At 37.4% G+C, this 116,833-nt stretch overlaps 10 protein-coding genes, 1 long non-coding RNA gene and 2 pseudogenes across 17 annotated transcripts; 5 read left to right on the top strand and 8 right to left on the bottom strand.

The window, feature by feature from the left end:
* Window positions 1-2,274: 2,274 nt before the first annotated feature.
* Window positions 2,275-3,280, bottom strand: LOC121781137 (annotated as a pseudogene).
* Window positions 3,281-4,323: 1,043 nt separating this feature from the next.
* On the top strand, window positions 4,324-9,633 carry LOC121780573 (developmentally-regulated G-protein 3). The gene is made up of 10 exons (XM_042178167.1): window positions 4,324-4,490; window positions 4,885-4,938; window positions 5,057-5,230; window positions 5,490-5,561; window positions 7,295-7,354; window positions 7,898-8,007; window positions 8,313-8,612; window positions 8,805-8,996; window positions 9,118-9,169; window positions 9,269-9,633. The coding sequence occupies exons 1-10, from the start codon at window positions 4,449-4,451 to the stop codon at window positions 9,317-9,319; spliced, it is 1,107 nt and encodes a 368-aa protein (XP_042034101.1). The 5' UTR covers window positions 4,324-4,448; the 3' UTR covers window positions 9,320-9,633.
* A 4,461-nt stretch (window positions 9,634-14,094) lies between these two features.
* On the bottom strand, window positions 14,095-15,093 carry LOC121781709 (uncharacterized mitochondrial protein AtMg00810-like). The gene is made up of 2 exons (XM_042179407.1): window positions 15,056-15,093; window positions 14,095-14,464 (listed from the first exon to the last, which is right to left on the bottom strand). The coding sequence occupies exons 1-2, from the start codon at window positions 15,091-15,093 to the stop codon at window positions 14,095-14,097; spliced, it is 408 nt and encodes a 135-aa protein (XP_042035341.1).
* A 1,285-nt stretch (window positions 15,094-16,378) lies between these two features.
* LOC121783048 lies at window positions 16,379-18,945 on the bottom strand. Of its 2 annotated transcripts, XM_042181088.1 has the most exons (8): window positions 18,626-18,938; window positions 18,201-18,277; window positions 17,911-17,952; window positions 17,769-17,810; window positions 17,574-17,657; window positions 17,099-17,186; window positions 16,824-16,921; window positions 16,379-16,606 (listed from the first exon to the last, which is right to left on the bottom strand). In XM_042181088.1, exons 1-8 carry the CDS (start codon window positions 18,807-18,809, stop codon window positions 16,586-16,588), a joined length of 636 nt encoding a protein of 211 aa, XP_042037022.1. In that variant the 5' UTR covers window positions 18,810-18,938; the 3' UTR covers window positions 16,379-16,585. The 2 variants fall into 2 exon arrangements, with proteins under 2 accessions (XP_042037022.1, XP_042037021.1); XM_042181087.1 differs by having other exon boundaries at window positions 16,379-16,921; window positions 18,626-18,945.
* Window positions 18,946-19,387: 442 nt separating this feature from the next.
* On the top strand, window positions 19,388-21,787 carry LOC121783079. The gene is made up of 3 exons (XM_042181132.1): window positions 19,388-19,543; window positions 19,981-20,051; window positions 20,776-21,787. Exons 2-3 carry the CDS (start codon window positions 20,044-20,046, stop codon window positions 21,611-21,613), a joined length of 846 nt encoding a protein of 281 aa, XP_042037066.1. The 5' UTR covers window positions 19,388-19,543; window positions 19,981-20,043; the 3' UTR covers window positions 21,614-21,787.
* A 314-nt stretch (window positions 21,788-22,101) lies between these two features.
* On the bottom strand, window positions 22,102-27,137 carry LOC121782451 (protein FLOWERING LOCUS D-like). The gene is made up of 5 exons (XM_042180301.1): window positions 25,165-27,137; window positions 23,770-24,504; window positions 23,448-23,493; window positions 22,585-23,365; window positions 22,102-22,465 (listed from the first exon to the last, which is right to left on the bottom strand). Exons 1-4 carry the CDS (start codon window positions 27,002-27,004, stop codon window positions 22,621-22,623), a joined length of 3,366 nt encoding a protein of 1,121 aa, XP_042036235.1. The 5' UTR covers window positions 27,005-27,137; the 3' UTR covers window positions 22,102-22,465; window positions 22,585-22,620.
* Window positions 27,138-28,595: 1,458 nt separating this feature from the next.
* Window positions 28,596-45,241, top strand: LOC121782258 (exocyst complex component SEC8-like). 4 transcript variants are annotated; one of them, XM_042180016.1, is made up of 27 exons: window positions 28,596-28,679; window positions 28,811-28,881; window positions 30,228-30,440; window positions 31,012-31,185; window positions 31,339-31,443; window positions 31,847-31,956; window positions 32,360-32,512; window positions 33,350-33,512; window positions 33,601-33,707; window positions 34,268-34,569; window positions 34,662-34,825; window positions 34,916-35,031; window positions 37,102-37,172; window positions 38,074-38,198; window positions 38,301-38,350; window positions 39,320-39,420; window positions 40,279-40,391; window positions 40,471-40,578; window positions 41,197-41,394; window positions 41,483-41,568; window positions 41,959-42,142; window positions 42,254-42,331; window positions 43,575-43,676; window positions 43,768-43,842; window positions 44,568-44,663; window positions 44,775-44,824; window positions 44,912-45,241. In XM_042180016.1, the coding sequence occupies exons 2-27, from the start codon at window positions 28,840-28,842 to the stop codon at window positions 44,997-44,999; spliced, it is 3,174 nt and encodes a 1,057-aa protein (XP_042035950.1). In that variant the 5' UTR covers window positions 28,596-28,679; window positions 28,811-28,839; the 3' UTR covers window positions 45,000-45,241. The 4 variants fall into 4 exon arrangements, with proteins under 4 accessions (XP_042035950.1, XP_042035949.1, XP_042035948.1 ...); XM_042180015.1 differs by having other exon boundaries at window positions 28,615-28,679; window positions 28,769-28,881; XM_042180017.1 differs by lacking the exon at window positions 28,596-28,679 and adding an exon at window positions 28,719-28,737.
* Window positions 45,242-46,722: 1,481 nt separating this feature from the next.
* LOC121781054 lies at window positions 46,723-50,033 on the bottom strand. 2 transcript variants are annotated; one of them, XM_042178736.1, is made up of 7 exons: window positions 49,959-50,028; window positions 49,379-49,860; window positions 48,526-48,624; window positions 48,268-48,312; window positions 47,631-47,768; window positions 47,165-47,524; window positions 46,723-46,968 (listed from the first exon to the last, which is right to left on the bottom strand). In XM_042178736.1, exons 2-6 carry the CDS (start codon window positions 49,787-49,789, stop codon window positions 47,168-47,170), a joined length of 1,050 nt encoding a protein of 349 aa, XP_042034670.1. In that variant the 5' UTR covers window positions 49,790-49,860; window positions 49,959-50,028; the 3' UTR covers window positions 46,723-46,968; window positions 47,165-47,167. The 2 variants fall into 2 exon arrangements, with proteins under 2 accessions (XP_042034670.1, XP_042034671.1); XM_042178737.1 differs by having other exon boundaries at window positions 46,723-46,964; window positions 49,379-50,033.
* Window positions 50,034-55,675: 5,642 nt separating this feature from the next.
* Window positions 55,676-62,713, bottom strand: LOC121781142 (annotated as a pseudogene).
* On the top strand, window positions 56,077-56,728 carry LOC121781143. Its single transcript, XR_006046147.1, has 2 exons — window positions 56,077-56,214; window positions 56,322-56,728. It is a non-coding gene; the product is annotated as an uncharacterized LOC121781143 (long non-coding RNA).
* Window positions 62,714-71,274: 8,561 nt separating the features above from the next.
* On the bottom strand, window positions 71,275-72,838 carry LOC121781708. The gene is made up of 3 exons (XM_042179406.1): window positions 72,749-72,838; window positions 72,509-72,674; window positions 71,275-71,333 (listed from the first exon to the last, which is right to left on the bottom strand). The coding sequence occupies exons 1-3, from the start codon at window positions 72,836-72,838 to the stop codon at window positions 71,275-71,277; spliced, it is 315 nt and encodes a 104-aa protein (XP_042035340.1).
* Window positions 72,839-91,289: 18,451 nt separating this feature from the next.
* Window positions 91,290-93,617, bottom strand: LOC121780690 (PRELI domain containing protein 3B-like). Its single transcript, XM_042178322.1, has 2 exons — window positions 93,489-93,617; window positions 91,290-92,062 (listed from the first exon to the last, which is right to left on the bottom strand). The coding sequence occupies exon 2, from the start codon at window positions 92,060-92,062 to the stop codon at window positions 91,505-91,507; it is 558 nt and encodes a 185-aa protein (XP_042034256.1). The 5' UTR covers window positions 93,489-93,617; the 3' UTR covers window positions 91,290-91,504.
* Window positions 93,618-113,362: 19,745 nt separating this feature from the next.
* LOC121780795 lies at window positions 113,363-115,242 on the top strand. 2 transcript variants are annotated; one of them, XM_042178424.1, is made up of 3 exons: window positions 113,363-113,634; window positions 114,099-114,314; window positions 114,587-115,242. In XM_042178424.1, exons 1-3 carry the CDS (start codon window positions 113,555-113,557, stop codon window positions 114,843-114,845), a joined length of 555 nt encoding a protein of 184 aa, XP_042034358.1. In that variant the 5' UTR covers window positions 113,363-113,554; the 3' UTR covers window positions 114,846-115,242. The 2 variants fall into 2 exon arrangements, with proteins under 2 accessions (XP_042034358.1, XP_042034357.1); XM_042178423.1 differs by having other exon boundaries at window positions 113,367-113,634; window positions 114,063-114,314.
* Window positions 115,243-116,833: the final 1,591 nt, after the last annotated feature.

Genomic DNA, 116,833 nt, shown 5'->3' with positions numbered 1-116,833 from the left:
TACAATTGACAAATTCATGCAAGTTATCGTAACATAATCTTCATAAGTGTAAATATTGCACATGAAGTGGAGATTTGTCTGTCGCATATACAAATAGGAATTGCGAGTTGTCATCACATAAAAAAATTGTGGACACTCGCGTTGCTTGCAAGTTCCTCTGCACCCAACTCGTCAATTTTTCTGAGTTCATCACGACTAAACAAATTAACATCTTTGAGATATTGCTATAATGCTTATTTGCTTAGGGTCTAGTTAGCACTTCATTCCATAGTGATGTCCTAACATTCCAATCTCCATCCTCTAGTTGGTTTGTGTATATTATATATTTTACTAGCCCCCATATGTTAGCTTCGCATATGATTCTATATTTTCAATTTCGAAAGCCTTTTGTTTATTCAACATCAAGCATCATAGACAGTGGCGGATCCAGGTGGGGCCGAGTGGAGTCGGCCGCGGAATCCGGCGGAGGCATCGCAGGAGAGAGGCGGTTGTGGATGGAGATATTTCAGAAGAGGTTTTCTGTTTATTTTCCGGATAAAGAAGATAGTGGAGATGCTGAATATAAAAGCTCTTCTATCGTCATTACTGTTTTCTATTCCTTGTATTTCCGTAGAAAGATATTCATTAAATATCTTTATTAAAAATGGGCTTTGAATATTTTTTTTGTATCAGTTCTCTGAAGTGGAGTATATTAAAAATATCCCCTCATCTAATAATTTCAACTAAGGTTAAATATTTTTTTATATATTGTTAAAAAGTGAAATGCGGAAAATAAAACTCAAGAACTCTTGAAGACTACATTGTTATTGATTTGAATTTTTTTGTTGATACATAGTACATCCCTATTTATAGGACTAGAGAAGTAATGTACCTAGGAACTAAACAATTGGAACTATAACACTATTAATGTTATATTCCTTGAAACTCTAAAGTGACTCTTTCCAATATTCTTGAGACTCAACACTTTCTTTTCCCAATATACTTGGGACACCTAAAGTGATCTTTCCAACACTCCCCCTCAAGTTAAGTATCGAGTTTTTTCGAAACTTAACTTGCATGATCTTCACTTTGATAAATAGTTTATACTCGTATTCAGGAGTTCTTCAATTTTCATTGACAGTTTATACTCGTATCATAGAGTTTCTTCAATTCATCATTGATAGTTTATACTCATATCAAGGAGCTCTTCATCATTGAAAGTTTAAACTCATTTCAAGGAGCTTCTTCAATTTTCTGTTGACAGTTTTAACTCTTGTCATAGAGCTCTTCAATTTTATATTGACATTTTTAACTCGTGTCAAGGAGCTATCTTAGATAGTTTTTGCTCGTATCTAGGAGCCAATTCATTTTTTTTCTGACTGACAGTTTTTACTCGTGTCGAGGAGCTTTCTTTCTGACTGACAGTTTTTACTCTTGTCGAGGAGCTTATTCAGACAATTTTAACTCTTGTCGAGGAGCTCATTCGGACAGTTTTGACTCGTGTCGAGGAGCTTTTTTCTGACTGACAGTTTTTACTCGTGTCGAGGAGCTAATTCTGATAGTTTTTGCTCATATCGAGGAGCTCGTTCAGACAGTTTTGGCTCATGTCGAGGAGCTCGTTCAGACAGTTTTGGCTCATGTCGAGGAGCTTTTTTTTTTTTTTTACCATTCCTCGGCCCATTCCAGCTCAAACTATGAGCCCATTTTTCATTTCTTTTTTTCCTTCTTGAGCCCAATAACACTAGGCCCAAATTTTCTTGCAAACCCAAATTGAGAAGAGGACTAACAGCGCCTCCCTTTCCTTTTCTCCTCCTATTTTCATCTCCAACAGCAACCTGCCGCCAAAGCTGCTGTCCATTTTTCCCCACCTAAAGAAGCTGAGGTAGCAATAGGTAAGCTCTGAATAGCACTACTTAAACCAGGAGATGGCACTCTTCCAATATCTGACACAATTGCTCTTTCATCTACTCCTAGTGATGGAAAATCTCTCTCAAAAGCGGCTTTGCTCATCCCCGTGTTTCCCAGAAATCATGGTCTGAGAACGTCTTAAACCATCCCTCTCAAATTTACCTAATGAAGGGTCTACCAATGGATCTGAAACTTTCTGATGCCGGCTGTGTGGCGACACTATCTCTCTCCCCCTCGCTGGCTGCCCGCCTTCGTCCTCGGCGATTGTCTCCTTGATTCGGAGATGAATGGTTTGGCGGTGGCTGATATCTCCCCCTCGACCAAACACTTCATCCATTAGCCTCTCATGGCTGCACCCTCTTTGGCAGTAGCCTCTCCTCTCTTGGTGGGTTCCTGCTCGTTCCTCCTTAGCCGGCCTCTTGCATTTGCTGCTCCCTCTGCTGAAGCGGCTCTTGTCTGCCTTCTCCAGACATGACATGACGGCTTCACTGTTGTAGCTTTCTCGTGATTCATACTCCGGTCATCCAACATAAATTTGGAGAGGGATTGTTCGGTCGGATACTTCTTCTCCCCCTCGGACGGACAAACCGAGGACTCCTCTGGTTTTTTTGTAGACGTAATCAGCGAGGGCTTTCGGGCCCCATCACTCCTTTCACGGTGCTGTGAGTTCGCCAGATTCGGCTCTGCGCTTTCAATTCCTTTCATTATGAGAATGCGCTTTCTGATTTCCTGCGCACAAGCATCGCAGTGCATAAGATCCCCCAACACCACAGTTATCACAGAAGGCTCCTCTTTTTTTTCCTCTACTTTGGCCTCCCCCATCTCCGGTTGCTTCTGCGGCTCCTCCGGCGGCGTCGGAGGCTTCGGAATCGGAGAAATGAGCTCGACATGGCGGTGGCTCTTCCGCTGCACTCGCTTGAAAACCTTAATCGGATCTGCTCTCTCGTCTTTCACCACCACCTTACTCGCTCTGCAATCAGTTATCACATTCTCAACTCCTTCAAATCCTTTGAGACATCTGCGGACTTTCCTCGCGCAGCCCTCACAGTGCATGAACACCTTCAAAACGATTTCCTGAGGCCTCTTTCTTCCCATCCTCCGCCGCCTTCGGAGCTTCCCCTTTCTCCTCCGCCCCCGCCTTCAGAGCTTCCCCTTTTTATCCTCAGTTGGCTTTTCCTCGCCCATTGGAGCGATACACCTCGAGTGCGTGTAAATTACACACAGAAATGGAGCAGGAGAATTGTTTGAGTTTATCAGACCTAGAGACGGGCTGAATAGGGGTTTAGGATAAAGACAGATTCAACTAATCATTTTTTTTAGAGACAGGTCAATCCATGCAAGGATCGAACCCGCTCTGATACCATGTTAAAAAGTGAAATGCGGAAAATAAAACTCAAGAACTCTTGAAGACTACATTGTTATTGATTTGAATTTTTTTGTTGATACATAGTACATCCCTATTTATAGGACTAGAGAAGTAATGTACCTAGGAACTAAACAATTGGAACTATAACACTATTAATGTTATATTCCTTGAAACTCTAAAGTGACTCTTTCCAATATTCTTGAGACTCAACACTTTCTTTTCCCAATATACTTGGGACACCTAAAGTGATCTTTCCAACATATATCAATAAACCAATTTATTTAAAATAAACATACACTTTAAAAATACTATAAAAATATTAGTACTTGATTTCTTATAATTTTAGTTTATAATAAAGATTTTTAACCTTATTATTCAAATTCAAATTATTTTTGCTTTTTAAAAACTTGGGATGTAAAAAAAATGTTATACTCCCTCCGTTTGCAAATAGGAATCCTATTTTCCATTTTAGTCCATCCGCGAATAGGAGTCCGGGTTCATAAGTACTATAAATGGTATAAAGACCCTACATTATACCATTTCATTTCACTCACATATCATTTAAAACTAATATATACAAGTGAAGCTCATATTTCCCTAACTTTCTTCCATCTATTCTTCTTAGCATTTCTTAAAACCTGTACCAGAAGGAAATAAAACTACTATTAGAATATCGATACTAGGATGAATTATTTAAATTAAAATACATGTTTATTTAAATAATGAATTTAAATATTTATTACTTTATTTTATTCAGCCCCACGATATTTAGTTTCTGGATACGCCATTAATCATAGAATTATTTTCGAATCTTGGCCTAAAAAATTTATTTGTGATTTAAGCAATGGATTTCTTAGTTTGAGACTCTACTCAAACAACACAAATTAATGTAATGCATAGTAGAAGGATAACAATTCTCAATAGTCAATACTTATGATTCGAAGAGAACCAAAGATATATAAATATTGGGCTTGCATAGTTTGGGAAGATTTGGATTTTTCAACCCATCGGCCCATATAGTTATACACTTCTAGAATTCTCTTTATTTTTAGGGCCTCTTTGGTTGATAGTGAAATTCAGGTTTTTCTTCTTCTCCCTTAGAGCTCTCCGGCGAATTCAGTAACATATCGCCCCGTCGCGCATTCTCGCTCCCGACTAACGCCGCCGTTTCTGGAGGTCATCGCTCTCAGCAAACATGGCGACCGTTATGCAGAAAATCAAGGACATCGAAGATGAGGTGATTAGAATAATCAGTGCATTAGAAGTTATATAGAACTGCCGTTGCTTTTGTTCAGCGTCGATTTTGATTGATTGGTTGTTTTAAGATGTTCGATGTCTTGAGTTTTGTTATTAATTTTATTTTTATTGGTAAAACAGTATAGTATTTGGCACTCCAAGTGCAAAATGGATTGTTTTGGGAATGGTTCGGAAAAATTGATGTAAAAGATTTCTCATTTACTTATGTTTTTAGCTGACTGGGTGATTATTAGTCTCACAAACTCATGTAGCAGTTGCAGTGGATAATGTTTGATTTTTTTATATTTTGAGTGAACGATGTTTTATTAGTGTTGGTTCGCAAGTAATACTGAGTGGTTTAGGAGTGTTAATTGTTTTTATGTGACCTGTTGCAGATGGCAAGAACTCAGAAGAACAAAGCCACTGCTCATCATCTTGGCCTGTTGAAGGTAAGCTCTATCATATTTGTTTGTTTTCTATCTCTCTCTCTCGGCATTTTGTGACTTTGGTGTCTGTTTAGTTTGGAACTTGCTAATTACCTTCTATGAATGTTTGGTCTGTTTTCAGGCAAAGCTAGCGAAGCTTCGAAGAGAAATTCTCACACCAACCTCAAAGGGAGGTGGTGGCGCTGGAGAAGGTTTTGATGTTACAAAAAGTGGTGATTCAAGAGTTGGTCTTGTGGGGTTCCCTTCAGTTGGGAAATCGACACTCTTGAACAAATTAACTGGGACCTTTTCAGAGGTTCAAATCAACACTCTGTTTAAATTAATGACGATTTTTGTATTTTAGTTGATGATGTGGATCTCTTAGCTAGTGAACCTTGACTAATGGCATTAAGGATATACTCGAAAGTAAGAATTACATCGTCCTTACTAGTATAAAGAAGTACATACACAACATACTCAGTATATTTGTCCAGTCAATAGAAATACACCTGGAAATGGATGTTGATAAAGCTCTAATGAGTTTCCTTAACCCGTTTTTAATCTGGATTCTGCAGGTTGCTTCATATGAATTTACCACTTTAACTTGCATTCCTGGTGTAATCACATATCGAGGAGCCAAAATTCAGGTATTATCATTGCCATGACTAAAATTTTTGGTTATCTTGTAAACTCAGAAACATGGACTTTTTTCTTTGTACAAATATAATAAGGGTGTGCTTGGTTTGTCAGTTTTTGTTTCATGAGAAAGTGTTTTTAGTATGATAGGGAGTTCTTTTTCTTGCTTTAGCGTTTCCAACTTAAATGTTTGGTTCATAGTTTTTTATTCTATATTATTCAAAACTTTAGTTTGGTTTCAAAGAAAACATCAACTATTGCCCACAAATTTCTTCATGTCTTCATTTTTTTCTTCTTATTTCCAACCTTGCCCCTTAGGAATTCTAATACTCTACGCCCACAATATGCTCTCTTTTGTGAAACCCATCTCTCCCACCAAGCAACAGTTGTGGAAATCTCAAGAATAGAGCAAGCTTTTCTTCTTGTTGTTTAGATTGGGAAAATTGTTCAAATGCTTAGGGCTTAGACTTTCATTTCACATGTTGTTGGCATAATTTAGCAAATATGGTAAAGAATGTTTCCCAAAAAAAAAAAATTTGTAGCCTAAACTCAATAAATTGATAATAAAATGGGAACACCTTGTCGGCGCTGTGGATTTGGAGTTGCCTCCTTCCTCCTTTCAAATCAGCTACGGTTTCGGAGGGGTAAAGAATGGCGATGGTAAATCTCTTTTGTTTCAGAAAATTCGTGAATGGAAGGGAGAGCTCTAGGCAGGCACATGAGATCTCACATGATGAAGTTTTATGCAGAGTATTTGCTACCATCTTCGTGTTCGTCGGAGAGCTTGTAGAAAACGCGAATGGAGGAAAGCTTGAAGAATTTTTTTTGCGTAAAAGGAATAAATGTGGCTATTGGGGATAAAAAGGAGGGTTAATTTAGTAAATGCTTATGATTTAATTGTTTTAAGAAAGTGATGAGATAGGTATCAGAGGTTTTTGGGAAGAATTGCTAACTGACGAAAATTGCATTTTTAAGGCGGGCCTTAGTCCATTACTCAGGCCGTTCAGAAACGGTATATTTCAAACCGAACATTAGAAAATGTCAGAAATCATCCACTAACTGTCCCTAAATGCCAAACCAAACACACCCTAACAACATTGCTTGGCCTTTCAGCATGCTGTTACTTTCATGAGGATTACGACCTAATAAATTTTTTTGCATGTATTTCACAATCGTATATTCTACACTTTGCAGAGGAACTTAACTACTGACCCTTGGGATTAAGTTCTCATATTTGCTAGTATTATCTTTTTTGCATTTGGTAACATCATTTACTATAGTGAAGACAATTTACCTGGTTAATAAACACTACTTCCTCTTCCAGAATAGACAAAAAGTTATTTAACATTGAGCTGCTATATCTAACAACAAACAAACTGGTGCCTGCGTCTAAAGATCAAATTTTGGTTGTGTGTGTGTGTTGTTCAAATTAAATTGAAATTATGGAAGTTAATATCTAGTTTGATTGTCATACAAAAAGAATAATATGGCAGTATCCACTTGTCCTCCGCCTTTAATTATGATCTTTGATCGAACACAGTGCTGTTATCTGATGAGTAAACCACTCTTTTTATGAGAAATATCTGTAATTCTAAATTTCATGAGCAAGGTTAACTAGATGAAACTTTTGTGCTCTAATTACCCCTGCTTTTGCTGCTGCATAACTGCTTTTGAATGTCTCAAAAAAGCTATCTGTGTTTGAATCTTCTAATAGTCTAACCTGTTGTTTTCATGTCTCTGACAGCTCCTAGATCTTCCTGGTATTATTGAGGGTGCCAAAGATGGAAAGGGTAGAGGAAGGCAGGTAATATTCAACTCATCTTTTGAGAAGTTGATTTTCGGTGTTTATTATCTCTCTTTGTGGTTTCATGCAATTCCTTGAAGTTGGGCATCTGATATGCTGATAAAAAAAATGCATCTTATCTTTCCACCCTCCTATTCCTTTTTTTAACTTGGAGTTCCCTGCGTTAACTATGTAAGCTAAGTTACTGAACTTTCCTCCTACTAAACTGGGATATTCTTCATGCTGCTAGAGAAGTAAAAAGGCCACCGAGTGATGATGTGAATCTGAAGTAAATACAGCTCAAGAAACTAACACAACACAACATCTTGGTGTTTCATTATTTGTGTGTGTTCCCTATTGCTAATTGTTATCTTATGTAGGCCATTCAGATATTATGTTATTTATGGAAAGCCTATTCCTTCCAATCTACTATAGAGTTTGGACAGTTAAATGTTCCTATTTTATTCTTTTCTGCAACACTTTGCTGGCCAAGATGATGTATTCATGGACATGGTCTTCATTCTTATTCTTTAATTAATGTTCGAATCTGGTCTCTTCAATCAGGTTATCAGTACTGCCCGGACATGTAACTGCATCCTCATTGTCTTGGATGCAATAAAACCAATTACTCATAAACGCCTAATAGAGAAGGAGCTTGAGGGATTTGGCATAAGGTAACATGTGAATTATTGACCTACTTCATTTTTCACAGAGTTGTCATTATCACCATATAACTTGCTACATCATACTGTATGAAGCTATTTATTGTGTACAAGTCACAATGCATGTGTGACATATATCGTGCTATCTTGTTCAGGATGTAGAATAATGTTACAGTAACTCAATGAGTGCATAACTTGTTTTCAATTGTTGATAGAGCATAAAGTGCGAGGTCATAGATGCATGTCTGTGAATACTTTTATATTCTTTGCCCTCCCTTGAAAATTACACACTTCTGTTTCCTGTTATATGCTAACAGACTAAACAAGGAGCCACCAAATCTCTCTTTCCGGAGGAAAGATAAGGGTGGGATCAATCTTACATCCACAGTTACTAACACAAACCTTGACCTCGACACTGTGAAGGCAATTTGTGGAGAATATCGGATACACAATGCTGATATCAGTCTCCGATATGATGCAACAGCAGATGATCTCATAGATGTCATTGAGGGAAGTAGGGTATACATGCCTTGCATCTATGTTGTGAACAAAATTGATCAGATTACACTTGAAGAGCTGGAGATTTTGGACAAACTTCCACATTATTGCCCAATCAGGTACTACTAATCGTCAAATTTTGTCAGTGGTATACTTATTCATTTCATCCTGGGTTCCATCTTAGATTAAGTTTAATGATAATCTGATAAGTCCTAAATGCTTTTGAGTAGATCCAGGTCACACTTCATGTTGTGAAAAATCTGCTAACCATCATACTTTTATTCATGTGGTGCGCAAATGAATTGCTACAGTGCTCATTTGGAATGGAACCTTGATGGTCTTTTAGAAAAAGTATGGGAGTATCTCAATTTAACTCGCATATACACAAAGCCCAAGGGGATGAATCCCGATTATGATGATCCTGTCATATTGTCATCAAAGAAAAGGACAGTTGAGGACTTCTGTACTAGAATCCACAAGGACATGCTGAAGCAATATAAATAGTAAGTTTCCAACTCTCAGCTACCTGGATGCTTTAGAGTTCGTTGTTTAGTTCTTCTATTGAAGGGATTTGGCTTTTCAATCATAAATAAATACTCACCGAGTTTGTTTACTAAATTGCAGTGCATTGGTTTGGGGTTCAAGCGCAAAACACAAGCCACAGAGGGTGGGGAAGGTAAGTTCTATGAACATTTAAATGGTTGACACTAATTCATCAGTACAGTTTGTCAATAACTTCACCAGATGATTGATATATGACCACTTTATCTTCCAGGAGCATGAACTGGAAGATGAGGATGTTGTGCAAATCATCAAAAAGGTTTAATCTCCGAACTTCATCAAATCAAGTTACTACCTGTTCCCTTAGTTGCATAGCAAGTAGAACCGGGTGATAGATGGTATGATCTGTAATCTTATTTGTGCCTGACAACAGACTTTGGGTGTGCTCCGAGATATAACCAGACAAATTTTGCTATTACTGTCTGAAAACATTGCTAGTTTGAGTGTATTTCAGATTTCCTTTGGACTTGCATTTTAGAGATCTATATTATGGGAGGAGATCCTTGCTGTCCCACTTAAAACAGCAAATCATGCTGAACGCATACAATATTAAATGAAACGACAAGATTAGTTCTTCTACTTTCCTTTTATATATAGCTGTGATTTTTAACTTATAAATAGTAATACTAAAATATTCTGTAAAAAGAAATTAGATTTATGACTAGCATATTTACAATTTCTAATTAACAAATTAAAATAGTCCGAGTCTAATATTGGAAAGAGAGAGAATAGAAAGTGGATATGTCTGGTCGATGTATATTTTCCAAAATTTGGACTAGAGTGTTTTCACTGGTCAAACCAAGTTGTGAATGAATACTCAAAATATCCATTCAGGGCACCCGCAACGCGGGCCGCGGGCATTCCGCGTTTCGTTCCTTCGGAACGAAACCGTAGCGGAACGCGTTGCGGCGCTGTGTTTCGTCGCGGTTCCGTTCCCATGCCGTCCCGGGTGCCGTCGGCACGAGACGCGGCACGGTCCGTGCCGCCACGCGCTTCGGCGACGTGGCTCGCCCTGCGTCGTGCGTGACGCCCACTCGCCGGCCCGCGAGTGGGCGTCGTCACGCTGACGCAATAAATTCATTTTTTTTAAAAAAAATGAATTTTAAAAAAAATATTTTTTATTTATAAAAATTGTTTTTTATATTTAAAAACAATTTTTACAAATAAATGAATACTAGAAATTCGTATTAGCCCATATATATTTGATGGGCTTGCGAATTTATGAAACTCATTCTTGGTTGTCTCTCTTTTATAGAGACATCCTTGAATGTTTCATGTTCCACTTTCGATGTGGGACAAATTCATTCTTGGTTATCTCTATTTTATAGAGACATCCTTGAATGTTTCATGTTCCACTTTCGATGTGGGACAAATTCATTCTTGGTTATCTCTATTTTATAGAGACATCCTTGAATGTTTCATGTTCCACTTTCGATGTGGGACAAACTCATTCTTGGTTATCTCTATTTTATAGAGACATCCTTGAATGTTTTATGTTCCACTTTCGATGTGGGACAAACTCATTCTTGGTTATCTCTATTTTATAGAGACATCCTTGAATGTTTTATGTTCCACTTTCGATGTGGGACAAACTCATTCTTGGTTATCTCTATTTTATAGAGACATCCTTGAATGTTTTATGTTCCACTTTCGATGTGGGACAAACTCATTCTTGGTTATCTCTATTTTATAGAGACATCCTTGAATGTTTTATGTTCCACTTTCGATGTGGGACAAACTCATTCTTGGTTATCTCTATTTTATAGAGACATCCTTGAATGTTTTATATTCCACTTTCGATGTGGGACAAATTCATTCTTGGTTATCTCTATTTTATAGAGACATCCTTGAATGTTTCATGTTCCACTTTCGATGTGGGACAAACTCATTCTTGGTTATCTCTATTTTATAGAGACATCCTTGAATGTTTTATGTTCCACTTTCGATGTGGGACAAACTCATTCTTGGTTATCTCTATTTTATAGAGACATCCTTGAATGTTTTATGTTCCACTTTCGATGTGGGACAAACTCATTCTTGGTTATCTCTATTTTATAGAGACATCCTTGAATGTTTTATATTCCACTTTCGATGTGGGACAAACTCATTCTTGGTTATCTCTCTTTTATAGAGACATCATTGAATGTTTTATGTTCCACTTTCGATGTGGGACAAACTCATTCTTGGTTGTCTCTATAAAATTGTATTTTAAATTATGTCATTTTTTATTTTTTTAGTATTTTAATTATGTTTTTTTTTATTTTTTTGAATTTTAAGTTGTAATGTTATTTTAATTTTAATGAAGTGTGTTTATTTAAATTGAATTGAGTTGGAAATAAAAAAAAATGAAATTGAATGAATAGTAATTTAAGGAACGGTTAAGGAACGGAGGGTTGCAGGTTCCGTTCCTTAGTTAAGGAATGGAGTAAAAAAGTACAGTGGGGCCCTCAAATAGTGGTTTAAGGAACGGTATAGGAACGGTATAGGAACAGCGTTGTGGATGGCCTCATAATCATTCCCATCTTTCAAAGCGGGGACCTCAACTCACCGCCGAAAATATATATAAGAGCATCCACGGTGGGACGGATGTCCTGGCGGACATCCCGATGGACTTTCCAAAAATACCTCCTGTCACGTTATAAGGACATCCCATTACACTGCCACGTCATTAGGAGTGATTCATCCCATTACAATCGCGCTGCCTCCTGACGACCCGCAAAATAGACCTTCTTTTCTTCTGTGGGGCATCTGATCGTCTTCACAAAGACGGGCCACATAGGGTATATCCCATCCGCCAAATAATATCTCATGTTGTGCTTGTTGCCGTTGGTGACGAAACTGACGGCCAGACCAACACCCATACACTGGTCGTTGAAAAGGGGCAATGACTGGAGGACATTGATGTCGTTGTTCGACCCGGCTACTCCAAAATACGCATGCCAAATCCACAGCCGGTAGTCAGCTACCGCTTCAAGGATCATCGTGGGATTCTTGCTCTTGAAACCGGTAGTGTACACCCCTTTCCAGGCGGCGGGGCAGTTCTTCCACTCCTAATGCATACAATCTATGCTGTCCAACATTCTCGGAAATCCGTGCTGACTCCCGTGCATATCCATCAGAGCCTGACAATCTTCGGGGGTAGGTTTCCGAAGATACCTATCCCTGAATATCTCCCTAACGCCATCACAAAAATACTTCAGACAATTGCAGGCAGTCGTCTCGCCGATGTGGAGGTACTCATCGAACATGTCGGTCGCACCTCCGTATGCCAGCTGCCTGATTGCGACAGTGCACTTCTGTATGGGCGTGTGGCCTGGTTTACCAACCGCATCCTCCTTCATCCTGAAATACTCGTATCGACGCTCTAAAGCGCCAACAATACGCAGAAATACGGGCGATGTATCCTAAAACGTCGTCGGAACATGTTCTCCCCAAACTGCGGCTCCGGAGCGAAGTAGTCCTCATACAACCGACGGTGTGCAGCGATGTGGTCCCGGGGTACTATAGTTCAACGATGGATGGGTCGAGGTACCGCCGGCTGCTACTGCTGCAAGGACGCTTGTATCGCGCGATTTATCTCCCTGGACGTAACGACCCGCAACTGTTCTCTAATTCACCGACGTACGTCATTAGAAATTGCACGACTACCACCCGCACCACTACCACTAACCATTCTAGATATATAAAAGAAACGTAGAAAGAGACGGATGTTTATCTCCGAAATTATCGCAAAAAGCAACGGCCACTGCGCCCCGAAGCAGAACCCGATTATCACCGACGCGAAGTAGAGCCCGTTCGGAACGTCGAAAGCGATCAACAAATGGCCGATGCATGAAACCGCGAGGGTTAGGGTTAGCATCATCGGGCGCGGGAATTTGTACTTTTTCAGAAAATGCTCCGACCCGAACCCGACAACGACCCGACCTAGATAATTCCATATGCTCACCAGCGACACGAATGTGCTAATACTCTTCTTCGGATAGCCCAACGAAGCTCCGATTTGGCTGAGGTCGTCGCGAAGAACAGAATGAGCACGTCCAGGCTGAAGAGCGCTTGGAGGATCGTGTAGTCGTCTCCGCTGAAAGAAAGCTGTGGAAGCCATGAACACACACACACTAGAGATATATTTCGAGAGAGCTCTCAAATCGGCAATTTTCATTACTTCGAATGTAACCAGATGCGATACATATACACTCCATTCAAATGATCTAAAACATTGTACTAATCTACTTTAACAAACTCTGAATATTGTACTAATCTACTTTAACAAACTCTGCAAGGCATGTTTCCTCTTTAAACCGTGCAACACCACGTCGCGCAAGTACACATGTGGTCCTCCATCTTAGCTGGCTTGTCCGTGGTTTCAACGCGTGCGAGGTTGATCATTGGCTCCTTTTGTGCCTCACACTCCTTACTCTTCTTTGTCTCATTCTCAGCTTCAGTTCTCGTGGAGTTCGTGGTTGTTCTGGCTTGCATACAATGCATTGCAGCTTGATCAGCTTGACGGTCCAGTGACTTGAGACAATATATTGCAGCTTGATCAGCTTGGCGGTCCAGTGACTTGAGATCACAGATCGCGGCTTGTTGATCAACTCAGCAGGTGGCGGCTTGATCAATTTGGTTAGCAGCGGCTTGATCAAGCTGCGGCATGCAATGTGAGCGTCGGCATGCTGCGGCTTGATCAAGTTGATTAGCAGTAGCTTGATCCAGCCTAGGCGCCTGATCATCTCTTCTAACACACCCCCTCAACCCGAGCGAGGCTAACGACACTACACCCAACCTTTCTCTTAGCTTCACGAAAGGTCGATGACTCAATGGCTTAGTGAAAATGTCTGCTACCTGATCGGCCGTAGGAACATGTCTCAACTCAATTTCCTTACCCAGTACTTTGTCTCTAACAAAATGTATGTCCAGCTCAATGTGTTTGGTCCTTGCATGAAGCACTGAGTTCGATGCTAAGGCTATAGCACTCATGTTATCTACCCAAATCACTGGACTTCCCTTCTTCTTTATCTTCAACTCACCAAGCATTGAAGATAGTCATCTCACCTCTGCAGCAGCTTGAGTTAGACTTTTGTATTCAGTCTCTGTGCTAGATCTAGCTACCACAGTTTGCTTCTTCACACACCACGACACAAGATTTCTTCCATGATAGGCACAGACACCAGTAGTAGACCTCCTATCATCCAAGTCTGATGCCCAGTCTGAGTCTGAAAAAGCAGAAATGTCACTAGTTGATTTCCTAATCTGAATTCCATGATCCAAAGTTCCTGAGAGATATCTCAAGATCCTTTTAACTGCTCTCCAATGTGTCTCCAATGGTTTTGCCATATACTGATTCACTTTGTTCACAGCAAAGTTGATGCCCGGCCTAGTGATTGCGGCATATTGCAAGGCTCCAACTATGCTCCTGTAAAATTTTAGATCAGATATGGGTTCCCCAGAATGCTTGCTCAACTCTGGTGGTGGAGGCGTGCGAGGTGGCGATGGCGGCGGAGGGGGTAGCGATGGGAGAGGGCAGGGACGTGGTGGAGGTGGTGGAGGATGCGTCGATGGTGTGAGGCAAACCCCTCACTAGTTAGTGGATAATTTGGGGTTAATGAGATTGAATTATATGAGCTGTGATAGGGATCTCACGTTGCCTTATTCATCACCAAATATCTTCAGCCATATCTCCTCAACAATACATGGCATATCTTTTTTGATTTAGCATAACTCTTATTTTTGTTAGTTATCTTTAGTTATTTTCCATATCTTTTGTAATCTTTTATTTTAATTATCTTGCTTGATTAGCAAGATAGGTTTAGGGTTTAGAATTCTATAAATTATAGAATTCTCTAGTATTTTGATTCATTGAGAAATAAAGTATAAATTTATTCTCATTCCCGGTTCTGGCGGAAATCGCCCCCTAGTACCTCAACTAGGGTTTATCTTGTTCTTCGTTTCGCTACAAATCGTTGGTGCTCTAGTTTGATAGATCTAGGGTCTATCAAGCTCTCACCGGCATTTATCTGTATAACCCGTCTTCCCAAAGGCCATTTCATATCCCCATCACCTTCTCCAAATTGCGAGTGTTAAAAATGTTTCTTCTCCCTCTGCTCTTTCTCATTTCCGCCGCTGTCGCCGGAGACGTCTTGGACCCCAGGTGTGGGGCCTACGTCTCTCCATCTCCACCTCCCCCTCCCCCGTCTCTATCTCCTCCTCCGCCGCCGCCGTCACCACCGCCTCCTCCGCTGGCCCCGGTCCCTGGCCAATTTGATTGCCCGCCACCTCCTCAGTCCCCTACTCCACCGTCACCGTCCCCTCCATCGCTGCCGCCTCCAGTTCCAGACGGATCCAACTTAAATACTTCAAATTTCTATTTATTTTAACACTATGCGAATTTCTAATTATTTCAATACAATGCGAATTTCTAATTATTACTCATTCCGTCCCCGATTAATTGTCACTCTTTGATCGGGCACGGATTTTAAGAAATATAAAGAAAAGTTGGTTGAAAAAGTTAGTGGAACGTGTGACTCACTTTTTTATATTGATTTTATAATAAAATGTGAGTGGAGTGAGTTAGTGGAATGTGAGACCTACTTACCATTTATGATAAACATGAAGTGTGACAATTATTGAGGGACGGACCGAAATAGAAAAGAGTGACAATTAATCGGGGGACGGAGGAAGTATAACACTGTGCAGATTTCTAGTTATTTTAATACATTGCGAATTTCTAATTATTTTAACCCGGCATTATAGGAGCCATTTCATATCCCCATCACCTTCTCCAAATTGCAAGGGTTAAAAATGTTTCTTCTCGCTCTTCTCTTTCTCATTTCCGCCGCCGCCATAGACGTCTTGGACCCCAGTGTGGGGCCTGCGTCTCTCCATCTCCACCTCCACCGTCTCCATCTCCTCCTCCACCGAATGGCCCATACTCGGCCCGAAACCCGAACGGATTAATCTGACTGACATAATATGAAATAGTACTTATTGTGGGTGTTCGGTTGGCAAGATTAAATCTCATGATTAAATATATATCATGTTTGGTTCATAAGATTGAACTCTTCAACTTAATCCTAGATGGATAGTCTCATGATAATTAGTCATAGCCTCCCCCTCCAACTAAAATAATCCCATAACTTAATCCTAGATGGATAGTCTCATGATATTAGTCATGGCAACCGAACGCCACCATTATGTACTCCACTTATTTTAAATAATTATAATACAAAAAATGGGCTTTAGCGAACAATAATCTTGTCAGGAATTAGAGAAAATGGCTCGGTACGTAATGTAGTTTTATAACCCGTCAATTGTGTAATCGCTTTATAAATTTGGTAATCAACATGTAATTTGTATAATCGGAAGTGTGATTTCGGTTTCACGTCAATATTTCAATCGGAAGAAATTTTTTTTTGCACTAGCAATGCCAGTGTACAAATCATAATAGAATAATGTTATCAAACACAAGAAAAAAAACTGCACCTACTCTCATCTCAAACTTCCACCAGTTGTGCCCGTTGCCCGTTGCGCCCGCTGTCTAGCTTGTTTGCCGTGCAGACTGCATGAAACCGTTCACTTGAAAGCACCAACTATGAACAAACAAACTAAAACATACTAGCCACTATGCCCCAATGTTACATCTACTTTTCATTTCAAAACCAGAAAAATCTAATCATAATTTTGAAGAATTCTACAAGCAAAGGATTCTTAAATGATTCTTAGATATTAAAACAATTGATGATATTATAGTTGAAAAGTAAAGTTAACAAACTTACTAGCAATTCATGGTCTCCCATGATCTCATCTATTAACTCTGCTAAAGGTTTGTTGGCGCTATATGGGACGAGGGCTGCAAACACAGGAGGTTCCAAACCTGAACAGGAATACACAAAAATCAGAAAAAGTAAGAAACATTACAAAGAACGAAAGAATTTTGATGCTCGCAGTTCAGGAAAACAGTTCTGTGGCCTCGTGTTACCATTGCCAATCTGGTCAAATCAGATGTTTTGTATAATTACAGAGTTTCGTGTAAGTTGTAGTAACTGATTACCACTTTCGGGGAAGGCATCTATGAACATCATCATCTCCTCCCCTGTAAGACCAGATAGGAAGCAAATTCGCGGAACTGATGTTGCAATCTGCATCATTTTGTTCAACATTAATCTCAAAAAAGTACATTAATCAGCAACCTTTATACATGAAACTCTACACTATAGTATTTAACTTTGTCAGGGATGTTTAACTTCGAGAACTGGATATAATGTCGCATGATCTCGTAGCCTTCAAAGATCGATTTATTTAGACAGAAGCCGGCAAAAGAAGTTTCTCCAGCAATAGCAGACATAAAAAGGCAGAAACTAGCTCAAAGTGAAACTACTAAAACTCGGGCAGTGTTTTCTATCTTAGATGTGGAAAATCAACATGGTAATATTCGACTGTACTTAAATGCAAACAGAAGAACATGCTGCAGTTATTGCAATCTCATATAGATGATAGAAGAAGGCACCAGTTTTCAGAAACCTGACCTTCAATGTTTCCAGATTCGATTGTTTGGTGTTCACTGCTTCCCAGAGCGAATGACTAATCATGTCTTCAGTGCAGAAAATCACCTGCATAGACATTTAAGAAACCCAATTTCATTTGCTTGTTCACGAGCTTGTCTACTTGAAGGACTCAAAAGAGAATATGTTGCTAATCAAATGAGTACAAATTCTGTATACCTCGAGAAATTCGCCATCCAGCTCCTTCAGAAATTGTTGTATCTGTTGTCATAACACAGTAAGAATCCCAACTAAAGAATGATAGGATGACCGAACATAAAACTACTGAGTACTGCAAACTATATAAAGGATTAGTCAAGACCTTTGCTGCTTCTTCAACTTCAAAACCTAGCAACAACAAAGCCTGAAAGAAATGCAAAACATTAGAAACTTCAACTTTTGAGAATCATGCCAGAGATAGTAGTTTGAAGTTAAGTTAACTTAGTATGAAAAGGCAAACAAGGCTATGTTTGAAGTTCAGATTGATAGAGTAGTAAACAAGAGCAAATAAATCTATTAGAGCTAAATCATCTAGTCCTTTCTCTCCACCTAAACAAGATCATGAAAAAGCAATGGTAGATAACAAATGACATAAAACTAACCAGAACTTACAGGGGGGCCATAATTTGAATCCTCTGAAGCTAAAGGGACAAACTTGGAATCCTCATCAGTCAATTCTGGGGGTAAATCTGCAAATTAGGTCAAGACATTTTTCAGTTAAGCATCTGAAACTAAAATTGCCATCAACCTTCATTTTGACATTGGATGCCTAATCAAAACTTCACAATGTATAGCATTCAGTTTTTTAATCCATTCAAGATGCTGCGGTAAGATAATCACACGTAAGGGGGAAAAGGGACTTTGTGAAGTGATGAATATCAATAGTAATTTCCCCAAGAAAAAGCAATCACAAAAATTCAATTACTCAATATCCTAACCAAGACAAAAAAAGTTCAATTCTTGGAAGCCCAGCTGGAAAAATTATTCAAGAACAAGTAAAAATGCATGCAAGTAAATAGAAAGAGAGAGGGATAGACCTTCAGAAGAGGCTCTTGAAATCCTATGCTCGAGTTTAAGGCTCAAATGAGAAAAACCTCCAACTGATGGAGGAAATTTTGGAATGCATGATCTCAAATATAACTGTGTGTTTGGTTGATGAAGAGAAAGAGATGGGAATTGGCACTGAAAATTTTGTTTGGATGTGAGTGAAGAAGCCATCATGACACCACACCTCAATATTCTCTCTCACTCGCCACTCTTATCTACTCTATCCTTCATAGATATTCTTGTTCTGGAAGATTTAATTTTCTACTATGTGATAGAGAGTTGGGAGTAAATACACCTCAAACTTCAGTACCTGAATACGTTCATACAAAATTTACTCAAATAATTATATTAGGCCAACTTTTAGACCAAAATTGTAAACTATGTATATTTATCACCGACCAAAACTTTCCACGCCATAAACAAATGAGAAGAGGGAAACAATATCATTTTGCTCTTTCAATAGAGTGACAAAGAAGTCCAATATTAGCAATTACAAACTGCTATTGCCACACCAACTCCATCCAACCATTGGGAAACTAAGAAAGATGTTACTTGCAATTAAAAATAGGATATTTCTTTGAGATTATAACTCCACATAATTTCTAAAATTATTTGAATCACATCACCATTAATAAGATCATTCCCATTTCTTAGTGGAGTAGAAACCAAGCATTATAGAAGGGGCAAAACGGTCTTTTGAAGTGGATTTGTTCTGGCAATAGCAATCAGAGCTGTAGACAACGCAACATCTGGTGCACCCCTTCCCAAAAAGAAAACTCATCTCAAACAGAAGGGACAAAAAAAACACACACATACTACCTATTAAGTTTACCATATATAAATTCAGTACATGGTATACATGTAAATGGAGAGCAAAGAAAGAGCTAATTCAGCTTTGTAAATTATTTGTAAGCATTTGAAATTCTTCTCTTTAATGTCTGATTTATAGTATTGTTTTTTTTTCCAATATTATCTGCTGTTGTATGTCCGTTTCTACATGTTGATCCGTTCTTTGATTGCCAATCAACTCAAAATTGCATTTTTAGAAGTGGGTTCTCTCTGAATGTCAATAGGGTTTTTAATTCTTCGAGCCACACTTGTTCTATTTGGTGAGAAATTTCGTGGTTGCCCTAAACAAAATTGCGTTCATTTTCTACTTTCCTGTGTTTTTAGCATATCTTTCATATCCTGCATTAGCTTATTGTTCAAGAATTTGAGAGCTTTGAGTTTGAGTTTAGAATCAAAACGTTCTGCAAAATCGAACTTTGACTGTGTCTGATGCAGATTCTCATTCTAAATGACTGTTGAAGCTAACTCAGGGCCTTTTTCTGACTTCGATTTGCAGGTTGTATTGTGTTTTAGATTGGATGTACTCTGCAAACTAAGCTCATCCGTAGATGCGTGATCTATGTTCAAGTAAGATGTGACACAATTTTATTTTTCTTGATCAAAGTGTTGATTTTTATCTTAAGCAACGGCCTTGGTAATGAGATGTTAAAAAAAGCAGAATTAGATACTGCTCTTTATCAATCAGCCTGGAATCGTCATGAAACTAGAAATATAGAACTGTAGTTAACATGTACTACCTGGTTATGTAATTATGCTATGTGAGCCAGCTTGAAACAGTATAGTAGATTTCTTCCCCTTTCCGATTTTGACTTATTGATTGGCTTCTTTGCTTCTCTTGCTCCTCAATGTTTCCATAATCTTAACTTGCTTATCTTGTATGGATAAACTTTAGTTTGATTTTATAGGCGATCATTGATCCGAATGTTGAGATTACTATAGTTTTGTTAGCAATAACCGTTGACAGCCCATGCTTTCGTTAGGGAAGACCTTTTCCCTCTTTTTACTTCTCTTGTTCTGCTGCTCATCACATTAGCCATGGGCATATGGCCCCAATTAGACAAATCCTATATTGTTGAGCTAGTGGAAGGCATGTGGGGAGGGGTGGGTAGTATGCTGATCTTATGGACCTCAGATTAAGTTATGATATGCCAGAAGATTTGGGATGGATGGGCTCTGATAATGTTGATGACAGATTATATCGGAGTTCTTGATTGAATTTGATGGTTTATGACTTGAAACTTGTTTCTTTGCTTTCATTTTTCAAGTAATCATTTCCAAATGTTTTATCCAGTGATGAGGAGTCAATTGCCTTCAAGAAGATGCATGATTTTTCCGCAGTTGATGGCTTTGTGGAGATAAACGAAAATTTGACAGACATGATCAAATTTGTTGCAAATGAGCCCTCTGTGGGGCTTTACTATATCCAGCAGCATACTCAGAAGGTAACCCCCAACCTTCTCGATCTCAAGAACAAAGTCACTGAAAAATCACGCGAGACAGCGTTGCATACGGAAGATCTCGACGATTCCATGTCAATGTTGAGGTCGATGAAAGAATGTGGGGTCCCGGTCGCAGATGAAATGCTTAGAGATATAAAAAATTCCCTTTCCATCATATCGGCAAAGCAGCCAAAAAGGGGACTAATGTACAGTTCCACCACCAGTTTTCTTCCAAGAACGAGTTCCTGGTCTCCGGCCTCTTGGGGTCGTAATGCAGTTTTCCCACAGCAGGATGGTGGCAGGAGCCCCGGTTACCTGTCTAGTGCTTTTAAGTCAGTCACACAGCGAGCTCAGAGCTTCAACCGGTCTCAGACGGGCTCTGAGGAAGCGTTTGATTCTGGCAACGAGAAGCTTCCTTATGATTTTAGTCCAGCAGCCGTGAGCACATCAGGTAGTAGTCCTTCTGTAACGGTAGGAGAACCGGAGACTTTAGATTCACCGCTGTTGGATGAGGATGGCAGGGAGCTGCAAGAAGAGTCGCAGCTGAGTAAGAGTCTGTCTCATCAGCATTTTCTGGCATTGCACGAGAACTATGACGAGTTCAAGGCCAGTCGGGAAGCGAAACTGGAAGAATGGTTGGGAGGAGAAGGTCGTGAGGATCGAAAAGGAGGGAAAATTTTGGACAGATGAGCTTTAGTGCAGCAGGACTTGGTTCCATGCCCACCGCTTTTCTTCTTTGTATTGTTGGTTTTCTTATGAGATGGAATCTTTGTAAGAGAGAGAGAGAGAGAGAGAGAGAGAGAGAGAGAGCTATACATGTATTCTGCTCGCTAAATAATTATGTGAATCTCTTTATGATGTTGATGTCTAGTTATTAAATCACAAATACTAACACAATAGTAGTATGTCACAAATATAATTTGGATTCAAATGGGACTATTTAGTTTATAGGACAAAAAAGTTTTTTTGATCAAATGTACATGATCAATTTTCAACTTTAGTCCAAGTAGAATTCCTGGACAGAATTTGGGTTATTTTTTCCTTTTTAAAAAATATTATACTGATTATATCTGCCTAGTTTAAATTTATAAAATTGATGATTTTGCAATGTTGCCTATACAACATAATTTGTAGAGATTAAACCAAAAACTTTTCGATCAGTCATGTTCAGCAAGTTCCTCCAAAAATTCAAGCTCAGATTATCATAATAAACAAACCAATTAAATGTAACATAAACATTCAAAAATTAAATACAGAAGTGCAACCCAAAGGCCCTAAGAGAATCTTTATAAAAAAACATGTAGAAACTAACCATCCTATAACTAAGCTGCAGCAACGATTGGGTTGGAGAAGGAAAAACTAAAGCATTCACTACAACAATAAGTAAATTACATCTCTACATAGGACAAAATCTCAGTAGACAACCTCACATCTCAACATTGAAAGAATAAATATCATGTAGTGCAAAAGGGAACTTATAGGAACTGCTACATATCTACAGGAAGAAATGGAGTTTGTCTGTCTTTACTTCATTCAGTCACACTGCATAATTTAGGAAAATCAGTCATCAAACAAGGAACTCATTGTGCAAATGAATGCATTTATTTTCCACTGGTCAAAAGATAATACCAGATTAGAAGAATGATGTGGTTAAAAATTACCAGAGAAACGAGTGTCCTTGACACTGACTTCATCTCCTACAATTTTCCTGTGAATTGCCAAGTACTGGAGTTTGTGCTAGAAGGAGGAAGCAATTCATTCAAGATATCTTCAAAAATGTTGTCTTGATTAGATATGCAGCTAATACTATCAGCAATATCCATAGCACTGTCTTGAGTCTGAGGGCCAACGCTGTGAAGATTCGAACTAGAAGGTGCCAAGCTGCAATTACTGCTTACTGCTGTGGCCTCGATTTCAGAAGACTGACAACCAATCAACTGAGTGTTGGAAGCACTGGTATCACCTGGTAAGCCCATAAGAACATCCACATGTGGCAGAGACAGGTTGTCTGTAACACTTAAAACAGTCTCTAAGCTGCTTGAACTAGCAGGAATCAGGCTGCTGGCAAGAAAGTTCGAAGGGGTAGAACTTTGTTCGTCGGCCAGTATCAGCACATCATTTGAATCCGGGGGTGCAAGGCTGTTATCGTTGCATGACGCCATTGACCCGATTGGATGACCCAAAGAAGTTGCTATACCATTATTATGCCCATTATTTTGAGAGATAGGGCATGTACTTTCACTCGTCCAGTCAACACAGTCAAGTGAGTTTGGAGGAGGCTGGTTCTTGTTACTCAAAACTGCTCTTACTCCAGTATCTGAGCCATTACTATTGACCAATATCCTAGACTCTGCAAGACTGCCACTGCTGCCAGCTTTACTTTCGATATGTGTGCTTGGGTTGGAAAATATATTGTTGTTGTGGCGTATAATTTTAGCCTTCCTATTTGAAGGATAGTTAATACATAAGAGAACAGAATAGCAAAGTTATCAAAATTCAGAAAAACACAAGCCTTTGCTCATACCTTATCTGCCTAGGGTTGGTGGCAGCAACTCGCGGCTTTGGCATTCCTTCACAAAAGAGAAAAACAAATAGTTATCTTTAATTTTACTTGGTTCAAATAACACAAATGCAAAACAAGTTACTACGAGATCAAAGGCGTTGCTTCTTATGTCAAGACATTGAAATCATGTTTTCACAACCATATAAAACATGAGAATGTTCTAACTCAAGCATTATGGAAAAATGCAGAGTGCCGGAGCCAATATTTGAGTTACATGAGCTAAATAAGAACTTTGGTAACATCATATTCCGTTCAGCACAGTGCTTATGTTGAGAGTACAAACCAGATACAGAAGGATTGCGGTTACGGCTGCGCCTGCGGCTGCTCCTCTCAGACTTAACCGAAGCAATTATGGAATCCGCTGATGGCCCCAAACCCTTTCTTCCAATCAGCTTCACACCAACCTTCTCAAGGTAATTTATCCTAGGCTCATCACCTCCCCTTAGCTCTCTCAGCTCGAGGGCTTGTTGCTTAGGTAGCAGTGTGTAAACATGAAACTCCTGCTGCTGATTAAAATGAGAGTGAAGTTGCTCAAAAAGTAACTTGTTAGAAAATTGCTGATCCGGTTTCTTTCTGTGTCCACCAAATGTAACCCTCAAAATAGCCATTGGATCAGCATTTTTTCTACTAAATAGCAAGGCAAAACTGCCAAATTCTACATCAGGCTGCCTGAATAAATCTGCAAGAATAGAAGCACATGTGTGTGCATTTTGTGATGGAATCTTCTCAGCTTTTATTTTTGATGCTCTAACTTTAGTATATTGAGCCATATTGGCAGCTTCTCTGAACCCACTAAGCAATGCGCCATGCATGGTTGCAGGATAGCGCCGATTGGTCGCTTCGCCAGCAAAGAAAAGTCTTCCGTCCCCCACACTTTCTGCTAAAATATCATAATCATCTCCTGATGCCCCAACTGAAACATTCGAGTAAGAACCACAACTTAAGGGGTCACCTCCCCATCTTGTACAGACAGTTTGAATAGGATCTGGGACTTCAATGCCTTGTGGCTCGTATATGTCTGCATGAAAGAGGCTAGAGATTATGCTAGAGCACATCGCAAGCTTGAACTAGGATAGATTACATAACTCCTGAAGAACATGTTTTTAGCTTTTCAAATAAAATCTAACTCAAAAACCTCAATCTTTATGCTCATAGATCCACATTTCTGTTTATGATTTATAGGAGTTGGTATATTTTATTATTTGCATCTTATCAATGTTGCAGAATTTGTACAGTAAATAAGTAATCAAACACAAGGACAAACTAAAGTGGACTACATTTAGTGTATTAATAAGTTCTTTAACCCACCAAATACCTGCTCAAATTAAACTACCACATTAGAAGTAATGTGGAAGAGATATAATATCGGATGGTGACTAAGGACCTTGATCAGGTCAACGTAAATCTGCTTTGTTAAAAAGTAAACGATGGGTAACCAACATTAGTTGCAGAAGACTATTTTCAGAGACAAAACAAAGGTCATAAATCAATGCATAAAACAAAACTAATCAGAAACATATAGTAGTCCTACATCCACAACCATGTTCGAGATCTTCTAGTTAAAGTGGCACCCGTCATAAACAAGCAAGCAAGTAAAAAACAATATTATGCCCCAAAAAGGTAAAGAATTATTCATAATCATTCATCATAAGAAAGAGAAAAGCGTAACAGTTTAAACCTCTTAGAATCCGAAGCACCCTTTGCACAGAATCAGTGGGATCTGCAGTTTCAAACAGGTACGCAGCTTCTCCTGCTACTAAAGCTATCAAAAGTGGACCACCAGCAACAGTTGCATAGCTATAGAAAAGAAAGAACTCTCCTCGACGGCTAGGATGATCAGAGAGATGGCCAAATGTATCTAGATCAGTTCCCCAAAATGCATGGGGAAAGAGCAATGCAACCTTGTTTAACAAGCCAAATCCCAGTCTCCTTATCGCATCAAGCTTCCTCTGAGGCAACTCAGGAATAAACTCAATAGACCGATTTTTCAGAACCCCCAGGGGTACAGTGCAAAGAACCATATCACCCTCGTAAACTTGGCCTCCACCAACAACAACCTGCACCCCATCACTGCCATAACGGATGGCCTGGACAATTTTGTCATAATGAACAGTAACGTTCTCCAATAATGCCTGAACCAGTCTTCCATTTCCACCAGGAAGAAAGCAATGGTCCCCTCCCATATCGTATGGATCATCTTGATCCCAAAAGGCTAATGAAAGCCTAGACAGCAGACTGGCGTTTGCATATTCCAAGTTTGCGAGATGCCAGTTAAATAAGTTCATTTCCTCTTCATCTAAGGGGTCCCTGAATGTCTCCAAAGCAGCCCCAAGAGACACATCCTGCGAAACCTCCCCCATTAACTGCCTGTTTTTACTTAATTTGTCTAAAAGCTGATTGAAACCAGCCTCTACTTTCCGATCTGATACAGGATCAACAGGTGTCCCATCCACTCTATATAGAGGGCATTTATCCCTCACCTTATGAAGTGAGAACGACAACTGCCTAGCCAGAATCCCAAGTGGATTCCCCAGAGTGCCTGTAAGCACACTCCCCCCCAAATCCACAGCTGCTACCCTATTATTGCCTTCTAATTTCTTTGTATACACTCTCCCTCCAGCACGCTTCCTACCCTCTAGAACTGTAACCTTAAAACCAAAAGCCATCAACTGCCTTGCAGCAGCCAAACCCGCAAGCCCAGCCCCAACCACTATCACACTTGGTTGTTTCGGGTCAACCAGAATCCTCTCCTTTATTCCAGGCGCCACCCCAAAGTTAATATACCCATGTGTAACTAAGTAACCATAAGCCCTATCCAATAGTGCCCCGCAATGCTTTGGCACAATGTCCACAAACATTTCCTTCGTTATCCAGCTCGACACATTCTCACGCCACTTAGTAATTATATGATTCCTAATCAATATATAGTTAACCTGTTCTATTCCCCCAACCACGGAAACAACCCCGTAATCTATTTCCTCATCGGTAAGCGAATCAGCCGGGAATCCGGATGTAAGCGCAGTCAATGCCTCAGCTGTGGCATCCTTATTTATAACGATGATCTCATCAGACATGTCATCCACACTTTTCTTGGTCGGAGTCGCAGAATTTGAACTGGATCCATGTTTCTTCGACGCTAAATTGCCTCGGCTATGCAGCCGAGCCCTATTAACCTGGCCTGAACTAGAACCTTCCATAGAAGCCCCTGTAGTACTGACGCCGCTATTGAGAGACAGAGAAGACAGCCTTACATGGTTTTGGTGCGGCGTCAGGTTCCGGGGCCGGTCTCGTCTTTTGCCTTTCGGTATCGCCACAAAAAGAAAGTGATCATGGACTGAATTGGCATCTGAAGTAGGGTTTTGCACAATGTTGGGATTCAAATTGGAGTGCCGAGCTGCGGTGGGGTTAGAGCTTGAAGGAATGGGAGGAAGGGCGGAATGGAGAGAAGCATCGACGTGATTAGAGGTTGGCGAATTAGAGTTTTGGCTTGATGAATCCATGAAAAGGTTTGCAGTCATAAAATCAAAAAATCAGTTGCAGAGAAACGCCATGGGAGAGTTTGTAATTGAAAATTTAGGAAATTAGGGCGGTTTTCATTTGGAAGGGGAAATCAGTTGCAGAGAAATGCCATGGCTTGATGTAATAAAATTAACTGAAAATATCAAAATATCAGTTAGCAATGTTGTCATTGTCTTTTTATATTATTTGTCATAATAACATCAAATCTCGAAATTAAATGGTACAAAATGTTAGGGGTGTCGAAACGGGTACCCGCGGGTACCCGTACCCGGAGAACCGGGTACCCGTACCCGTTTGTAGCCAAAATCTTTGTCCTGTTACCCAACCCGCACAGTGACGGGTACCCGCCTTGTCGGGTACGGGTAGGCGGGTACCCGTACCCGACCCGTTTAAAATACCACTGACCTTTGTTAACCGTGGATTGGTTTCAAGTACATGCTTTATGCCATCATCAGTGATTTTCAGGCACTCCACCATGCTCAGGCTTTGAAGGGTACCATCAGCCCTACAAGCCAATTCCAAAAGAATGTCATCCATGATCTTTTCATTCAGAGGCGGTTCAATGTGGATACTCTTCCACAACAATGGTTCACCTCGAACCTCAGACCGAAAGTAACTACAAACTGTTTCCATTGACAAGAGGTCTTTCACCCCAGATACATTAGACAAAATTTAAAAGCATCATGGGGTGCTTCATCAAATTTGGCAGCACCCTCCACTTTTTCTCCAAACTGCAACTCAGGACTGTAGCTAGTGCCCTCGTTGCTGAAATCCATCATCCAACTTTCTTCGCAGGCTGGAGGAAATTCATTGTTGTATGAATCCAATGAATTCTCCATCTCTGTATCGACATTATTGATAGCATCTAATGTCTCATCAGGTTTCACATAAACCTGAGGACTGCTTGAAAGGGGCAGGATACAAGCGGGTATATAAGCGGGTATCGGGTATACCCGTTCCCGAACGGGTATACCCGATACCCGCAAAAACCTGAAACTCAATACCCGTACCCGAACCCGTTCCCGCTTATGTCGGGTAGCGGGTACCCGATACCCGACGGGTAACGGGTCGGGTGTGCGGATACCCAATACCCGCTACCCGTTTCGACACCCCTAGTACAAATCATAGTTTGAAATTTTAATTTAATTACATCAATTTGTAAAGCATGTATCATCGTATTCAAAAGACTTGAGTTGGAGACTAAGTTATTAGAGATTTTTTTTTTGTCTTGCTAAGTCGTGACATTGAGAAATGTTACGAAACAATATAATTAAAATTGTTTTCAACTCCATTTTTAAATTTTAAAATGATTTATATTGTCACTACTTGCCAATTAATCCTATTTTTAATTCGAATGACAATTTTGAGATTTTTGACCTGGACTTTTCATCAATCTGTCATCATCTTCTAATTTTAAGTTTTAACACACTCCCTATTAAATTTAATATGGCATAAAATACGAAATCTAACTACTTTAAGGTACAACACCGATATGCACGGACTTGAGAATTGACGTCTATACCCTTATGGCTCGACTCATTCTCACTAGTTTTCAATAATCAAATAGTCTTGATATTGAAAATTCAAAAATCAAATGTCGGAAATAGTAATTTATTTGCAGAAATTAAACCAATAATCTGATCTATTTCTTCAAGCCATAATTTGACAAATCCAGTAAGCATGTTTTCTCTTCCATAATTGCGTCTCTCTGTGTGTATACATACACCCAGTTGTATATAACTTCTAATGCTTCCGATTTTCAGTTAATCTCAAGAATTTGGAATCTGATATTCTTCAATTTCTAGGAGCTGTAATTTAGCTGATTTGGATTGAGATGTCAATCTTCGACGGGCTCCCCATTCCGAAAGATAAATCGGTGAGTTTTTCTCCCGGTGTGTACGTTTAGCTTATTTATATGTGTTTTAAGTAGAGCTTAGTTGCTATTTCGTTTATGCTTTAATTAGTGATGTAAAATTGTATCAATTGGGCGCTGGATTGAATTATTTTGATAATTTCATATGCACTGGTAGCTTCCTACGGTCAAAATGCTGTTAGTTCTCCGGATAATTCTGAAAAAATGGTAGAGAAAATGTTTGGTAGTTTGATAGCGCCTCACTTGATTGGGGTTTTAGATCAATGTACTCTTTAGCTTCTTATTTGATTTCATATTTTGTGTTAATTTAATCTTTAGTGAGTGAAGTGGTGATTTATGAGCTTCCAAGTTTGGACTATGTAATGTCTCTAAATAAATACTCCTGTATTCTGTTATGGCTAAAGTAGTTGGGACTCCACTGTCAATTTCCTCATTTCCCAGAACTATTAAATAGTTTCTAGATTCTATTGAAGACATGTAATACTAGACAGTTACTATTAACACATAAGATTTTCACTACTTCGTATACCTAGTTATAAATATATACTGAGATTCCCACTACAGAAGTGTAGCAACTGGAGAATTATTCTGCTTTGGCCCCACTGTTTATGTATTTTATTCTAGGTGAATTTATTTTCCATCATAATGTTGAAAGAAGTGGCTTTACTAGCAAAATTTTCTAGCTGAAAACTGAACTGTCATATTCTGATTTCGTCAATGGAAAACATCATTAGTAGATTGGATGGATGCTTTTGCACATATTGGGACAATAGATAGCTACAGATTCTTAGCTTCAATTTGTATAGAACTGATTTTGGGTTGGGCAAACAAGATTTTCATGCGGTTGGACACACTCACACACATATAGCTCTTTATTGCGCATGGAGGCTGGTGTCCATGTAACTTAACTTTATAGTTCACTAACTTCAGTTTAGGAGAAGATTGCAACCTGGTCACACATTGTAGAATTACCTAAAAGTTAGTACTCATTTATTTACTGTTTGATTATCAGCGCCTGCATTGCTGGCTTCTTTATCCTCTGCGAGTCCTGTATAAGTAGCTTCCAGGGTACTTTTTTTTTTTATCACTTATGTTGAAAAGAACTCCATATGCACATCTTTGTGTTGACACTAGTATCCATTCTGATCTTAGATTTCATAATTAGTTAATTACGAAAACTATTAGTTTTCCTGTCCCTTTTCTCCCCAAGTTCCTACTTTTTGGAGTTTTTTTCTCCAAGTCGTTTTCATCTAGGACATCTCGTACTGTATTGATGATGCATCAGCTTTACAACAGTTATGTTTGGGCTGCTGAAAGTCTAACTTATTATTGTGCCATGGTATTTGCAGTTTTTAAAGGAAGAACTTTCTAGAATAGATGAAAGTTGGGCAGCAGCGCGCTTTGATTCATTACCTCATGTTGTGCACATTTTAACATCCAAAGACCGTGAAGGGGAAGTGAAGGTTTTGAAGGAGCAAAGTGATATCATCGAAGAAGTTGTTGATGAAGTTGTTCATGCATATCATAGTGGCTTTAACAAAGCAATTCAAAATTATTCTCAGGTTTCTCTATGGTTATATTTTTGGGTTCCATAATCCATCTATTTATATTTATGATAGCTTTTTGGAGCTTGTTAGAGCATTTTGCGAAGTAGGGTCTATGAAGCAATGTTTTAGTATCATATAGTCTAAGGAAGTTTATATCATATTGCAATTCATCGGCCTTTACCTATGTTTACCAATGATGTTCCTTTCTATGCTGTATTACTTTTATGGACTTAAATTTACTTTTTTTCCTGTTTCTTAATCGCCAACCTGAAATAAGATAAAATATGTATGGCAAGCTGTAGGACATCTTGCTATAATGGATCTTTTACACGATCACTTCTGATTTACTCTTATTCTATTATAAAATATTGAATTCATGCAAATGAAATTTATGCAAGAACTGCAGTCTACTTTTGTGGGACTTAATGTAACTGCTAACACTATTGGATCTGAGGCGCTGCATCCTTCTTTCTGTCCCATTCTCTCTCTTTTGCCTTTACTCTTTGGTGGCATTATTACCCTTGGACTAGCCATATAGTTTTTCAGGTATGCTTAAAGTTATAACTAAAATATCTCGGTCCTTCAGATTTTGCGCTTGTTCAGTGAATCTGCTCAAAGCCTTGGGGAGTTGAAGGTTGATTTAGCTCAAGCAAAGAAACTTCTCGGTGCCCATAATAAACAATTGCATCAGTTGTGGTACCGGTCTGTTACTTTGCGGCACATAATCTCATTATTAGATCAAGTTGAAGGCATAGCTAAGGTCAGTGTGTTCTTTTGACATAGTATTTTGTTCAGATAGAAACATAAAAGTTTTTTTCGATTATGTTAGCTCCAGTTTGCTGATGGGGGTGATTATAAAGCTTTTTTTCATGGATTTGTAATTCTATTTCTGCGATGTCTTTCAAACATATAGGTCCCAGCTCGTATTGAAAAGCTTATTGCTGAAAAGCAGTTTTATGCGGCAGTACAATTACATGTCCATTCAAGCTTAATGCTTGAGAGAGAGGGCCTCCAAGCGGTTGGTTTCTTTTTTCTATTTTTATGCAAGTTTTGTTAGTTTCCTTTTGATAAACATAATGAATTTGAAAGAAAATGTTTTAAGAAGTAATTATTCTTATAGATATTGTGAAGCTGATACATCGTACCCCATTATAACAGACTTACTGAAGAATCCTACTTGTTAATTTGTTAAGTCTGTTGTTGGTTGTTATAAGGTCTAGTGTAGTTATTGTTCTTTTTCAACCTTGCATCTGTTAGAGTTGTAGCCTATGACTTAACTAGAAATTTTTTATCATTTTTTTCTCAAACACCACAATTTGTCCTCTATTTCCGAAATTTCAACTTCTGGTTCAACTTGAGAGCAAAAAGGTGGTATCTCTAATAAGGCAGTATCTGATGGCTGATGATCTACTCGGGTTTAGGTGGGTGCTCTTCAAGATGTACGGTCAGAATTGACGAAACTACGAGGAGCCTTTTTCTATAAAGTTTTGGAAGATCTTCATTCTCATCTCTACAATAAGGGTGAATACAGGTAATTCTCAATCTATTTCTCAGAAAGTAAACCTCTAGACATGCAAAGCCTTTTCCGTGCTAGTAAAAGTTAGAGTGGTGGCTGATGGCATATTGCATCACATGTTTGAAGAGCCTTTCCTCTGAGACCTATGTAATTCAACAACCTATCATTTTCTCTCTTTTTAAGCATATTATATATGATGCTTAACCACAATAAATTGGAGGATAGCTGTTATGGTTAACATTTATGTGCTTCACAACTTGAGAGAGTTTGCATTTTATTTTGTTGCCTTTTTTTCATTTTGCTTTTGTACCTGTAACTAGCTCTGTTTTAAAAAGTTTGCCTTTTTCTTTCTATGTTTTTTTCTTTTTTGTACACGGCTGGATCATCTTATTCTAAATTCCAACTTTCCTTGTGGCAGCTCAGATGTCTCAAGTATGCTTGAAAGTGATGATGCAATTCCAACTGCTACAGCTACGTCTTCCATGAATTATTCACACTCTCTCTCACGAAGAACCAGGTTGCTGAAAGGAGATGGGGATGGAGTGTATAGGCCCAGTTCAGTTGATGGGAGGTGAGATTGTCTTATTTTTTAGTAATCATTTTTACTTTTTAAATATCGACCTGGCAAGAATTGTGTTCTACCGTGAGATATCTTATATCAATCACATTATTCAGTTTGTGTCTGCAAATTCAGTTTGATTTCTCTTTCAAATTGGATATTGTGGTGGTAAATGTGATTCTTATGGTATGAAGTGAGCTATTTGTATTCTGCATATCTTGTATGTTGCAAGTTGCAACAAATTTGAGCTTCTCTGGGCAGAACAATACATAAACGTGTCAGTTAGTCAGTTAGCAGTCTTAAGAAAAACCTGTTATTGGTTAGTAAACAACAGAAATGAACTGATTAAAAAGCACAAAGAAAATAATTTTTAATAGGGAGAATTTTTTATCTTCATCTAGTTTAACACTCATCGGTAAAAGAAAAAATCTTGTATCTCCTTCCCGGTAATGCATTCATTTTTCAGCTTTCTTAATTCTTTACATTTATACACTAACATATATGTATACATCCGATTTAACTAGATGAGGATTTCCACCAAGTAGGAACTTTTTGAACGAATTCTCAATTATTCAATCCTCTTTGTTGTCTTGATGATGTTCCAAACTAAAATGTTTATGTATAAGATGTCTTAGGATGTTTGTCAGACACAGTCTTTTCTCTGTGTTCAAGCCAGACCCCAGCTCTCGCTGGACGATTCATCTTTTTTTAAATTATTACTATTATTATCATATCCAAGTAATTCTAGTTATGATTCTGAAATCCGAATTGAATTTGCCCAAGGCAGATGTCAGAGTTTATGCAATAATTAGCCCTTCTTCTGAGATTTGTCTCCGTTCTGCTTGTTAGTTCATCATTTGATGGGCACAATGAGGATGGCAACTTGGATTTGCTTGATGATGCTGCACCTAATGGGTATACTCCTACGATGAAGGCTAACGGTGGTGATGCAAGAATGTTTTCTCGACAAATTCCAGTGTGGCTATCAGATTCTACTCCTGATGAATTTGTCGTATGCTTCCATTCTTACAGTAAAATTGCTCTTGAACTTAAATTGGTTCTTTAAGCCTATAAGGTTAATTGCATGGTATTTGATGCAGGAAGCAATGAGAAAGAGTGATGCTCCAGTGCATGTAAAGTATTTGCAGACTATGGTCGAGTGCCTTTCCATGCTTGGAAAAGTTTCTGCTGCTGGTGCTATTATATGGTATGCTGTCAAGTTTGAATCCCATAGGATTGGATATACTTGTGTTTGAATAGACTTGTATTATTTCAGTATAGTTCAACATTGTGGATGTTATCCAGGGTACGACTGTAAATAGTCAAATCCTACAGATATATTCCTTGTAACGTCTTATCCTAGCAGTTAGATATCCTGTTTCTTTTCTTCGTTGTGTGGATATATGCAGAAGTATACTGCTCTTAATTCAGCATTCTTCTGCTGTCAGTTTGTTTCAATGTTTCTTGAATCTTGAGAAACAGGGAGTTCACTTGATAACCTCTATATATCAAGATTTTGGTATACATGAAAAACCACGCCTAGAGTCATTTTTTGTTTATTGGAAATCATACTATAGGGACTATGAAGCTCCAGGGCTATTTAATTTCGGTAAATGAAGGTGTGAATGGACTAGGAATCTAGGATTTTTGTACGAATACTTTCTTTTGGATATGCGTATTAAGTCATTTCATTTTTTGTTTGAAAAGTACACTTTGTTAGTTTTTCTACTTATTTTCTGCTCTGTTCTCATGTCTCCATGGTCATAGCCAGCGGTTGCGCTCTACAATCCATGATATCATTACTGCCAAAATCAAAGCACAGGTAGGACGTGTTAGTGGGCAAAGGAATGGTCTGGGCCACACTGCCTCGCCTACAGTCACAGGTCTACACTATCTAAAGGGCCAGCTGGAGCACCACTTAGCAAAACAAAAACGTCAAAATGGGATAACACCAAATGGAGCTTTAGCTGTGAGCCCTGTCTCTCATGTAATGTCTCCTTCGGGAACAGCCCAAATTTCAGCAAGGGACCTACTTGATTCTATTCTTGAAACAGTTGTTCGGATATTCGGTATGTTATTGCTATAAAAATATTCGTAAATTATATAATCATGTACCCTTTGCTGTTATCTTTGTATTCTTGATGGTGGAATAATTATTCAGAAAATCATGTTATTGTTGGAGAGTTGCTCGAGTCAAAATCTTCACAGCAACTTAATATGAACACACCAAAAACAATGGCCACTGACGTCAGTTGGAGCAATGACTCTGATGTTTCTAATGATACTGGAGGCTTTAGTGTTGGTTTTTCCTTAAATGTTCTACAGGTTTTCACTTAATGACCCCTTATGTGTTTCAACCTCATGCTACTCAGAAAGTTGTGAGTTTGTCCCTAATATTTTCCCAAATGATTGTAGAGTGAGTGCCAACAACTTATACGTGAGATCCTACGAGCAACCCCCGAAGCTACATCTGCAGATGCTGCTGTACAAACAGCCAGACTTGCCAGCAAAAACCCTTCTAAAGACAAGAGGCAAGGGCATTCCATGTTCTTTCACTTTTGTGTATCGTACAGATTGTTCATGTGCTTAGTATCATTTTCTTTTACTAATACATTTGGGTTTCATGTGAACAGCGTTCTCAACGTGATTGATACTGATGCTTCATATTTATTTTCTTTGTTTCCGCAATGCGCTCATTTTCATCCTGATAAGCATATAAGATAGGAGCCCTAACTTAACCCAAAACCATGGTCAAAGGTAAAGGGTTGACTCCCTATTATATGCTATTCCCACACTTTGCGGGTGAAACCGATGTGGGATCGTAATCAATCCATCCCTCTTTTTAAACCGTACGTCCACGGACGGCACACGCCACGGGCCCACCATCCGCTTACGGCCCTTTTTTCCGTCGGGCCCACGTTTCTTCGGTGGCACCCCTTGGTCACAACCTACGGGTAGCCCCTTTCCGTAGGACAATATTCCGGATCCACGTTCAGCCGCACCAAATGGTGATAAGCATAGAGATAGGAAGCCCTAACTTAACCCAAAACCATGGTCAAAGGTAAAGGGTTGACTCCCTATTATATGCTATTCCACACTTTCGTGTGAAACCGATGTGGGATCGTATCAATAATTGATAAGCATATAAGATAGGAAGCCCTAACTTAACCCAAAACCATGGTCAAAGGTAAAGGGTTGACTCCCTATTATATGCTATTCCACACTTTCGTGTGAAACCGATGTGGGATCGTATCAATCCATCCCTCTTTTTAAACCGGACGTCCACGGACGGCACACGCCACGGGCCCACCATCCGCTTTACGGCCCTTTTTTCCTTTCGGGCCCACGTTTCTTCGGTGGCACCCCTTGGTCACACCTACGGGTAGCCCCTTTCCGTAGGACATCCGGATCCACGTTCACCGCACCAAATTGATAAGCATATAAGATAGGAAGCCCTAACTTAACCCAAAACCATGGTCAAAGGTAAAGGGTTGACTCCCTATTATATGCTATTCCACACTTTCGTGTGAAACCGATGTGGGATCGTATCACATCCCCATATGATGATGATATTTTACTTGAATATCCATTATATATGCAATTAATCTATATATGAAAAGGATCCAGTGAGAATGGTAAATATTGGTGAGAAATGAGAATAATTTTCTGTCCTTAGACTAAAGAGATCTACTATGGATGCATCTTGTTTCAATGTCCTTGGAGTGAAAATTCTATATTTGTTCATGATTTTATGTTTTCATTAATTTTTTTCATTTCTACAACAAATCCAATTTTCAAAAAGTCCCTTGGTTGGGATCCAGTGAGGATTGAATTTTATGTTTGAAATGAATATATGCACAAACATGAATTATGCATGCACAACCACATATTCCACGGACCCGAGATGAACAAATTAATACAACACATGGACAACCATATTCAACTAATGTAGTTGTTCAATTCTTAACATTGGTTTGTTCATCTCGGCTTCATGGATTTGTTCATGTATTCTCATTCGTCATGGAAGAAGCTCTATATATTATATATATAGACGTGGGTTAATGTAAAAACTCAATTTTATCCTGAAAACTAAGAACACTAAAAACATTGCAATTAACGTATAAAATCACTGCATTCAGAGTAAACTTTACTACACTCGCAAAAAATGAAATTCACTTCAAATTCAGCTCCTTTTGGGATTCGAGTACTGGTGTTGCACTCATCAAGCAAGAAGATGCCACCGTAGATCTCCATGATCGATGGTTCTCCGTTCTTATTTTAAATATGACTTCTCATTTGAAGTTCCATGCTGCTGGCATGACAAGTTTGGTGACATTGATAAGTGTTTGGAAGGGTAATGAATGGAGGATATTGGCAACTGTTGATGAAATTAGTATTTTGCAAGAGGATGGCTCTTCTGCAGATTTTTCCATTGACAAGAACTGCTTTAGTTGGAAAGGCATTATCACACCCAATGATAGACTTTCCTGCATCATTATGATGATATACATTAATAATTGTTTTTACTATTTGAACTTGTACTCCGATTTAGTGTCTATAGAATAAGGTAATTAACCCTTTTAACATCAATTTGTTTACAGAGATGGATCAGAAGATGGACTTACTTTTGCATTTCGGTTCACTGATGCTAGTACTTCTGCTCCTAATCAAGGTAAGAGGAATATGTTTCATGCCTACCACCTACCTCACCCCTTGAGGTAGCCAAGTGGCAAGTGGTACTTTATTGATTACACATATGATGTCAGCCTGGGCATCACCTTTCAATGGCTTGACAGTATGAAAAATCAGTTGGAAATGTTATCGTGTTTATATAAATAAAGGTTCTCTCATTGACAGCAATAACTATTTTGCCAAAAAAAATAAAATAAAGTAACCAACAGCGTGTCTTCCTAAGGAACCTAGTCTTGATGAAGTCTTCTTTTTAATTTGAATATTGTGTGTTGGACAATCATTTTCTAAAATTTTATCCCACAACCCTCCTAAAGGAAGTGGTTAATTGCATCTTAAATCACCATGTTTTCCCCAATTTGCTGATTCAACACAGTTATATACTCCCTCCGTCCCTAAAAAACAGTCCACTTTTGCCATTTTGGTATGTAGATGAAAATGAATACTTTTCCAATTATAGAGACTACCCCACAACATATCAATTTATTTATCCTTTCTTACACATGGCCCACCTGTTTCTTCACTCACATTACATTTATTAATCATTACTAACACTGACCCCTAATTTGGGACCCTTTTTCAACTCATAAAATGGCAACTATTTTTTATTATAACCCGTGCCGCACCCCATTAGGCCTATTTATTGGGGACGGAGGGAGTGAATTGCAATGTCAACAACTGAACAAGTAACTGCAAAATTAAATTTCTCTATAATTTTAATAATTGGACAAATTGCAGTGAAGGGATGTTTACTTTTCATATATTAAATGCAATCATTCTTCAGGCATTTATCCTTGCAATTTATTATAACGTGTTCTTAAATTTGGCCAAAGGTCGTATTTTTTGATTTAGCCATTGAATTAAATAGCATAAATTCTTCGTAGGGTCTGACCTTAATCGCCAAGGATGGAGAAGACCAAATGTAGTCCAAGAAGGTTATGGAACTGGTGCCGTGCTACCAGAGCAAGGGATATACTTAGCAGCATCAGTATACAGGCCTGTAGTTCAGGTATGGATAGAGTGCAATCAAAGGAAAGTTATGCTCGTCTGTTCTCCTGGTCACATGACTAATATGCATAATTTAATTTCCTTTTTCTGCCCTTACTTGCAGTTTACAGAAAAAGTTGCATCCTTGCTTCCTCAAAAGTTCTCCCAACTTGGGTGAGCACATTCAGCTCCAATTTCTAAATCAGCAGCGCATGACATGCAGTATATAATTGCTTAGAATGATATTAACTCAGAAATGACCCTAGGTATATATAAGCCTCAGATATACTCTTGATCCCTTTTAGATTTCAGTGACATACCATTAGTCAGCTCTACAAACTTGTTAATACGATGGTAGTGAAAGTGAAACTATCAAATATCTTTAGAGATGTTGTATTGAATAAATATAAGGGGATTTTGTGTATATGTGGGCAGACCTTGGAGGTCTTAGGTTTGCTGTTCTTGCAAAAAAGTAATTTGTCAGGAGATCTTTGTTATCTCAAGTTCAACCTATCAGTTCCCTTAGTAAACCATTCTGTCACTCACGATCGAGATTATCATGAAATAGCTGCTTGGTTGTTGAACAAACTGATATTTTCATATTTTGAAATATTCACAATATGATTAGGAGTCTAGGACTTGGTGATGTTGCTGCCCACTGTAAGTATTGGGGTGTGTAGTTGAATGAAAATCATGGGAAGAAATTAAGTCTGGTTCTGGACTCCCGAAAAGTAACAGTTTCAAGGCTGTATGCTTCTACAGCTGGTGAGACTTTCAATTGAACATAGCTGGAATGATTTAGAACTGTAGTATTTCATCTTCAATAGCAAAGTTTGATTGGAAGAACAGAGTTTCTTCTTGATATTCAGTTGAGATACTCCTGTTAGGAAAATGATAGATTTTATTCCCCACCCTTGATTTTGTCATGATTTCTCCTTTTCCATGAAATAATTATTTCCCCATCAATTGTTTCCCATAGCCTTTTCCTTTACTGAATTTCATAGTCTACCCCATATATGATTCAGCACGAGTGAATGTTTTGAAGATGTTTGTCTTTCTGTTTCCGGCCCTATTATTTCTATCCATCCTTTCTTAATGCATCTTTATGTTGACCATCTATCCACTAATGAATGGATTATGCAGAAATGATGGATTGCTTGCCTTCACAGAGAACTTTGTGAAGGATCACTTTTTGCCAACTATGTTTGTAGATTATCGGAAAAGCGTACAGCAAGCCATATCAAGCAAGTCTACGAACTATTGTCTTTTTGCCTGGTTATTGATAAATGCATTTAGTTTCATTATTTCCAAACACCTTGCACCTTACATCCATTTTTGTATTATGGATTGAAGTGGATCGAGTTCCTGTTTGATTTCATCAACAGTAATTTAATAGATCTCATGCATTGTCTGTTTGTGGCTGTCTGCTAAGTGCCTGCATATGATGACTCCAGTGATTGTTTGATTCTAGCTAAACTGCTCATTAAACTGTGTTGATGCTGACTCACAAAAATCTAGTAATTTATAAGCAGTAATTTACAGAGGTATAATATAATACTCCCTCCATCCCATTAAAATGACACATTTCCTAAATGAAAACAACATCATCTCTACTTTTTTCTCTTTCTTATTTAATTCTTCCTACTTAACTCACAAAACAACACTACATAAAATCCTATGCCGGAAAACAAATGTTTCATATTTAATGGGACAGAGGGAGTAATATCTATGAAATTTAGTACTGGATCTTCTTCTTGTTCGAATTTAGGCCGAGGCTCTTTCAATTACGCATGCATGAATTGGCTAATTCAACATAATTATATGCTTTTCAGTAGCTTCATTTATTTTTTATAGAAAGTCCCACTTATATCTTTACATTAGCCTCATTGTAGCAGATAGACTTAGGTAAATTATAGTTTATTGCCTGAATTGATTCTGTAGCAATAGGGTGGAATTGGATGTATAAAAGGTGCGGTAAATATGGTGCTCAATTTAAATATCTAATTCTGGTGTGTTTGCAGTTTTGCTAATCACAAATTATGTACTGATAATTTTCATTAGCATACCATCAAAATCTGATTTTGGGTCTCTTCTACAAACAGGTCCAGCTGCATTCAGGCCACGAGCTAATGTAGCTGTGTCATACACTCCATCAATTGGAAAAGGCCGACCTGTTTTACAAGGATTATTAGCTATCGATTGCTTAGCAAAAGAGGTATATTTGTGTTTTTGCCATATGCTGAGAAGAGAACTAAGTGATCTCTTTATGCTCAACCTTTACATGATTTATTTAGGTTCTTGGGTGGGCTCAAGCTATGCCAAAGTTTGCGGGTGACTTAATAAACTATGTCCAGACATTCCTGGAAAGAACGTATGAAAGATGTCGAACATCATATATGGAGGTATGTCTGTTACTTTATCCTCTTATTTTCTTCTTCTCATTTCCCCCAATCATATTTTTTAAGTTCATTTAAGTATTTTTAAATAAAGGGAGCATCCCTTAAATTTATTTCTCGTTGTACTGTTCCTTGTTTCTCTTGATGATATGTTGTTTTCTGCAACTTTATCACTCTTGAATTGTTTGCTTGGTAAATCTGGGAGCTGATACTTGAAGAACTTGGACTATTCCTTAAAACAAATTAACTATATGAGAACTAAGTAATGCCTATAAATTCAACCTCCAGGACTATTTACTTCCTTCTGGGTCTCTGCTTGGTGGCGACCTTTCTCGATGGTGAATATGCCACCGTTGTTATTTACTTCTACTACATTCCAATGGAAGATGTTATACCAGCATATACCTGTAAATCTAAATGTGCATACCATCTGAAGCTCTAAGCTTTAGGAACTTTGTAATGATGGAAACTGAAAGGAATTGTTGATATGATGCAAGTTTGCAAAGAGAAGGGTTAACCTCTACAGGCTTATGAAGCTTCACATTCGATATTCTACTGGATACAACTCCTATTCTATTTGTTTTCACTTTGAAATAATAATCTCTTTTTTGGTTAAAATATCAGGCAGTTCTGGAGAAGCAAAGTTACATGCTTATTGGGAGACATGACGTATATAATCTCTTGCGACTTGATCCATCCAGTACATGTTTGCCAAATTCATTAGATGATGGAACCCTAGAAACCAATGATTTGGATGCTGGATCAAATGGAGTAGAAATGGAACTAAGTGATATACTACTGAATCTGAGACCTATTAAGCAGGTATTCATGCCCTTATGAAATTAGAAGCCATTTTGACACATCTAATCTTGGTTTTGTACCTTGTTTTTACTCTGGTTAATTTCTGCAGGAAAACCTAATACGCGAGGATAACAAACTTATCTTATTAGCTTCATTGAGCGATTCATTGGAATATGTTGCAGATTCCATAGAAAGGTAACTTTTTGTATCTTATTTTTATCATGGTCTATTTGGTTGATTCTTGTAGCTATCTTCTTTCATGATCGAATCTTGCTCAAGAAAGAGTTTTGAAATTGTTTTATATAGTCCTGAAGATGTGTTTTTAAGTTTTTAGCTCAATTTTCTAGATTGGCAATTAACATATTGGATGAATGGTCTCTGTGATTATCTGTTGTTTTAATAAAAGTCCTAAAGTAATGTTAGAAATTAGAATGCACTTTCTGAAATAATAGTTTTCTGTTGTCCAACTAATTTGGACTGATTGGAAAGTATCAGGTATGTGCAAAAATGAAACATGTTGGGACAAACTGGGATAGATGGAGCTGGCTTCCTGTAAATACTTCAGTATAATTCTTTCTCATGTAGGCTAGGGAAATCATCTTCAAAAGCTTATAATCACGTAGAAGAAAATGAACCGCATCATGCTAGAACAAGCAGTTTGCCTCCAAAAGATCTTGAATCATTTGCTGAAGACTACAGAAAACTGGCTATTGATTGCCTTAAAGTTCTACGAATAGAGATGCAGTTGGAGACAATTTTTCATTTGCAGGTACGTGAAATTTTTGTACATCTACCAAAAAGTTGATAAGGTGATGACGCCTCACTAGAAAACTGTACTCCATACAAAATAACTCTAGCTGCAAAATGCGAACTGGTACAGGAAATGACAAAGAGGGAGTATTTGGATGACCAAGATGCAGAGGAGCCAGATGATTTTGTTATATCATTAACTTCCCAGGTGAATTCTCATCTTTAGAGCATTGTGCTGGTTAGCTTTGGCTTAACTTAACCTTGTGATCTGGTGAAAATGCTTTGGCTAAACCTAGTGCTCCATTTTTTCATGTTCACGTCATTCCCCTGCAGTCATGACAATTATATAGAACATTCCTCGAAAGTTAAAACATATACTCCCCGGTCTCTTATAAGTGCTCCCATTTTACCATTTTACTTTGTCCCTAGAAAGTGTTCCTTTTCCACTTCAGTAAACTACCGATCACTAACCCTTTATGTTTTACCCTCACTATATCAACTTATTTACAAGCCAACAAATCTACAAAATTACCTAACATCTACAGTAAATCTGGGCCCCTTTTTTACATTCATCTACACACTTACCTAGCGTTTATTAAAACCCGTGCTGAAAAGTATGGGAACACTTATAAGAGACAGAGGGAGTATTTCTCTTATACATTCTATTTTTTAAAATGAATACGTAACTAAATCAAGTTTCTTGTTTGCATAACTTTATACCTCAGCAATTGAGTTAATTGGCTTGAGTAACTTTCCTAGATATTGACAAGGTTGGTGTAGCATGATTGGAATTTATGTCAAAAGAGTTGATCCTTTTGTAAATATTCTTTGACACGGCTCTTTATTTTGGGGAATCTGTTGCCTTAGACATTGCACTGTCTGCAGATGAATTAGAGTATTGTTTTCAAGACTTACTTACCAATATACAAGGCCTCTGTGAGATACCCTGATTGGTCAAGCACGTGAATGTTCAACGACCTGATTAAGAGGGAGTTCGTTTATGAATTTACCCCTGGCCGCCTACCATATAAATCTTCAGCTACCCATTAATAAACACAAGCAAGTTATTATGCCTATGTCCTTATTCATCATGCTTCAGATTATACTCCCTCCGTCCATGAAATATTGTCCACATTTGACCGGCACGGGTTTTAAGAAATGTGAAGGAAATTGAGTATGGGGTCCCACTTTTATGGACAACCTACAATAGAAAATGTGGACGATATTTCATAGACGGAGGGAGATATGTTTAAGCACTATGAAATTGGGTTCCCTAACACTTGCTTTTGTATCTTTTCTTATTAGCTTTGGTCTCTTTATTTGTACATGGTTTAGGCTTCCATTCATTAAACTGTGAAATAATCAAATATAACTGGCCTATTTGTCATGTGGCCTAATCAAGCTTGCAAAATAACCGTACGCATACTGAAGTTTTAATTTATGCAATCCAGATAACACGCCGAGATGAAGAAATTGCACCATTTGTTGCCGATGTGAAACGAAATTACATATTTGGAGGGATATGCCCCATTGCCGCCAATTGGTCTATAAAGGTTTGCTTATAATTGTGCTGGGTATTGAGAAATTGCACCTGAAAGACTGGTCATTTTTATGTTTGTAAGAAAAATAATTATTCCCACTCAGGCTTTGGCTGAAATGAAGTCTATCAACCTCTTCGGCGTTCAGCAGATTTGCCGTAACTCAATTGCGTTGGAACAGGTCCGTGGTCTTTTTCGCTGTTCCTCTCTTTGATCTCTATCCCTTTCCTCCAGCTCTTCCACTACTTCTGGGGTCTCTTAAAAAATCCTTCTCATGAATTTGAACTTCTAAGTCTAATACGTAGTTTAGATTGTTAATTGTTATGCAAACAAGTCCTGAAGCATGGGTTGGAAGAACGAAATTTCAATGTTAATCTGTCAATATTATTATATGCATTTTACATGAATAATAGCTGTTATAGATTTTCAATAAAAAGATCACTGTTATAGTATCTAGTTCTGTGCCATAATTTGTTTGAAGTTTTCTGTTTTTCTATTTCATTTCTAGATACAAAGTATTTTAGTCAACTTTTTTCTAACACTTCTTGTAGTCAGAGATGTACAACTTGCAGCCACAATTGATTTGAGAACTTCTCTTTTCCCATGTTCAAATCTTTTTAGCGAAATGAAGAGATGTGCGTGATAAGGGGGAATTTCTTATTTTACTTAGGCGCATATGGTTTTCCCACCCTTATGGACTGATCAGCAGTGTGAGAACTTGAAAAACATAATTAGTAACATTATACGCTCAAGCTATTGTGCTTGAATTTTCATTTCGCTTTTCTGTATTTTTGTGGTGATTGGAGGTGGTGTGGGCCTAATAGAAATAACACTATTTTCTGTTCCAAACACATTACACGGGTTATCATGACAAGGACAACTGATAACTTTTCCGAGCTTCATCAGGCTTTGGCTGCTGTATCTTCAATTGATAGTGAAGTTGTACAGATGAGATTAGATCGTGTTCGGACATACTATGAATTACTAAATATGCCCTTCGAGGTTAACTATCTGATACTCTACTGATTTCAATTTCTAACTTATTTCTGTATTTACTTTCTTTCCCACAAATAATCATGTTTAGTTGACAATTTGTCGTTGTGTTTTCTCCAGGCATTGCTTGCATTTATCCAAGAGCACGAAGATCTTTTCTCAGCTGCAGAGTGAGTTATCTTTACAAGTTCAAAATTGCCATAAATCCCAATTATACAAACAATCCCTCATTCATAACCAAACATTTTGTCTGGCAGGTACCTAAATCTGCTAAAAGTCTTCGTCCCAGGGAGGGAAATTCCCGAGGATGCTCAAGATCGCCTGGCACAGATTTTGCCTAGTTGAAAGTTGAAAATTTTGTAAGCCGTTCTCGCCCTCACATCTGCAGCTTTAGTATACATATTGCCAGATTCGCTATATTTGAGTGATTCTTTCAATTAGACAAACATCAGAGCATCTCTAGTCTTTTCTTTCTTCATTTATGTACATTCAATTTTGTATCATTGGGTTTGTTTGGCATCAACTCAGATTTTGTTGACAGTACAGTATATTATATGGAGTTATCAATGCTTATTTACCTTACAAAATTTATTTGTTTTAATTTTTTACTAATTGTCCCTTTAAAACTCTTAAATTTTGCATATATATATTTTCCCCCTTCCCGTATAAATTTCTGGCTCTGTCCCTGTTCGGAATGCCAATGGAGGTGATATTGAAACGTGTTGAATGAGTAATCGAGGAATGCGATGTGTCTCGTTGAGGAAAAAATAGAAGTTAATTTTGAGAGTAGTTGGAATAACATTATATTGGACCTATCAACTATTTTCAAAGAAAAGAAAAGCCTAACACTATCTATATATACAAATATTGGACCTATTAAACTATTTTGAAAGCCCAAATCCTTTATAATTGAAGCCAGTATTTGTTGGAGATACCCAAAATCAACGCAAATCTCTACACCATCCTACAAAATCTCTAACAAGATCCAATCTTTACATAAATACGTATATCCTTTGTAATATTTCGATTCCAACCACAGCAATTGGTTTTATATCAAGTTTCCCCACAATTTCACCACTGTATATAATTCCTATATTCCTCTATTTTCCTTTTCTCAACTTCTTTCTTCATAAAAATTGTGTCTTGTTTCTTTTCCCTTCTCATTTTTCTTCGTTTGTAACATATATTCGTAATTGTTTATCTTGTTCAAAACTATTCATTTTGTTCACATTACATGTTATTTTTAATACGGCTTAAAAATGTTATTTTGTCGTACACTACTAAAATTCTTTTTTGGGTACTAGGTTTAAAATGTATTACTACTACTACTACTACTACTTATTATAGTATAAATTACCTAAGTATTAATTTTAACTAATTTTGTAACTTTACTATCAAAATTTGTGCTAATACAGTTAAACCAAAAAATCGATGTGGCATAATCGGCAATAATGAAATGTCGCACTATGTCGCCCGTTTCACCGTAATTTTCTGCTATAAATGATTTTGATTAATATTTGTGTGTTTATTTTGGTAACAAGCCGCTTTCTTTTTTTTTGTTCTTCTTATTGGCTATCATTTATATTACTTGCACTATCATGTATACTTGTTCATAATATTTGCCCAGAAAATTAATTATAGCATAGCATAAAATAACTACTTTGCCAATTTGCCCTAGTTTATAGTAGTAGTATTAGTTTTGTGTGTATATTTTGCTCTTTAATTTTTCATTTTATTTTATTGCTACTAAACCTAACATTTAAATATTCATAATTTTTGTTACTATTGAAAAATTATAATTAAATTTTAAGCTTTGTAGAAACAAGATAAAAAAATGTACATAAAAAATGTACTAATATACTACTCCATGATTTATTTTATTTTGTACTACGAGTGCCTATTAGGAGTAATATTTAGTGATCTATTTGAAAACTGCTATGGTAGTATTTGGTTATTAATTTGAAATGAGAAGATGTACAAAACTTTAGGGGCATTTTAGTTGAAAAATATTAAAATTGCACTTCATGTAAATATATCAAAGTTGAGATTTTCTATAATATTTCTTTTCCAAAAATCACAAACGTGCAAATTAAATTTCATGGGACTATATTAATAGTAGCAAAAATGGGGAAGGAGAATAAATACATTTATTTATCTATGGTTTTTGTTAGGTTTTGACAGGAGGAAAAAATAAGACATTTCCTTAGTACTCCTTGAGAAGGCACCTCCAAAGGTGCATGTTGTAGAGCTTTACAGTTGGTCTTTGGCTGCACCTTCATATGCTCCATAATGTTCATCTACACTTTGGATCTAACTGATCAAAAAAGAGAGAGAGAATGAGAAGGAGAGAGGCAATGAAGATACAATCCATTCAAAACACAACATTCAAATCAGGAAGAAACAATTCCTTCAAACCTCAACATTCAAAGTGAGGTAGATCTTCTTCAGGAGATATTGCATTAAAACCTAATTTTCAGCAAGAAATATACACGAAAAGGCGTTCAAGGTACCTTCTAGTCAGCGTTGAGACTTTGGTCACCGTCACTGAGGTTGATCCTTTGAATATTCAAAGGTACAGTTTTCTCCAAAACTGAGACATTGATGTTATTCCAAACATCTGACTTTGTAGGAAGCTGGGCGATTTTCTCGGCAATCACCATATCTTCAGGAAGTACAGAACCAAACACGGTGTATCCATTTTGCCACTCTTCGTGATTTGCAAGGCTGATGAAGAATTCAGGGCCGGATTCAACCCATGCCACCGAACCCCTTCTTATGGTTGAGCTGTGCTCCGATGGAATCGGGTCGAATGTGGCTTCTTGGGCTTCCAGTGTTCCTTGAATAAGAGCAAACGGAGGACCATATGAAGCCTGACAAGTTTAAAAGTAGGAAATTTTGAAGATTCTTAACAAGTAAGCAAAGTAGTACTTGAAACTTTTTCTAAAGGTGTGTAAGAAGAAAAGGTTATAGCCTTACATCTTGTATGTGGTTTCCCTTAATATCCCAAAACGGACCCCGGCCTTCGGCTCGATAAAAATGGCAGCCTGCACAATGTCGCAGAGCCAACAACTCTAGCATGTATGCAACTGAATGTGGGGAACATTCAGGCAAAAGCTGTGAGAAAAATAGAAAAATTATCAAAAACAAAAGAAGGATTTCACAAAATGACGCATTTGAATTAGAATCAAGACTTCTGCTCAGCCATGGTGTTTGGTAGACTTTAAAATAGACTTATTTTTGTGGGAGCTTAGTGTTACAGTTTATAAGCAGTTTACGAGCTTGTTTTTCCAAACACTTCGCAACAGCTCATAAGCTCGTTCACAACTTGTAAGCTCGGCCAACACTCCCTATATCAAGCTGGCTGTCCCAGTTTGCTTAACTTATTGTCTGAAGTCTGGCGTTGCTCAAATCAGGCAAATGATTATATGACAAAAAAATTACAGTACTTATATACGTAACTTTTATTTTCTCCAAAAATCAGCCAGAGGAATAGCATTATGAAGCATTGAAGCTCTTCTTTTCTTTAAATAGAGTAATAACTTCAGTAGTTGAGGTTTTGATGAAAACAAGTCTAGTTTTACTTTTACCAAATACAAAGGACATAAGATTTTACCTTGATGTGTAGGTTCCCATACTCCGTCTCCAATGCAATAATGCCCTTGAAGAAAGAGAAGCGAATTGTTAGCCCAAGGAACCATGAATCATAAACTTGTGTGGTGATAAGAAACATTAGCTGCATTAGAAAGAATGCAGCGATGGTGAACACAAGGAATTAAGTAAATTTAGGGTTTATTAATCATTTTAAGATACACAGAATGCATATGGTGATTGTTGTCAAAACCAATACATGACATTATGCTATCGTGCATACCTCCCCTCTCCCAAAGACGAGGCCCGATGTCCACATGACTTTGTTTTCATTATCTTGCTTTTCAGGAAGCAGGACATCCTTTTGTTTCTTCAACCAGCACTAAAGGACATAAAGCAAACAGAAATAATCATGTCAATTTCATAGTTAGAAGTGTACAAAACCTCAGAGTTCTATATTGTAACCTGCATTTCATAGAAAATCAATTTGATTTTTACATACAAGCTATCACTATGTGTCACTTATTTCCCTTCAATGATGTAATCCGGGACAAAATCATAAGATAAGAGCATGCTACTGTTGCACTCAGCCAGATAATCACACACGCAATACTCAAATAATTCAATTACGTAAGAACAGAGTAGGAATTGTATTGATGATAATCGAATGGTTACAACTGAATAGCAGAATAATAAGAACGCAATTTGCTCGAGATCTCCAAATCTCAGCCCTTGACTTCACACGCTCAAATCATGCCTCTCCTATTCTCTCTTTCCCCTTTTTATTCTCCTGACTTCCTTCTTATAAACTGACCAGGCTCAGTCTCCTAATTTCCTATCTCACTAACAAACGCGCTACTACACTTCGACATTTTTATTCGTCTTCCTGGTGTGCTTGTCATCAATTGATAGCATGCAACAGCTACTTTCTTTCAAAAACAAACAAGATTCAAATTTGCTCTAACTTGTGAGATAGCCAACTGATGATCACAACAAAAGATAATTCATCTACCAAAAGCTCATGAAACAGCAACCAATCCAAGATCAACACAGTCCAAACTATCATTCAAGAACACAAGACAATAAGCAGAACTAACTAACAAGCATGAAACTGAAAAAAACTCCAAAGTACCAACCTCACCAAATTTCTCCCCACAAGCCTCCTTATTCCCACAGAACACCCACGAATCACAGAGGCACGGCCCGTCCTTCCCCGTGCACATCGCCTTGCAAGAGCTGCAGCACTGCTCGGATGAATTGAACTTGAAATCAGTCCCCCACTTGACAGCATCACCCCACAGCTCCAAATTCGGAATCCCACTGCAACAACCCCCACCTCCACTCACCTCAGCATCCGAATTTCCACCACCACCGACAGAATTACCATCACCAAACCCTAAAGATTCCACCTTTGAATCACCAGAAGACGAGGGGCTCATCACAGTTGCCATGAAAATGTAGACCATGCAGAAAGAGACCAAACCCATCAACAGAAGCACCATAGACCCAAACCTCACCGGCTCCACTTCACTCCCCTTCCGACTCATTTGATACAGAATCAAGAAACCCAGAAACCAGAAAACGATTTCTTTAATTCTTGCCGAGTATCTTTCGTCACCTTTCAATCAAATTCACCCATTTCTATTAAGAGCTCTCAGTGAATGCTTACATATGTATGGAATAATTTTTCAAGAAAGAATGCTTGATTGATCTTACTTGAATTTCGCTCTCCAACGAGCTTCGGTGGGATTTCTCGAATTTCTTTACTTTTTTGGTTTTTTATTTGTTTGGGTTTCGTAAATCAGTTACTATGAATTGTCTATGAGAATATATAATCTGAATTATTTTTAAATGAAATCAACATATATTAGAGTGTCCACAATGGGGGAGCCGCGGCCAGTGGCCTTCACGCGGCCCCCCATTGCAGAGAGCCGAGAGCCGGGGCCTTGAGGCGAGAGACGAGGCTGAGCCGCGGCCGCGGCCTTCACGCGGCTGAGCCGTGTGAGCCGCGGCCCTCCACTGCAGCGGGCCGCGAAACGCGGCTGGGCCGCCGAATTTTTATTTTTATTTTTTTTATTTTCGAAAATTATTTTATAAAAATACACTCCCTCCCATTTCCATTTTTCCACATCTTTGTACACTTCCATTTCCTTCATTTTCACTTTCAAACACTACAAAAAATGCAAGGTGGAGATGGTAATTCCCCGGGGTATGGAGACTCGGGATACGGCAACTTCCCCGATCAGACGTGGAGTCCGCAATCGCCCCAATTCCGGGTCCAGCCATCCCAGCAGAGGAACTTGGTTCGCCAACCATCGGGGTTCGGTGACTACCGACCGAATATGGACGTGATCAACAACCCGTCCCAGCACTTCCAATCCTCTCAATTCCAATCCTCCCAATTCCAATACTCTCAGTCTCCTCTGTCTGAATCTGATAGATTCACATGGGAACAATTGATGGGTACACCGGAGACCCCGACATCCGGTAGTGTGGAGATGGAGGCCCCCACCGGGGGTCGCCAAACCGGCGGTGGTGGGGGGCGAGGCGGCGGCGGTGGGAGTGGGAGGCGAGGCGGCGGCGGTGGGAGTGGGAGGCGAGGCGGCGGCGGCGGTGGAAGGCGAGGCGGTGGCGGTGCGAGGCGAGGCGGCAGAGAGACGGCGACCGGCGGTGGGCGAGGCGGAGACGGAGACGGAGAGCCGGCGACCGGCGGTGGCCGAGGCGGTGGTGATCGGCGGGGCGAGAAGTACAACGCCGACGAATCCCTCGCTGTTGCGCGGGCTTGGGAGGCGGTCACGACGAATCCGGTCATCGGCACGGATCAGACCGACATTTGCTTCTGGAGGCGCGTCCTGACGGTGTACAACAGCTTCAAACCAGAAGGCAGTGCCTCCCGTGATGAAGGCCAAATCCGGAAGAAGTTCGGCCGGATCAGTAGAGCTGTGAAGAGGTTCAGGAACATTTACGAGAGACAGCTCCAGAATGCCGAAAGCGGCCGCAGCGAAGCCGACGTACGGGCGTTATCGTATCAGTTGTTTAATACTGAAAACTGGCCCAAGTTCACCTACTGGAATGAATACATGCTTCTCCGAGACTCCCCTCAATTCAAGGCGATTTGCGACGATGAGACCGGTCATACTGGGAAGCGGACAAAAACCGGGGCCGACGGCACCTACAGCAGTGGTACCGACTCACGTGCATTCGACCTGAATGACGATGTGAGAGATGAGCCCCCCTCGACAATGTCGAGGCGCCAGCGCCCGCAAGGCCAACAATCCGCCATCCGGGAAGCTAGATCCGCTTCCCAAGTCTCTCGGGCGAGCGCGACGACAGCGCACCCTTCAACACCGACCGCGGCGTTGACTCAAACACTAGAGGTACAGATGATGAAGCAACTCCAGGATAACTTGTGCTTGTACGAGAAGTCGACGGACCCCATCACCAAGATGATGTACTACGACCTCATTCTTAGGTTGAGGTCGAAGTTGGGCTTCCCCGCTGGGTCGGCGACGGGCGAAGCAAGCGGCAGTGGGGCCGGTGTCGGCGGCGGTGGCGGTGAAGGAGGTGAAGAAGATGTGCCGGATTCCGATGACGCAACCGAGTAGGTAGCGGTGGCGTTTTTTTAATCTTTTTATGTTGTGTTTTTTAAAAATTTTCGTTGTAGAATTTTCCCCTATCAAAAATACGACGAAAATTTATCTATAATTCGTAACTTTATTAAATCATGTTTGATCCACAAATTATTAGTCTACAAAAAATTTAATATAGTTAAATTAAAAAATAGCATTAACAAAAAAAAAAAAATTAAATTTTTTTTAGAGGGCCACATTTGGTGGCCCTTGTTATTTTTTACATTTGGTGGCCCTTGTTAGTTAATATTAACTTTTACCATTGTGAAGGCCACAAGAGAGCCACGAATGGTGGCCGGGCCACATTTGGTGGCCTTTGAAGGCCACCATTGTGGACACTCTTAGTACTCCTATTTATCTTTAACAAAGAGGTTGTTCTTAAAAACAACAGAAAATAATGTGTATAAACAATAGCAAGTCATAATATCATAATTAAATTATTTACAGTTTAGGTTGAAAATCTTAATCGTTTTCAACGTATTGATGCATCTTCTTGTTAAAAGCGAAAACATATGTTTTGTTTCTACTCAGATATCCCATAAGTTTAGTTCAATAATTCTTGCAACAATGATATAACGTACTACTAAATTGTAGTATACTATTTTCTATTCATCTTTTCTTTTCGTTTCTTTTTGAAAATGGGTTCATTTTCTATCTCGGCAATGTTTTTGTCACGACCGCATTTTCTAAGGATAGAAAACACGGTTGATCGCGACTAGGGGAGGATTAAAGAAGCGGGGAAGAAAGGGGGAAATCAACACAACTCGACCATAGATCGAAACAAATGGGAATAGCTCGAATAAAATCAGAATAAAATCAGAGTATTTCAGCAATCAACAACTCAAGAATGAATATTATCTCAGCGATACAAGAACTCGAAAGAAGAACAACTACTTAGCGGAAGCATTTGAGAGAAGGAATATGCCACGTGTGAAGACATGACACATTCTAGACACTTAAATTTCTTCAACGACCTTGCTCAACACCCACCGCGCCCGTCACGCTCAACCTGCACATTTTTAAAAAGAAATGCAGGGCTGAGTACTTGATGCACTCAGTGGACTCATGCCGAAAACAGTTGATAAAAGTTATGTCATCCATACCATAGTGAACTCGAGTTTTACGTTTAGAAAAGAATATCATCGAGTATCACAAAACAATTTCGAAGACCGGCCGGTCAAAACAATCTCCCCACTTTCTCAACAATCAATCAATCACATCCTCTTACCATAATGCGACGAAAGTGTGGCCACACTATTCGCCCACGAGACCGGCCGACTAGCAAGGACGGCTCACGATCCCCTCTGTGTACACAGCCTGATAGGGTTTGCGGCCCTACTCAGACCCGAATTCGTTTATCATAGCCCTATAGCCTAATGAAGCGAACTCACAAACTAGGCATCAAGCACAATCTCAACATAGCCTTATAGCCTAACGGAGTAAACTCAACGAACTAGGCATCAGACAACAATCTCATCATCAAAAACAATCATGGTATGACATAACATTTTAAACCACCCTTATAGCTCCACAATCATACTTTTGAAACGTAAAAGAGTTTAGTAAAAGAAAGCCCACCTCACTTGCTTATACCACAATTCACAACTTTATTTCAACCCTTGCTCTTTGTACCCACGTACGCACCACAATCATTGTCAACACCATAACACAATCAGTCTTTCCATCAATACACTTATCATGCATGTCCTATCGTTCCTTTCATCGTTTTCTTATATTGCCCATCCCAAACGTTCATCAATATAAACGAAACGAACACTCAAGCATACATCAACGTGCAACACATAATCACATCATAGGATTCGTTCCTTAATCATACATGCATCATATAATTTACTCAAACTTGGCAACAAGTGATATTTCCACATAACAATAAATCTGGCAGAACTGCGCGGTTGGTTTGAAAAATTCACCAAAAATCCATCCGATGTCCAATGAGGCTGAAATTTTCACACAACTCAGAAGACACTTAAAATTTCATCTAGTTCAAAATTTCACATCAAAAGGAGGCCATTTGGTCGGTCAAATAGAAAACGAAACTTTCTGGGCGAGAATACAAGTTTCTGGCAGAATTGCGCAGTCAACTTCAAAAATTTATTAAAATTTCATCTTTCGTCAAAAGGGGCTGAAATTCACACACAACACAGAAAATTCCTTGAAGTTTACTCAGTTAAAATTTCGTGTCAAAATTCGATCGTTTGGTCAATAAAACACATGTCGGAATCCACTGTCCGAACACCACAGTTTTCAGGCTTCACAATTTCGAAATTAGGGTTTCTTCCTCATTCATCCAAACACAAATTTTCATGCTTCCAACACATAATCATGCTTCAAAAAGATCTCACAACCAAGTTCTCATATATTCACATATCATTCACAAATGATTCATTCAAACTTCACACATATTCATTCAAAATCGCATATTCACAATTGTTCTTATACAAACACAAATTCCCACCGATTAATTATGCGATCTAAGATTCCTACACTCACTATATGCATGAAGGAATCAAGAACAAGGTTTCAATGGAGAAGATGAGAAGGATGAATCAAAGTATACCTTTCTCTTGAAAAAAACAATCGGTAGAAACAACGAATGGCTCGATTCTTCAACGAATCTTGAGTTTCCAAATCCAAATCGAAACAACAATGAAGGATTGATTTGGAGCACTAGAGAGAGAGGGGAGGGGAGGAGCACTAGAGAGAGAGGGGAGGGGAGGAGAAAACGTGTGGGAGAGGAGAGGAGAGGAAGAGAGGGATTTTCGAAATTTATGCTACTTAATTAGCATAGATAGTGATTTGGTATTTATTGGGGTAGAATCCCACAAAAATAGGAGCAAAATATTAATCCCTTTAAAATATAGGGAGGGGTCGAAAATTATGAGGTCTCAAAGAAGGAAAGAGTCAAATCCTAATTAAAATAGGATATGGAGAGATTTGGCAAGATATGGTAAGATTTAATTGGATTTTAATTCAAGGAAGGAAATAAACAAAGTACCAATTAAATCTACAAAATAATTCATTCTCCTAATTAATAGGAGAATTTCGAAAATCTCAAGGGATGGACAAGGGGTCGAAAATCATGTAGAATAACATAGGGACAATTTGGTTTGGATTTAATTTGGATAAATATCCCAAAGCAATTAATTAAATCCAAGAAAGAAAGTATTATTTCCAATAAATAGGAGGGCCGAAAATTCCAATAAAATGGCTAGAATGATTATGCATGATCCCATTTAATTTAATTCACACATTGGAAGCTTAATCACATTAACTCACATAACCCACAACAACTAATTTCACATAATTAACTCAATCGCATAGAAAAAAATTTTCTTAGTTGAAATTTCCAATCAACATCCTCATAAATAAAAAAAATAAAAAAATATAAGTCGCAAATTTTCGGGGTGCTACAGTTTTGATGATGCATAAACGTTTCATTCTGCACTATTGAGTAAAATCTAACAGATTTACTAACTACAATCTCAATAATTCATAGTAGTAAAAGACAAATTGCTTACCTTTGTGTGAAATCTTCAATAATTTACATAAAGGAACTCAGAAGAAGTTGGTAAATAAAGTTCTTAAAGAATTTCTATTTTGGAATTCCCGAAGCAAATATTGAATTTTTCGTTAATTGGCATTTGAACCACCAGCGAATGAAAATAAATAATCTCTAATTGACAATATCTCAACTTCACTTGCTTCGGGAAATAGTAACTTAAAATTGATAGCGGTAGTTCGATCATAAGCAAAATAAATTAAAAGGATCGATAAAGAGGAATTGATAGCGGTAATTTTTATTCTTATGAATAATGGGTTTGGTAAAATAATGTGTTGATTTTTATTTCAATCTTGTGTCTAGAGGAAAAAGTTGAAAGAGGGGAGCAAATCAAATACAAATAAAATAAATACTACTATAAAAAGAAACTATGGACCTTTTTGCGTGGTGAAAATGGACCAAGTAGATTTCAAGAATGTGTACCTGTAATAAAGAAGATGAGATTATGATTTCTGATTTAACTATATTTGTCATAATTTAATAGAAGAAGTAAAGTAATCAATCCTACATATAGTAGTATACTATTATTTATGTTTGCCATCGTGAAATTGAGCATTTCTTGACGACTTGAAGGTCTCCAGAAATTCTTGAGCCTTTCGCAGTTCCGAAGCCAATATCTCGATGATACGGGGCACTGCCCTACTGGCAGCATCAGTGTCGAGAAAGGCAAGACGAGACCTTCTGGCTATGAAGTCGACAGCTGATTCATGCCGAGCACAGTACGCTCCAGGATAGGGTACCCGTGGGCTAGTCGCTTGCCCAGGTTTTCATTCTGATGCATATAAATACTAAACTATTTAGGCTAGAGCAGCAAATTTGTGAGCGATGTCAAAAGCCTAAATTCGTGTTTCAAAAACTATATTTTTACAGGAATTATAGAAGACAAGTGAACCTGAGCGATGGCAGCTACTCGTTCAGCAAAAGTTCCATAAGCATGTGATAAATGCTTTGCAGCAGCAGTGTCCATTGCACCAGGCACAACCTTCCCACCATTTGATGTAGTCTTCATGCGCACATACTGCTGAGCAAGTACGGTAAAAGAAGCGGATCGGCGCCTATAAGTTGTAGGTTGTAAGTCACGCACTTGCTCGCTGGGCTCAACTTTCCAGATCCGATAGCTACATTAACAGCATCCTCTGCCATGCTGGAATAGATTTCAGTAAGATGCTTACTGAAAATTTCTAATAACTGAAGGATTAAACATAGATGCATGCCACTTATTCTGATTGTACCAAAAAAGTGAAAATATTGAAATGTTCAGTCACTTTATTATGCAACTATTGATTTACCTTCTATATGTACTCCACTTTCCACCGGTAATTGTTACTAAACCAGGTAAATCTTCGCACACCACGTGATCCCTGGAAATGCTCTCAGTGCTTTTGGCTCTAGGGTCAACAGCCAATGGTCGAATGCCACTCCAAGCAGACAAGACATCCGTGCGTCTTACCTAACAATCGTTCTTAAATATTACATCTCCCCTTGAAACATAATAATTGAATAATAATAAGGCTGGCGAGAGATGGAAAAATAAAAGGAGAATCACTCATGCACCTTTCACTAACCAATTCCACCCAGGTCAAAAGTTCTTGAAGCTTTAAATAGGAAGATTAAAAAAACAAAATTTGATAATTCCTTTTACCCCAAGGATTTTAATAAAGCCATGTCATACCTAGAGACTCTTCAAGGATGACTGAAATGAATATCATACATCCAACTATTACAATCCAAGGATATCTTACAAACTAGATAATCAAGAAGCAGAATTTTAACTTGATAATCGGATCTAGCACATAGTATGTAATGTCCGTTTTTTTTTAATTAAAGGGTGTTTGCTTTTTGTGAATATCTTGTTTAAGATATGGTGTGATATGTTTTATTTGTTTTACATTATTTATGGGTGTGATTTTTTTAGTTTATGGTTTTTGAAAAGCAAATTAATATCTTAATTAATAAATTAAACCCCCCTCCTCCCTCTCGGTTTACCTTTCCCCTTTCACTCCCTCTCATCATCGTCTTGGTTTCCTCAAGGTGATACCCCCCTTCGTCGTGAATCGGAGTCGTAAGAGGAAGTAAAGCTTTTTCACTACGTTGAACTATCCGGGAAAGGTAACACAAGGCCTCAACTCTCGTTTAATTCGAATTCATGCATGTAGGACGTTTTGGAGGGGTTAGATGCTGAATAAGTTGTGGGATTATGTGTTTGTGTGAAGCATGTTTTTGATGGTAACTGACAGTGGGTTCCGACCCCTTTTTGACTGAGCAAACGATCTCCTTTTGGTACGAAATTTTAACCGTATAAACTTGGATGTGTCTTCGGTGTGGTGTGTAAATTTCAGCTTCATTGGATGTCGTATGATTTTACTATGATTTTTGGCAAGTAAACTGCGCAGTTCTGCGTGTGGTGTGTTCTGGGTGATGTTTTCATGTGCAATGGTTGGGTTTCTGAGTGTTGTGCTTTTGTGATGTATGTGGGTGTGTTTGGCCAAGAGATGGCTCGGAGGAATCAGTGTTTGGTTCGAGAGTTTTCGTGTGTGTTGGCCGAGAGTTGTTGGGTTCAGCCTAGGGCAGATTTGTGGAGAGTCTGGAAGGGATGATCCCAGGTGTTTGGGTGTGTTTTGGGATGTAGAATGCGTGGTGTGTTTGTCGTATAGGGTTTGAGAATCGGGGGTCAGAGGAAAAGGGGTGTAAACTAGGTGCCGAGCAGACGGCCGAGGTGGTCGGCCGAGGTGTCGAGCATGCGGCCGAGATGGTCGGCCGAGGTGCCGAGCAGGCGGCCGAGACGGTCGGTCGAGGTGCCGAGCCGGACGGCCGAGATGGTCGGCCGAGGTGCCGAACAGGCGGCCGAGACGGTCGGCCGAGGTGCCGAGCCGGACGGCCGAGATGGTCGGCCGAGGTGCCGAGCTGTGCCGAGACAGGTGCCGAGCTGTGCCGAGACATGTGCCGAGCTGTGCCGAGACAAGTGCCGAGCTGTGCCGAGACAGGTGCCGAGCTGTGCCGAGACAGGTGCCGAGCTGTGCCGAGACAGGCGGCCGAGGTGCCGAGCCAGGCGGCCGAGACGGTCGGCCGAGGTGCCGAGCCAGGCGGCCGAGACGGTCGGCCGAGGTGCCGAGCCAGGCGGCCGAGACACCGAGCCAGGCCGAGACGCCGATCCTTTTTCCGAGCTTTTTCCGAACCTTTTCCGAGCCAAGTGAGCCGTTGCACAGTAAGGGTATGCCAGGAGTTTGAGTGTTGTGTGTGTGTCGTGTGCGCGTTTTGAGTACGTCGTATGCGTGTCGGGTGCGTGCGGGGTGTGTTTTCGGGCGTGTCTTTGTGTGTTTGGCTTATGAGATGTTGTTAAGTGTGTGTTCGTGTAACGTGCTAGATGTTGAAGTCGTCCACGTAGGAATCATGCATTGTCGTTTAAACATCGTCTACCCTGACTCTAATCATGATTTATTTATCTTTCAAAAGGGTGATCTTTTTCGAGGAAAGTGTGGTTGAAGGGAACTGTTTTAAAAGCTAAGCAATCGAGGTGGGCTTTTCTACCCTACTTTTATGTGGGTTATCTTTAAATACGGACTTTGTTCCGGAAATGTTTATGGAGGTGAACTGTTTGTCTTGCCAATTGTTTTGTTTTGAAACCTATCTGAAGTGGTTTACCACATATGTTTAATCGAATTCGGGTCTGTTGGGCTGCGAACCCTCAGGCTAGTGTACACGAGACCGGGAGCCATCTGAGAGCAAGTTGGCCGGTCTAGTTGACCTGGGGTGTGGCCACGCCCCTTGTCATGGTTGGATCAGATAGTGTATGATAGTGGGAATAAGGGTGGCAATATCTGAAAATGACTGCGCAGTCGAATTTATGAAATATATTTTGTGTACTTGGGTTACTTTCTTACACTTAAAACCCCAAGGTTACACTGATGTGGCATGACAAACTATGATTTTGGCGTGTGTCCACTGAGTGCAATAAGTACTCAGCCCTGCATGTTGTTTTCTTAATGTGCAGGTTGAGCGGCGATGGGGATGACGGATGTTGAGCAGTGAAAGCCAAATGAGTGTTTTTACTTGGTCTTTTGGGTGGTGTCGTGTCGTCATACCCGGCATCATCTGTCTTTTGGTCTTTTCCGCTGCTTTGTAATCCGATACATTGTTTTTCTTTAACTCTGTTTACATTAACTTTAGAAATGTCTTCTTAGTACAATGTTTGAAGTGAACTTCTTTTTAATAAATGCTTTTGGGTCAAATATTCCTGTTCTCCCCTTTCTTCCCCGCTTCTTTATTCCTCCCCTAGTCGCGGTCCACCGTACTTCCTATCCTTAGGAAATGCGGGCGTGACATAGTATTGACATTAATGCCTGTGAATCAAGCGAAAGAGCGGTAAAATATGCAAACTAGCATATGAGGGTGTCAAAGTCTAATGTGAAATATATTGGCGTTCTTTCCTGTCAATATATTCATCCCCTAGATCGAACCAAAAGAAAGAAAATGATTGATTAGCTGTGTGAGAAAAAAAATGAGATAAATGATTTAGCAAACTAGCAACGATATCTGGAGGAGCCAAAATTGTGAAAGAAGAGAAGGGTTAATTTCTGGGTAATATAAGGAAGGACTGACCTGTTGGATGATTAAAGCAAGAGATGAATGATACACACATAAAAACCATAAAGTTCAGAAAGTAAGTTGAGATTGATTGGAATTGCCATTTAAGCATATGTGATGCACGAACCTTAACATTAAGATAATCAGAAATGGCATCCAATATGAATTCAATCTCATCCTCATGCGGCTCCGGTAGCATTGTAATAGATGTATTCGAGTCAGTGGTGCCATCAACTGTTCTTCCCAACCATGGAAGCATGAAGATAACACGGCCATCCTTGGTCTTGGGAACAATCAAGCCCATTCCTTCTGGAGAATAGTAATCAGGAAGCACTATATGGACACCACTACTGGGGCAGATCATTTGCTTTGCTTCTTTGTCTGCCATCAACCTGACAGAGTCACAGAAGGGACCAGCAGCATTTACTACAACATTGGCATATGTATCAAACTCATTGCCTGCAAAGGTTGACATAGCAAAATATGAAACGCTAAACCAATTGCAGCAGAGGCCCCAAGATAAGCAAATGAAATAACAGTAAGACATCAGATGCAGAAACAACATTAGAGTTAGCGTTCAGGAATCAAGGATCAAGAATCCCAAGGAAATAGAAAAATCCACTTTACATACTCTCTCTTGGATTCATATACATCAAAACTGCAGTGGAAATATGTAACTTACTACACTAACATGCAAAGTCTGGTGTGGGAATAAAAATAAAAGGTCAGAGAAAAACGTCACAATGATGCATAAAGTCCATCAAAGGCAATGAGTGCCATATCAAGCACAAGATGCTAAACAATTTATTTGAGAATTGATCATGTTTGAACATGTCATAAAATAAATCAAATCAAGACAATCGTGAAACAAAAACTAATGGTTAAGTGAAATTGATACACGTACCTGATAAATTATTTCTAATCCGAGCTCCTATTATACGCCCAGTACCATCATCCCTAAGAAAGGATATAACTTCAGCATGATTCACTACAGCAGCTCCAGCCAAAGCAGCAGTACACGCTAATGCGACATTTAAACGTGAATCATTCATTTGTCCATCGTAATAAACAACGGTTCCTTTCAAACTCCGATCATTCCCCTTTCTTGCTAAAGTAGGAAAGAGTTCAACAGACTCCTGAGCTGAATAGTATCTTGACAGGTGGAGTAAATGCCTACCAGCTACCAGGTCATACATTTTTAAACCCATCCAGTAGTACACTGCCTCAAACCAGCTAAAACACGGTGTCATACAAGGTAAGGCATTGCAAAGGTGGGGGGCATTCTGAATAACTTGTTTGCGTTCCTCTAAAGCATGAAAAACTAGCTTTAACTGCCCATAATCCAAGTTAAAAACAGCTTTCTCCAAATAACGGACTCCTGAAATAAATGACGGCTTAGAACATATTATGGGGTCCTCTAAAACCATAGTAGGCAACAAGGGACATGAACAAAGAAGGGAATAATGTGAAATATTGTCATTCAAACTAATGAAAATTGAGGATTTAAAAGTAAGTCATAATAACAAAATGTAATTTGATGTCGCTGAAGTAATAAAGGGTAAATTGAAGATTTATGTTTAAAAACATCACTAAGAAACAATTAAACAGGCAGCTTCTGTGCGAATCTTCTCATTAGGCCAATAATTCCTCTTATCACTTTAAGAGCATAAACCAAGTGCCATAGTTAGGAAAATAAGTACAATAATTTTTTTAAAGCATAAACCTAGATAGTCTCTACAACATACAATAGCTTCGCAATTCCACAAAGTAATTACTGTATAATACAATAGGCTTAATTCTTATAGTAGATGGAACATGGAACTAAATTGTGTATTCCACAACCGTTCCAGCTTATCTCATGAAAACAACTTTCAGCACCTGTTAAACAGTTGTTGCACTACAAAATTCTCATCAGCACCTGTTAGCTATTGCTAATGTTTTCCTAGTAAAATTGTTCTACAGCCTCAACGAACTACTAATACAAAAGCATTCCACAAATTATGTGAAAAATTTAGATATTAAGTTTGTATTCAACACACAAGCCATCTCTATTTGAGTACTATAAACAAGCTAAAAGAAAATAATTTTTTTTAACTATATGCAATAGATTTCGGTGAAAGTTCACGTGAAAGAACGGAATAACTTCTTACTTTTAGAAGACAGTCACAGATACTCCATGACAGCTAACAAACATGATCAATGCATCCTCGCCTCACCTCATGCGGTAACACCGTACAATTCTTACTTCCCAAGGTACAACTCAATGCAGAAAACGCAGACCTCCATGGATGAGTTTGATAGACCTCGAGGAAGTGCCGGACGCGAAATCCTCCCTCTCCACGAGGCGCGCGTGGCGGCATCCAGCGCAACGCCGCCGCCGATCACGAGGATGTCGAGGGGATTGGCGGCGATCAAGGCGGACTCCTGGACATCGCGCGACGGCACGGTCCGCGATTCTCTGCTTGACATTGGTGAGACCGCGGTCGCTGGCGGCGATAGGGGAATTGCTGAGGACGGTGAAGTACGCGCCGCCAGCCACGGCGGCGACGGCGCCGAGACGTCGGAGGCGTATCGAGGCTGCCATTAGAGAGGCAAACGCAAATTGCGATCAGAATAACAGAATTTGTGCGATCAGAGCAGAGTATGGGAAGAGGAATAAACGGATTGCATCAGTTATGGGACTGACACTACAACTGCCTTGAAATTGCGAATCGAATATACTGTTTTTTTAATAAATTGGGTATTAAATATACTGTTTTTATAATTAAATTCCTTCAAAAAAGCAACTTATAATTAAAAGTTCATATGTTAAAACTCAATAGCTAGGAACCTCCGCCGACGTGTCACACCAAGAGCTTAAATTCATGGTATTTAAAGTGTACGGAATAATTAAATTTTGTGTCAATAGCTGGGAACTGCTGACGTGTCACATAAAGAGCTTTAATATATGGTATTTAAGAGGGTTTAATAGAAATATTAGATTATGTTTAAAGTTCATAGCTTTTTCAACTCTTACCCGCTTAAAAATTTATAGCATGGATAAGGGAAATGAAAATAGTTAACGATATAATTAAAGATTAGTTTATGTTTACTCTTATATGATTAAACTGCTTATATAATGACATCTAATACAATATAGCATTACTAATATGAAAGTCTTAGCTACAAAGTCCTCTTATTAAACGTGTTTTGTATCTTTATTTTATTTGTGTGATTTATTATAAATCTTTGCAGTTAGTCGATTCATAATATGGTATGCATTCGTATATTATCTACAAATTTTATTTAATTCGAAGGTAGTAAGGTACATCTAATATGTTGCGATTCTAACAACCAGCAAATGTTTCGAAGGTCGCGAGATATTCCCTCCTCCAATAATAGATCATATTTTTTTAGTCTGTTTCATAAAAATAGTCTATATTCATTTAAGACAACATTTTCACCTTGTCTTTTACTTTATCATTTATGCAATCCACCATTTACTACACAATTTGAACTATTTTTTCTCCTTCTCTCTTACTTTATCAATTACACATTAAAAGCCGTGTCAACCCTAAATAAGATATTTTTATGGGACGGAGGGAGTATGTAATATGTTACGATCCTAACAACGAGCAAATGATTTTTTCTCACATTGGGCTCTCGAAATCAAAGTTTTCAGAAACTATAATCACTCACGGATTCGAATTTAGCATAAAATCCCCAAAACATATATCCTTGTATATATACGGGTAGCATAAAACATTTTATCTAAAATATTGAATGAACTACATTTTTAGGCTCTATACTTTCAGCGACGAACATTTGCTGGTCCATATACTTGAAATTTATCATTTGCAGTCCCCAGACTATACCACTTGCTCGTTCCAGGCGCATTTTCACTGTTTTAACAAATTTTCAGACAAAAACGCCCCCAAAAGTCTGAAGAATATTTTTGTATATTTACTCTCCGAAAGTAGGTACTTATTTTGATATTTATGTTAATGTGGATATATTAACTGCTATTTGTATTTTATTCAAATAATTTTTATTTATATTAGTTGTAGTATAAATTTTTTGCATAGTTTTAATCTTAAGGTTTAAACTTAAACAGAAAATCGATTTAATATAAATCATCTATTCTATTTCCTCAAACTAAGATAGAATCAATTAGAGCATCCGCAGCGGTTGTCCGCCCGTCCGTGCCAGCGGTGCGGCGAGTGCTGTCCGCCGCTGCACGCTGTCCTTCCGTGCCGACGGCAGGGCGGTGCTCTTAGCTAAGAGCACGTCCGTGCCGCTGAGCAGGTTGACGTGGCGGCACGCGATTGGCCACTGGCTTAGCCGTTGGCAATTTATTTTTTTAAATTCGAATTTAATTTAAAAAATTATTTTTAATTAAAAAAAATATTTTCCCACTTCCCAAAAAATTATATCCATTTTCTACACACTTTTAATTTTTATTTTTTAGGATTTTAATTATGTAATTTTTAATTTTTAGGATTTAATTATGTAATTTTTATATTATAATGTATTTTTATATTGTAGAAATGTTTTTAGTAATTGAAGTATTTAAATTTAATAATAGAATGGTGAGACCCCTGAGCTTGTCCTTGCGGAAGAGTATGGATGTGGGTGTTGTGCTCTTAGAGAAGAAGAACATAACATATTTGTAGGTACATTGATCATGTAAAATGCCACAAACAAAAAATATGGAAAGACCTCAAATTCAATCTATACTATAACATAATGAAAAGCACAAACCAAGATTGATCATATAAACAATATAATTAGTTAATTTAGTTTAGAGTACCTGGAATACAAATGTAAATCGAGAAATCATCAGTACTCAATAGGCGTCACCTACATATACAATGATGATATCAAATAAGAATAAAACTAAAATGCAATAGTAAATCATTTGTTGGTAAACCATTGATAAAATATACCAAAGAACGTGGCCAAGCAATCATATGACCAACTGTTTGAGACAACTCTTGAAAGTTCTCGTAGGGCCTGATCAATTGCTCTTGAGGTTCAACTACAACTTTAACATTTATTTCACACCAATTCAATCCTAATGCTTGTCCTCCAACTTTTGCATTTGGATCGATGCTATAAATACATCCTTTAGCAACAACTTTGTTTGTGAATGCTGAAAACCAACTATGTTTACTTTGAACTCCATATCACCATAATATGCTAAAATTCTAAGAGAAGATTATAGTGTGGATACATAAAATCATAAAAGACGAACTATGTTTCTAAATCTCATCAAGTTATACACAATTACATGAACATCATATAACTAAAACAAAATTGTTTTTTACCTTCACTAGTCGACCTTCGTCCTTTAGAAGCCATAACTGCATACATTAAAGGAAAAGATAAGCTAAAACAGCCTGACTACTAGTTAGTAAAACGAGCTATACTTTGTCCATTGTGCATAAATAAGTTATGAAACTTATTTATCAATGTTGGAAAAAGTGAATTAAGGTTTATATAATAAAAGTATACAAGTATAAGAAGGATATTAGCATAATTCAATAGGTCCTAGTTTCGAGAATTCTAAACCTACACAAGTGCTTAATTAGAGGTTTATGTAAAATATTGTGATTTAATCAAATACTTGGTGGGGAATGGGGATGCAACAAATTTTACAATCAAATACGCAAATTCAACAAGCATGTACAAAAAATTCCGAATTCCATAAAGATTACTCACCTTATAACAGAGTTGGAGTTTATAGATCTCAAATAATATGGAACGACAATAGCTCTTTTCTTCTCTTTTGGAAATACCTGTAGATTACAAGATTAATTGGGGGAGATAATTATGATCTTGGTGGACGGTTTTAGCTTTCAATAATTCTAAATTTGGCGCTTTAAAGTTGCCGCTTAATTTATGGAGTAAAGTGCAAATATAGAATTACATTGATGTGTGTATAAATGAATTTCATATCAACTCCCTAATTTACGAACTTGCCGTGATTCTGTAAAAAAATTAATCATTACTTTTATTTTAAAAAATAGAGTACTGTAGTTGTTTGTGATTAATTTTTAACTAATTAAATTTAATTACTTTTTATTGAGAATATATACAAATCTATTTCTATTACGTATAATAGGCTTTTTTTTATTGTAACAACATTCTATATAAAATATAACACATGCAATTGATAATTTAAATATATTATATTTGTTATATATCATATAAAAACTAATCAAATTTGGCATTTTTCGTCGTGATACATATTCATCTAATATTATACAAACTCAAATATACTTATAGTACTTATTTTATTATCTTACAGATATTTGCAAATATACTAATGTATATTAAAATAATACTGTGAGTATTATATTAAAACATTAAATAAACATTCTTTTATTCATATCATTTTGACAATAAAATTAATTTTATGCATTTGCGGAAATAATGATTTTTAAATAATAGAATTAACGTAGCATTAATATGGCATTTATTAATCAACGTTATGCATTTATAACGTAGCATTAATAATTAGTTTTATGCATTTATTAATCAACGTTATGTAAGTAAACGAGTATTAATATGGCATTTTTTGAACATGCAGCATTAGTATTTGATACCAGTGTCATAACATATAAGTGTATAGACAAAGATTTTATGATGGCATCTTCACCGAAGTGCCACAAACTGAATGTAGTGAAAGACAATTATTCTAGTAGTGAATTAGGCTATTTCTTCCAGAAGTTCTCGGAAACCATTTTTATTCTATGTAAGTTTAGAATCTCACAAATTCAACCCTTCTCATTCGTTCAACAATGACCATTTACTTTTTTGCAACAGAATTTTTGTAAGGTCTAAATGAGCTTGTAATGAAGATCGAAATAATTTACACATCAGCACATCTCATAAAAAAACTAGATCTAATGGCCATAATTTGATCTCTTGTTCGATTTTTAAAATTAGTTCGATATTAACACAACTCTCTATAATGTAATTACACAATTAATAATATTTAATACAATATACTACTGTAGTATTATTGTATAATAAATAAAAGTCTTAGAAGGAAAGTCCTCCTATTAAACGTGTTTTGCATTTTTATTTTATTTAATGTAATCTGAATTGCATGAACCTTATTATGGTGTGATTTTATATATATCTTTGTGTATCTAGTCAATTCATAATATAATACAGTGGCAATTCATAATATTGTGTATCTAGTCAATTCATAATATTGATGATAGTATCTATAAATCTAATTTTGGACGCTGACAATAATTGTTTTTTTCTCCCATTAGGTTCTGGAAATCAAATTTCAAAAATTATAATCACTCTATCGGATTCGAATTTATTACAAAAACACACATCCTTGTATTTGTATATATATATGGGTGGCATAGACCATTTTCTCATAAAATATGATGGCAAAACTATTCCATTTGTTGTTGGTTTGTATCCTCGGCTCTGCTCTCATTTATTTATATATTACAAAATAAACTATTGATTATAAACTTTAAAATATGTTTGTAACTATTTCATTTTATTTTGTAATAATAAAGATTTCAATCGGTGTTCATGATAACATGAATAACTGAATTTTAGGATTATTTACATTTAAGTAATTGTAATTGTCACCAATTTTTCGATTATTACAGGATGTCTTGGAGAAGATACGTGTAATTTGGAAATTGGAGATGCGTGCGACGAAGATAATCCATCTATGTGTGACGCCATATGCAGGCATTATGCGGGAAAAAATTTCCAGAGTTCACAATGTATGAATAATCAATGGCACTTAGAGGAATTTCATTGTAAATGCTTTTATAAATGTGCTAACTAGACTAAATGGTCGAAATAAAAAATGAATCATGGCTATCTGGATTTGTGTGAGATTTCGTTCCTATAAATATTACTCCATAATTTTGACTCATGTGTGTTAACTGTTATAAGTTTAATTTTGTATTTTTTATGTTTTAAATTTACATCAATCTTGCAAGTTAAGTAGTGGATTATATTAGCAAAATCGATATGTTTCAATGCACCCAAAATACGATAGAGGGCTGGAAAGATAAAAATATTACTAATAAATATACTCCCTCCGTCCCGGACTACTTGCACTATTTTCCTTTTTGGGCGTCCCAAGTTACTTGCACTCTTTCCATTTTTAGTAAAAATTATCACGTACAGCCGCAATTGTTGACTTTGCTATACACTCATTCCTTAATCTCCGTGCCGAAAAGCAAATGTGCGAGTAGCCCGAGACGGAGGGAGTACAAAATAACATACTACTACAAAATCATATTTAATTAAAACGGTCATGATTCAAGTTTAAGGTTAATACATATCCAACAAAATAAGTTAAACATAATTTGCAGCACATTAGTCCGAGAATTAAGAATATTTAATCAACTTATATTATTCATACACAAAAGTAAATATTATAATAAAAGTAAATATCTAAAACTATTTATTATCACGACTAAAATCTATACATCAAATAAATAGGACATTCTTTAATTTGATTGAGATCATTGCTAGTACTATAGTTATGGGTTCGCCTAATTATTGGACTATTTTTCTTTATTATGTTAATTTGTTATCAATTCGCCCTATTTTATGGATTTTGGTTGAGATTGTGCGCACTTACTTTTCATTTATTTGTTGCTACGATTATGAAATATTTTGCTTAGAACGCCAAATAGTTTTTGCATGTGAGTGAACTTGAATATATTAATAGTGAACATTATTAGAACATACATATAATTTCAGTATAGTCAATATCTGATTGTAAACTATAATAAGAAAAATGAGTTTTTCGGATGCGTGGGAGTCTACTACTACAATAACGAAAATGTACCCACTTTATTATTTCTTCCATTTATGAGAAAAACGCCAACCGTATTAGCGTCTTATTAAGTAAAAACACCTACTAGGTTGGCGTGTTACAATTTCTTTTTGAATTTGTGAAAATACAGCACTTATCGTAACACGCCCTTTAGGTTGGCGTGTTCCAGTAAGAAAATGCCTACGTCGTTGGCGTTTTTAAGCAAATATCGGAAAAAATAAATCATATTTATAATTTGTACACGTTGATCGCATTGGCGTGTTTACAAGATTTAAAAAAAAATTAAATTAGAAACGCCATTGTAGTTGGCGTTTCTTAAAATAATTTTTAAAATAATATACTAATTCTAAAACGCCATGGTTGATGGCGTGTTTTGATTAAAACGCCAACCAAGTTGGCGTCTTATCGTGGACACATATATCAGTTCAGTCTATCCCCAAAATGACAAACCCTAATGCTTTACCCGTCCCAAATGCGAAAAACCTTCAAGCTGCGCGGAACCCTTGCCTGGGTCGACCCAATGAGCGATTTGAGCGAGAAGATTTCGATTTTGGCCTATTCTTCCACTCATTAGTCCTCCTATTCGGTTAGTATACATATTTTTTTTTACCAATATTTGATGGATTGTTATGATAGTATATATTGTTGTGTAATTAATTATAAAAATATTGATGATATATAAAGTTTCTTCTACATAATGATATATGTAAAAATAATACATATTTATTTATGTGCTACATTATTGCAGATAGAATGCCGTGGTGTGTCAATTTATATTGTGGTGGAAAGATAATTCCCGGACCAGTTATTTCATATGATCCTCATTTCTCATCAGGATTCATTATGTTGGACGAAAGTATTTCCTACGATAAACTTGTTCCAAGCTTATGTTGGAAGTTGTTCCATGTATTTGAACCAACAAAATTTGTTTGTCAATTCAGAGGCACATAAATCTCGGTCAGCATTTGACAACATTTACATCAAAATCAGTATTTGCCGAGAGACTTGATATGGAACAAACACTTGTGGAGGCTCAGAGCTATGACATGTATGTTATGATTTATTTATTATTATGCTATGACCCTTAACATCTTAGGCACCCTTCTCTTTGTATTGATATCTTTAGTGATGATTAGATTGTGGGAGTTTTTGTTGCTTTACTTGCTTCATTTCATAGATATAATCTGGAGTGTCAAATGGTGAACCAAAAATGTTCAATGGTCTCAGGCGGCTCAAGTGAAAAATAATCATTTCAAACTGTTAATTCATCACATTTGGACATACTTGCGATTCTGAATCAGCTACTTCTCACTGACATATAGATTGGCACCAGTCAGCAGACTACACCGGGTCCTCTTATGCTCCAAGTCAGCAGACTGCTTGAGCCATTTAGATTCGTAAATCAAGCCATTTTTGTCAAATATTAGAAATTAACATTATTCATGCAAGAAACATTGTCATTAATCAGTGCTGTTTTATACTGCCTCCGCCCCATTGTTTTTGAAACATTTCTTTTGGGAATGAGTATTTAGGTGCGAGTAATACATTTTTTAAAAGTTGTGTGAGCAATAAAGGTGTCTTAAGAAGGAAATAGGCCATGTTACATGAGACGGCCTGAAAAAGGAAAACATGCAATGATAATGGGACAGAGGGAGTGATATACTTCTATTATGATCATTTTCTCTTCTAGCTGATTTTGACTTTGGTGACTGTTGGCTTTGTATGAGCTCCACCACAGCGCAGAAGATCGTTTCTACGCTGTGGGGCCTGGCCAACGGGGGCCGTACAGTCCTGATGACAATTCACCAGCCCTCGAGCAGGCTCTTTTATATGTTTCATAAAATTATCTTGCTGTCGGAAGGGAACCCTTTGTATTTCGGCAAAGGTGCTGACGTTTTGGGCTATTTTTCAAGTGTTGGTTTTGCTCCGAGTGTCGCCATGAATCCGTCTGATTTCTTGCTTGATCTTGCCAATGGTAAGAGTTAGTTTGGTAGGGTAGATAACTCATCTGCTTGAAGTTATATGACCTAAAATATGTGTTCTTATTATGTTTTGTTTATTTATCTTTCCTAAGGATCGATGAGTTTCTGATCAGTCCTTGGATCTATAGCATTTTTGTGTAGGAGTTGCAACGGGAAATTCGAATGAAGATCAAGTAGCGATTAAGCAGAGTTTGGTGAACGCGTATAAAACACAAGCTAGCTGGGGATGGCGGTATTCGCGCTTCAACGGATGATAGGAAGCCTAAGCGGTGGTCGAATACATGGTGAGATCAATTCTCAGTGTTGCTTACGAGAGGAATCAAAGAAAGGAAGCATGAGTCTTTCTCAACCATCAAGATTGTGCAAGGACATAAGATTATATTTCACATAAGATTATATTTCATGTGTTTGTTGGTCACTCAAAATTGGACCAAGATGTATTATTTCAAATAGATGAACTAAACAAATCTGGATATACAACAACACCCTCACTGGTAAATTCATCTACCAAAGATACACCAAGTGCTCATGAACGTGAAATAGTGTGATTAGATCATAAAATTCTTCTAGCGAGTGGGAGACATTGTCTATGCAATTTACTACTTTTGAGTTGTGCTTTTTCTTTATAAGTAAAATATTTTAATTTGGTATTTCTTGATCCGTTTCCCACGTTGAAGAGCGGGATCCGGCCGCTGCAGCCCTCGATTATGTTCCTGAGCGTTGCCGACTGCGCCGCCGCGGACTCACTGGCCGTCGGAGCTCACTAAGGTAACGGTTTTCGAATTTGAAGCTGCCATCATCGTATAATTTGATTAGTTTTGGGAGTCCCTTCTATTTATAGGGGATTTTGGGAGTATTTTTTTATTGTGAATGAGAGTTTTTAGTTTTAAGCTATAATTAACTAAATCAACTTCATATCACTAAAGTATGAATAAGTCAACTTAATTAAGATCCAATTTTGAAATTTGTAACAGCTTAAATTTCTAAAGACTTACTTGGTAAATTATGCTTAATTGGTGTTTTCGAAGAGCATTGTCTGGTGGTATCAATTTATTTTGGGCATATGACGTGACAATAATACTTGCACTGACATTGCTTGAGAATTCTGATCTGTAAATTGTAAGTAATTAACTTCTCTTTCAATGCTCGCTTAACTTTGTTTTATAATTCATAATTTCGTAAGAACAGTGTTTCATAGTAGCATATTGTAGCTAGCCATTGTTATTCAAAATTAATTATTAGTATATTTTATAGCTAAACTCTAAAATTATTATTTTAACATGGGTATTTTTTGACCCGTTTCCCCAAATGTAGGTTGATATTATCAACATTGCATAATTTTTGTTTTTTTTACTTATGAGAATTGATGAATACGAATTTATCGTTTCTTTATCATATGGAGTACTCCAATATGGATGACATGGGAAAATAGCATCGCACTCACTATCAAAATCGTACTCCTATATTTTCTAGGAAAATAACACCAGTAGTCCAGTACTATATCTTTTTATAGATTTATGAACAAATATCTAAAGTCACGATAGATTCAAACTCAACATGCATTGCTTCAACATGAACTAATGAAATTTACGTATTAGACGACAAGACTGGCCTTAATTCACCATTTTTTCATGTTTTCTTGGAAAATTAAAACCCTAAATCCAGGCGCGATCGCTTACCGTATTCGCGCGCCTCCGCCTCCGGTTTGCAGGCTTCGATTGAATCGGCGATCTTCTGCGAGACGAGATCAATTAGACCCTTGATGTCGAGATAGTTGGCAGCCATAAGATACTCCAAGAGCACTTTCACGGGGACGCCGCTCACCAACTCATCGCCGCCGTGATTCTTGAGGTATTCGATCACCTTAACTAGGACTCTAGCGGGGACGTTGAAGAGCGGCCGCCGACGTCTTCGATTACGTTCCCGATCACTGTTGACTGCGCCGCCACGGATTCAGCGATCTCGAACCACTCGCCGTCGGAGCTCACTAAGATTACGGTTTTCGCCATCACCGGAGTAGTCATCCACAACTGTGAATAGCCACCCTTCTATATATATAGGGATTTGTACCCGTCACGAGGTCTGTTTAATCTATCATCCAAAACTCGAAATTACTTTTAATTGTGAATGAGAGTCATCCACAACTGGTTATATTCATGGTTTTGAATAATTTTTTTAAGCTATAATTAATTACTCTTTAACTCTTAAGGGCTGATTATTATGATTAAATGTCATGACTAATTAATTTTATCTTTTATTCGGTTATATTTTTCTCAAAAACTCTTGGTCCGTCTCTATAACAGCAAGATTATATGGTACTACATGAATATCTCATATTGTATCTTACTATTATCTTGTTCAACGAACCAAACTCCAACTTAGTTGTGAGTATCTCTTATTTTTCACCAAACCCCAACTTAGTTGTGAGTACTAACTCTTTGTTCCCCCTCTCCCAAATATAGGAACTTTTAAAACATCACGAGTTTTAATACAAAAATGGGTAAATAACAGAAAGATAAAAAAGAAAAGTGTGTTAATGGCATTGTGTCCCAATTTATTAGAGATAAAGAAATTCCTTCAACTAGGCTATTTATGTTAGTTCTGAATGCTCCTTATTTTTTTCAGCTAGCTAACCTATACACAACTAAGCTATTAGGTGTGAACAGTCCTTATTTGTTCACCATTCACAGCTACTATATTCACAAATAAATTACTCCATTAGTTATTAACAATCCTTATTTATTCAAAGGGATTTTTTGAAATAAATTTCTAACCACTTGCCAAAACCAAGGTAAATTGTGCTTAAGGGGGTGTTTTCGAAAAGCGTTATATTGTCTGATTAATTATGCATCTTTTAAAAAAAAGAGTTAACCATTGATTAAACTAAATTCATCTCTATCGCAAAGTTGAAATTGCTTTTGAAATCCACCGTCGCAATTGTGTAAAATTAACCCTTTATTAAATTAAATTAATTCCTTGAAGATGAACAAGATAAAGAACAAAAAATATGCATTGATATTTATGAAATAACGAATTCTCTCCTAACAACATAGGAAAAATAACCCTAATCCATACTTATTTATTTCACAAAAAAAGAAGAAGCCCTAATTGAAAATATGATCGATCAATATGCCCATGAGTACTGTTAGAGTCTAGACACACAAGACTCACACACACTCAGTTGAGAATTATCACAGAGACACACACTAGAAAATGAAGTAGAATTGAGAGAGTTTCTTGGAGAAAAACGAGATCCTCTTTATTGAATGCTTAATCAGTAAAATACAAGTACAAATGAGCTATTTTAAAGCTCAAGACAAAGTGGTAACTGCTACTAACTAACTAAATCAAGAAAAGAATCAATGAGCTTTTAACTGATCTTTTCCTAACAAACTAACTGCCACAACGGCTAGTTTGCTCCAGCCTCTTCTTTCCTTCTTCTGCACTCTTTCTTGCAAGCTTCAGCCTTGATCTTCAAGCTTAAGCCTTCTTTGAATGTGAACTCCAACTCTTACAATTCTCCACCTGAGTGCACATTCAAACTTTGTAGCAAACTCTGATCAATTCTTTACAATGATCAAACTTGTCTCTGCCTAGAGACTTAGTAAGCATGTCAGCCGGATTGTGTAAGGTGTCAATCTTAACCACCTTCACTCTTCCCCTCTCAATCTCATCTCTAATGAAATGAAGCCTCACATCTATGTGCTTGCTTCTTTCATGAAAATACTAGTGTTTAGCCAAGCACATTGTTGAACTACTATCACAATGTACCACCATTGTTCTCTGATTAAAACCAAAATCAGAGATAACACCCTGAATCCAAAAGCTCTCTTGCACAGCTGCTGTGAGAGCCATATACTCAGCCTCTGTTGTAGAGAGAGCAACAACACTTTGTAGACTTGACTTTCAACTGATAACAGTACCAAACATGGTGAAAAGATATCCAGTTTGGGACTTTCTGTTGTCTTGATTAGTAGCATAATCTGAATCACAATAGCCCACTACTACCTCTTCTTTCTCTTCATCACAGCTACTGAATTCAATTCCCCAGCCACTAGTGTTCTTCATGTATCTCAGAATCCATTTAAGAGCATTCCAATGCTCATTTCCAGGGTCTGCCATATATCTGCTAGTTACTGAAATAGCATGAGCCAAGTCTGGCCTTGTACAAATCATGGTGTACATGATGCTTCCAACCACACTAGCATAAGGAATAGCCTCCATTTCCATTGCTTCTTGCTTAGACTTAGGAGCCTGCTCCTTTGATAGTTTAAAACTCTGTGACAAATGAGTTGATGCAGCTTTAGCATTGTCCATCTTGAACCTCTTTAGGACTTTCTCAATGTAATCTGACTGAAGCAGCCAAAGTTTCTTACTGCTTCTGTCTCTCTGAATATTAATCCCTAGGATCTTTCTTGCTTCTCCTAGATCCTTCATTTCAAAACTGGATTTCAAATCCTCCTTGACTTTCTGTAACTCAGCCATAGAAGGTCCAACAAGTAGCATGTCATCCACATAAAGCAATAGATAGGTCACTGATGCACTGCCCTTTTTCTTTATGTAAATGCAATCATCATATTCTGACCTTGTGAAGCCAATCTGCCTCATCTGCCCATCAAACTTCTTGTTCCACTGTCTGGGGCTTTGTTTTAGTCCATATAGGCTTTTTCTCAGTAGGCATACCTTGTTTTCTTCCCCAATCTTCACATAACCCTCAGGCTGATCCATGAAGATGGTTTCTTCAAGATCTCCATTGAGAAAAGCAGTCTTGACATCAAGCTGCTGCAACTCCCAACCTAACTGATTCACCACAGCTAGTAGAATCCTAATAGATGTATGTTTCACAACAGGAGCAAACACTTCATTAAAATCCACTCCTTCTTGCTGTGTAAATCCTCTGGCCACCAACCGAGCCTTGAACTTGATTTTGTCACTATCAGTGGTTTCAACCTTCCTTTTAAACACCCACTCGCAGCTAACCAATCTTCTTTCATTTCCATCAGATTTTAGCTGTGACTTATCCACCAAAATCCAGGTTTTATTCTTGAATAAAGACTCAATTTCTTCATTCATGGCTTCTATCCATCCTTCTCTATCTTTACTCTTCATGGCTTCTTTGTAACTAAGTGGATCAGAGACCTCAATATTCTCTGCAGCACAAAGAGCATAATACACTACATCAGAGAATTTCTCAGGAGGTTTAGCATTCCTCCTTCCTCTATCTCTAGCAATCTGATATTCTCTAGTAGTAGTAGACTCAGTGCTGGCTCCACCTTGAGCTGAATCACCATTATTCTTTGGATCAGACTCATCCTCTGATTCACTGACTCCACCTTCACCTTGGCTTAGCCCCACAGACTCCACCTTGAAGAAATCACCATCATCTTTACTGGAGTCCAATTTTTCTTTCAAGTAAGGCATGTTAGATTCAACAAATACTACATCACTACTAATTACTGTCTTCTGCTTTCCAGGCTCAATGCACCAGAGCCTGTAGCCCTTCACCCCTTTCTGATAGCCAATCATAATGTACTTCAGAGCCTTGGCTTCAAGCTTACTTTGCCTAGCATGAGCATAGGCTGCACACCCAAAAACCTTGTAAGTTGAGTAGTCACTGTGAGCACCATACCACATATAATCTGGTGTCTCAGATTTCAGGGCTGTAGAAGGACACTTATTGATTAGGTAAGCCGATGTGTACACTGCTTTACCCCAGAACCTACTGCTCAAACCAGAGCCTAGGAGTAGGCACCTCACCCTCTCCATAATAGTTCTATTCATCCTCTCTGCAACCCCATTTTGTTGAGGGTTGCAAGGGACAGTTCACCATCTTCATACCTTTTTCTTTACAAAACAGATCAAACTCAGTGGATAGATACTCTAATCCATTATCAGTCCTCAGGCATTTCACACTTCTCCCCTTCTCTAACTCCACTTCTTTACACCACACTTTGAATCTTGAAAATGTCTCTGACTTCTCTTTCAAAATATAGACCCAAAGCTTTCTTGTATAGTCATCAATAATAGAAAGATAATACCTCCCACCACCAACTGAATTTACAGGTGAGGGACCCCATAGATCACTATGTATGTAATCTAGAGAAGCTATAGAGGAGTGAATACTTGTAGGATAGGGAGCCTTCTTTGCCTTTCCAAGAATACACTGCTCACAGGGATTAAGCTTGATGTTATCCCAAGAGATCAGGCCTTTCTTTATTAACTCTTTCAAGCTCCCTTCAGCTGGATGTCCCAGCCTTAAATGCCACAGCCTTAAGTTCTCATCTGTTACTGCATTACTCTCACCATCAACAGCTCTTGCATTCAGATAATAGAGGACATGATCTCTGTCAGCCTCCATCATAACCTCACCTCCAGATCTCACAAGCAATTTCCCATGACTCATCAATATGTTGAAGCCTTTTTGTTCCAGCATCCCTAATGAGATTAAATTCCTTTTCACCTCAGGAATTAATCTCACTCCAGTGAGTATTTTTACAGAGCCATCTTGTAGACATAGTCTCACCTTTCCAATCCCTCTAATCTGGCAAATATGATTGTTGCCTAGAAGGACAGTTCCTTCTGCTTCTTGAAGCTCATGGAACCAGCTTTTGTGGGGACACATATGGAAGCTATACCCGGAGTCCATAATCCACCTTTGACCCACTTCTTTATCAGTCACATTCATCAGCTGGGCTGGAGGGTCTGCACTTTCTACACAATCAGAAGTGTTCTGCCCTTCAGTGGCTTGTTTCCTCTTCCATGCATAGCAATCCTTTTTAAAATGGCCTGGTTTCTTGCACCAATGGCAAGACCTGGTTTCTTTTTGAATGTTAGAGCTGGAAGGCTTGAAATCATCAATTTTTTTCTTGAATTTTTGTTTCTGAAACTTCTTGACATTCAAGACCTCAGCAATTTGAACATTAGAGCCTCTACTGGTAGTCTTCTGAAGCTCCTTGGCCATTAGAGCTTAGTACACCTCAGCATAGGTGATTGGCTTGTCTCTGCCATAGATGATGGCATCACTCAATTGATCATAAGAAACGGGCAAGGCATTAAGTGTCAAGATAGCTTTATCCTCATCTGAAATTTTGACATCAACCGAGCCCAGATCATCAATGATCTTGTTGAATTCCTCCGGCTGTTCCAATATTGATCTATCTGTGGAGAAGCTGTAGGAATATAGTCTCTTCTTCAAGTAGAGTCTATTTGCTAGAGATTTAGCCAAATAGACTTCATCCAATTTCTCCAGAATTTCCACTGCTGTCTTGGATTCTTGCACCTCCCTAAGCACTTTATCCCCTAAGCACAAGATAACTGCAGAATGTGCCTTGAGCTGCATTTCTTCGAGCTTTGCCTGGGATTTATCATCAAGAACAGGAGCCTTTCCTTTCTCAACTGGTGCAAGAACAGCTGCCAACCCTTGTTGAATCAGCACAGCCTTCATTTTAATCTTCCACAGGCCATAATCATTTTTGCCCGTGAACTTCTCTGCATCTAGTCTTGCTGCCATTTCTGAGACCACTTGAACTTCTGCAAATCAGCCTCAAGAAAGCAATTTCCCACCGGACGGCGCCACTTGTTAGAGTTTAGACACACAAGAGTCAAGACTCACACACACTCAAGTAATTCACACACACTCAGTTGAGAATTATCACAGAGACACACACTAGAAAATAAAGTAGAATTGAGAGAGTTTCTTGGAGAAAAACGAGATCCTCTTTATTGAATGCTTAATCTGTAAAATACAAGTACAAAGGAGCTATTTTAAAGCTCAAGACAAAGTGGTAACTGCTACTAACTAACTAAATCAAGAAAAGAATCAATGAGCTTTTAACTGCTCTTTTCCTAACAAACTAACTGCCACAACGGCTAGTTTGCTCCAGCCTCTTCTTTCCTTCTTCTGCACTCTTTCTTGCAAGCTTCAGCCTTGATCTTCAAGCTTAAGCCTTCTTTGAATGTGAACTCCAACTCTTACAAGTACTGTTTCCTAATCTCCTCCTCCTCCGCCGCCGTCTAATCGTTTTCAATGTCGAAAATGCTCCTGACCTCCTCCACCGCCTTTTTTTTATCCGATCGGCGATCTTCCGCGATAGGAGATCGACTAGACCTTTGATGTCAAGATAGCCGGCGGCTACAGCATAGTCGAGGTGCTCTTTCACAGCGCCGGCGCCGAACAGCTCCTCGTCCTTCTCCTCCTTCTCGGCGCTGCTGCCGCCGCCGCCGTGGTTTTTGAGGTATTCGATCACCTTGGTTAGGACTTTGGCGGTGACGTTGGGGATCTGGATCGGGGCGTCGCAGCAGCCGTCGTCGACTGCTTCGCTAGGGTTACGGTTTTGGGAACGGCGGCCATTGCAAAAAGAGAGGGGAAAGGGATTTGATGATTTGATTACTTTGGAGAATTGTGAGTATCGATCTATCTATATATAGGGAATTTTGGGGTCATTGCTATGTGGACGGGGTTTCGAATTTCCATCTAGATTATCATCATAGATATGGTAACACTTATTGCTATACATAATTAGGGAATAATTACCATTTAAATTATTAATATAAAGTTATGGTATTTTTTAGTTTTTATTCTATTTTCCATAATGGTCAGAATTGAAACTAATAGTATGACAAAATCAAGCATAACATGACGATATTATTCTGAATTTTGATTTGAAGATTACGATGTATATGTTGTTCTGTTGTCATATCATATTTAATTTGGGCATATTAATTTCAGATCTGAGTATTGTGGAATAGTTGAAAAAAAATAAAAAGTTATTACTATGATTTAAATTGATAATTTTTTATAATTAATTAATATTGGTTGTGAAACAATTTGGTGATAGTAATAAAAAAATAAAGATAGTACTACTAATTTATAGTATTAACTATCTAATGACTAATATTGAAGCTTAATGATTAGCAACTTAGCTAGTTTAATTGGGTTAATGAGCCCTAATAGACAATAGTACAGATAACAATGAGGGATAAATAAAGGGTGGTTATGACCATGGTTTATCGTAGTCTTGTAGAGTTATTCGGAAATATAAATATTTCAAACATCAACATACATAACATAAAACATAAGCAGCCTATTTACAAACAGAAATATGCATACGTATATAGTAGATATAACAGAAAAAAAAATTGCAAACAAAATATACACACTACAAAATAAAAACATCTATACACATACTAAAAATAATTTTCAAATATCTTGAATTGAATGAGAGATATGAGTGTGGAATTAAATAAACATTAAGAGAGAGAAGGGATGAAAGATAAATTAATATTAAATATAAAGATTATAATATCTCTTAAAACTAAAAAGTGATGAAGAACAAAAACTCCAAATAATGCAAAAATATCTAAAATGTAATTAAATCTTTGTTGAGAGGTTATATACTGTAGTAGTAATTTTTAACAGGTACCGAAATGGTGCAAACTACATTGTCTGGAGACTTTTTTGTTGCTTACTCAATTTTTAAAAATACGTACTATTATTTTTTTATATGTAAAATAAGATTTTGTTATATTGGTATGTTATAAACTTATAACAAAATATTTTATATCGTACTTTTATGATAATATAACTAGTCTACCTCTACTAAAACTAAAATGAAAATAATATCCGTTCTATAGTAATGGATGCATTTTTTCATGTACAAAATTAAGAAAAAAATGTGTAATGTATTAAATAAAAAGATAATAAAATAGAAGAGAGAAAAAACAGTGAGAATGACTAAAGTAAGAAAGCGGAAAAAATAAGAATGAGAAAATTGTCTTATTTTTTACTATAAAAAGAAAAGACTTTATTATTATAATACTTAAAATAGAAAAATGATCTATTACTATGGAACAAAGAAAGTATTCATTTCAGCAGGGTCATTTATGAATCCGTGCAAGAGTATTTAGACATGTTTAGGGTTTATCAAAATGATTTGGGTAATTTTTGATTAGACAAAGCAACTTCCTAGAGGATAATATGGTATGGCCATTATGTTTCACCACATATTTTTATATACTTATATTTAATAAAAAGCACACAACAATTTGTGGTATACTCCTATTAAAATATCATGGACAGTGCCAATACTAGAAGACAATGATTGGAAAGCTAAGCAAGAGGATGATCATGAATTCATGGCTACCAAACCCCATCTTTCAACACTTTGCCAATTGCCATCTGTTTACGGCTGTCCAAACATGCCCAAAACAATTTATTTTCCTAATTATTTTTAAAATCTCACGCTCAATTTGGTTACAAAAACAAATATAAAAAATCAAATCTGAATGCATAGCTAAAAATCAAATTAAATTTACTTACTCTTGAAATCCAAAAGCTTTAAAATTAATGATAATATCTTTTTTAATAGATAAAAAATTGCAAAAGAATTTTTATGATTTTTTTGTATTATGGAAACTCATATATATTCATGTTATATTGATATACTCACACTGATCTCTTAAATTAGTTATTTTTATATGAATTTTCATTTTTTGCTAATGTAAGATGAACTATGTTTATTAATGAATTAAATATAGGAGTAGGAGTATTATAAATTAAGATCTGATTCCGAGCAAATTAGAGTTTGTACGACGTCGTCGCATTGTCCACTGGATTCTGCTGCCGGTTGGCTCACGCTACTCCACGTCATTGTCTCCATCTAAAAAACATACATTTCTCATTTTTAAATACATTATTAAATATGTGGCACTATGAACCATCATAATTAATAAGATGTGAATTTAAATAAATACTTTTAGTATATAGGAATACTTATACAATGGAAGGATTTGTCTTCAAATTAACAAAAAAAAGAGTGAAGGATTTGTGATGCTTAATTCAGTGAGGCCTGTACATTGTACGTAATTAGTTGTTTCATGTTACAATAATTTTGACTTAATACGAAATCCGAAATAAGAAAAAAAAAAACTTGCGAAATTATTTATTCATGTGCTTAAAAAAATCTAGGAAGAAATATCTCCTAATTAAGTGTACTCCCACAAAAACAGTGCCGACTTTATCTTTTATGATTTTTTTAATACTTTTTTTGAACTCAATTTCCTTATTTCTATCCCATTTTTCCCACAGAGTACCTTTTACGATGCTTACGATCATTTATTCATTCCCATTAACATTACATTAATTTTATCTAACCACTTATAATACAAATCTACCTAATACTAATTTATCAACAATCCGTGTCAGAATTTAGTTTGCATTATTTAATTTTAAGATGAGAAAATTGATATATACACTAAATATAAGTCCAGTTGATACTCCCTCCGTCCACAAAAAATAGAGCAATTTGTGTAGACACGGGTTTTAATGTAGAATTGGTAAAATAAGATAGAAGGAAAAAAAAAGTAAAAGAGAAGGAGAAAAAGTAAGTGAGAAGTAGTGATAGTGGAGTGTTATGTAGGTTTATTATTTGTTGAATTTTTTTAAAAAAAAATAAAAATTAACTCATATATAAATGAGGAAATTACAAATAAACTCCTATACTATAGAAAGGAGGAAATTGCAAATGGTGTCAAGAGGGCTCGAACTCGGCACCTCAAACAATAATGTCTAAGCTCATTTATAAAAGATTGTGCTCTATTTTTTGTGGACGGCCAAAAATGATAATTGTGCTCTATTTTTTGTTGACGGAGGGAGTATAACAAAGAGTGAACTATGCAAATGGTCCATGAATTACGCATTTTGCACCCAAATGGTAACTAAACTTTAAAAAAATTGTGGATAGTCCATCAACTAAGGTGTAATCACATTTTTTATACTTTTCACTATTCATCACAATTTTGTACCAAAAATGCCCCCAAGGCATAAAGGGTATTTATGGACTTTCATATCTAGATACTGAATTTCATATTTTCTTGATTTCTCTCTCTATTACTAAATACTCCCTACGTCCACAAAAAATAGAGCAATTTGTGTATGTCACGAGTTTTAATGTAGAATTAGTAAAGTAAGAGAGAAGGAAAAAAATAAGAGAGAAGGAGAAAAAATAAGTGAGAAGTAGTGTTAGTGGAATGATGTGTATGGTTATTATTTGCTGAAAACTTTCTATAAATGATTGTGCTTTATTTTTTGTGGACGGCCTTGTGCTCTATTTTTCGTGGACGGAGGGAGTATGATATTTTCTTATAGTTTGAGTATATAAAACGATATTATTCACTTCACTTTTCAATCACTTTATGTCGGATCTTCTTTCTCTCTCTTTCTCTAACACTTCTAGAAAGTAAAAAATTTAAAATAAAATTACTACTATGAAATTTCTTAAATATGAAATAAAATTTAAAATTCTAAATTTAATTATCCAAATAACTTGTAGCTAAATTTAATTTTGATTCTGTTTCGATTGTTTTTTTAAAATAAAACATGAAAAGGAAAATGTATATTGGGAAACAGCTGAAAAATTGTAATCCTACTCGCAAACATTTGACCATATCTGTGGCTCTCATACATTCACTATACTGTTTTTTAAGCTGGCAAGTACTACTGATGCATATATATTATAAAAACGCAACTAAAAAAAACAACTTTTTACTACTACTATTATACAATTTGAAAGCATAACTTATTATTTCCATCTTGAAAGAAAAATGTAAAAAATGCATTCGATTCATTGATATACTAGTATTTTATTTTATTTTTCAGCTAAACATAGTATATCTGATAACCCATGAATTATTTATACAATATTTTCTTTTTTTTTGAAAGGAAGATCAAAAAAGTAATCTAGCAGGGCAGAGAATTTATACATTTAAAAGAGAAAAAATAAAGAAGTCAAATTAAGATGGATTATTAGAGCATCCACAATGGAAATCGCCCGGCCATAGCCCAGTCATAGCTTAGCCACAAACTCCCCATGCCATGTCAGCAGCACTAAAAACTCCTCCTGCCACGTCATCTGGAAAAGCAATAGCCTAGCCATAGCCTAGCCATAGCCCAGCCACAATAAACAAAATTATAAAATACAAATAATTAACAATCACACAAAATACGGAATTAAATTTACGACACGGATGCGGGAAAATTCAATAATTTTATTTAAATTAAAAAAATTACATTAAAAAAATTACATAATTAAAAAAAAAACTAACGCCGTGCAGTCCTCCGCGCCCACAACTCTTCAATTAAATCCTTTTGGAGACGAATATGAGCATCGACTTGGCGCATGTCGGCATGTGCTTGGAGGAGGCCGACTTCATCGTGCGGTACCCCCCGTCGTACGTTGGGGGCGGCCACGCCGTGGCTTGGACCGGCTTCATTTTCGTCGTTGGCCCAATTAGTCAGTTGTACACTTTCATCTTCGACAATCATGTTGTGCAGGATAATACAGACGTACATTATAGGGGCAATGCAGTCGACATGCCACAAACGCGTTGGACCCCTAATTGCCGCCCATCGAGCCTGTAGCACACCAAATGCGCGCTCCACGTCCTTGCGCGCCGACTCCTGCCGTTCCGCAAAGTAGGCCTTCCTCTCATCAGATGCGCATCTGATCGTCTTCATAAAGACGGGCCACCTAGGGTATATCACATCCGCCAAGTAGTAGCCCATATCATGCTGGTTGCCGTTGGCGACAAAACTGATTGCCGGACCGACGCCCTGGCACTGCTCGTTGAAAAGGGGCGACGAGTTGAGGACGTTGAGGTCTTTGTTCGACCCGGCTACCCCAAAATACGCATGCCAAATCCACAGCCGGTAATCAGCTATGGCCTCGAGGATCATCGTGGGATTCTTTCCCTTGTAGCCGGTCGTGTAGAACCCCTTCCAGGCAGCGGGACAGTTCTTCCACTCCCAATGCATACAATCTATGCTGCCTAACATACTCGGGAACCCATGCTTCTCCCCGTGCATCTGCATCAGCTCCTGGCAGTCTTCGGGGGTAGGGCTTCGAAGGTACTGATCACGGAATATTTCAACCACGCTCTGACAGAAAAACTTCATACATTGAAGAGCAGTCGTCTCATCGATGTGGAGGTACTCGTCCCACATGTCTGCCGCGCCTCAGTAGGCCAACTGCCTGATTGCCGCAGTGCACTTTTGAATAGGCGTGTGGCCGGGTTTGCCAGCCGCATCATGTCTGAACCGGAAACACATATATCGACTCTCCAATGCGTCAACAATACGCATAAACAGGGCCCTGCTCATCCTAAATCGCCGCCTGAAAAGGTTGGCCCTAAACCACGGCTCCTCTGCGAAGTAGTCTTCATATAGCCGCTGATGTGCAGTCGATCAATCACTGCTCGGCGGTGGACAACGGGTCGAGGTCGAGGTACCTCCGGCTGCAAGGCCCTTTGTATCAGTCGGTTTATCTCACGGGACGTATAGGCCTCCAACTGTTCGTTCATTTGCCGTTCGTACTCCTCAGCATCCCCACCACTACCACCACTACTACCACCCGCGTTGCTCATTTCGTGTTATTGCTCTTGTACAGAAATTAAGTCAGAGAGAATACTTGTTAAAACAAGCGGTGTAAATGAAAATGACGTCCAAATCGCGTATATATAGTGTTTCGAAAATTTTAAAAAAAAAAAAATCGGGCCGCTCGCCGATCGGGAGGCTGCAATGGCGGCGAGCTCCCGGGAATCGGCGTGCGCTCGGCGATTTTCTCGCCGATTCGGCGCTCGCCGGTCGCAATGGTTCGGCGAGCGTACCGCCGAGCGCCGGATATCGGCTAGCCGTCGCGCTCGGCGGCATTGCGGATGCTCTTAATGAAGAATTAAGAGTCGGTGCAATCTTGCCAGCAAATGAGCATGACGATACAGCGGAGGATGTAAAATCTGGCCCTTTGCTCCTTCACCAAACGCCCGCATCGCCGCCGGAGTGAGTTCATCGGATCTCCCATCATCTTCTCGCGCCTCCTTTCCTCCTCTTCTGCTTTCATTGAAAAGGAGAGATGATTTATGCAGACGTCTATGTGTTCTCTGTGTATATACAACTCTATATATTCATATTATAAGTTGGGGTATTTAAGGGAAACTAGAATTTTAATCTGAAAAAATAATTTAAAAATTTGTGAAATATAAGTTTCATTTTTATAAATATTTATAGTAAATTATAAAAGAAATGAGTTAGTTGTCTATTTATAGTAAAAGCACAAAAAGATCAAAACGGTCAAAGAATAGTACAAAATGACAAAATATGTGATTATCCCTATATCCACAGTTTACTGATTCGAATAAAATTTATGTTAGGTACCGATTGGTTTACTCATTATTTAATTAGAGAGGATAAATGAGTTTTTTTTATTTATCTTTTAATACTTCATTCCACGTCTATAAAAGTATGAACTATTTTCTTATTTGTTTGTCCCTGGAATATAAACATTCAATTTTAAAATAATTAAACAATATATTATCTTTATACCTTATTTTATTTATAACTTATATCATTGTACTACGCTACTAATTATACGGAGTCCACTCTTCACTAACACCACTTACACTAGTAATCATTTATCTCTCACTTTTACTTTACAAATAATAGTAACAAGGTATAATCTAGGATTGAGTTGTGAGATTATTTTAGTCATTGGGGGTAAGGCGTAAACTATGACTAATTATCTCATGATTATCAATCTCAGATTGCGGGATTCAATTTCATGAACCAAACACATTACATATTTAATCACGGGATACAATCTTGCAAACCGAACACTCCCATAGTATCTCCCATAGTGTTTCTATTTATTTCTCTCAACAATGATTGCGTAGGTTTTTTACCAGCGAATTAGTTGAAGATGATTGATTCTCTTATTTGGAGTATTTACATTATTTTATTTGGAATATGAGGTCCTGTTTTCGTATTGGATTTATGTTGGAAGATCATGCTCTTTTAAGTTCACAATCTTATTCGATCATGAATGGATGACATTGGAGGTCGAAAGCATTTGTTTTCATATTATATTCATGTTAGAAGATAATGATTTTGAAGAAGATTGAAGTTTTTCTTAAATTAAAATTGTGTATAAGTGGTATGTGTATATATTATATATATGGATTAAGAATGTTTTTTAGCAGCTGGTCAGTTTGTGATTTAATACTACTATGTTTATTCGTAGCCAGTAAAGTTGTATCTGAAACACAAATTATTACAAAATTGAACTAAAGTGTACAAATCGAATTAAAGTAAAATTGGACACGAATTCATCCTAAATTCATCACTTCTTCATTGCAATTTCCAGAGGCCCCTAGCTACGTAGACATAATTTTATTTTGTAATTCTAAATTGAAAATGGCGTAAGGCCCCAAGCTACCTAGACATAATTGTTGGGATCGAACCAGTCTGGATTCACTAATTACCCAGACCTCTTTTAACCTTGTACAAGAGAGCTAAGCCAGTCTCTCAACCAAGCGGCTTATTTACAAGATTATACAATTGATTACAGATAAGAAACCCTAGCACTAGCTAGGTTCTTGATCAACACTATAATCTGCACACTCAAGAAACAAGTCAGTAATAACAAGACAGATTACTTAATGCAATATTAAGAATCTACAAGATAACAGAATATATCACAATAGATGGCTCAGCCACCCGCAAGTAGACCAGATCTATTCAACTAGAACCCTAGACCCAAGGGAGCACCGTTGAATCTGAACAGAGATTCACCTCTCACCGTCAACACCGATCAACCACAGCCCCTAATCACAGAATCTAGAACCACCGAACTCAACCTCACTCTAGTTATTCACACAACACAAAACCTTAGGTTTCGCACACACCGGCAACCGAAGTAGTTGCCTTCAACCGGCTCTACCACGAATCAATCTCACGCTATCGTGAAGAAAGACACAAAAGAAACCACCGGAGAAGTCATCGGAGAAGCAAAGAGAAGAGAGAGAGCATCTGGGATCAGAGAGAGAGTGAAGAGTGTGGAAATAACACAGGTAACACGAGTCATCACACAACTCAGCATCCGACGGCTCAGAAGCAAGATCCAAGTGAAGAGGCAACATGGCATCAATCGGACGGTGGAGACCAAAGGTAATCGGGTCAAAGAACATCGCCCATTAGGCTTGGCCCCATAATTCAACCTGGGCTAAATTAATCAACAGCCCGAATTAAGTCCACCAAATAAATTCAACAATAATAGTTATCTTTTTGTAATTCAAATTATATTAAATTTTGAAAACTTGTTACGATGAACTTGAACTGAAAATTTTTACATAAAAATACTCCCCCCCTCCCCATGGTAGTACTACAGAATAAATTTATACTCCTATATTTTTCTATTTCGTAGGCAATTCAACTGGTATTAATTTTGATTTGTTTTTCACATGCGCAGCCGACCACAACCGAACATAGTTTAGCAATTTAATTAGATTCTCTTGGAATAGTTATTTATGGTTTTGATTGTTTTTGGATCTGATAGAAATTTAAAAGAAAACTTCTCATTATTGAAGTTGTTGACACTCTTCTATTACCCACACGTTTATTGCATCATCACCATAGAAACTAAATTAGCAATCCTTCTTTAGTTTAAGAACAAAATTTTTAAAGGATGCGTCAGAGCTAGTGGACTCAAACCCGAGACTTTTGGCCTACATCATTAGATAAACATATGCACATCCTAGAGTAATTCTTCGGTCACACAGGATTACAAGTATTATAATGTGTTTGTATACATGTTTTTCCTATCTAAGACTTCTATTTATCCAAAAACCAAAAAAAAAAGAAAAAATAAGATATATAGCAACCATGATATGATAAAAGTGTGACATATTTTACACCTCAAACTAACAAAGTGCGTATCGAAACAACAACTTATTCAAGGCTTATTAACTCGATGATTCAGTGGCGAGCACATCAACGAGTCGAGAGGCTGGTAGTTTATGTATCGACTCGGAGCCGAAGAGTGGCGCCTCCCTTTAGGCATGCAACCCTCAACTTGCTTCCCTCCGAGCCCATGTTTGCCCTCAATAACTTTGGGTTTGAACATTGTGTAATCTTCCAATTTTGACCCTAGGGGCCTCGAGCCCCCCACGAACAAAACTAGGAGGGCAAAAATGAGAATGACCATCAAGAAAATAGGAGGACTAGACATAATTTGGATCTTGATTTTTGTTTGCACGAAAATATTGTGCTTTGTTTATAAGAGATGTGTGTGTTTATATATAGAGAGAAATGTTGAAGGCTTTAAATGGACTCGTGATGGGCTGAAAAAAAGTGTGACGATTTTACCCGCTCATTACCTAGTTTTCCAGCACAATAGTGGATGTGTTGTCATTTTGACTTTAGACTTCATTGACTAAAATTCATGGATAATAGTCTCTTTGTCCGCCATTAGGAGTCTCATTCCGTGGCGGCACGAGTTTTAAGAAATATTAAAAAAATGGGTGAAAAAAAGTTAGTAGAATATGAGTCTCACTTGTATATATTAGTTTTAAATGGAATGTGAGTGAAATAAGTTAGGTGAAGGTGGGACCCTATTACCATAAAAGTGAACCGAGACTCTTATTCGCGGACGGACTAAAATGGAAAAATGAGACTCCTATTCGCGGATGGAGGGAGTACTCTTTATAACCAACAATAACTCTAGGATTATAGGAATTCATGCATTAAATTAACCTTTTCTTAATATCTGTAAAATAAGATCAATAAATGGGAATATGTAGAAAGAAATGGATGTGAAGGCTTGAATATGAAAACAGCAAAGAGAGAAAGGGGTGGACAAGTGAATATTACATGTGACGTAAATAAATCTTCATGGAATCACAAGAACTACTTTTATGGGTATAGAGTTGTGATCAATGTCGAACTCTTCTTAAAGACCGATAACTAGAGACCAAATTTGGCCACTCATTTTTCTTAATCTTGTGGTTATGATTAATTTACAATTAATTTAATATTTTATTAAATAAAAACGTTTTTTTTTATTTTTTTAAAATTTTTTCTTAAAATTTAATTTTTTAATTTTTATTTTTTTATTTTTTTATTATGAAGCAATAAACTAATAGAATGAAGTAATAAAGTAATGAGATAAAGTAATAGCATGATTGAATGAGGTAATAAGACGTTTAACACAGTTAACATTGTATTTCAATAAAATGTCACATTTACTTCATTTCTAACGTTCATTTAGTTCATTATGTTGTGTTATTTTTCGTATTCATTACATACCAAATTTACTTCAACTGAGAGACAATTATGTCATAACACATTATTAAGTAATAAACTGATTGAATGAAGTAATAAACTAACAGAATGAAGTAATAGCATGACTGAATAAAGTAATAAGTTCACTACTACTGCTTGACGTTTAACACAATTAACATTATATTTCAATAAAATGTCACATTTACTTCATTACTAACGTTCATTTAGTTCATTATGTTGTGTTATTTTTCGCATTCATTACATACCGAATTTACTTCAACTGAGAGACAATTATGTCATAACACATTATGAAGTAATAAACTGATGGGATGAAGTAATATCATGACTGAATGAAGTAATAAGTTCATTACTACCGCTTAACGTTTAACACTAAAATTTGTTGTATCATTAATGTATATCAATAACATGTCAAAATTACTTCATATCATACGTTTATTTAGTTCATTATTTAGTGAATATAGTTCATTATTTACTCCAGCAAGTTTTTATTGAATAAAAAATAAATAAATAAAAAATTTAAATTTTTTTAAAAAAATAAAATTTTTATTTTTTTAAAAAAAACAAAAAAAAACATTTTTATTTAATAAAATATTAAATTAATTGTAAATTAATCATACTCACAAGATTAAGAAAAATTGGTGGCCCAAATTTGGTCTTTAGTTCGGTCTTTTAGTTCGGTTTTTAAGAGTGGATTTGTGAATAATGAGACTCTATGTGTATAAGTTTATTTAATGATAATATTTTTGGATAAGTAATGTACCCAAAATACATACTCTAGTTCAGATGTGTTTAATGTAACTAGGTGTCACATTTAATTTAAGAGATTGAAAAAGTCCCAAACAATTAAGAGTATTATATGATTTTTTGGGGTGGATAAGATGATGATTAAGCAAATTTGGTATTGACACATGTTCTACGTGTATATGTCCACGTGTAAGTGGCAGATAATCGCCACGAGAATGAATCAATGATACATCAACTACCAAATCTTGTCACAAATTGCAATTGGCTTTTTCATTTCTAGATAGATTTAAGTACTGTTTTCTGATTTTCAAATTATATTCAAATTTCCAGATTTAATACCATTGGATTTGATCATTTATCCAAACTGCAAAATCCCTTAAAAAATTAAGCCAATTGGCCCGTAAAAGAACAACTATTTATTCATGAAATGGCATTTAATTGATTAAATTTGTTAGTTCATTTATTTGCATCATCTTTCCTAAGAAAATATCTTCATTTTAAAATAAGAGAGCCCACAATTGCTCAACTCAACCAAGTGTTCAAAGGATAAACCTTGCCCCTGAATAGAATTGAAGAAATCACAAAGTGCAAACTGCAAACAGCAGAAAACTGGATATATCATATTTTATTTAATATTTTCTTGGTCACCGAAAAAGGGACCAAGATGTCCTATTATTTCAATTAGATCAACTAAAAAAAACTGGATATACAACAACACCTCACTGGTAAATTCCACTACCGGGAATACACCAAGTTAAACTGAAAAAAAACAAAGGCAGAAATCACCCAATGATTAACATCAAAATCAAGCAGAAATGCCCCTAGATTCAGCTTCAAGATACTTGCAGATTCTCTCCATAACCTCTCTCCCCTTAGCACTGTTTTGCTGGAACTTCTCCACGCACTTCTGCTCGATCTTCTCAGCCATCGTGGCCAGCGCCGACAGGGGCTTTATTGTGATCCTTGTCTCCTGCCGGCATATGGTCCATCCGTTTGGATCATCCGGGTGGGGATCATACCTGATCTTCTCCTCCACTTCAATGAACTTCTCGAGGCTGATATTACGGGTAGCTAGCTGCATAGATCGGGATTTTGCATCCACGACAGTTGATTCAACACAGTGGCAGATATCCTGGCCGATCATCTTACGAAGGAACCATGGCCCGGGAGCATGGACAGTTATAGCTCGAGTTGTGTACAGCTTGCCAGAGCTACTTTCGAGCTTGTGGCTCAGAGTATCAACCTCGATAATGTGAGACAGTGTGCGTTTGTTCGCAGGGTCGGCAAATTTGCGCCACGACGCAGCTGTTACTCGTTCCCATGGATGCTTGTATGTGTGTTCTTGAGAATATGCTCTAACCATCTGCCAAGTAAACATTGCTAGTTAAGAAACACATCATAATCATTGATCTCAATTTTTTACCAAAATACATAAAAGAGACAACCAAGATACACCTTTCAGCAAATATACTCTCAAGGAAATTCTACCACCATAATAACTGGACAATGTGAAACATAACCATCGATCAACCTCCAAACAAATCTTTGTATCTTCATGTGCACAGTTTGCCCACAGACCAAAATAAGAATAGAGGCTACAGCTAGGAATAAATCGAGGCAACCCAACGTTGAAGCAAAAGCTAACAAGTTGCATATAGAATCATGGTTTAATGAAGCAAACATTCTAACACAACAGAGACAAACTTCAACTCAAATTATGCAAAGATTACCTATACATCTAAAAAAGATTACCGAAACTGATTAATTGTTCATGACTCAAGGCAAAACAATAACGAGCAGATCATCAGAATTAAAAAACAAACCTTGATTCAGATTCAAGGATTTTCAACTCAAAACTCCTCAATCAATATAATCTTCCCAAATATTGAACTAAAAGAGAAAGTAAACATCTACCAACACAACACCATACTTCATTCTAGTTCATAAGTAACCAATATACACCCAACGACCCTCAAACCAAATAAATAAAAAAGCAAAGAGATGTTCACAGATGTAGAATTAAAATATTCTTGGAGTATGAATAAGAAAGAAGTATGTAATCAATGCCAAAATATTTTTTGCTCGCTTCCAGTTTCAATACCAATAGAGCCAATAATAAATACTATTGAATCATAACAATCCGTGATATTCAAAGATCCATATAACTTTGGTCAAAATGGATACACAGAGATCACACTAACTAATTGCAGTTTCATAGACCTATAAAGTAAACATTTACCTACACAACACCATACTTCATAGCTCATACCCAGCATACACCCCCACACCAAAGAAATAAAAAATGCAAAGAAATGTTCAAAGATGATGAATGTTCTTGGAGTATGAATAAGAGAAAAGTATATAACCAATGCCAAAACATATTTTGCTCGCTTCCAATTTCGATAGCAATAGAACCAACAAATATTGAATTGCAACAATCCGTGATATTCCAAGATCCACATAAATTTGGTCAAAATGGATATATAGAGGGATCACACAAACTAATTGAAGTTTCAAAGTGCTTTTCAGAAATCTGCTCCTACAAATTTGATCTGTAACCAAACTTTTTTCCTCAAACACTTTGCAGTCGAATTTGAACAAAATAATTCATGCACAGACATTTAATTGCAATAGCTACAATGATTTTAGGGTCCATTACCACGAATCTATTCGATTCCTGAAGAGAAGTGTTTTTTTTTTGTTTTTTTTTTATTTGGAGGCAAGTAGTCGACGGATTAGAGGAACGAGGAAGAGGCGGCAGCTTGGATTTGAGGAATAAGAGGTAATACCTTAAGCGGTGGCGAGTCGGCGGCGGCGGCGGCGGCGGCGGCGTAAGCTTCTAGGGCTCATGAACGTGAATCAGGTGTGATCGGATCATAAATTTTGCGCTGTACTGAGTGGGAGACAATGTCTCTGCAATTTACTAATTTTGGTAAAAATAAATTCTTTATCACTCATTTTATATTAAAAAATTTGTGCCATAACTAATGTGTTTTTTAATACTGTATAAGATAAAATAAAAACGATTTCAACACTTATTCTTAAAAAAATAATAGAAATAAAATATTACTAATATAAACAAAATTTCAATTTTTAGATTAATATTCGAGTGGAATTGCGAATTTGTGTGTTGTCTTTGAAACACACTACGAAAAGTCCAGTATGATTGCATTATTAATTAAATACTTTATTATTAAAAATATGAAATTTGGTCAATAGATAACCTCGTTTAACACGTATTTAGTGTTGTTCATTTTAATTTATATATTTAGTTTGATTCTAATATAATAAAAAAGGTTATTGAAATTTTTAATTTCACCAAATTCATAAAAATCTAAAGTAAAATATCAAAAAATATTCAACGTTAATGGTAAATTGGACTCCCCAAAGTAAAATAGTAAAATTCATGTGTCTGCCATGGGAGTGCTGTATATGATAACGTGAGTGTTTGCCAGTCATCATGAATCGTTTTGTATAATTGCTAAATGACTCCACAACAATAAAAAGATAGTAGTATATAAAAATATAAATCTGCATAATGTTAAGAGCATCTTCAGCGGGCAGATGTCATAGGACTTCCCAAAAACATCTCCTGCCACGTCACTAGGACTTCTCATCCCACTGCCACATCACTAGGATTTCCCCTGCACAATCCGCCCTTCCACTAGGACTTCCCGCGCTGACTTCCCGCAATAAAAAAAATTCACAATTTATTCAATTTACGTTTACGGAATTAAAATTTCGACACGGAATACGGGGAAAATGCGAATGCTTCATTAAAAAAATTACATAATTTTAAAAAAAAATACATAGTCATAAAAAAAATACAACCCTCGGCTCACTCCTCCTCGTCCTCCTCGTTGTCCCCGTCGCCCGTGTCGCTGCCGCCCCCGTCATCCCTGCCCCTAATCTCGACGCCATCATCATCAATGGGTGGCATTCCTAAATCGCGCCGACATGCGTCGATGACATCCTTTAACATCCTTTTGTACGCAGGATCGGTCGTGTTATGCTACCTATGCATGATCCGTATCAGGCTAGTCGTTAGCTGCGCGCGGGCGAGACGGTCGTACTCTTCTGGGGTTTCAGGGGCCTCCGATTCGACCTCAAAGGATCCGCTGCGGCTGCCGCTTCCCCTCGCCATCCGCTGCGCAGCCTTTTGCCCAATCGGGCGACGACGACGGCGGGAGTCTGATTGAGGTAGCGGGGACACTTCCTCGGCATCGTGGAGCTCGTGCAAACCAGCACTGCTGCTGTACTCACCGGAAGCGTTGATCTTCGTACGCTTTGGCCAGCCCGCTTCGACACCCGCACAAAATTTTTGGGAATCCTTCACCACGAGATAGGCCTCCCATTGGTCGAACTCTTTGAACTTCAAGGCTTTGTCGGGGTACTGCGACAAGGCACGGTTCTTCACATCCTCCTCAGACATACCGCTGGTTGCCTAGCGCGGGTTGTTTAGGTAGAAGCCGGCAAATCGACTAAGCTTAGGCCTCAACCGCTCCCATTGTTTCCGGCATTGCTCGGGACCGTGACGATTCCCCCTAGCCGGTTTGTGTGTGAGGTAGGCTGCACTAATGCGATGCCACATTCTGTCAATATGCTGGTTAGCCCCGACATAGGGATCATCGACTACACCGACCCATGCCTTCGCAAGCGCGACGTTTTCCCACACGCTCCAGACCGTCCTCTTTCCCGTTTCCTCATCATCCTCCTCCTCTGCCACCGTTTGCGAGGAAGAGCCCGGGGCTTTCCCCTTGCCCCTGCCCCTGCCCCCGCCCCTGGCCTTGCCCCTACCCCTGCCCCTTACCGCTGGCCCCGCCTCATCGGGAGTCTCCCTAACCGGAGATAGCCCCAACTCCTCTAAAGAGAAAGTCTCGATGGCGGCGAACGGAGTCTCCAGAACAGTACTGGGGGAGAATCACTAGACAACAAATCCATATATGGGCGATAGACATTTTCCCCAGGAGTTTGAGGGCCCCTGGTCTGCATCATTCCCGACATCATCTCACCCATCCCCATCATATTTGGTTTCATACCCCCCATCCCGCTGCCCTGGGATCATCCCACCCATCCCACCCATCCAATTGTACATAATGTAGTACTGGGGCATCATCCCACCCATCCCACCCGCCATTTGGGGATTCATCCCCGACATTTGGGGATGCATCCCAGACATTGTTGGAACCATTGCCGCATTTCCGCTAAAGTTTCCCTCCTGTTCAGCGGGAAAGATCGAAGTGTGTGACTCGCTCGTGGCGGGGAAGTTCTTGTCGTTCTCCATTCAGTAGAAATGAAATTTGTAGATTTAGAGAGAGAAACTTGTTAACACACGAGTGGTGTGAATGAAATGAAGTTCAACGAGCCGTATATATAGAGTTTTAAAAAAATATAAAAAAATAATTAAAGTCGGACGTCCGCGGCGGACTTCCCGCCGAAATCCGCGGATATCCGGTGTCCGCACCGGACGTCCGTATCCTACCTCCCCCGTTCCAATGGCGGACGTCCGGTCCGCCATTGGAGATGCTCTAAGTCACCTTGGATGAAATTCGGACAAAAGAATCCATATACAAAAGAAAAAGCGCCACTTTTAATATTTTTCATAGAATATAGTATTTCATTTAGTTGATCATATCACTACAAAAATAACAACATTTATCGTGTATCAAAATGCTCGGAAATAACCTAAAGTGCTAGGAAAAATAATATTTTCCGAGCATCAGGTACTCGCCATTTGTTTTGTCGGCTTATTTCCAAGCACTTTGCAAGCTAAACACTAGTTTTCCTTAGCACTTTTATATGCTTGGGAAAAGTGGTCAACTCACTCCATATTTCAATTAAATGAAATCAAATCTGAGCAACAACACATGCTCGGAAATTTCTTTAAAATAAATTAAAAATAATGCGAGCACCACAAAATTATTAAAATAGATTAAGTATCTCAAGCATCCCGAGTACTCGGAAATTGCTAAAAGTATAATGCCAAAATAAAACTAACAAATGTTCAAAAAGGTGTTTAAAGTGCTCGGAAAAGTGTCATATTTTCTCTCATTAAAATTACGGGGGGTGCTCTTAAAACATGCTCGAGTTGCTTGCAATTTCCAAGGAAAGCGGCGGAATAAAGATATTTTTCTACGAGCTCTTCCTTGAAAAATGAAAATTTTTATAATTCAAATTGATTGTTATTATTATAAGTCAATGTAAAATTTTTATTTTTGTTATTTGTCATTAAATTATTGAATTTTACTATTTTTTGTTTTTCATACCTATATAAAATTTTATATACTGTCGATTATTGATTTCATCTAATTTCACAATTATAGAATATTATGATTAATGTCCATACCTATACTAATAGCTGAAAATTACTGTGAAAAAAGATTCAACGTAGTGCGTCATTTCATTTACTACCAATTATACCATATCATTTTTTCGGTTATCAATAATAGTTGCAAAATTAGATAAAATTAATCGTTACGTCATTTGAAATATATTTAAACCTAGTGCCCAAAAACACAAATTGGTGAAATTTTAGTAGTTTACAAAAGAATATTAGCTGTCAAAACAAATGGAAAAAGAGAAGAGAAAAGAGACAAGTCACGCATTTGATGAAGAAAGGTGTTGAGAAAGGAAAACAATGGAACATATTGATATGTGTTACGAAATTTCTTGCTAAGAAATCAGCGTGGCAAAAGAAATGTTGAAACGTAAGACGTGTGGCTGCTTAGATAAATTTAGTAAGATGTGGGCTGCGTTAAATTAAATTCAACAAAATAAATATAGCTATGTGCAACGTAGGGAGATAATAAATGCAAATTCTAAATATTTGTATAAACTTTAAACTATGATTTGGATCATTAATAAATGTGTGACAAAATAGTAGCAACAGAATATGTTAACACAGCGTTAACAGTTGATGCTGTGTTGACATTTTTTATTGTTGTTATTTGTCATATGTTAACATTTTCTGACGGTCCAGATTATAGTTTATAGTTTGAACGATATTTAAATTTAGCATTTTATCACTACTCATGCAACGTATATTTATCATTGATTGAGTGCGTTATCAGTGAAAAAATGAGTATTTTTTTTATATTTTATAATGAAATGTGAGTAAAGTTCTAAATGAAAATTGAATATCTATTTTAACAAAAGTAGAATGAGATTTCATTAGAAGATACGTAATGAGCAAGATGAAATATTATATGTAAGTCAGTCTTGTTATTTTGACTGTATTTAATCGACAAGTGATCGAGATCACTGGATTATATTAATATAACCAGAGAAAAAATTGTATGCATAAATTGTTACAGTATTACTCCATGTGTTTAGTCACGGAAACAACAAAAAGCAATTAGTAGCAAATTACAGTCATGTATTGTGGATGCAATCGATTATATTGTCAAATCAAATTAGACCCAATTGACTATTTTCTAAGTACTTACTACTTATACAACTACTAGCATTATTTTATTATTGTCACCTCTAGCCCAACAAAGCTAGTTCCCCCAAAATTTGTCAAACTTTGACTCGACACGAGTTTTAAATAATGTAATGGAAAGTGAGTTGAAAAAGTTAGTGGATTATGGGTCCTACTTTTATATATTAATTTTATAATAAAATGTGAGTAGGAATGAGTTAGTGGAATATGAGATCCACTATAAAAAATGGTAAAAAGTGAAATGAGACAAATTTTGAGGGACAGACGGAAATGAAAAAATGGGACAAATTTTCAGGGATGGAGGTAGTATTAAATAAATTCTCATTTTCTTATTCTTTCAACTTTATACTCATTAATACTGTCGCATCACCAAGTTTGTTATTGTTGGGTATCGGTGGTGCATACCCGAACTCCACATTAGTATGATATTGTCCGCTTTGGACAAAGCCCTCACGGTTTTGCTCTTGGGGTACTCCCCAAAAGACTTCATACTAATGGAGTTGGGGAACCCCTTATATATGCTTGCAACTCTTGTCCATTCTCTGATGTGGGATAGGTTTACTCTACCACAATCCTCCCCTCAAACCAAGACCACCAAACCAAAGACCACATGTCCACCCCATGTTACAGGTCACCAGGTCACCACAGGTCTTGATCGAGCTCACGCAGAGACATCGGAGAACTTGCAAGCGCAACCCACCAAACCCCGAGACACACAGGCCCAGCCCTGAACCAGGGCTCTGATACCACTGTTGGGTATCGGTGGTGCACACCCGAACTCCACATTAGTATGATATTGTCCGCTTTGGGCAAAGCCCTCACGGTTTTGCTCTTGGGGTACTCCCCAAAAGGCCTCATACTAATGGAGTTGAAGAACCCCTTATATATGCTTACAACTCTTGTTCATTCTCCGATGTGGGATAGGTTTGCTCTACCATTAGAGCCACGTGGGGACTAGTTCGGCACGCCGAGTCGCATTAAGGAGGTGGGCAAGTGGAATCCTCCTTCGAGTGGGGATTCACTCTGGTAAATTGGTTGAATCCTCTGTATTGTTTTCAATTCTTGTTTTCTGCTTAGTGCCAAATATAGGATTGAGATTTTTTGTTGCTGGTAGACAGCCTCTGGCAAGGCTTAAGTCTTTCTTTCTTGTGTTTTCTTGCTTCTGCTGCTTGTTTGCTATGTCTGACCTCTTATCTGATTTCTATCTGCCTGACCACCAAGCTATTTGCTGCCTAAGTGACCCCATGCGCCCTCCAGTAGAGAGTGATTGCGAACTGGGATAGCCTTAGCCAGTGTGCTCGTGACAGTCAGGATTTGGAAGTCAGTTTTTTTTGGTGTTTCTGTGAATTCTGCAAGAAACTTTAATTTTTGCAAGATTTTGTGCTTCTGTGTAGCCTCCTGTGTTCTTGCAAAAGTGTTTGTAAAAATGTCTCAACCCATTGGTTTGGTGCCTTTCAATGGCAAAAATGATTTTGTTATTTGGAAACAAAAATTGAAATGTATTTTCATTCAGCAAAAAGTGTTTAAGGCCGTTGATGGTTCTTTGCCTGTTGAAACTCCTCAAGATAAGCTGGATGAAATGAAGGAGTTGGCTAGGGCTACTATTGTGCTTAATCTGTCTGATTCTGTGATTAGGATAGTTGATCATGTTGATGGTTCTTTGCCTGTTGAAACATCTTGATACTCTGTTTACTGAGACTTCCATCTCCTCTAGGATGTACTTGCTTGAGAAGTTGTTTAAATTCAGGCTTGATTTAACTAAGGATATTGATGACAATATTGATAGATTTCAGAAACTTGTCCAGGATATTAAAAGATCTGGGGATAAAACTATTGATGAATACACTAGTATTGCCCTAATGAATGTCATACCTGACACTTATAGTGATGTTAAAGCTGCCATTAAGTATGGCAGAGATTCTGCTTCTCTAGATCTGATTGTTAGCTCCTTAAAATCTAAAGAATTAGAATTAAGAGAAAGAGCTGCTGATAAAAATGCTTTAAATAAGACCCTGAATGTCAGGGATAGATCTCAAACTAGAGGGGTTAAAGATTCTAATGGGGCATCTGGAACCAACTCAAATTCTAAGAAAAAGAATAGATCTAGATCCAATGGCAAGGATCCTAAATCTTTCAGAAAGTGTTTTAATTGTGGGGAAGTGGGGCACTACAGAAAAGAGTGCACTAAACCTAAAAAGAAGAAATCTCCCAATAATGACACCCAGCTTGAAAATCTTGTTAATGTGGCCAAATATGATACTGATGTTGAATCTGTGTATATGGTGCATGATTTGATGTTTGTAAATGCCTCCCCTGACTGTCCATTTACTTCAAATGACTAGCTATGTGATTCTGGTTGCACTTATCATATGAGTCCCTTCAAGGAAGTGTTCTCTGAACTTAAACCAGTGACTAACACCTATGTGTCCATGGCTGATGACAAAAAGTGTGAAATTCATGGCATTGACACTGCGTGTTTGAAGTTTGATAATGGTTTTGTTTTAAACATGAAGAATGTTAGATATGTTCCAGAATTATGCTATAATTTGATGTCCTGTACTGCCCCTGAGAGTTCTGGCATGGGGGGCAAATGGGGAGAGGGTAGCATGAAAATCTGCAATGGCTCAATATGCTTGTTTAAGGCCAAAAGAAAATGTGGTTTGTATGTATGTACTGCTGTGCCTATTACATGTGACAATGCATGTGCTAATGTAGTCAAAGTGGATAAAACAATGTTGTGGCATAATAGACTTGGTCATATGAGTGAAAAAGGCTTGAAAATTCTGAAAAACCATGATATCTTGTCTGAATCTGATGTTCAAACTGATTTACGTTTCTGTGACACTTGTGTGATGGGTAAACAACACAGGGTAGCCTTTCAAACCCCTGTGCCCACTAATGTTAGCAAAAGTATTCTTGAATATTTACATATGGATGTGTGGGGCCCTGCTTCTGTGTCTTCTCATTCTGGCTCTGTTTATTTCCTATCTGTGATTGATGATTTTCCTAGGAAGGTTTGGTGTTTTCTCATGAGGCATAAGCATGAGGTGTTTGAAAAACTCAAAACCTGGAAAATTTTGATAGAAGCTCAGACTGGAAAGAAAATCAAGGTAATCAGAACTGATAATGGGCTTGAATTTTGTAATAGTCAGATTGATGATTTATGTGCTAGTTTTGGAATCAAAAGACATAAAACTGTACCTTACACTCCTTAGCAAAATGGAGTGGCTGAAAGGATGAATATGACTTTACTTGAAAAAGTTAGATGCATGCTTTCAAAATCTGGTTTGTCTAAAAAATTTTGGGGTGAAGCCCTATTGACTGCTGCTTACTTGGTGAATAGATCTCCCTCTGCCCTTGTCTGGACAGTGTCATGAACATGTTTTTTCTGGAAAATCTTTGAACATTTCTCATCTGAGGGTTGTTGGTTGTTCTGCTTTTGTGCATACTAAAACTGACAAACTTGAACCTAGATCTAGAAAGGGTGTTTTTCTAGGATATCCAGAGGGAGTTAAAGGATATAGAATCTGGTTAAGAGATGTGCCAGGGTTTAAAGTTATTATTAGCAGGGATGTGGTTTTTAATGAAGATGAATTTCCTTGTATGAAAATAACTAATAATCCTGCTCCAGAGGATGTGGACAATGATCCTCTTATTGAGGTGGAGTCCACAGAACAACCCACTGGTGTGGAGCATCCAGAGGATGTTTCAAGTGAGGTGGAGAATCCCTTCTGGAATTCTCAACCAAATTTTATTCTTGATGATCCTCCTGATGAGGGAAATCTGCAAGTAAATGATGTCAATAATGTGCCTCAATGTGATAATGCTAGAAATGTGCATGCTAGTCCTTCAAGAAATCCTCCTGTTACTGCTCAGATTGTGCCTAATAGCCCTAGTGGTGTTCAAAATGCTATGGATCCTTCTGCTTTGAATGACTATGTGTTAGCAAGGGATAGACCTAGAAGGACAAATGTTCAAAAACCTTCTAGGTTTGATGGCTATGTTGGTTTGGTTACTCTTATAAACTTGGCTTTCAATGTTTATGAATCTGATGGGGATGAACACCAGTCCTATAAGCAAACTACCAAGTCAAAATTCTAGAGTCAGTGGCATAAAGCCATGGTAGAAGAAATGAACTCTTTAAAAATTAATCTTACTTGGATTCTTGTACATTTGCCTCCTAGTGCATCTGTGGTTGATTGCAGGTGGCTATATAAATTGAAAAATGAGGTAGAGGGTCTGAGGTACAAGGCCAGGCTTGTAGCAAAAGGCTTTACTCAACAAGAGGGGGTAGATTACACTGAAATATTTGTTCATGTTGTTAAATTCACTACTGTGCGGTTAATGCTTGCTCTTTGTGCTCATTTTGACTGGGAATTAAAACAGATGGATGTGAAAACTGCTTTCTTGCATGGTGATTTGGATAAACCAATTTACATGAAACAGACTGAAGGCTTTGTTGATCCTAAGTTTCCCAATCATGTGTGTCTGTTAAAAAAGGCTTCATATGGTTTAAAACAATCTCCTAGGCAGTAGAACATTAAATTCAACAAGTGTATGCATAAGTTAGGCTTTGTCAGAAGTACTTTTGATGCATGCCTTTATGTGAAGGATCTTAATTCCTCTGTGCCTCTCTTCTTGTTATTATATGTAGATGACATGTTGATAATGGGTCCCTGTTTGAAATCTATTAAGGCTGTGCAAACTGCTTTGAGTGAGAATTTTGATATGAAGGATCTTGGTGATGCTCAGAAAATTCTAGGCATAAATATTTTCAGAAATAGGAAAGATTGCATGCTTGTATTGCATCAAGAACCTTATGTGCACAAAATTCTGAAGAAGTTTAACATGTTTGATGCTAAAACTGCCTCTGTGCCTTTAGCTGCTCATTTTGTGTTGAGTAAAGACATGTGCCCTAAAACTAAGACTGATATTGATGCCATGAGAAAGGTTCCCTATGCAAATGCAATTGGATCTGTTATGTATTTGATGGTTAGCACCAGACCAGACATTGCTTATGCAGTGTCTTGTCTAAGCAGGTACATGGCCAATCCAGGTCCTGCTCACTGGGAGGCCTTGAAATGGCTTCTGAGATATTTTAAGCATACTGCTAAGTATGGACTGTGTTATTCTAAGTGTGATGATGGAATTGTTTTAACTGGCTTTGTGGATTCTAACTATGCTAATGACAGGGATAAGAGGAAGTCCACCACCTCCTATGTTTTTACTGTCTGCAGGTCATGTAATAGTTGGAAGTCCTAACTGCAGCACATTGTGGCTCTGTCCACAACTGAGTCAGAATACATTGCTATAACAGAGGCAATGAAGGAATCTGTGTGGTTGAAGGGAGTTCTTTCTGAACTCAATTTTGTGAAAATTTCTCATACTGTGTTTTCTGATTCTCAGTCTGCAATTCAGTTATGTAAAAATCTTGTCTTCCATGATAGAACTAAACACATAGATGTAAGGTTTCATTACATTAGAGATATTGTAGAAAAAGATGAAGTTTTTCTTCAAAAGGTGCATACTGACAAAAACCCTGCTGACATGGGGACCAAAAGCTTACCAATTGAAAAGCTTCTTTTCTGCATAAGATATTTGCATTTTGACCTAGGATAGTTTGCATGTCACGGGGGAAAGACCTCAGTCACTTTATCAATTGTGGTAAGGGTGATAAGTGATTGGAGGCATTAAGTCCTTTAGACTAATGGGTGTCAGCCCTTTGGTGTCTATAGGCAAACCTGGTGGCTTCCCTAAAGCTAGTGAGTTTTCTCTTTGGAGCTGTGGGGGCTGCCTTGTAAGCTGTGATGATTGTAACATGATAAGACTCATTTCATGCATCGGTTTAAAGGGGAAGATAAGGGTAAATTGATCAGTTCATGCGAAATTGAGTGTTACTTGTGCAGATTTCAGCTTGATTGAGAACAAGTTTAGTAACTGATCAAGGTAACGCAAAAGGCGAAAACAAGGTCAAGTCAGTCAGGTGGATCAAGGAGACGATCAAGCAGTTAGCTGGAGGGGACCATTGCCTCCCGAAAGAGGGCACGTATAACGATGCGCTGGAATGGGGGCCAGAATCTGTTATGAAGGACTACCGCTTTCCAGAAAGCAAAGGGCACGCGTCAATCAATGAAACGAGCGATTCCAGCGTGAACGAATATTCGCTGACAAGGTTGTTATCTTAGCTGGAATCGTTGCGATGCTCCTATAAATAGAGGGTTCCATACCACAAGAGAAGAGTTCAGAAAGTCGAGAAAGTTTCCATAGTTCGCGCAGGTGTCCCTCTCGGCACACCTTGCTCCTTCGTTCTTAGTTTAGTTGCTCCAGTTCTAGCCTCAGTCCAGTCAGAAGCGCGAGCGGAGAGAGCGCAGCAGAGTCAGCAGATCTGTTCGGCGCCATTTCACCGTGTTAACCGAGATTTCTCTCGGTTTTTGTTTGCTTTCTTCATCTTCCAGTTTAAATAGCTTAGCAAATTTCCAGTTTTTCCGTAGCTAGTTCATGCTCTGTTATTCCGTGTTCGTAACTTTTGATTAAGACCTATTTTGGAATTAAAGTTTATGTTTTTCGCATTATGGATCATTTCGCAATTTGTTTTTCTCGCTTTGAAATGTTGTTAAATAGTTTGAATCTAGAGAATGTCAGGAATCATGGTTGTTAGTGTTTGCATAGTTAATCAAGTTATTGAAATCAGTTGTTTGTTCGCTTGATCAGTTGCTTGTTCAGCATGACTAGTTCCTTGATCAAGTCGATCATTTAAGTTCCGTCTAGTTTAAAACAAATAGTTTAATCAAACTCCCAAGTTAAAGCGTGGCAGCAGCCAACCCCTGTTCACTACACACACACTCATCGCACCGGCTTCTCTGTGGGATCGACCCCGTACTTGCTACTCTACTTTGTAAGTAGGTCGTAATCGGGAGTTTTATAAATATATTTGGCGGGGAGGAGTGCTAGTGGATCAAGTCGCAACGACACCGCAATCTGGTCTGCTTGATCAGTTGTAAAATATTTAATTTTATACTCCTATAAAATATTTTCATATTTTTTGTTACACAATAGTACTCCCTCCGTTCCCTTATAGTCGAAGTGAATTTTTTCGGCACGGAATTTAAAAAATTTATATTTAGAGTGTTAAGTAGATAGAGTATTTGTTAAATGAATTCTATTATCTACCCTTTTATTTGTCTTATAGGAGAAATAATCTATGGAGAATGACTGAACTGGTAAAAGAAGAACTCAACAAATTGAGAACTCTAGAGTATAAATATCAATGTAAAATTAATATTCAAAAGTGTGTCTTTTCAGTTCAACAATTAGACCTTTATATAGCCAAAGGAAAATCCTAAACTTATGGAAAATAGCAAAAAAAAATAAATGGAAACCCTAATTTGTAGAAGGAAATTTTTTTTACTTCCATCTACTATATTTTTCTTCTACTACTAGAAATTAAAAAAAACTCAAATATAATTTTCTTAGCCTCCAAGTCTTGTTTTCAATAACTGCATCATATTCCTCTTCTTCAAAAAGACTCGTCCTCGAGTCTACTTTGTCTCCACCCTCATGTTTCACATACGCCAACAATTTTGACAATTTCACAAATAACACACTAAATAAAGGGCTTTGGATCCCCTGTTGTGGCTAATAGCCACAACAGGGGATGTTGTTCCATGCATGTGCTTTTTTATTTTTAATTAAAATATTAAAATACTTATTTTATTTATTATAAAATAATTAAATGTTTGTGCATATTTTGCACAGCCCCTGTTTTGCACAGTAGGGGATCTTGGCCCCCCAAATAAAGACCACGTGTATTAGTCTTTCTTTTACATTTCGTCCCTGAAATGAATTTCACTAAATTATTAGGACTTCCCCAACTTTTCTCTGTTCGAGGACCTTGGTAACATAAGAGGGTTACTATTATCCCGTGTCAAATTTTAATATGTATGTGTGAATTTATTTGCTTGACTAGGGCGTCGGCTAGCCTATTCCTAAATTGTGGGAAGTCTTTGATGAGATGGGCATGAGGAGTTGGCTAGTTGTGGAAGAAACATAACACATAATTCTCCTCAATGCAGTTGATAACTTACTCCTTAAATGATTTTGTATCAATATTTTCAACATATTTGCTAGTTCCAATAAAAGATAAAAGATACTAGTACTCAAGAATAGGCTAGGTGGTGCAGCTAAACATTTTGAGATAATGGTTGAGATGAAGCTTAGGCCGAACTTGGCAGTTTATAATAGGCTTGTTGAGGAGTTGGTTAAGGCTGGCGAGGTTGATGAGGCGAAGGTTTTCTTTTACATGATACTGCCAAAGCTGAGGATGAATGATGATGCATACAGGTTCATCATGAATGCACTATCTGGGGTTGGGAAGCACGGTGACGTGGTAAAGATTGTTGATGGAATCTTGAGGGCGAATCCAGGGGATTTCACTGAGGAGTTGGAAGAGTTTGTTAGGGAATTGTTGAGGAAGGAAGGGATGGGGGATGAGGTGACAAATCTCAAGTTGCAGTTGGACGAAGAAGCTGCTAAAGCTAAGGACAGTACTGGCCTTGCTATGGCTGATCTTTTGTCTTCTATGTCGTTTAGAAAGATGTTGTTTGTGGAAGAACCGTCAGGTGAAATATTATCCAGGTACTCCGTGGAAGGTATTGCTACAACTTGATTGCATCAAGTTACAACAATCATAGGTTGCCAATGTTAGAACTAGTTGATCCATGGATTGAAGAAAAAAAAGACAGATTACTTGGCCTAAACAACAAGTACAAAAAGTGGTTTACTTATAGAAACAAGAAGTGAAACAAAATTTGGATTTAATGTTTGATGTTAACTTTTTTTTGGATGGATTTCAAAACAACTACAATTGTGGTTTCTGACTTTTGAACTCAGAATGTGGATTTTCTCTTAATTTTATTATTGTTGACATGACTTATTATTGTTGTTGACATGATCTGTATGTGTAGTTGACACGATATGAACCGTAGTTGACATGACTTATATGTCAACAATTTATAACCAAATGTTAACAACTTGTATAAAGTGTCAACAACTCAGAAAACAAATATTATAATTAATAAAGAAAATCATACGATAGATTTCAATAGAGAGCAAAATCAAATATCAACAACTAATTAGAAAATGTCAATAACTTTTAGTATATGTTAACAACTAAATAACAACTCTGATTGTTGTTGACATGACTTATACGTGTAGTTGACATGGCTTATAATTGTTGTTGACATGATTTATAATTGTTGTTGACATGGTTCTATGTGTAGTTGACATGGCTTATAATTGTTGTTGACATGATTTCTATGTGTAGTTGACATGACTTATAATTATTGTTGACATGGTTTCTATGTGTAGTTGACATGGCTTATAATTGTTGTTGACATGACTTATAATTGTTGTTGACATGGTTTCTATGTGTAGTTGACATGGTTTCTATGTGTAGTTGACATGACTTATAATTGTTGTTGACATGACTTATAATTGTTGTTGACAAGGTTCTATGTGTAGTTGACATAGTATGTAACATAGTTGACATGACTTGTACGTTTAGTTGACACGATATGTATCGGGGTTGACATGACTTGTATGTACTGTTGACACGATATGCACCATAGTTGACATAATTATATTACTTGTTGATATGGCTAGTATATATAGTTGACATGATTTTCAATTGTAATTAACCTTAAAAACATGAATTGTAATTGTAATTACCCCTCCAAGCAGGACTGGGGCAGCTTGGACGCCCTCATCAGCGAGGAGCACGGAGGCAAGCCTGACTCCAACTTGTATTGAAATATCAACAACTTTTAACCAAATGTCAACAGCTTGTATAAAGTGTGTATAACTCAGAAAACAAATCTTAAAATTAAAAAACAAAATCATACAATAGATGTCAATAGAGAGCAAAATCAGATATCAACAACTAATAAGAAAATATCAATAACTTGTAGTGTATGTCAACAACTATAAAACAACTCTGATTATTAAAAAAGAACAGTCATGTGTGTTTTCTGCCACAACTTCTAGCATTATGATCAGTCACTTTATGACACTTTCCACAACGCCTATGAGGTTTATTGCTTTTTCGCTTTCTCTATGCTCGACTTAATCCTGCTTTTGGAATGACGACAAAGACTACCTAGCCCAAGAGAAGTTTAGCTCGATGGAGGCGATAGGTGCGGTTAGGATGATCGTGGTCGATAACAACCTCAGACAAGTAGCATCCAAATTTGGAGTCTCTCACATTGCTTCTGTCACTGAAGATGATGGTTTTGAGATACAAACATACATAAACTCTGAACCCCATCCGGTCGCAACGATTCTCCCTACCAGGGTGATCGCGAACTACAAGCCGGCTTCCGTTGTCGGATAGTTCTCCTCAAGAGGCCCCACTTATGGGATTCCAAATCTTATCAAGGTACATTTTTCTGCCTCTGGCCTCAGTATTAGTAGTATTCAACAACAGATAGCTGAAAACGGAAGATGTTGTGCAGCCTGACATTGCAGCGCCCGAGGGGTCGATCCTCGCGGCATAGCCTTCACGCGACAAGGGAGAGGCGCTCACGGGGAAGGATCCACCCCTCTTCGACATACTATTGTGCACCTCCATGGCCTGCCTGTTAGAGTTTAGTATACTGAAAGCATCTTTCGAATGCTTGTATATGTAATAACTCTTTTAGCCATTTGTCACCATTTTATGAGAAATAATATTTTGTTACAATGTATTTTGCTTATGTATTGCTTATGTATTTATGAGATGTTGAAATGCGTTTTCCATTTAAATACATAGTTTAAGCAAAATAAGTCTAAGTCTTCTGCATAGTAGACGAGTTGTGAGCGGCGTTCACAGTAGGTAACTTGTCAGTTCATGCAGAAGAAAAACTGTTTCACAACCTAGATAGGCTTTGACTACCTATCGTGAAAGGTTGCGACGTCAGTCCGAAAGTTTCCTTACCTAAGGAAATGAACGACGTCGGTGTGGTATAGCACTGAAAGGATCAAACAGTGAGATAAGTCTTTCTTGGCTATTTACTGAAAGACGAGGTCTCGGTGATTGTCGTTTCTTAATCATTGTTGACATAACATTGAGCATACGATATTAATTGAAAACTACTTTGACTTATCAAATGGTGAGGGAATTTCGTTGCCCAAGAATCCTGATAGATTGGGTAATGATCATTAATGTCTAAGTGGTGCTAGTATTGTTATTGCAATGAATCGTGTGCTGGGAGAGGCCAGTATGATAATATCCTCAAGAGGTGTTTAGAAAAAGGTTTTATTATTCAGAAAACTGGCCAGTTGGAATTTATTCCATGAATAATAAATAATGTTTCTAAACTAGACCACTCTTGGAGAAAGAAATTAATTAATAAAAGTCAGATAGCAGACTTGATATTAATTAATGGATATTTATATCTTTAACACGGGAAATGATTTAATTAAAGAGGAAGTCCCAGAATACTCGTAATTTCGGTTTGGACGGGCAGTCAATATTATATCTATAGTGGATGATAATAATATTTAAGTTTGGTCTTGAATTAAATTGTTTTTAATTTAATTAGTGAAAGCCTGAACTGTGGCCCAATCCAATCCTCCACAGATCCCTGGTCTGGCCCAAAATAATTAACTTAATATAAAAGGGAGAAGAAGAGAAGACAGATGATCATTCGACGTAAAATTTCGATCTCTTCAATCTGTAGAGAGAAAATATCGGTTTTCAGTATTCTTCTTCCGTAGAGATTTTTGTCTTCAATTCTTCTCCAGCTTTTGAGGATTTGACAAGCTTTGCCCACACAAAGGTCAGATTCAAGTTAAAAGGGAACAGATCAGAAGATCCGTGGTTGAGATAAATTGAAGAAGGTGATTGAATTCAACTCTTGAATTCCTACGGTATGTTGTATTTAATTGCATATATTCAGTACAATCTGTGATTATATGCTTATGAACATGTTTCTAGTTTACAATCGGATAAAAGCATGTTTAGATGTAAATCTTACAATCTAACTAAATAGATTTCCGCTGCAAAACCAACACTGCCCTCATGTCTCCGGTCTAGCTGCCAATGTTAAGTCTCTGCATCCTACGTGGCCAGAGTCTGTTATCAGATCAGCCATAATGACAACATGTTCGACTTAATCTCATTCTCAACCAACCAAACAAACAAACACATCTACGGTAACACTTGTAATTATATCATGATCTCAATTTTCAGCAATTCAGACAAACAACCTGCACACCCCAATCACAACAAATGATGGATCTGTAGCCACCCCATACGACATCGGAGCAGGGGAGATAAGTGTGACCGGCCCGTTGCAGCCAGGCCTTGTCCATGAGACTCAAACCATGGACTACATCATGTTTCTCTGCAACATCAGGTACAACACAACCATGATCAAGAGAATTGTATTGAGTCTTCCTAGTAACTTCTCATACCCAGGTAGTGCCAAAGCCGATGCCATCTCCAACATGAATTATCCCTCCATAGCTGTATCGGGCCTGATTAAAGGCGCGGTCAAGACAGTGACCAGAACAGTAACCAACGTTGGTGACCAAGATGAGACCTACTCATGTGTCGTGGAGGCACCCGCTAGTTTGGATGTGGAAGTGGTGCCAAACATAGAGGGTTTCCAAAATCCAGAATCAAAATTTCAACACTACATCTCAAAATATGCAGCACCAACACACCAACACCAACATCTTAGACATCCTACCATGGACTCTCAACCCTATCCATAACCCCTTCCTCCACCAACAAACACCACAACATGGGCTCTTCAGCGGGGGGTGCATTTTAGATACAACTATTTTGTATGTAAACAGAATGTCAACAAAGAGTATAGCTACATAGAATTTTAACATGTAACATACATCATGTCAACAGATTTGCATTTATGTCAACAGAGTATAATTCACCAACATAACACAAAAAATCATGTTAATGAAACAGAATGTCAACAAAGAGTATAACTACAGAGAATATTTAACAGGTAACATACATCAGGTCAACAGATTTGCATTTATGTCAACAGAGTATAATTCACCAACATAACACAAAAAAATCATGTTAATGAAACAGAATGTCAACAAAGAGTATAGCTACATAGAATATTTAACAAGTAACATACATCATGTCAACAGATTTGCATTTATGTCAACAGAGTATAATGTTGATATTGCATCTCATTTCTCAATTAGCCTAAAAAATCTCAATTGATCATGGACATATATATATATATAGGTTTGTGTTAAAATGACAACAACTCTTAAAGTGACAATGTGACACCACATATACAGCAATATTATAAACGCTACACAGCAATATTATAAACGCTACACATCAATCTATAGATTGTTGTATAGCGTGTTGGATATTGTTGGCCGAGAAAAATTGCTGTATACAGTGTTGCATATTGCTGGCCGAGATTTTTACCCTTTTTGCCACATGGCAGCTTATTATTCGTCCACGTGTACAAATGATTGGCTAGGAATGGTGGTATGGTGTTATTTGAAGAGGTGTTGTCATTTTAACGCACCCCTATATATATATACACACACATATATAAAAGGCGAGTCTTGACCTTTATTGTAAATATTTATAAGTTTTGAATTGTATTGTAAAATTTAGATATTTTGATTGGCCTACCAAAAAATTAATTCAATTACTATTACAATTCACCAATTATAAACATCATTTAAATCAATTAAATCTCATACACTAATTATATTTCATCCGTAGAAATAGAATAGGCGGTTATACTAATTAGAGCGATAAATGTGGCATGCAAGTTTCCTTCATAAAGGTTTATAAATTGTTGGCAGTTACATACTTTTAATAATTGTGATTTAATCTCAATATTTCAATAATAAGCATTACATATCAGCCATGGAATTGGGGTTACACGAATTCATGATTAACTTTGTAACTGCCACATTATTACACATTATTAGTAATTGTATTAATAATAATTTATGTAAATTTTAGAACAATATAATTTCTCTATGTTTTTTTGTCTATATATACGTGTCATTCGCTAGCTTATTACTCACTTTCTCATTACCATCACCTATAATCTATTTCTTCACTGAATTTTCTGCAAAAAGACTTTGTTTTCAGTATGGTTCTTGCTTTTTATCAATAGTATAATTTCATATTTAACCACTTTACACATTCTTTTTTTGATTGTTATGTTACTAATATTTGTTGTTTACACATTCTTTTTTGTGATTGTTATGTTACTAATATTTGTTGTTGTGTTCTTACCAGAGAGGATGGCTGGGAAATATGGAAATGGAACTAATCTCTCTTAGTGATATACAAACTACCATAACTTAATTTATCAATCAAAGGTTGAAATCATGGAAGCATTCCCCTTGCCAAATTTGATTTTGAAATTGGTAGGTTTTTTATAAATTTTGCAGTACAAACGCAAAGTTGTGTTCGCATTGTTCACGAATGAATATATTTCTCGAAATTGCAATATGGGGTCTGTAGTTGACTTTTGTTTGAAGTTCTTATCTACATATGAGAGCAAACTGGCCTGGTGAAGAAGATGGTGTCAATGCAGGACGATGAAAGTGTTGGATAAGATGAGCAGAGAAGATGATGTCTATTGAGGATAGATGGAGGCCGATGGACGGTTGGCCAGAGCTATGAGCATTAATGATTCTGGATTCTACTATTTTTTTATTGATTTCTTTGCATTTTAGTATATTATTTTTTATTAATGAAGTTGATTAATTTTCTACTAGTGAAATTATTGAATGTTATATGAATAATAATTAAACGGATGGATGAACTAAGTAATTAATTCAAACATAGTATAAGATTAAAATTTTAATATTATTTAAAAAAATCCATAAGACAATATGGAAAGATATTTTAATTTTTCAACATTACCAACAATTATTAATAACATAATCAAGAGCAATTATAGTGTTTTAAAATTTAAATTAAATTATTATTAATACAATTACTAATAATATATAATAACCTTAACGTAATCAAGATTGATTCGTAATTAATGTTATGGTTTGTATTGTATTAGTGATTTAAAAACTTTATATAATTTTGCTTTTTATCATAATTTATTTATTTTACATTTCAATTTTATACGAAGAAGCGCGCACGGGGATGATACTAGTTAGTATAATAACATGGCATTATCAGCATTTTTAGATTTTTGGCCTTTGTGATGCATAATTAATTATCACTCCGTCAGTTTTGGGTTAGTTTTACTTTTTTCGGAAATAAATTATAAATGGTAGTTATTTCGTAAATTTTTCACATCTATAAATCGAAATCCCCTTCTTCTTTCTGCATCCAAGAAGTAATTGTTAGCTTGAGAGAGAAAGAATTGCAAATTAGCGGTGTGATTTAATCGTCGGCAGCGGCGGAGGATGGACGGCGACGGCGATTCGAAGAGGAAGCGACCTATGGCCGAAGATGCTCCTGATATGGATGATGCTCCCAATCAAAAGTATCACTTTTAATTACTTGTGGAATTTTGATTTTGTTTGTGCCTTTAATTCTGTATGAAAAATGTGATTATGTGTGATTTTTTTCTCCAAGTTCGTTCCATTTTGATATGTGAGTTAATCTCTGAATTCATCACCATGTTTATCGACCCCTTTAATTAATTTCTTGTTTTTGATTACTCCGTTAATAATACATTCCTGATTGTGGAATTTTGATTTGTTTATGCGTTGAATTAATTTTGTGTGAAATTTTTTTTAGAATCGTTTGGCCTTTCCATATGTACTGTATATGTGAACCTAGGGTTTTTTTGTGGTATTGTGATACTTTCTCCAATTCATTTCGTTAATCTGTAGATTCATCATCATTATCAAGAAATTAGATTCATTTAATTTATCAAGAAAGTGATACTTAGTATTTATTGTAATTCAGGAAACCAAGAGCATTTTCTGACCTGGCAAAATCCAGGAACATGAATCGTAGAAGAAAGTATTACAATGCTAAAGAAACCCTGATTAAGATTGGAGCCACGGATAAGTTCATAACATCGCTAATGGGTAAAATACAAGAATTTATTGACGAACTTGTGGCTGAAGGGGAACAAGTCGATGCTGAGAAATCGAAAGCTGGAGCTACTGACAATGCCAAAGATGATATGGCTCAGGATGGAAATGGTGGGACAAAGTAAGATATGATCATTAATATGTTTATGCCTTGACTTAATTCTGTTTGGAAAATGTGTTTATGTGTGATTTTTTCTCCATATATGTTTCGGTTTGATATGTGGTTAATCTCTGAATTCATTTCCATTTTATCAATCAATTTAATTAGTTTCTTGTTTTTATTTGCTCTGTTAATTAATACTTTCCCCCTGTTAGTATGTGTGGAATTTTGATTTTGTTTGTGTTGAATTAATTGTGTGTGGAAATCTTAGAATCCTATTTATGTTAATATAGGACGGATCTTCCACACCAATCTGGTTTACAAATTGCAAAGCATGTACATAGAGCGAAGGAGGACCGCCCAGCGGAGATAGTCAATCTCATTCAATCTCGAACAGGTTTTGCTGAAGTTGGAATAAAGGTTGCTTTAGCTAAAACTCGTGTCATTCACTTCCTAAAAGAACTCATGGATGAGGAAATGCAAGAGGAAGAAATCGATGACGACAAGAAGGTGACTGAAATAAAACAAGATGCAGAGATATCAAAAAGCTAGAGCTGCTGCTTCATCTTATGACAATGCCTGAGATTGCTCATGACTCCATTGATAAAAATGGTGGGAAAAAGTAAGAATTCCTGTTGATTCCTTGGTTGGTACCAACTTTAGTTTGCTTTTTATCTCTCTACTCTCCTCCCACCTTCCCACCATGGGGGGGGGAGGTTTTGGACCCCCAATGCGGGGTCTGCGTCACTCCGGGTCCAGCGCCTCCAAGAACGTCTCCTCTGAGCCCGCCGCCACCTCCGCCTCCAACACCACCTCCACGTCCCTGCCCTCCCCCTGTCGCCTCCTACAGCATAGAGAACTCTATAGAAACCCACTAAATATTTACAAATGAAATAACAAGAAATTCGCAGTGTTAAAATAATTAGAAATTAGCACTATATTGAAATAACTAGAAATTCGCACAGTGTTAAAATAATTAGAAATCCGCACTGTATTGAAATAACTAGAAATTCAGAGTGTTAAAATAATTAGAAATTTGTACTGTATTGAAATAACTAGAAATTCACATAGTGATAAAATAATTAGAAATTCGCGCGGTATTGAAATAACTAAAAATTTGCATTGTATTGGAATAACTAGAAATTCACTCTAACTAGAAATTGGCACTACATTATTCTCGCTTTTATCCAATCTAACTATTTATTGCAATTTATCAACAATTGAAGTTCTTCAATCTTCAAGACAAGTTTCTCTTGAAGAACACTGACCTATATATGAAGTTAAAATCTTCAATCTTTAGGAATCATTTACATTAATCATCATACTACAAAAATCAAAATTATCTACAATAGTAATGCATTCTGGGATTAACCTTTGTAAGCGAAGTCACAAGATCAGCTTTGTGGCGTTAATACAAGCTTCAATCGCGAAATGAACAAATATAGACATACATTAGAAAAATTAGATATGGAAAAATTAGTGGTCGCAAATATATTTCAGTTAAAATCCAATCCGAGCAACAACACATTAATTCTACACATCATTTATAATTAGATATAATTAGTAAGTACCCAAAAAAAATAACATTTAGTGGGTGCAAAATGAACAAAAGGAAAAAGAGAAGCGAAAACAGTCAAATATTTGACGAAGAAAAGAGTTGAGAAAGGAAAACAAGTTACATAAAAGAAACTGTTGAAACATAAGACGTGGCTGCGTCTCAACAAATAAATAAAGGGAGAAATTTTCTATACTTTAATTTTCTGTTTCATTAGTAATAGTATGATTATAAATATAACTAGTACGGTTGTCTTGAAGTCAATACGTGACAAGTTATTTATTGTAAAAAATTGCTAGTATCACCATGCTCTTGACAACTACTAGTATTACTTTTATTCATAAATAAATCTTACCTATCTTCATCAAATTCAAAACTATTCTAATCACATTGAATGTTATTTTTACTAAGTTTCCCCAATTTCTGTTTGATTACAAAGTTTAAATTACCTAACTATTAATTCTATCTAATTTTGCAACTATAAAGTCGTTTTGCAATCTAAATTTTGAAAGCAGAGATGATAGTAGGTACAGTTTTCTACTTGTGTTGTTAACATTATTCTATTATGATTTCCACACTGGCATTGCTACTGTCCAAATGCAACTTATATCATTTTATATTTTTAAGTTTAATCCTATATTTACTAACGGAAGAGTTTCCATGTGATCCCCTCTCTCTACACTTAATCCATTTTGAAACCTTTAAATTTTGGTCTTATTAACTCAAGTTTTGAATGAAATTATGGTTTTCTATACAATCTAATGTATGTGTATATGATTGCAGGGATATGATCAATTGCTAACTAATTAGCAATTCAAAACTAAGATCAATTTTTAATTATTAGATTATGAGATCCATTGGTTGATATAATGTCAAGTGAAAATTTTAAATGAGTATTAAATAAAATTAAAGGGTATTAATGTCAATTCTCTCTTATTAAAATTATCCTAAAATTTTAAACTTAGGTAACTCTCTCGATTTAAAT

Source organism: Salvia splendens, chromosome 20 (genome assembly GCF_004379255.2).
Source record: "Salvia splendens isolate huo1 chromosome 20, SspV2, whole genome shotgun sequence".
Classification (NCBI taxonomy): Eukaryota; Viridiplantae; Streptophyta; class Magnoliopsida; order Lamiales; family Lamiaceae; genus Salvia; species Salvia splendens.
The sequence above is the reverse complement of the archived record's forward strand: the minus strand, read 5'-3'. Positions and strand labels throughout refer to the sequence as shown.

Excerpts from the sequence above, each read along its gene's own strand:
- LOC121781709 (XM_042179407.1), bottom strand. The coding sequence starts at position 15,093 with ATGGCCTTTGGGAAGACGGGTTATACAGATAAATGCCG. Across the intron at positions 14,465-15,055 it reads GGTTATACAGATAAATGCCG|GAGCATAGTTGGAGCCTTGC; the intron begins GTGAGAGCTTGA and ends AAAATTTTACAG.
- LOC121781708 (XM_042179406.1), bottom strand. The coding sequence starts at position 72,838 with ATGGCGAAAACCGTAATCTTAGTGAGCTCCGACGGCGAGTGGTTCGAG. Across the intron at positions 72,675-72,748 it reads AGTCAACAGTGATCGGGAAC|AATCACGGCGGCGATGAGTT; the intron begins GTAATCGAAGAC and ends GAATACCTCAAG. Across the intron at positions 71,334-72,508 it reads GGCGGAGGCGCGCGAATACG|ATGAATTTACCAGTGAGGGT; the intron begins GTAAGCGATCGC and ends TATCTTTGGTAG.
- LOC121783048 (XM_042181087.1), bottom strand. The coding sequence starts at position 18,809 with ATGATGGCTTCTTCACTCACATCCAAACAAAATTTTCAGTGCCAATTC. Across the intron at positions 17,658-17,768 it reads TGGATGGCGAATTTCTCGAG|GTGATTTTCTGCACTGAAGA; the intron begins GTATACAGAATT and ends ATGTCTATGCAG. Across the intron at positions 17,187-17,573 it reads CGAATCTGGAAACATTGAAG|ATTGCAACATCAGTTCCGCG; the intron begins GTCAGGTTTCTG and ends AAAATGATGCAG.
- LOC121782258 (XM_042180016.1), top strand. The coding sequence starts at position 28,840 with ATGTCAATCTTCGACGGGCTCCCCATTCCGAAAGATAAATCG. Across the intron at positions 34,826-34,915 it reads TTTCCTTAAATGTTCTACAG|AGTGAGTGCCAACAACTTAT; the intron begins GTTTTCACTTAA and ends AAATGATTGTAG. Across the intron at positions 38,351-39,319 it reads CAAAAGTTCTCCCAACTTGG|AAATGATGGATTGCTTGCCT; the intron begins GTGAGCACATTC and ends TGGATTATGCAG.
- LOC121780690 (XM_042178322.1), bottom strand. The coding sequence starts at position 92,062 with ATGGTTAGAGCATATTCTCAAGAACACACATACAAGCATCCATGGGAA.
- LOC121780573 (XM_042178167.1), top strand. The coding sequence starts at position 4,449 with ATGGCGACCGTTATGCAGAAAATCAAGGACATCGAAGATGAG. Across the intron at positions 5,231-5,489 it reads TAACTGGGACCTTTTCAGAG|GTTGCTTCATATGAATTTAC; the intron begins GTTCAAATCAAC and ends TGGATTCTGCAG. Across the intron at positions 5,562-7,294 it reads ATCGAGGAGCCAAAATTCAG|CTCCTAGATCTTCCTGGTAT; the intron begins GTATTATCATTG and ends TGTCTCTGACAG.
- LOC121780795 (XM_042178423.1), top strand. The coding sequence starts at position 113,555 with ATGGACGGCGACGGCGATTCGAAGAGGAAGCGACCTATGGCCGAAGAT. Across the intron at positions 113,635-114,062 it reads GATGATGCTCCCAATCAAAA|GAAACCAAGAGCATTTTCTG; the intron begins GTATCACTTTTA and ends ATTGTAATTCAG. Across the intron at positions 114,315-114,586 it reads GATGGAAATGGTGGGACAAA|GACGGATCTTCCACACCAAT; the intron begins GTAAGATATGAT and ends ATGTTAATATAG.
- LOC121781054 (XM_042178737.1), bottom strand. The coding sequence starts at position 49,789 with ATGAGTCGGAAGGGGAGTGAAGTGGAGCCGGTGAGGTTTGGGTCTATG. Across the intron at positions 48,313-48,525 it reads TCGTCTTTGGGAGAGGGGAG|GGCATTATTGCATTGGAGAC; the intron begins GTATGCACGATA and ends TCTTTCTTCAAG. Across the intron at positions 47,769-48,267 it reads ATGGGAACCTACACATCAAG|CTTTTGCCTGAATGTTCCCC; the intron begins GTAAAATCTTAT and ends TTTTTCTCACAG.
- LOC121782451 (XM_042180301.1), bottom strand. The coding sequence starts at position 27,004 with ATGACTGCAAACCTTTTCATGGATTCATCAAGCCAAAACTCTAATTCG. Across the intron at positions 24,505-25,164 it reads GGTGCTTCGGATTCTAAGAG|ACATATACGAGCCACAAGGC; the intron begins GTTTAAACTGTT and ends TCTTTCATGCAG. Across the intron at positions 23,494-23,769 it reads CCGCAATCCTTCTGTATCTG|GAATGCCAAAGCCGCGAGTT; the intron begins GTTTGTACTCTC and ends TCTTTTGTGAAG.